This window comes from Alosa pseudoharengus, unplaced genomic scaffold (genome assembly GCF_046254945.1).
Source record: "Alosa pseudoharengus isolate Yale_2024_CS ecotype anadromous, Long Island Sound unplaced genomic scaffold, YU_APseudo_1.1 YU_APseudo_1.1_scf_12, whole genome shotgun sequence".
Taxonomy (NCBI): Eukaryota; Metazoa; Chordata; class Actinopteri; order Clupeiformes; family Clupeidae; genus Alosa; species Alosa pseudoharengus.
The window spans coordinates 12,431,882-12,560,529 of NW_027468587.1; the positions used below are offsets into that span (position 1 = coordinate 12,431,882).

Genomic DNA, 128,648 nt, shown 5'->3' on the forward strand with positions numbered 1-128,648 from the left:
AATAATGTATACATCTCTGTACAGCACACAATTAAGAACAGCTATGCAATATCTTAAGTGTTATTTGTCAGCTCTAAGTAAAATGACAAGAATATAACCCTTTTATTAACAGATATAAGTTCACTGAGTAATTAAAGGAGAAGTTCGGTGTGAAATTGACCTTAGCTGTACTGAAAGATGTTGCCGAGTACTTACATGTGTCCAATAGGCACCTTCGCTCACCCCCTAGCATTCCGAATTACGCCGTTTTTAGCCAAGTAGCTGTGGGGGGCATAGCGTAGCCTATGCAGCTAAATCGCTATTTTTACACAATTAAAAAGGTTCCAAGACCCTCAGAAGTCTACCAATGCAGTGTGGAGTTACTTGGAACCTTTTTAATGATGTAAAAATAGCGATTTAGTTGCATAGGCTACGCTATGCCCCCACAGCTACTCGGCTAAAAACGGCGTAATTTGGAATGCTAGGGGGTGAGCGAAGGTGCCTATTGGACACATGTGAGTACTCGGCAACATCTTTCAGTACAGCTAAGGTCAATTTCACACCGAACTTCTCCTTTAAAGGGTGCAATGAACTAAGTACCCAGTCTAGCATCTTTACCCCATATGCACAATATTATAAATTACTATGTTAATGTCATAGGTGTTATTTGTCAGCTTTAGGTAAAGTAGAGCAAATGATGTGTTGTTATTAATAGATATAAGGTTATTATAAACAAATATGAGGCACAATGAAATGAGAGCCTGGACAGTAAAGACCAAAGGAATGCATTTAGTTCACTTTATTTTCATTTAAATCAACACACATAATCAGACTGATTATCAATGCTCTGAGCACATTACACAAACACAATGAGACAGGCCAAAAAAGTGGCACGGCATGGTCCTATATTTTGTAGTGGTGGTTATTATTGGAATAAAACTCACAATGCCACTGAAATCTATCTTGGGTCATTATGAAAGATCGTTCGAATCAAAAAAGACCTTTGGTTTAAATGAAAATAAAGTGAACTAAATGCATTCCTTTTGTCTTTACTGTACAGGCTCTCATTTCATTGTAGGATAATAGGGTCATATTCTTGTCACTTTACTTAGAGCTGACAAATAACACTTATGATATTGCATAGCTGTTTATAATTGTGTGCTGTAGGGAGATGTATACATTATTATAACTTTATTACATATACTTATAGCTATAGATATATAGGACTACAGTAGAAGTCAAAACTCTTTATGCATCACTATACACATTTAGCAAAGCAAAGTAGTTATGATGCATCATAAAACTGACAAGTGAGTAGGCAGATCTTGACATATTTATAATGCATTATTCAGATTAAAATTATAATCATTCATAATTAGCTGTCATAATGCATCATGAAGTTGGTTATGACGACTTGTGAATACATATAAATGGTAATAATGAGCATTACAATGGTTTATAGACACCTTATAAAACATTATGAATGCATTCATAGGGCGTTATGAATACAACCTTCATAGAAAGTGTTACCGTGGACGGGACTCTAATTCCCAGTATGAATGTTCTGAATTTACAGTGTGCACAAGGCCAGCACTTTTCGCATTCTTCCGCTTTGGAGAAGAATTTTTCCTTTCCAGGACCGGGCATACCGCAATGAGGTGACCAACCTCATGGGAGTAGTAGCATTCACGAGACTCACTTTCCGGAGGTGACTTAGGCCTAGGCCTACTGAACTCTGAATTTCTCCAGCTCTGCCTCGGACTGGAAGGCTGAGCTGAATATCGACGAGGAGGAGGAGGAGGAGAAGAAAAGAGAAAAGAATTTTTGTGCGTTAACACATATTCATCAGAACAGACAGCAGCATGCTCCAGTGTTGTCACTTTTTGGTCATTTAAATACATCGCTACTGCGTCTGGAATACAATTCTTAAACTCTTCTAATAAAATTATTTCTCTAAGATCTTCTTTCGTGTGTGTATTGATCGTATTACACCACCGATCAAATATTCTCCCCTTCTCTCTAGCAAACTCTACAAACGTAAGTTCATCAGTTTTTTTAAGAGTCCTAAACTTTTGTCTGTAGGCTTCGGGTACCAACTCGTATGCATGTAAAATTGCTGTTTTTACTGCATTATAGTCAGAACTTTGCTGAGGACTAAGCGCCGAATATACAGCTTGTGCCTTGCCACTAAGCACAGTCTGCAAAAGCAAAGTCCAGACTTCAACTGGCCAGTGCAAGGTTACCGCAACTCTTTCAAAATGCGTGAAATACACCTCAACTTCACGTTCATTGAATGGTGGTACCATGCGAATGTTACAGCTAACATCAAAAGGTTGGGCTGGTGGTCGAACAGGCGAAACAGGAGCAAGAGGATCACCACCGATGTCAGGCGATGGTACAGACGGAGCATTTGTAACAGAATCTCCAATTATAACATCAAGCGGAGGCGCATCAGAATCGCCACCCGAAGTTGCAGCAGCTGAATAAGAGACACCGACATAAGAACTCGAAGGAGCCGAAGAGACACGAACAGGATAAGTAGAAGGCCGCAAGCTATGCGATGGATAGGCGGAACGCACTGGTGGAGGGACGGTAAGTCTTTTCTCCGCCAGCTCTAGCTTGCGTAAAGCAAATTTGCGCTCTTCGCACTGGTGTTGATAGTCACGCTGTGCCTGCTTTTCCTGCGCATCTAGTTCTAATTTCCTCAACTCCAACTGAACTTGTAACTTCTTAAGTTCAATTTCTTTGGCAATCTCTTTTTCCTGGACTACTCTACTCTCTCGGTCTTCACGTAACTTCGCTGCCTCAAACTGCAGTTTACGCTCCTCCAAGGCATACTCCCGCAGCTTAAGTTCTTGCTAGGAACCAGCTGTAATAGCTGACGAATCTGAAGCAAGCGGTGATGTAGGATTTTCCTCTCGAGTAGGAAAAATCTCCTTGGCTATCAGGCCGTCAACTACTGCCTTCAAAAGTGTTTCCTTAATTTTCTTGTGTTCCGATGTAAGGCTAATAGAATACCGGTCTGCAATCTCAACTAACTGGTCTTTCGTACAATTCTGCAACAAGACCTCTGAAGGACTCTGAATAAACTGCTCTACCACAGACATTTTAACTTATACACAGTGCAAACAAAATCAAAGGATATTTTTTTTGACGAATAATCAACTTCTGTGATAGCCAGATTAACAAGACGCAGTAGGCCGGACTCACATAGTCACAAGATATCAAATGGGCCTTTTCTAAATTTCTTTTCCCCCTCCACCACCAAATCGAAGGCTCACGAAACAAAGGAACTAAGAGGGAAATTCAGAAATAAGCCCGAAAATGAGTTTGACGAATCGAGCACAGCACGCCACGAAAACAACGTCCTTTGTCTAGCCCGACAAAGACGCTTACAAAAAATACAGTCAGTATAAGACGCTATGCAATAAATCTGCCAATTTACCGATGCTCAGTCAAAAAAAACTATAGGCCAAGCGAAAAAAACAGTGCAACCATCCAAAAATACAAAAAAGACTGAAAAACACAGCGCTGTAACCTTAACCCCGACTGGGCGAAACCCTGGACCCTACTTACCTACCCCAAAAAATAAACCTCATAAATATCTTCGAAAGCTTACCAATTGAAGACCCACAAGGAGTCTCCCCCCGGATTTGCTTTCAAAAAAACCCACTACCAAATCAAAGAAATAATCAAAAAGCTAACTTACCAGCGTTTCTCAGTTACAGAGCGCATGCAAAACAGAGTTAGAGTCACAGAAAAAAAGCGGACGGATGCACATTCAAAACTACGGAAAAAAAAGGCCTATTCAAAAGTGGCTGAGCCCCCCAAAAGTTTATCAAAAATCGGGTTTAAAAAAAAAATCGGACGAGCCCTCATTTTGTTATGCCCCCTGCTAGGGTCAGGGAACTATAACAAAGCTAAATAAAGCAAGGGCAAAATACGGCAGACAACGGTGGATAAATTTGAAAATAATCAATAATTTATTATAATTAAACTAGAACATAAATTAATGCAAAAAGCAATGTTCTAAACAAATAGCAAGTGAAGGCCAGAAGGCCAAAAACGAAGCCACCCAATTTCCAGGCCCCTCAAGCCCTCCCAGACGCAGCGTGTGACGTCATTCACTCTACAGTCGCTAGGCTCCAAACTCAGCACAGTGATGCCTTCTTTGCGATCTCTGGTGACTTCAACCACATTACACTGGATTCCACCCTCACAAACTTTTACCAGTTTGTTGACTGCCCAACTAGGAAAAACAGGACAATAGATCTCATGTATGCAAACGTGAGGGATGCTTACAGTGCCACCCCCCCTTCCCCCACTGGGGAAGTCGGACCATAACCTCATTCATTTGCAGCCAATGTACAAGCCAAAAGTTCAGAGGCTACCAGTTGCCACGCGCACCTTCAGGAAGTGGACACTGGAAGCGGATGAGGCTTTGAGAGACTGCTTTGAGTCAACTGACTGGAGTGTGCTACTGAATGGAGAGGACTTAGAGGAGGTCACACATTGCACTACTGACTATCTGAACTTCTGTATGGACATTGTGGTTCCCACAAGGTCTGTACACTGCTATCGAAATAACAAGCCTTGGATAACCAGTAATGTCAAAACCCTTCTCAATAGGAAAAAGATGGCGTTTAAGGAGGGGGACATGGCAGAGCTGAGGCGAGTACAGGGGGAACTCAAGATTAAGCTGAAAGAGGCAAAAGAGGACTACAGAAGGAAGATGGAACAGAAGCTGCAAGATAACAACATGAAGGAGGTGTGGGACTGTATGAAATCTATCACTGGCCTTAAGAAGAGCAGCAGCTCTGTGGAAGGAGACCTGAACAGGGCGAACCAGCTGAACCACTTTTACAACAGCCCCCACCCCACCTCATTAGCAGTGCAACACTCACCCCCACCATCACTGGATATTGCACCCCTCCCCCACATGGCTACCACAAACAAAGAGGTGACAACGACCTCAGTCAACAGCCATCAGACACACAGACCTCAGATGCTGCCCCCCTCCTCTCCCTTCCCCCCCTCCATCATCACTGCTGATCAGGCTATCGCACCTCTCCCCCACATGGTGACCACGAGCAGTGCTACAACAATGGCTTCAGCCAATGGCCATCAGTCTCTAGCCACACGACAACCCTCACAGAAGCACCCCTCCTCCTCCTCCCCCCCCACTCCCCTCATCCCCCCCATCATTTCAGCGGACCAAGTAAGTTATCTCTTAAGGAAACTCCATCCTCATAAGGCAGCCGGGCCTGACAGACTGTCCAAGGCTGCTCAAGGCCTGTGCTGCTGAACTGGGGGAGCCACTGAAACACATATTCAACTGGAGTCTACGTCTCGGACAGTGGAAGACATCATGTCTCACCCCCGTTCCCAAGAAACCACACCCCAGCGAGCTTAATGACTTCAGGCCTGTCGCACATGTGATGAAAACAATGGAGCGGCTGGTCTTAGGTATGCTCAGACCCCAGGTACGCCATGCACTAGACCCTTTACAGTTTGCATACCAGGAGAAAGTGGGCGTGGACGATGCCATCACTTATCTTCTACACAGGACACATTCTCACCTAGACAAGGGGAAAAGTGCTGTGAGAATCATGTTCTTTGATTTCTCAAGTGCTTTTAACACCATCCAACCCCTCAGACTGGGAGACAAGCTCTTGCAGATGGGTGTGGACACTCACCTGGTAACCTGGATCACAGATTACCTGACCGAGCGACCACAGTTCGTCAGACTGAAGAACTGCCTCTCTGACACTGTGATCAGCAGCACCGGAGCACCACAAGGAACTGTGCTCTCTCCAGTCCTGTTCACCCTGTACACATCTGACTTCCGCTACAACACCGAGTCATGCCACATGCAGAAGTTTTCGGATGATACTGCAATTGTGGGGTGCATCAGGGACGAGCAAGAGGAGGAGTACAGGAGCCTGGTGGAGGACTTTGTGCAGTGGTGCAAACTCAATCACCTTCAACTTAACTCTTCAAAGACCAAGGAGATGGTGGTGGATTTACGAAGGTCTAAGCCCGCTCTGCTACCAGTCTCCATTGATGGGGTCAATTTGGAGGTGGTAAGCACCTACAAGTATCTGGGTCTCCACCTGGACAATAAACTAGACTGGTCAGCCAACACTGATGCACTCTACAAGAAAGGACAGAGCAGGCTGTACTTCCTGAGGAGGCTGCGGTCCTTCAATGTGTGTAGCAAGCTCCTCAGGATGTTCTATCAGTCTGTTGTGGCCAGCGCCTTCTTCTATGCAGTGGTATGCTGGGCAGGAAGCACAAAGAAGAAGGATGCTGGGCGACTTGACAGGCTGGTAAGGAAGGCTGGCTCTGTAGTGGGAGCTGAACTGGAGTGCATCACTTCAATATCTGACAAAAGAACCCTAAACAAACTGATCAACATCTTGGACAATGAATGTCATCCGCTCTACAGCACTATCAAAAACCAAAAGAGCTTGATCAGCTGGAGACTTCGCTCACTGCCATGCACAACTGAAAGGCTGAGGAATTGAGCTGTTCAATGCCTCACTAAAAGGAAGAGGAGAGATAGACTTCTCTGCTTAGTCTGTCTGCCTCTCCACCCTCTCCATGCCCATGTTTTTCTGAGTACTGACTGCCCACTACTGCTTACTACTGTTTTACTACTGTTTTACTATTGTACACAGCCTAATGTTTTTCACTACTGTTTTACTGCTACACTGTTACCTCAACCTGCTCTTGCACTGAAATCGTTTTTTATTTTACCTTTTCTACATTCGAGTTTCCTATTTGTCTATATTATTTATGCTGGTCTCTAGACCTTACGGTTGCACTGTTGGACTAATGTTGGACTACCTTTTGCACCTTCACCATGACACTCACTCTCTTGAGCACCTTGCCAGGCACACACAACTAAGGACTATGGTTGGACTACTGTTTGCACCTTCACCATGACACTCACTCCCTTTAGCACCTCTCCAGTCCTGGCCCTGTCACTACAAGCGTCTTATGCTTGATCACCCTCAAGCACATTGGACTTTCTTAATTTAACTTATATAGTGTATTTATGACCGCCGCTAGCGAAGCTAGCGAAGCGGTCATATAGGGATTGTCAAAGTTTTTTTTTTTTTTCCCGTCATCTACTTCCTGAAATTTTGGTTAACGATACCCGGGGCACATGAAATTTGGTGGGTATGTAGCCCCACTAGACTTTTACGGAAAAATTTCGTTTGGTCCCCGGGGGCCACTCCCCCTCCGCGCTGGGCCCCCCGAAACCCAAAAAATGCAGTTTTTCCTAAATAACTACCTGAACTGTGGCACCGAGGATGAAGAAATTTTTATGGTATGTTGGTCTCAAGGGCCCACATCAACCTAGCCCATAATCACTCATTTGTGATTTGCACCCCCCCGGTAAAAAATGAAAATGCAATATCATTCTGCTTTAATCGCCCTTCTCTTCAGTTGAGACGTTCAGAACTGCACCAAATTTTATGTGTATGATTAACCTGACATTCTCTGGGGGTATGCCAAGTTTCGTAGAATTTCATCCATGGGGGGGGGGGGGGTCTAAAAAATTAAGTTATGTGTACATTTAGTGACTGTACACTCATTGGCCTGTAGATGGTGGTGCACACATATACACACGCACACACACACACAGGCACGTATACCATCAGTATCGGCAATTAGAACGGCCGATACATAATTACAAATTCTGTAGGATTAAAGGAAACCCAAATATTCATCATAATAATAATTTGGCTGCATTTCCAGTATTGGCGTCACGTAGTCGTTTGTCCACTAGATGGCGCATCGTTGCAGTGAGACGTAATTTTGTTGGAAGTTAATCTAAAGTGGGTTGGAAAGACACTATGCTTCCTACAAGGACAAGACAGTAGGCTACAGTAGTTTACCGCAGAGAACGTCTAAGGGTAGGATGATTTCTGCATGACATGTAATTCCGAAATAAATCTGAGAATGTTTATCGGACATGCTTGTTTTTTACTGCAGGTAGGCTATGTTAATCCTATCAATAGCAGAATGTAGGTAAAATAATGTTACCATTAGCATGGTTGAGTGATGGATAAACCTATGCGTTTATAGGCTACCAAGCAAATTGATAACAGCACTAATTGTATCTTTCGACTGTCATCTCATTTGCTTATGACCATAGCCTAGGCTACTAACAGGAGCTAAGTGAGTTAGCCACAATACGTTCGCTACGTGATGGTTTTTTTAATGGAAAATATATAGGCTACCTGAAAGATAACCTGTCTATGATGCATCCTAAACACCAGGCTGGGACATTTCTGACATTTTATTGGTCTCAAAAAGCATCTGAGTCAACGTTCATTCCCAAACACCCATATAGGCTACTTCAATCCTCTATTTTCAAAGGTGATTCAAGTAAGGAAGAGCATGGCTCAAAGTAAGGTAACTGAAACTACATAAATTCGTCAAAGTGAATAATTTGTGTCAACTCGCCGCAATGTAGATTTATTAACGCACCCGTGATGATCTACATCTCCATTTAAACCAGATGTTTTAGAGCGCACGTTGAGATGTATTCAGGGCAGGGCTGTACCTACACATATTTGTTGCACGTGCTACAAAAATCATTCTTTGCGATGAATGATTTAGTACCAACGTTACACCGGCCAGATACAGTTTTGCTTAAGGCTATACCGTGAGACTGAGGCGCTTTTTGTTTGTTCGAAGTGCGTGTTTAGGGTGTGAGAGGGGAGTCGATGTGCTTTGATTCCAGCTTGGTAGTTGTAGTCTATGCGATTAAAAAACATGTGTGTGTGAAGTATCCAAACAATGATAACGCTTTCATTATGGCTGCTTTAGCCACAGACCTTGAGCTACTGTACAGTGGGTTGGGTTCCATTTAGAAGTGTCCACTTCATTCGCCCTTTCGGTGATTCAGCTACTTGAAATATATTACTACTGATATGCAAAACTATTAACTTTTTGCAAAGAGGTGGCAGCTTGATACTGTAAGGTGTAAGCCATTGGTTCCAAAGGAGATTTTATTTGGGTCGCCAGCATAGCCTAGTGACAATTTGTGTTGTGTAATAGGCCTAGCATAGGGCCTACCTTATATAGCTTATAGTTTGTTAACAGTCACGGTTTTGTCATAACTCCCTCTATGCATTTTTGCATTTACAATAGCTCTGAAACCGGGGGGCGAACACGTCGCAGGGGGGGGGCGCCAGTGCGTGGATATTTCAATCGCAAAATTAAACAATATTTCTATCGGGCGCCTACCATGGACTAGGCTGGGTGAAAATCAAAAGATTGCGTCAAAAGATTGAGCTTGGTCTGGCGAAAGCCAGACTAACCATGGACCTCATAGTTGCAAAATGCAAGGGAACATGAATCAGCATATTATTTGCACAAACAATAACGGACAGTAGCTCTTCAACTTTGCCCGTTAAAATGTGTATGAACAGTCTCGCAACGCATTTCATGAAGGCCCTTTTGGACATGTCAGTTATTTGCACCACTGGGGAAAACGGCATTTTGTTTTAGACTACTGGTATTTAATTTGTGCATTGACAATAAAGCTGAATATCATATGAACTAGATGACTAAACTTATGCATATGTAGAAGAAGAAACATTCACAAAAATCCGTTACATGACCTCTCTTCTTGATAGCTGTTGAAAACTGCATGGAACTGACAGGGATTGTTTTGTTTAATAATAAATAAATAAATACATTATGCTGCTACCTTCTGCTTTTCCCAAATACAATGTAGCCTACAGGTGTACCTTTCATCAGTCTAGTTGCAATGGATGGACTGTGATGAACTGCCCTACTTGTGATTGTTTAGAGATTTGAAAGGTTTTATAACAATGCTGCAAATTTTTTGGCCCAGAAACAAATCTATTCACCTTTGCAGCGCCAGTAGGCTACTTTGTGTGCGGAATGTGTGCACACACACATTCCAAACAAATATACACAAAAGTTTCAAGAGTGGGGGATGGAGTAGAAGATGGAGACAAATTCATTAATATAATGGATGTACAGGACTGAGCGGCGGTCATATTTTGTACCGCTATGCGGTACATCTAGTTAGTATTTAGTTTTGTTAGTTTCTTATCTTATCTTCTACTGTCTTTATTGTACAGTGGAGTTTAGTTATATGTTTATACTTATACTAATGTTTACCATTTCTGTTGTAAGTGCATGTTGTGTGTTATGTCTGTATGCTACTGAGACCCTTGAATTTCCCCTTGAGGATCAATAAAGTATCTATCTATCTATCTATCTTTTTGCTTACTAATTATTCTTTATTTATAAATGATTTTACCTTGTGTTTTATGTTTTCTTTTTATTATCTTTACCTTTTAACTATTCTTTGACTATATTGCCCTTCTATGCTTTTATTTGTTATTATTGTTTGGTTTTGTTTATGTAAAGCACATTGAATGACCTCTGTGTATGAAATGCGCTATATAAATAAACTTGACTTGACTTGACTTGACTCAACATCCATGCACAGAAAATTCCTTGTTCAGTATGGCAGTGGTGTATTCTACGTGATATGCAGGACTATGCAGTATACCCACTTAAAAAGCATCACCATCTCAGTATACCCACTTAAAATAGGCAAGGATAGGTATTAACATTTGGGGTTGATCACAGTATACCCACTACAGCTAACTAGACTACACCACAGCAGTAAGGTGCATTTCACCAGTCTCACCTTGTTCAAATACTTTTGCTAAAAAACTAAAAAGCCGATATAAATCTTAACAAATGTCCCATTTATTTATAATGTGCATTGAAAACACAATAAAACTAAAATATTATAGACACTTCAGCGGAAATGCATTGATATTTTAAACAGAAATCATACATCATATTAATTTGTTCAATCACATTCATTTTTGTTCAATTGGACAAGTTTTACTTCAACTCTTTCCCCTTTTGTTGATAAGAGAAACCACTTCCACTGCCAGTTTGCATATATTTAAACAAACAAACACACACACACACACACACACAGCATGTGAGCAACAACTACATCATATTTACACAAATGTTGTTTTTTTTCAACAAATATTTTTACAATGGTCTGATTTGGAATGGTCTTTGAAGCCACCGTCTTGCTTCCAGTTAGAAAAGCCTGATTCTGATTTGAAGACAATTATCTCACAATTACTACTCTGGAGTCTGTCCAGAAGTATTCTTGGGGGTCATCTAGTTCAAGTTCATTTCTGAGCATAATACTTGTTCTAGCTGCTACTACAGCTGCAGATAACTCAAGGCGGGAAGAAGTGGTGGAGCTCATAATTCCTCACATCTGTGAAGCTTGGGGGCAAGTAGCACCTTCTCAGCCTTACATTAGACAAATTTGGGAGATCTTGCAGCCATTGTTCCCATTGATATCTAAGCTTGTCTGGGAGTGGCTCATCCCAACCAGCTTTCTCTTGACAGAGCTGTTGCAGAATTTGCTTACCACGGAGGATAAAGGGCGCCACGAACCCCAAAGGGTCATAAATGGAAGCAACTGTTGCCAGCAATCCCCTTCTGGTCATTGGGCGTTCTTTAACAGTAACTCTGAACTGAAAGTCATCAGAGAACACACACCATTGGACGCCAAGAACTCTTTCCATAAGTGGCTCTCCAAGGTCCAAATCTCTAACACTTTGAGCACACTCCTCTTCTGAAATTGTTCTCAAGACCTCATTGCTATTAGAGATGAACTTATGCAAACAAAGTTTACCAATACTGCAGAGTTGTCTTTCTTCTTCAATAAGTCAAATTGCTTCTGTTTCAGAGGAAACACTTGCCAGCCCATCATCAACATAGACATTTCTTTGAATGAATTTGATGGTATCTTGGTTAAACTTCCCCTTGCCTGCAGAGGCCAGATGTTGAAGACCAAAATTGGCACAGCCAGGTGAGGAAGCAGCCCCAAATAGATTAATAGACCTTCATTCTAAACACAGTTGGAGGGGACTCTAAATCACCATTCTCCCACCATAAGAACCTTAGGTAATCTTGGTCTTCAGGTCTTACATGAAATTGATGAAACATTCGTTCCACATCACACATGATCGCAATTGGGCCCTTACAGAACCTACAAAGGACCCCCACCAAAGTATTAGTGAGCTCTGGTCCAGTGAGAAGATGATCATTCAAAGACACATTCTGAAACTTGGCGGAACAGTCAAAGACGATACGAATTTTTCTTGGTTTTTGAGGATGATACACCCCATGATGGGGTATATACCAAGCAGGGGAATTGCTAACTTGTTGTTCTGGGACTTTTTCTGCATCACCTCCGGCCAATAAGATCAGTCATAAAATTAACATAGTCAGAAAAGTAACTATTATCCCTTTTGAGCCTCCTCTTCAGGCACATCAAACGCTGATCTGCACAAGACTTGTTGTTAGGCAGGTTTGGTCGCTCTCCTTTAAAGGGTAAAGGCATTTCAAAGTGACCATCTGACTTATGCTTAATTCCACTCTTTAACTTTGTCAGGAACAAGACATCATCTTGAGAGAAGGAATCCTCTTCTACCCGCTCATTGAAATCCGACTCCAACATCTTCATGACATCATCGGGAGCAATCGTTTCTTTAATCTGAGTCCTAAACACAAAATGGACTTTAGTTTTAAGCTGATCGGGCACTTTAAGTTGAGGAATGACTTGCCTTACAAGGACTCACACCAAGAACATCACCATAATGTTCACCTGGGTCACCATAGCTCACAATGCTCCAGCCCAAGTCGGTCCTCTGTGCGAATGGTTGATTTTCTTCTCCACAGACAACCTCCCTGGGCATTAGAGCCTGTGGGCAATTGTACCCTATCAACAGGCCAATTTCGCATTGTCTTTGTGGAGCAATGTGCGGTGCGAGGTGCTCCAAATGTGGCCATGCCCTTGCAGTCTCGGGAGTGGGAATATGTGATCTATCAGGGCTCTACACTAAATCAAATTCCAGGAGCACTTGTGCGCCCAAGTTAAAAAATTTAGGAGCACAGACAAAAATTTGGGCGCACAGTCACTTCTGTACTTAACTTACACATAATCTAACATTACACTGCAGCTAACAGTTAAACATGCCAGTGCACCAATTGCAAATATTAAGAATGACTGACAACATTTAGGCTACAGGAAACAGGATTTTAAAGATCAGTGCCTACTTTATTTTCAGTCTGTTCTATTTTTCTACATTTTGTTAATGTAAAATAATATAATACATTGCCATATTTGCATTTAACCTGTATATCAAGTATCCTGCCAAATGTAGGCTAATTTATTTATTTGGGAATCCATCTGTAGCTAATCTAAATATGCCCATGGTGACCTATCTGACTGCATACTGCCTAATACTACTACTAAAACAGTCCATTTTCTCTTCCACAAACCCAACATAGGCTATCAAGGATATATATTTTTGTATCCTTTTTTTTTTTTTAAATATCTGCATTGATGGGGGCAGGAGGAGGCAAACGTTAGGTAGGCAAACTTTCGTTTTGCACTTCAGCTTGTATTCGGTGTAAACAAACAAGCATGCGTGGAAGCCTGGAGTTGTCAGCGTTCTACCTTTGAATAAAATGGGAGTATTACGGGAGGCTACTTTTGTGCCTGTTCGCTACAGCTATATTTTGCATATTGCAGCCAATACGTCAACTGGGCTAAAAGGCATGTTAGGTTACCTTTCCTTCTCTCACTGCATTCTCAGAATCTCATCCTGTTCCTCCTATATCCGATGAATTCGGTGGATAGAACTAATTTCTTCAATCTTTGCATCTTGGCTGGCTAGTCTTAACTTTCCGCTTTTTCTGCGCGCTCTTGGATTTGATAGAAGCGACTACTAGCGAGTCACAACGCGAAACTGCTAACGTTGATGGGAGGTGTAGTTTTTATGCTGCATTCGCGACGTGATTCTATGGTTTGCACAGTAATGTTTCTCGATGTTGCGGTGTATTTTGTAGACAAACATTGACATAGTTAGAAGTCATTCGCACCAGTGCGCCTAAATATTTTTTTGCACTCGCACGCCATCATATTTACTCGCATGTGCGAGTGAAATGGGCGCACTGTAGAGCCCTGTCTATTGGCAGGGATAAATTCTCTGGTATACACTGTTGGTACTGTTAATTTCTTGGTGGAATTCAACCCTCTTATTTGCAAACCCTTGAGCCTTCTACAACTAATGATTGTTTCCCTTGAGGACATGGTGGATAGCTTTAGTTTTATGGGTTCTGTATTCATATCCAAAGCATCTGCCACATGCTCTAGAATGAAAGAGGAATCGCTCTGTGAATCCAACAGAGCGTAAAGAAGAATTTCCCTCTCCGAGTCACTCGACACAATGACTGGAACTATCGCAGAAGTTTGAATGCTGTTACTGTCTCTTAAAATCCTGTTGGAAGTCGTTTTTACAGTGATGTCTTGAAATGCTGAACCTTCTTGATGGTCAAATTGATTGTGCTTGGATTCCTGTTCTGAGCGGTCCTCATGTAAGCAAGTAGGATGACGTCTGGAACAGGACTCACAAGTCAACCGCCTCTTGCAGCTTCTGGACTGATGGCCTGGGTTCAAGCAGCCAAAACACAAATGCTCATGCTGAATGAATTTGACTCTCTCAGCAACTGGTTGTTCAAGAAATCTATAACACTTCTGGAGGCTCTGTGCTGCTTTCTTACAAAATATACAAGTTACCCAGTTGCCAGTAATGTTGGTGTTAAGGCTCTTGGCATCAACGACTTGAATTTTAGAGGGAGCTGAACTTTGATTCTTAGTTTTGGACTTCTCTGGCTCACCTGCCCCAATAGCTTGGTGTGAGGTTATTGGATTGCAGGCAATGCTAGCCTCCATGGATAAGAATGTTACAAAATAGCTGAAGTCTGGAAAACTCCCATGCTCTAGTTCAGCCATCACCAAATGGCGGACCGCGGTCCGAGTCCGGACCTTGACGTAATTCTATCCGGACCCAGCCCATAATAGCCTAATTTAGATTTTCACGTAAGATTTCAAAGCTGCGCTAAATGTTTCGTTGGTTAGGATAACAGCATTTACTTCAGGAGCTTCAGGAACCATCATTTCGCTTGCTGCTACTCAGCCAGTGAAATCTGTGAATTCTGATAGTCGAGTCAGTGAGTAAAGTAGCCTACTACGGAGAAGAGACTGATAGCCGGAAACGAGCGAGGATAGGAGATGGGATGAGAAACAATCAGATGGATATCTAAGTTAACGATAAGTACGTTATTTTCAAATCATCGATTGCTCAAAGAGGAGAAAGCTAGACAGCGAGAACAGGGCTTTATATAACGATACGGGGGCAATACCACGCAAAACTGTCACATCCGTAACGCCAACTAAATATGGATGTGACAGTTTTGCGCGGAATTGCCCTGGACCTCTTCTATATATTCTGAGACAGGCGATTTTAAGCGCCAATTTGAAGCACCTCTACTAGACAAAGCATATATTTTGAGCAAGCATAGGGTAGGCTAGGCCCATTCAACAGTGAACTGAGACCACAGAATATTTTACGATTTAAGAAGGCAATATGATTAATCCACCACAATCTAGTTAAGCCTACATGCATTCACTGCCCAACAACGTGATATTCCTGGGTTTCCAGGATTTCGGGTCAACATAAAAAAAAACTAAACATTTGTTATTAAACTTGCTGATTAATGGGTTCAAGGAACCAGCTGTGGAATATCCATCCTTGTCTCAGCTCAAAATTTTTTTTAAGTTCACGTTAAGATCTTAAAAATAGCCAAGGCTACTCAGTTTTTCTCCCCAATTAGGCTACTCTTATATTGCCTTATTTCTCCTCATTTCGAATGTTGCCTTTTAGGCTACTTATTTTATTTCACATTAAACATTAGGCCTAGGCCTACAATCTTCTATTTCTTGAATTTCCCCTTGGAGATCAATAAAGTATCTATTTATCTATCTATCTATCTATCTACAACTAGGCTCCATCCATCCATCTTAATATTATACATACATACATATACATAGCCTAAACACGCACGTTAAACATTATGATGCTCCGGACCTTTGCTTGAGGAAATTTTCCGTAACTGGACCTCGCTGAAGATTAATTGAATACCCCTGCTCTAGTTGATAAAGTGTAGCTCTTCTGTTCCATCTCTGGCTTAAACATTCAGGCAGCTTGACAACCAGTTTTTGATTCTCTAAGGCAGTGGTTCTCAACTGGTCTGACTTTGGGACCCACAATTTCCCATGTTCATAAAGTCGCGACCCATATATATATTTTTATCGTTCAAGCCATGGATATGGGGAGCTACATGGTAAGACAAGCGAAGTGCCTGTAGGCCTACTTGTTTGGCATTAGCCTACATTTGTGAAGTCTTCAACTCTTAATGTCACCTTTCATAGTACTCTACAGGTATGACTTTGACAGAGGTGCCTTGTTTCTATGTGGCATTTTAGTTTTGATGGTTTCATGCTCTCATGTGCCAGCCATCTACTGCACATCACACAATGGGGTTTCTATCCTATTTTGTCCTCAGTTTAAGCAAATCCATATCTGAGCTTACTGTAGGCTACTTCAAATATTAAGAGTAGCAGCCTACTTCCTTTACCACTAAAATGATCTCTAACATGACCTGTCACATAAACATTGTCTATGTCCATGACAATGACTGATATGTAGGCTACAAATAAAGTTTATCAAAAAATAAAGGTCCAATATTAGATCTGATAAGGTATCATTTTAAATTGCTGATTTTTAAATGTATTTTTAACCACAAGCTCTGCGACCCACCCAGAACGGTTCCGCGACCCACTTTTGGGTCCCGACCCACCAGTTAAGAAACACTGCTCTAAGGGATCGTTGAGAACAAGCAAATTCTTATTACAGGACATGGCACATTCGCAACAGCGCAAGAAGTCTACATGTCTTAATGCAACACCATCTCTATTGGCTATACAGGGCCAAGCATATAATTTATCTCGGAAGGCCTTGGCAATAACAAATGGCTGACCGTACCTTTCATCAAGCAGATTCCAAGCAGACCTATATGAATCTTCCGACTCAAGCAGGAAATTACCTTCTAAAGCCTCTTTTGCTGTGCCACCAACATATTTCTCAAGGAAGAACATCTTCTCTGTATCTGGAATATTCTTCCTCTCAATTAGGGTTTGAAAGGATAACTTCCAATGATTGAACTTAAGTGGGTCACCGCAAAAGATAGTTGGTTCTGGAACCGGTAGCCTATTTGCTGTTATAGCCTCAGCCAAAACCTTATCAAGACCTTGAGTATCATTGAAGATGCCTCCCCTTGATGGCACATCTCCTGGTTGTAAGTCACGAACAGGATCCCCTCGTTTAACTGCTTGCAGAATCATGGGGTTATCCTGCTTATGAAATGCGAGATCTTGGCCCATGTCAATATTGCTTTCTTCATACACTTGCAGCTTCGCTTTAGCAGCATTCAATCTTTTCAGTCTTTCCAAACGATCCAACTCTCTCTTCTTGCTGCCTTTTCAACAGGGCAGCCTCTTCGGTTTGTCTTTTGATTCTTCGTTCAACTTCCTCGCGCTCTTCTTGTAGGCGCCGAGCTAATGCTGCTGCTTCCTGGTCTGCAACTATCTGCTTATCTTGAGCTTGAAGCACTTCCAATTCCTCTTGCCTAAGCTCTTGTTCACTCATGATATTAAGCACAGCTCTCGTACCTGCATACTCTGCAGCAGCCTCTTGTCTTTTTGCTAGTGAGTCAATAGAACAAATGGAATTGGCTGCACAGCCCTTATTAACAGCAAAGGAAATACTAGAGGCTGAGGATGCAAATACAGAGCCGGCATCGGGCCAAACCAACTCTTCATCTACCCCCTGAATCCGAGACTTAACATTCTTGATCATAATTTTAGTAACCGTGTGAAAACTCGGACAAACAAACCAGACTTGATTAGAAATACATTGTGGACAATGGCAGCTGACAGTATATGAAAGCAGGCTTTGAGGACGTTTTGGTCGATAAAGGATTTACTTTTCTCCAGAAGCTATCAAAAGGGACTAAATTATGCTATGGAGGGGTGTATTCAAAACTTTAGAATACATACAAGGTGACAAGCAGTTGTGGCGTGTAGCTGTGCAAATCACCGTGCAAAAACCACTGACGACGTTAATGCTAGCTAGCGGAAGATTGATACTAAGATATGTTAGGTTACGTTAATATTTGATGTAGTAAGAATATAGTAGTTGGTTAATAAGCATTTTCATCTTGGGATTTAACAGGAAACCTGTGCCCACGTTGTTGGCTTAGTAGCCTACATTACGTCGAGCTGTTGCAAATGCGAGAGACGTCCTGTAGGCTACTGTTGATGAAAATAGGCTATACCCCGTTTTCTTGCCTCTCGGGGTACCGGCTATCAGTAGGCTATTACACGTCCCCCATGCAAAACGTTTGACCGTGGTTATCTGTCGGGTTTTTTTGAGTTAATAAACTCCATAAATAACCATTAATTTGTCATTTTATGCCTCCTCCCTGTTGTTTCCTATGGAGTTGTCCGAGCTGATGTCCGAGTCCCGTTGAGGCTGGACTGTCATTGGCTCATCAGCGTTCTAAGGGTGGCGCTTAGCGACAGGTCAATTGAGGAGCTTTTATCCAATTTACAGCGCATGTCATGAGTTGGAACGTCAACTTTCCTATAGGCATCATAGATATCATTAAGTTCAGCCAGTTCCTTTTCAATGCGAGTTACATGTTCTTGAAGAATGTCGCTTGGATGGTTTTGCTCCACAGACCTTTTTGCCACTTTAGTCAGAACCTTCCAACATTCATAGACACTGTTAAAACGGAGCAGCGATGACTTTAACTTGTCCATGTGTAGGTCCCTGCCCTTCTCTGTCAATTTACGTGATCGGACACTTCTACGAGGCTCATTTTGGTGATGTTCCGATGCACTTGAATTCTTAATCTGCTGTGGCTCAACATCAGACTTATTAATCTTTTGTAGCTCTGCTAATTTCTCTGAATTCTGAGGCTCTGCTAATTTCTCTGAATTCTGAGGCTCTACTAATTCATTAATTGTTTCTAGGGTTGGCCGACACTCTGTTAATGACTGATCTTTATCATCATTACCTTGAGACATGGTGAGCTGCGTATTAGCTAGGCTAAAGTACAAACAATGAAAGTACAAATGACTGAACAGGCTTAGTTTAACAATGAATCATGTAGCCTAGGCCCAACCCAAATTGAAAAAAGGCCCATGAAGCATATAGGCCCAATAAAAGATTAAGTTACACACAAGGCATAGGCTATTTGAAATGTCAGCATATCAACAAACAATGCAAACCAAAATTAAAATTCAGCAGCCAGGTAACTTATTTTCAATTAAATTGCATTTGTCCAAGCCCCCCTTTTGATTGAAATGGCTTCAATCCAGGACTCGACCTCGGTTGTGAACAGGCTGACGAATCTTTGCGTTGCAGCAGGGTAGCCCACCGCAAGCCGGCGTTAACTTCAGCCTCGAGTTTGACTATCACTCCCCTCCAGGAAACACCGCAAGGCCAAAGTTCTTCAGTTTACTGATGGATTTATTTTCATCTTTAATTCATCTTTTAATCCACTGTCAAACTGTTTAAAAGCAGTAAAGCAACTCAATAACTAGACAATCCAATCACACAACCAAAAGAACGAATAAAGCAAAGAAATAAAGCATTATAAACACACACATACCTCGCTGGCTGCATATCAGCTAAGAGGGAAATGAGTCCAAGAAAAACACGGCTTCAAACATTAAAACTTCTGACTCAGCGGCGTGCGGCCATAACCGCGAGTCAGCTTCCCAGTTCTCTGTCAGGTGTAGTGTGCAACATTAAAAGCATCCGTGTGAAACGCAACCAACATGACGTCACTTCCAATTAGCTAATTAACATACAACAATACATATTTCACAGCCTTTATATTATTCAAGACATATCAAAACAAACAAACAAACAAACACAAAAAAATGAAATTTAAACAGCTAAAGATGGAGAAACTACAAATTTGACTTGCTTCTGATGTCGCAATACATCATACTTTCATAAAATCATGCAACATACTCTACCTTGTCTGTAGACATTGTTATTTCCAAAGCCAGTGCTGGATAAACAAATGCCATGCGTTCGACAGGAAAAGTGCTTTGGTGTTGCTTTAAGTGTGCTCTCGATTTCTGAAATTGTGCACACATTTTACTAAATCTTGAGCTCAATTTACTAAATCGTGTACAATTTAGTAGATTGTGTGCACAATATATAAATCTAATAAAATGAGAACACAATTTGGTTAAACAAGAGCACAATATACTAAATTGTGCACACAATCACAACCAGCATCCTTCTTCTTTGTGCTTCCTCCCCAGCATACCTCTTCTATGCAGTGGTATGCTAGGGAGGAAGCACAAAGAAGAAGGATGCTGGGCGACTTGACAGGCTGGTAAGGAAGGCTGGCTCTGTAGTGGGAGCTGAACTGGAGTGCATCACTTCAATATCTGACAAAAGGACCCTAAACAAACTGATCAACATCTTGGAAAATGAATGTCATCCGCTCTACAGCACTATCAAAAACCAAAAGAGCTTGATCAGCTGGAGACTTCGCTCACTGCCATGCACAACTGAAAGGCTGAGGAAGTCATTTGTTCCTAGGGCCATTGAACTGTTCAATGCCTCACTAAAGGGAAGAGGAGAGATAGACTTCTCTGCTTAGTCTGTCTGCCTCTCCACCCTCTCCATGTCCATGTTTTTTGAGTACTGACTGCCCACTACTGCTTACTACTGTTTTACTACTGTTTTACTATTGTACACAGCCTAATGTTTTCACTACTGAAACTAATGTTTACCATTTCTGTTGTAAGTGCATGTTGTGTGTTATGTCTGTACGCTACTGAGACCCTTGAATTTCCCCTTGAGGATCAATAAAGTATCTATCTATCTATCTATCATGTCAAATTAGACTGCAATTTAGTCAAATGAGCGCACATTCTCTCGACATACAAACATTTCTTGCAATGACACTTCCGGGGCTCCGTACAAATTAGATTTAGTTTATACCCTGCAAAAAAAAAAACAGCCTGACCAGCTTAAGGCGGTCTGAAAGTTGAAAGTATGTTTTCACAAGAGTTTTTGCTGGTCTTGCTGGTTTACCCAGCACTTTCATGGGTAGAAGGTTGCGAAAACAAGGGTTACGGGTTGCCTGGAACACACCATCACATAGCTGGTTTAACTGGCCATGCCAGCTTATGTGTTATGACTTATGTGTTATGAAGCCTCTCAAATGTTAGTAACAGGATTTTAAAAAACGTTCGCCTGTCACAGCTAATCAAAATCGACGCCAAATGTTTGTCAGGTTGGGCGGAATTGGACCTCCAAAACTGTCGGGCGGGTGTGGGTTGTTAAAAACCCTGCCCCGTGCATCACTCACTAGTGGCCACAGTGCAGGCTACAATGTGCTATAATGATGTGATGTCACATATGTTATAGCCAGTTCGCAGACCCCCCTTACTTTTAGTTTCCAGCGCCCCTGGTGCTTGTTGATTTAACTGCAGAACTGCTCACGAATAAAGACTTGAAAATCACACTATATAGCCTATACAATTTCTTGGGCCAGTTTAACCAGGAATGTCATGATCTTGCCGAATTAGATGTAAGAGTGCTTTGTGGACATAATTGATAGGCTGACTGATGGGGAAAGATTGTGATATGGAATAAGTCAAAATATATGGACTAGATAGCTTACCATTATTATTATTATCAGGCTATTAGCCTATTTTATTGGTGTGACTTTGCATAGTTGTTTTATGTTTGTCTGTTGTATAGACCTAGATCTTAAAATTAAAACAGCTCCTATAAGTTTAATTTAAAAATTTGCATTTTAACCGTATGCTTTCTCTTGCAGACACTTACTGCTACCATCAATCAATCCCAAAATCTCGCAGGAAAATGTCCTGGTGTGTACGCAGAAAAGTAACTTCATTAAGCCTCATTTTAGTCATACTTTCCTTCTGCATACTTCTCAACTGGCAAAGCAACAACATGTACCACCGAACATCATCCTGCGACTATGGCAGTGGCCCAAAGGAGAATCAAGACGATGGTTCCTGGTTTTCCAATCGCTTCAATGCCTCATTTCACCCGATAATGTCAAGCAAAAGTAGTGTCCTCAGTAAAAAGGCATCCAAATGGTGGAAGGTGAGGCACATGCTCTGCTTTAGCTTTATTGCCTTATTTATTTATCCTATTAGTGTCTTGCTAAAGCAAACTATTGATCTTTTTCATATTTAAGTTTTCCTTATTCCCATTTACCTGTTGTTTTGGGAATGCTCCTGCTCCTAGAGCAGGGGTGGGCAACTAATTTCCCCAAGGGGCCACACGACAAACTGGGACTGTTGAGGAGGGCCGGACCCAAAATACCGAACTCAAGTCTGAACTCAATTCTGTTCAATTCTATTCTGTTCTTGTATAACATTAAGTAAATCATATGGTTTTGTTTACTAGTCGTAAGAACAGATGAAAATGTGAGGGAGACAAAGGAAAAACAGCAATATTTAATCTATGTCCAGTATTTAATCCTCATTCTCGAAAATAATTTTTTGACATTGACATTTTTTTCAGTTTTCAAAGACTGATATAAAAAAGTACTACAATATCTATATAATTAGGCTAGGTCATGAAAATGTGAAGGAGTCAGTACAACCGATAGGCCTGTGCCACCATTTCATCAACACTCAGCAATATTTCATCATTAAATCATTACCATCATTAAATTAACTATATGCAGAATTAGACTACGAAAATGTGGAGCAGACAATAGTAGGCTGTCATTAGTTAATCAACATGCACAAAGAAAACTATTTTAAAAATGTAGGCTATGTTTTTGCTTTAACTTTATGCACATAACTGTGATTGGTCAACTCGCTCTGTGTGTTGAGCCGGCTGCTTCAAGCAACCTGTGGGTAGTAGCATCATACTAGTTCGCTAACATAAGCTTTGCAAATGAACTCAGACATATTTTGTAACGTTTTGAAATGAACACTTCGTATCGCCAACGAGCAGCAGTAGGAGTTTGTTCTAACAACCTTTGCGGTGGTGAGCGACGCAGACATAAGAGACGCAAAACTTTGAAAGGTTTACGCCGACGTAAAGGCAACTGCATTGTGTCGACGCAGAAGCATAAATTCTATTCACCAGCACATCAGTGAGGGTGTTTACGTCTTATGCATCCACGCACAAATGTATGGGCGTACAAATAGCAGTCGCTTTCAAAAATAAAAACAACGATATTGATTTGCATGCATTATCTCTATGCTAGGCTCTTGACTATTGTTCTTTCACAGACCTTACGCGGGCCGGTCAGGGAAAGCCCACGGGCCGGATGTGGCCCGCGGGCCGTATGTTGCCCATGTATGTCCTAAAGCCTTTGCGATATAGACACTGTTCCCAATGTGCGGGCAGAACTGCTGTAAATTGCTTGCGGGGATGGCGTGGTCACTGGCTCTTGCCGTTTTTCCGCCATATTGGATTTTTTTCGAAAGTGAAACAAAATTTTCACAGGTCACACATTTTGTCCGATCTTCACGAAACTTGATGTACATGATCTTCAGACCAAGCCTTACAAAAGTTAGTAACAGGATTTTTGACTTAAAAACGTTTGCTCTTCACAGCCAATCAAAATCAGCGGTAAAGCTGCCAAACAGGAAGTAAGGTCATATCTCAGCAACGTTAATGTGTCAAAACCAAACTTGGTACATGGACTCGGGGATCCATTGAGAGGACGCATATACAGTTCCTTCAGCATGATGCGAAGTAGTGACCTCTCTCCAACATCAATGATGACACAGTAGTGACCTCTCTCCAACATCAAACAGGAAGGGGAAAAGTAGGCGACAGCTGTAGCCTATATGATTATTTGTTATTTCATTTAGAGATGCACCGATTGATCGGCTGGTGACCGGAATTGGTCGATTTTCACGTGATCGGCCATGACCGGTGACTGGCCGGTCAGTCTAAGACATGCCGATTTTATGCCGGTCAAATGCACTCGCGCGCCCCACTTGTAACAACACCCAGCTGAGTTTGCAAAGTTTGAAGAAGCTAGCAACCAGGCCAATACTCTGGATGTACAAAGAAAGCGCTAATAGACTACTGAGTTTGTCTATGCAGCGAACGCTGTGCTTTGCCATATTGCGTGGAATTTACTAAGCAGTCACTTTATTAGGCTATGTAAACATCGTTCATCGCCGCCCATCCCTGCCGCTAATTGCGTGCCCACAGCTGAACCACAAGTGCAGCTGAACAGAGATAACCAATTGCGACATTAAAAAGAATAAAAATTTAGCGATCACATGATAAGATGTCGACAAGCAGTGACATACAGTAGTTCTAGTAGTTCTACTCCACTTATAAAAAAATACTCAAACTATTTACTGCACATAGACTAGGGCTATGCCTTAATACCGTAGTCTAGCAGATAGGGAAGTGGATGTCGTGAAAGTGAGCATACAATAGCCTATTAGAAAGGCAAACAAAAGTTAGCCTACAATGAAGAAACTGATGCTCTGAATACTGAATCAGCTGTCTCTGAAAGTTTCTATAATTGATGCATTTAATCGGAATTTGGATTTAAGTTTTTCACCGCAAAACAGACAAGTGCTGTTTTCATATATGGTGGAGCACCTAATCAATCACTATTAGCACTTCTCCTCCCCTGTGTTTGCATGATAGCCTACTCCCAATTTTCCCTCCCCCTCCCATAAATGCATCGATGCATATGAAAAAATGTTCCATGGTAGCATGTTCAAATATATAATGAAAATTGTTTTTGTATTTTTAGTTGGATATTGGATGTGAGAAGAAAAAAATGGGTGTTCCATAACAGTGAATTTATATTAGTAGTGTGTGAAATGAATGTCCCACACTGGGAAGCATTATAGTTTGATAGTGCAGCTGAAGTTAGACTTGAAGAAGAGTCTGTCTGCTCCACCGGTTCCACAACAGCCATTCCATTCTTGAAGTTGATTACATTTCTATAACATGTTCTATTAAACAAACGATAGAAATTAACTATTTGTGTGTGCTGTAAAGTGGTTAAAAGAAATGAAATCGGAATCGGTTAAAATCAGTATCGGCAGGTCAAACTCTATGAAAAATAGGAATCGGGCCAAAAAATTGCAATCGCTGCATCTCTAATTTAAGTTCTTGGGCAATTCCATGGAAAATTACATTTTTTGTAACATCCATAACGCCAATAAAATGTGATGGTATGGTATGATGTGAATGATTACATGAAATTTGAGCATTTGCTATTTTTGGCTGAAGAATGTACATGAGAAAAAATGCACAAAATTTTTTTTATCATTCACAGTCTATGCAGCGTACAAATGCCAAGGCATTTCACTGGCGTTATGGATGTGACAAAAAGTCCATTTTCCGTGGAATTGCCCTCTTATAAATTATTAGTCGGCTATTCCATGTGACAGAACAACTCTATATCTGTTAGGGATGTCACATATGAAACAATGCTGCAGAAACACGAAAAAATGTCTTTGATATGAGTCTGTGACTCAACAACTCTACGAGCATTAGGATGCTGTATGTGTATGTCTTATTGACAGGGGTTACAGACTTCTTATGGACAACCCAACTATGGCAAGGTTGTAAAAGAGTTGTTCCAACTGATTCCTGACCAGGAGTACTACAGGGATAAAAGTCCAAACCGCTGCAGGGTGTGTTCAGTGGTGGGCAACTCTGGGAACTTGAAGAACTCTCGCTTTGGACCTCTGATCGATGCCAGTGATTTTGTCCTCAGGTAAAGAGGGGAGGGGGATGGAGGGTGGGATTATAGGTGAACATAGGAGATTTTGTTTTGGGCAGATTTCATAACTCATGACTACCTGCGTGAAGCTGGCCCCCCATGTTACTCAAAAATTATTAAAAACACTGCTATTCGTTTGTGCTACGTTTGTGCCGGTTTGTGCCATAAAAATTATCGTTTGTGCTGTTAAGGGTTTTAAGTAATTAAACTTTACATTTTCTGGCCAGTGACGTCACTCAGCCCCCCATACTTGTCCAAATTTTCCCAAAATAGTCTCAATCGTTTGTGCTACGTTTGTGCTCATTTGTGCCGTTAAAAATAACATTTGTTCTACTATGTTTTTTAAGATATTCCACGTTATTTGTTACACGTGTGACATCACCCAGCCCCCCATCAATGTCCAAATCTTCCCAAAATGGTCTCAATCGTTTGTGCTATGTTTGTGCTGATTTGTGCCGTTAAAAGAAACATTTGTGCTACTATGTTTTCTAAGTTATTATGGTTTATTTATTACTCGTGTGACGTCACCAGCCCCCCATCAATGTCCAAAACTCACCAAAATGGTCTCAATCGTTTGTGCTATGTTTGTGCTGATTTGTGCCGTTAAAAATAACATTTGTGTAGCTATGTTTATGTGCGTGCTGATTTGTGCCATTTAAAGAAACGTTTGTGTACTATGTAGAAGTTGGCCAGCAGTTGTAGCTTATGCTAGACACCTGCACCCCCCCCCCCCTTCAATGTCCAATCGTAGTCCTAATCGTTTGTGCAGATTGTGCTGTTAAAAAAAGAAACATTTGTGTTGTATTTTTTAAGTTACAAAGCTATATCGTGCTGATCTTAACCGAGAAAAGAAAAGATGTGCTACTACTATTTAGGCCTACGTGGCTGTTTGTGCTGCCAGGGATTCTATAGTTCACCAGTTGCTTGTGCATAACGTCAGAATTACTGCAACCACTACCAGAATAAACCTGCTGGCCATGAGTCGGCAGCTGTGGAGAAACACCACTCCATTCTCCGGCCATAGCGTCTGCAGGTGTGCACAGCAGTGTGCGTAGGCCTACTATCACGCAGCTGGGCATTTCTCAGATTTTGGGCCTATTTGGAATCTGACATTTTGAAAAAAAAAATTCCAAATTTTACTAATTGGTATGCATCAAGTTATCAGTCATTTTGATAGGAGTAACCTTGTGAGCTTGGTTGAGACCACAATATAAGGGAATTTATGATTTTTTGTCATTTTTCAGGTAAATGTCATTACCATCACATCATCTAATATGTACATTTTAAAGATGAAATGGTCAATCAATGATCAATTATGGTTTCACATGAAGTCTATTTTATCTTGAACTTATTAGAATTGTTGAATTTTACTTACAACATGAATTATAGTCGTTTAAGTATCTTATTTTTTTATTTTTTCACTCGACCCTGGCTTGGAATTTCATTTATTTGAAATAAATGCCATATCTCATATCTGTTTTCATCCAGTGGCAATTTAGACTGTCCAACATTGTCAAAAATATCTAATTAATGTAATTTATTGTAATTTATACATAATCTATTGGCAAAAATATGCATGGTGATGACATTGCAGTTCTGGTAATGACATTTGTTGTGGTGATGACAAATCACTGATCGTAATCTATTGCAATTAAATGTTTATAATTTAGAAACCCAAGTTGAACTGACTTTGTGGAAAAAAAACGTATTTCTTTTAAAAAGAGTACTTTAAATGTATCTGCAAAAATGGCATCACCAACACAGTCGTCATTACCACTACATTTCAAGCTATAATGTGCTGGTAATGACTGTGTTGGTGACAGTGTTGGGAGTAACGGCGTTTAAGTATAACGGCGTTACTGACGGCGTTAATTTGTCAATAACGGTGTAATCTAATTAATTACTTTTTACAACGTTACAACGCCGTTAACGTTACTGGACGTTAAATGCAGTGCGTTACTTACTTTGCATTGATTGAATAAACTGTGTAATCCGAACGCACCCCTGGCTCACAGCTAGTGAGGAGGTGGGTTAATAACGACGTAAGCGATTAGGATTGGCTAAGGCAGAGTCATGTTTCATGATAGCCAATCAGAGCCAGTGTTTTTACACACTTGCCAGCACACGCGCCACACACACGCAACAGCTAAAGTAGAGATTCGATGAAACAGCAGAGGTCAGGAGCAATCCGATGAAAAGTTGGCATTTTCAAGGTGGAGATATAAGCACTACTTCAAATTCATTGTGGTCAAAGGCAAGAACGTGCATGTAATGTGTACATTATGTCCAGGAGCGAAGACTTTGTCGACATCCATTGTAAGCAACTCTAATTTAATGAGGCATCTCACACACGCTAGTGGCCAAAAACACCGATAGCCCCCCTCCACCAGAGATGATAGCTCACCATCCACTAGCAAAGAAGGACTCGGAGCAATGTCCTCCAAGCAGCAAAAGCTAGATATTTCTGCCTCACAACAAAAACCTATGACACAGGCTGAAGTCAACCGTAGGTCTGTCGATGTACAATTTCCCCTTGGGGATCAATAAAGTATCTATCTATCTATCTAATAAATATCGAAAGTTATGTAGCCTACAAACACCTGTCTGTTCTACTAATTTCAACTGGCTTTTCAAAACTGCTCAAAAAATCCAAATTCTTTGACATATAGCAACTTTTTTTTTAACAGTAACGCAAATAGTTACTTTCCCTGGTAACGAGTTACTCTTATCATAGAGTAATTCAGTTACTAACTCAGTTACTTTTTGGAACAAGTAGTGAGTAACTATAACTAATTACTTTTTTAAAGTAACGTTCCCAACACTGGTTGGTGATGACATTTATACCGAAAAACTACCCTGAGAAGCAAAAATGATCACCATGCAAGTGTAGCTAGCTTTCTACATGTAATGTACATCATTTAAACTATTAAAATAATTGTAAAATTTCAGGAATATTCAAAAATACAGAAATACAATGCGTATGGTAATGACACATAATAAGTGTACATGCCCAAAACGAGGGATAAAGAGTAGATTTTCTTATGTTTCTGGACATCAAGGCATCAACCTTTCTGCTTGACACCCATGTATTCCACTGTGATATTAGGTGACCATGGTTACCAAATATTTTTTTGATGAAAAAACAGTAGCAAAGTGCTTTTATGTAGAGTGTGCTGGTAATGACGGCTAAACCATGGGACAGGTAAACATTAAGCAAAATAAAGCAGGAAATGCATATATATGCATAATGTGTGCATGCAGTTCATTAGTTCAGATAACATTTAATTCATATGCATGATTTTTTTTAATTAATTTTTGATAAATAATGTTTGAGATATGGCACAATATGTGAAAACTCTGGTTGCGGACAACACCAAAACACTGATATTGTACCATAAAACACCAATAAAATGTGTCTAAATCATGAGTAGGAGCAACCATTAAAAAAGTCTAGGCTTGATTTTCTTTATACTAATTACTGATGCTAAACATTATTAGATTTAATGTGTTTTTAATAGAATTACATCCTGTGGACAGAAATAGGCCCCAATTCTGGGAAATACCCAGCTACGGAGTAGGTTACGAGAGATTATTTCCCCTGTGTGTGTATATTCACTCCAAGTTGGCCTACCATAACTCATCACTGCACTGTAGCCCATATTCTCTAAAATAAACACATTTCTTCAATAATTTTATGCATCAGAATTACAGTGGATTGTGCACACAAGCAGCACTTAGGCTACTTGTTGGTGACCCAAGTCTCCAAGGCCACCGTGGACTCTGCGAAAGTACACAAAACTTGGCATGCATTCGGAGGGTGTCATAATGATCCTACACTTTTAATTTCGTGCAGTTTTGACCTTGTCAGCCAGAGATATTGTGATGAAAACACCTAATTTTTTGCTTTTTAATTTTTAACTAGGTGGCGCTATACATGAAATAAGTGGTAATGGGATGGGTTGACATGCCCCCTTAAGACCAACATACATAAAAAAGGTGGACCTCCTAGGCCCTACGGTTCTCGAGATATTCACAGAAAACTGTCTCCGGCCACCTACAGGCCAGTTGGTGTATAGTAACATAAATTAATTTATTGTGTGGCCCCCCCATGAACGGAATTCCACAAAATTTGGCGTGCCTACAGAGGGTGTCATAATGATCCTACACTTCCAATTTCGTGCAGTTTTGACTATGTTAGGTCACAGATACCTGTGATTACAACACCTCATTTTTACTTTTTTGTGTTTAACTAGGTGGCGCTATACATGAAATGAGTGGTTATGGAATGGGTTGACATGGCCCCTTGAGATCAACATACAAAAAACAAATGGTCCTACTAAACCCTACGGTTTTCGAGATATTCACAGAAAAATGTGTCTGCCCTACCCTCCTTTCGGGGGTCCAGTCCAGCGGGGGGGCTACAGATCAAAACGAAAAACGATGGTTCCATGCTATCCATGTGGGGTTACATGCCCACCAAGTTTCGTGTACCCCGGTCTTTCAGTGTCCCGGGACTCATTGACGGAAATTTGGGCATGCGAAACAAATTCTGACTAAACCTATATGACCGCCGCTTCTCTGCGCGGCGGTCATAATAAATGCTTGCTTACCATTAAGGTGGAGCTGCGAACTTGACAGAGTACTGAACACCGTTGGTCTGACTGTGACAACTGTTGCTCAAAAATGATCTCCCGCTGGACAGTTCAAACGTCGTCGCGCAGTGCACTACGTTTCAATCACCACGTCAAGATTTCCCAGTAAACCTTAAATCCATGACTTTTCAATGTCTTTTCAAAATGATGATTTGGATGGAAAATCAACATAATATCAATGTCACCTTGCTATCTGGGAGCTTAACTTTGTATTTATGGGCAAAAAGAAAACAGAAAACCCCAACTGATTTAACGCCATGTTTTTTCAAAATTTTCAAAAAGCTGACAAGTGAAGGAGGAGTCAGATTTATTACTGTGCAGCAAATTTTTATTACTGTAGTTTGACCATTTTTGACCGTAATTCATAGTGAAACCACAGCAACATACTGTATTCACAAATAATACAGTATACATTTTTCCCAAAAACAGCAGTGATGCTGTGAAAATCACAGAATCTTGTACAAATCAGCACGCACGTAACACAAATCAGCACGCACGTAGCACAAATGATCGCGGCTATTTTGAGGAGATTTGGACACTGATGAAGGGCTGAATGACGTCACACATGTAACAAAGCGTGTTAACTTAAAAAACATAGCTGCAGAAATGTTATTTTTAACGGCACAAATCAGCACAAATGATTGAGACCATTTTGGTGAGTTTTGGACATTGATGGGGGGCTGGTGACGTCACGGGAGTAATACATACAGTCGCTTAAGACGCTCGGAAAGGTTACCGCCCCCCACGAGGGGGAAAGCATGCTAACCTCACACAATGGAAGTCAATGGGCGAACTAGCTAACAGTTAGACTTTATACATTCGTTTCACATTCAGGTGGAGTTCTGCTTGTTTCTGAACACAATAATTTGAAGGAATTGTGTTTACTTAACTGCCCAGTGTATGCTAACAACTTAATTCACCCTCGATTGCCCAATGTTGATGACAAATTTCTCTGGAAGCTATATTCAATGGTAGCATCATTAGGTTGCTAACTGGCTAACTTTATATCGTCAGTGTAACATAACCAACTGGTACACATTACTTGTTAAAACTATTCCCACGGCCATTGTAGGGAATGTGCATTCATGTGAGAATAAATTCAGATGCAACTGACGAGTATGTGATGTTAAGGCAAAAGGGTTAGCTTGCTAAACCAAGCTACACAGTTGAAAGCAGTTCTACAATGAGTACACTCGAGACAGTTCTGGCCGTTTAACTGGAATTAGCAAAATGAGGGAACTTTATGTTAACCTTAACCTCCTTGACACACAGATAACTCTCAGTTGAAACGTGTTTGTGCCGTTTAGTGATGTTTGCTAAAAGATTTAATATTTTTATAGGTGCTTTCTGTACTCAAGCCGGTGCACCTCCATTAGATTACATGCAATCGAAACAAATGTTTTTCTTTTCAGCCACGGTAACCACGGCAACTGGGGGCGGTAACCACGATTATGACTAGTTGCCGACTGTATCTATAAATAAACCATAATAACTTAGAAAACATAGTAGCACAAATGTTTCTTTTCACGGCACAAACCTAGCACAAACGATTGAGACCGTTTTGGGAAGATTTGGACATTGATGGGGGGCTGGGTGACGTCACACGTTTAACAAATAACGTGGAATATCTTAAAAAACATAGTAGCACAAATGTTACTTTTAACGGCACAAACGTAGCACAAACGATTGAGACTATTTTGGGGAAATTTGGACAAGTATGGGGGGCTGAATGACGTCACTGGCCAGAAAATGTAAAGTTTAATTACTTAAAACCCTTAACAGCACAAACAATATTCTTTACGGCACAAAACGGCACAAACGAATAGCAGTGTTTTTAATCATTTTTGAATAACATGGGGGGCCAGCTTCACGCAGGTCTCATACTTCAATTAAATCAATTCCACTGCCCATTAAATTAGCTTTACTTCATGTGTGCCGAACTTAGCTCATTGCTTGACACATTGTGCTTCATTAAAATTAGGGCAATGTCTTAAAGTGAGTGAAAGTGAGCAGGGGACGTAACAACAACCTCAATGTGAGTGGAATAATATCAATAGCCATATTGACCTGTCGCTAAGCGCCACCCTTATAGTCCAGTGGACAGAAAGGTGAACCCGGAAATGTTGAGTACACCAAAGTTTTATGATGGAAATATAAAGTATGGGTTCCCAGCATGCAGAAACTGCCGGATGCTAATTTGCATATGTTGGGCAATTTGTGCAATTGAGCTAATTAGCATAAATTAGCATAATCACCTATATTGATCATATTATAAGAGCTGCTTGGCCAAAATGGACCATGTTAGTATGTTTTTAGGGGTTACTGGAGATGCTGAGTCCATATCTAACATTTTCAAGATTCAAAATCACTATTTAAACTTGGGTTGGTCACGTTTTTACTCTCATTAAGCTGATTTTGCTGAGTTTTTGGGGGCGATTTTTGGAGGATAAAAATGTTCAGTGTTTAGAAATAATTTGGATCCTCAAGTTATTTCTGAATTCCACAATCATTTTGGAAATAGCTATTCACTGGCCCTCTGCTGTGACTCACAATTGAGTAACAAAGGGAAGAACTAGCCTCTACTACTCCTCACTGTCCTCATCCGTTGTCCTGTCGCCATCTTCTCCAGACTCTTCATCCCTGTCCTTCTGCTGTTTTTGCTGTGTAAATATAAAGTGTGTAAAGTCCCTCTTACGAACGTCTTAAGATTTACGTAGCTTAAGAGCATCGTGAAAACACTCGTAGATCTACGAGTGCTCCAGAGTACTCGTTACCGGCTAAGAGCGTCTTAACAGTACTTCTCACTGAGGTCACCAACAGGACATACAGAGGAATTACAACTTAGAATACATAATCCAATTTACGTTCCCATTCTTTATTGTGTTTACCTGTGATGAATCAGATTTTAGCGTGCAAAATAGCCTACATTTAATGGTCATAATAATGTGATGAAAAGCGGACAAAAATGCAATCAAGTTATGAAACGAGACGTTGCCAGAATAGTTTGACATTATCTTTGCTAAGTGAATATTTTATTAGGCCTATGAGGTAAAAAGCAGAGAAAGCAACATGTGGTTTAGTCTGTAGCCTACTGCATCAAAATCTAAGCCTACACATTTCCTCTCTTTCTTACTCGACTTTTTTCTTATCTTCAAACGTGTTCTTAAGTGGCACCGCGAAAGATTATTGCAACAATCTAATCTTAAAATAATTACAATTATTTATGTCTCTTTGTGGTATATAACCTACTTGGGATGCTTACATGCAGATGTCAAAGTGTTTCTATTTTCGTATTGATGTGAATTAATGTGTAGATCCGAAGTTTAAATGGTAGGCCTATAGCTGTGACGTGCAGTCACCTGACATCACCGTCAAATCAGAGGATATTTCAGAACTATTAACGTGGACAGCTCCCCTTAAGAGCATCTTAAGAGCAGTGCACGCGCGTTCACGCTACAAGCATGTTCGGGAAACAGTCGGAAAAACCAAACGAACGATCGTAAGATGAATCGTAGAAAACCCTCTTAAGAGCGTGTCTCCGTCGTTATCAGGGAAGTGGGCCCAGGAGGAGCAACAGGACTTGAATCGAGGCCGGGCAAGTTCCTCTCCTTTCTTCATACCTGTCATCTAACTCCCTCCAAATGCGGTTAAATATCCACAGCCGGTGGATCAGGACGGTCTGCTGCTTTCCAAAGCAGCACCTGTAGATGGGCACGTTTTCCATGGAGGAGCAAGTTGCGTTCTGTAGGAGACAGTGTCTTCAGTGCTGGAGGAGCCGGGAGTGGGAGACCTCACCGCCAAGGATGAATTACTGCACGGGCCTACCGGGCCCGGCCCAGGGGCCCAAGGGGTCAGGGAGCCCTGAACCTCAAGCCTTTGCATGAAATCATTGCCTCAATATCAACAATCAGGATGTATTATCAGCTATGAATCTGATTGAATTTAGTATTGGCCATCCCCAAAATGCACCAGAATACAGGAAATCACATCAAACAAATTAAAACATTTCTGAGGAAGGACCTCCAAACCCCCCTTCCACATATGCGACAATTAATGGGGGGCCCTTAATACATCTGGGCCCAGGGGCCCGAAAGTTCATAATCCACCCATGCTCACCGCTAGGTGGAGGCCCAAGCAAAAGGATCCGAAGAGAACCCTTGTAAGGGGTACTAAAAAGCTTACAGAGGCCTTCAGTAGAAGCCGCAGGAGGAGACCAGCCGTCGCCTGGACCTAGCTATGGGAGAAATGCTTGCCTGAAGAGGGTTTTGATGCAGTGGCCACTGCGGAGAAGGACTTCACGCGACTGGGAGAGCGGTCTGAGGAAGCGGCCTTGGAAAATAAGGTAGTGACACTGGCCTGGGCGCTGACTTCACCGAGAGAAGACCTTGAGCCCCTGCCCCCGCCGGACAGCTTTAGGCTGGAGTTGGCGGTGGCCCTGGCTGCGGAGCAGAGCAGAGGTGGAGCGGCAATGAGGTGGTGCCTTGAGGATGGACGGTTGGCGGAGCCTGTTCGAGTCGGCCTGTTCGCCGGTACTCTTTAGAAAAATAAGGGGGAAAAAAGTTTGTTGTGTGAAATCCGATGGCACGAGCCAGAGAGGTCTAGGCCTTGGCGCGATCGTGGCGGTGTGGAGTGGCCGAAACAGCGGAGGACAGCTCTACGACAAGGCAGCAGAGGAGGGACGCCAACGCCGGTAGCTGTAGCGGTGCGCAGCGTGGTCCGGCTACGATGGAACTGGAGTCTGCTGCCCCGACTGGCGAGACGACGGAGTGGAGCATCGTAGGTGCAGTGCCAGTTACGGTGCTCAGCGCCGGGGAGTCTGTGGCAGTGGAGGCTAGGCCCCGCCAGGTGTTGGAGGAACATTGCGGTGGTGCACACTGCGGAAGTGCGACCTGAGGGCGTTCTCTGAAGGGAGCTGGGGACGAGAGGCGACAGACCAGGTGACTGCTAGCACGCCCCGCATTGGGCCGCTGGTGGTTGTGGTTCCCCAGGGTGAGTAGGGCTCTTGCGGTGTGAGCACCCCACCTGCTGTGTGGCCGAGCCAGAGACTAATTGCTGGACTGAATGTGGGAACGCCTGTGCCGAGGATGGCAATGGCTTGGGGGAGCTGTGCAATGCCAGCATACTGGACTGTGCTTGAGATTCCCACGATGTTTCGCGCTGGGGATTCTGGGAGAACTGAATGATCATCTCAATACCAATGTTTCCCAAAAGGCTTGTCCCAAGGAGAACAGTATTACCTTAAACACACATGAGGAAACTGAACAGTCCAATCAGTAGACTAGGATAAGCAAGCGAACTATGCTACTTTGTTTACAATATTTCCAGGCTTCAACCAGACAGCTGAATGTGGTAGAGTTGTAATAGAAATAGTAGGCCTAAGCTATAGGCTAATCTGCATAAAGTGTGCTGTCATAAATATCAGACATTCAGTATTCTCTCTTTTTATATCAGGATATAAAATAATACAGATATATTACATTGTAATCCTCTGGTACTCTAAGGTAGGCTATTGAAATGTCTAGCCCCCCCCCCTTCCAAAAAAAGAAAAATCGAGGTTTGTATCAAACCATGGTTCAAAAATCGTGATACAAATCGAATTGTTAGGTTGGTGTATCGTTACAGCCCTACTGTATATCGCTACAGCCCTACCCTCCAAAAATCTGTCTAAATTGTACCAAAAAACTCAGCAAAATCAGCTTAATGAGAGTAAAATGTGACCAAACCAAGTTTAAATAGTGATTTTGAATGGACTCAGCATCTCCAGTAACCCCTAAAACATATTAACATTGTCCATATTGGCCAAGCAGCTATTATAATATGATCAATATAGGCTATTATGCTAATTTATGCTAATTAGCTCAATTACACAAATTGCCCAACATATGCAAATTAGCATCCGGCAGTTTCTGCATGCTGGGAACCCATACTATATATTTCCATCATAAAACTTTGGTGTACTCAACATTTCCGGGTCCACAATGGGGCTCAATGGGCTGTCCGCTGGACTATTAGAACGCTGATGAGCCAATGACAGTCCAGCCTCAATGGGACTCGGACATCAGCTCGGACAACTCCATAGGAAACAACAGGGGGCAGGCATAAAATGACAAATTAATGGTTATTTATGGAGTTTATTAACTCAAAAAACCCCAACGGATAACCATGGTCAAACGTTTTGCATTGGGGATGTGTAATACTGATAGCCGGTACCCCGAGAGGCTAGAAAACGGGGTATATTTTCATCAAAAGTATCCTACAGGACGTCTCTCGCGTTTGCAACAGCTCGACGTAATGTAGGCAACTAAGCCAACAGCGTGGGCACAGGTTCCCTGTTAAATCCCAAGATGAAAATGTTCATTAACCTACTACATATATTCTTACTACATCAAATATTAACGTAACGTAGCATATCTTAGTATCAATCTTCCACTAGCTAACGTCAGTGGGATTTGCACGGCTACTCGCCACAACTGCTTGTCACCTTGTATGTATTCTAAAGTTTTGAATACACCCCTCCATAGCATAATTAAGTCCCTTTTGATAGCTTCTGGAGGAAAGTAAATCCTTTTATCGACCAAAACGTCCTCAAAGCCTGCTTTCATATACTGTCAGCTGCCATTGTCCACAATGTATTTCTAATCAAGTCTGGTTTGTTTGTCCGAGTTTTCACACGGTAACAATGGGGGGCGGGGCTTAGCGACAGGTCAATTACGTCCCATAAGAGTAGTTCTTTACTTCCTATCAGCTGTCCTTTAATAGGAGTCATGGCTGTGTCAATTTGTGTTAACTCTAACCCTAACCCATCAAAGAGGGGAAAATATCCTCTTGAATTCTCTTCACATATGATCATTGTACATGTAGGGTAAACAAAGGTCCTACCAAAGGCTTTGAGCAGGATGTGGGATCAAAAACTACTCATCGCGTCATTTATCCTGAAAGTGCTGTTGATGTCGACAACTCTACTCACCTGGTGCTGGTTGCTTTCAAGCCCCTGGATCTGGAATGGCTGATCAGTGTCTTCACCACACACCATGTCAGACAGTAAGAAGTTCTGGCATAATTACTGCATTTTATATTTGTATTATATTTGCATTTTATGTTTGCTATACATCTACAGGGACTTCTGAAACAATGTACTTTGTTATGTGCTCTGTGTCCTACAAAGAAAAGTTAATTCTGAAACACATGGACATGTCTCCATGCAGTTTATTGTTGTCCAATGTTGTATTTTGAGGAGGCCTTAAATTAGACACAGGATAACATTAAGACACATAGGGCCCTATCATGACATTCTAAAGTGCATCGTCACTCGTCAAAAGTCTATTCAAATTTAGTAGGATGTCCAGTTCACATTGGGAGGGGTTTCGTTCTCAAAAGTGGAGCGCATGGCGTAACAAGGTGTTCCTAGGTCTTTTAATCAGTCATATGGGTGTGTTTGGGGCGTAACATCATTTTAAACCAATGAGAATGACATTTGTCATTCCCTTTAACGGCGCAACGCGCGATATGTCAAATAAATGCATCGGTATTTTGGCATTCAACGGCGCATTTGAAGGAGGCTGCTTGCGAGACCGTATGGAATAGTCATTCTTAAACCATGCTTTACTAAAACCTAGCATAGCCTTCACGCATTTGCACTCGTCTATTATTTGAACTCATTGGCAAAGTGAAACTAACTTCACCAAGGAGTCAGTCAATGACAAGACAGTTGCAGTTACTTTCACTATTGACTGACAATGGGTTACCATCGAAAACATAGGCTGGAAAATGTTGCTCAAATGACTGAATAAAACAACATTTATCCTGCAGAGGAGTTGCTTATATCTCGTGACAGTGCGTCTTCAGCTGTGCTCCATAAGTGTCTCTCGCCTCTCCCCTAATCACTTTTAACCGTCATTACCAATTTGCAAATGATGGTGAATAACTACTCATCATGAGATGTACAGTATTTCGTAATATCTTTATTCTAATTATGTTTACCATTGTAATCGTGCAATTTGTAATGCGTTGCATGGACGTGCGCTGGTGTGCGTTCATGAATGATAGAAGGATGGTGCGTGCACCTGCCAATATGACTGTTGACATGCGCTCTTAAAATAGCATATGAACAACTCGCCATTGACTTCTGACCAGGTTTAGGTGGTGTATGATAGCGATTTTTAGACAAAGCGACAGGTCCCTCCCTAGGTTGTTAATTGCCACACCCCTGGGCGCAATGTTTAAAAAATAAAGGTGCAAAATAACGAATTCAACTTTGCGCAGGTGAATAACGAACTTTACGCCATGCGCTGGTGACCCAAAATACAGCCCATCATTAATGCATGTTGTTGCCAGAATCAGCAGACAGTATATGGAAAGTGATTAATTGAACAGAACATGTGTGTGATGATCTAATTTTCTTTTATCCCCTAGTACATACACACGTGTGAAATCAACAATAATGGCAAATACAAGCTTGGTGAGTTATTTTTAGTCTTGTTCATTTCCACCAGATTATTTCCACCATATATTCCTTGTTGGATGAAACCTAGATGACTTAACAGGAGGTGTTGTTAGGTCTGATTTATCAATGCGAGGTGTGCGAACGCAGTTGTCAACACACATTTTGAAGTGCATAGTTTCATAGTTGTCGCAAGATACGCGGACGAGGAGCCCCCCCGCATACATGCAACAGCACACATTGTTCCGTCCTGTTACAAAAATTAGATGATTGTCCCTCCACAAGTAGGCCTACACATCATGGCGTCCTTGCGTAGCTCGATGCATTCAGACTTGCGTACGTTGTGTTGACTAGGAATTGCGCCTTACACATCAAATTTAATGAGAAGGGTAATACAAGAGACAGTGAAGGAAGTCTAAAAGACAAGGAGAAGCAGATAAATATTAGCACTAGGGCTTTCAAAATAACGTGTTAATTTTGATTACCAGTAATTACAGAAAAAATAACGTGTTAAAAAATGAACACTGATTATTTGCATTTCGTGCCACATCGGATATTCGGAAATTCTTATCTCCGATAGAGAAAAAATTACTTTAACACAAAGTCAGACCGGATTTTTTGCTCAGAGACTCGTGCGGAAGTCTTGTGCCCCAAGGTTTCCAACTTGACGTCACTATGATATTAATCTTTTTTCCGAGGTAGGGATTTCTAAAGTCGGGTCCTCCGAGCTTACGAACGGTAAGAAGGTGCTATGATGCCGCCTTCATGCCACATCAGATGTTCGGAAATTCCGACCTCCGATAGAGGAAAAATGACTTGAACGCAAAGTCAGGTCGGATTCTATGCTCGGAGACTCGTGTAAAACTCTTGTGCCCCAAGGTACCCAACTTGACGTATCATATTCTCCATCCACGTGAAGGCAGTATGAAGGAGGCGGATAAGAAACTGATGCTTGGTCCAGTGAATGCAACATTTTTCCTACGTAAAAAATGCCCAAATGGATCTTGTTCAGCATTGTTCTCTGCGATTTCCTGAGTAAGGAATTTTCGTACCATAGGAGTTTAAGTCTGAAATATCACCTCAATGCAAAGCAACCTGGAGGTAGGCTACGAGTTAGCACACCCCTTGATGATAATAAATAATGCTAGCCGGCCAGCCTTGTCAAAGTTAACTTTCTAAACTTATTGTTTACTTACTATAGCCTACCTATGACCTACTTACTAGCTTACCAGCGAACTCCCTTACTAAATCGACTGTATTACCGTGGTCTAGGTACTGCACACGTCATTGACAGACAGTGAGTGGAAACTTCAGTCATTTGCATTTACCATGCTAAAAAACTGACACCAGGCACTACACTGATGCCTGCGCCCAATAATTGCCCAGTAATATAAGCGATGTTGATTTGGCTATTCATTGATTCACTCCTCTGCCAAAATTAATTTGAATTGAAATATTTTTTAAAAAGTGGATGCATGCGATTAATTTAGATTAATTTATCACAGACTATGTAATTAATTAGATTAATGTTTTTAATCGCTTGACAGCCACAATTAGTACTTTGCTTATTGATGATTAGCCAATTCCTCCTCACAAAATTGCATCCCTTTATGATTCACAGATGTTCTGTTTTAGTTCTTTTCTTTAATTTAGTCACAACAACAAGCATATCAGACAATAAATATAGCGATTAAAAACATTAATCTAATTAATTACATAGTCTGTGATAAATTAATCTAAATTAATCGCATGCATCCACTTTTTAAAAAATATTTCAATTCAAATTAATTTTGGCAGAGGAGTGAATCAATGAATAGCCAAATCAACATCGCTTATATTACTGGGCAATTATTGGGCGCAGGCATCAGTGTAGTGCCTGGTGTCAGTTTTTTAGCATGGTAAATGCAAATGACTGAAGTTTCCACTCACTGTCTGTCAATGACGTGTGCAGTACCTAGACCACGGTAATACAGTCGATTTAGTAAGGGAGTTCGCTGGTAAGCTAGTAAGTAGGTCATAGGTAGGCTATAGTAAGTAAACAATAAGTTTAGAAAGTTAACTTTGACAAGGCTGGCCGGCTAGCATTATTTATTATCATCAAGGGGTGTGCTAACTCGTAGCCTACCTCCAGGTTGCTTTGCATTGAGGTGATATTTCAGACTTAAACTCCTATGGTACGAAAATTCCTTACTCAGGAAATCGCAGAGAACAATGCTGAACAAGATCCATTTGGGCATTTTTTACGTAGGAAAAATGTTGCATTCACTGGACCAAGCATCAGTTTCTTATCCGCCTCCTTCATACTGCCTTCACGTGGATGGAGAATATGATACGTCAAGTTGGGTACCTTGGGGCACAAGAGTTTTACACGAGTCTCCGAGCATAGAATCCGACCTGACTTTGCGTTCAAGTCATTTTTCCTCTATCGGAGGTCGGAATTTCCGAACATCTGATGTGGCATGAAGGCGGCATCATAGCGCCTTCTTACCGTTCGTAAGCTCGGAGGACCCGACTTTAGAAATCCCTACCTCGGAAAAAAGATTAATATCATAGTGACGTCAAGTTGGAAACCTTGGGGCACAAGACTTCCGCACGAGTCTCTGAGCAAAAAATCCGGTCTGACTTTGTGTTAAAGTAATTTTTTCTCTATCGGAGATAAGAATTTCCGAATATCCGATGTGGCACGAAATGCAAATAATCAGTGTTCATTTTTTAACACGTTATTTTTTCTGTAATTACTGGTAATCAAAATTAACACGTTATTTTGAAAGCCCTAGTGCTAATATTTATCTGCTTCTCCTTGTCTTTTAGACTTCCTTCACTGTCTCTTGTATTACCCTTCTCATTAAATTTGATGTGTAAGGCGCAATTCCTAGTCAACACAACGTACGCAAGTCTGAATGCATCGAGCTACGCAAGGACGCCATGATGTGTAGGCCTACTTGTGGAGGGACAATCATCTAATTTTTGTAACAGGACGGAACAATGTGTGCTGTTGCATGTATGCGGGGGGGCTCCTCGTCCGCGTATCTTGCGACAACTATGAAACTATGCACTTCAAAATGTGTGTTGACAACTGCGTTCGCACACCTCGCATTGATTTGCATTATTTCGGCTTCAAGAAAACATGGGAATTACATTTTATGTGGAAATCATCCTACCCTTATTAGACGTTCTCTGTGGTCAACTACAGGGTTGTCCTTGTAGGAAGTGTCTATTGTCTTTCCAACCCACTTAAGATTAACTTCCAACAAAATTACGTCTCACTGCAACGATGCGCCATCTGGTGGACAAACGACTACGTAACGGCAATACTGGAAATGCAGCCAAATGATGATGAATATTTGGTTTTCCTTTAATCCTACTGAATGTGTAATTATGAATCGGCCGTTCTAATTGCCGATACCGATAGTATGTGCGTGCCTGTGTGTGCGTGTGTGCACCACCATCTACAGGCCAATGAGTGTACAGTCACTAAATGTACACATAACTTAATTTTTTTGACCCCCCATGGATGAAATTCTACAAAACGTGGCATACCCCCAGAGAATGTCAGGTTAATCATACACATAAAATTTGGTGCAGTTCTGAACATCTTAACTGAAGAGAGGGGCGATTAAAGCAGAATGATATTGTATTTTTTACCGGGGGGGGGTGCAAATCACAAATGAGTGATTATGGGCTAGGTTGATGTGGGCCCTTGAGACCAACATACCATACAAATTTCTTCATCCTCGGTGCCACGGTTCAGGTAGTTATTTAGGAAAAACTGCATTTTTTGGGTTTCAGGGGCCCAGCGCGGGGGAGTTTTTCCGTAAAACTCTAGTGGGGCTACATGTCCACCAAATTTCATGTGCCCCTAAATTCAGGAATTAGATGATGGGGAAAAAAAAAAAAAACCTCTGCCAATCCCTTATATGACCGCTTCGCTAGCTGCCAAAATTAATTTGAATTGAAATATTTTTTAAAAAGTGGATGCATGCGATTAATTTAGATTAATTTATCACAGACTATGTAATTAATTAGATTAATGTTTTTAATCGCTTGACAGCCACAATTAGTACTTTGCTTATTGATGATTAGCCAATTCCTCCTCACAAAATTGCATCCCTTTATGATTCACAGATGTTCTGTTTTAGTTCTTTTCTTTAATTTAGTCACAACAACAAGCATATCAGACAATAAATATACACAAAAACAGCAAATCATAGTTCAGGTCACAATGGAGTATACAAGCTGGAAAAGTTTAAAAACTACACGGGTCATGGCATACACTATGGGTGCCTTTTTAAACCTTGACCTACTTCCTGTTTTTTATGCTCTGAAGAAGACCAATATGGCGGCAAAGCGTAGGCCCATGTGTTTTTAACTAGTTTGCCAAGTTTAATTAAAGGCTTTTTTCATATATTTTTCTAAACAGAGTGCAACAGGAATGACGTTTGTTTTTTGTTTTTTTTTATTCAATCGGAGGCGCTCAGCACACCTATGGAAAAAAAATGTGAGGTGCAGCAAGAGCACAAAACACGAGGTGTGCTGGGCGCATAAGCAAAATGTGAAACATTTACTGCCGATACAAAACAACATCAAAATAGGTGCACCACACTGCAAAAAACTTGTCCTGTCTGATGGTGGCTTTAGTCAGTTAGTTTTGTTTACTCATGTCAAAGTTTGCTGAGGCAAAAAAAATGTATGCTGTCAACACAACATGCCATGAATGTTGTTCACATCATTGAAGATGGTAATACAAATGCAAGCTTAGCAATGAAAGCAGTGGGTCAGGTTTGAAGCACTCAATGTAAATTAAAATCACAAAATCAGAATGTAGCTTAATAGAGTTAACAAAGAGTGGAGTGCACGCACATCTACAAAATTTTAACAGGTGCTGGGTATAAGGCTTAGCCGACAATTGAAAAATAAAAAATAAAAAGATACCCGCACACTGTTTCTATAAGCTCCCAGAGTAGTTTATTATGACCGCCGCTAGCATAGCTAGCGAAGCGGTCATATAAGGGATTGGCAGAGTTTTTTTTTTTTTTTCCCCATCATCTAATTCCTGAATTTAGGGGCACATGAAATTTGGTGGACATGTAGCCCCACTAGAGTTTTACGGAAAAACTCCCCCGCGCTGGGCCCCTGAAACCCAAAAAATGCAGTTTTTCCTAAATAACTACCTGAACCGTGGCACCGAGGATGAAGAAATTTGTATGGTATGTTGGTCTCAAGGGCCCACATCAACCTAGCCCATAATCACTCATTTGTGATTTGCACCCCCCCCCGGTAAAAAATACAATATCATTCTGCTTTAATTGCCTCTCTCTTCAGTTAAGATGTTCAGAACTGCACCAAATTTTATGTGTATGATTAACCTGACATTCTCTGGGGGTATGCCACGTTTTGTAGAATTTCATCCATGGGGGGTCAAAAAAATTAAGTTATGTGTACATTTAGTGACTGTACACTCATTGGCCTGTAGATGGTGGTGCACACACGCACACACAGGCACGCACATACTATCGGTATCGGCAATTAGAACGGCCGATTCATAATTACACATTCAGTAGGATTAAAGGAAAACCAAATATTCATCATCATTTGGCTGCATTTCCAGTATTGCCGTTACGTAGTCGTTTGTCCACCAGATGGCGCATCGTTGCAGTGAGACGTAATTTTGTTGGAAGTTAATCTTAAGTGGGTTGGAAAGACAATAGACACTTCCTACAAGGACAACCCTGTAGTTGACCACAGAGAACGTCTAATAAGGGTAGGATGATTTCCACATAAAATGTAATTCCCATGTTTTCTTGAAGCCGAAATAAATCTGAGAATGTTTATCGGAAATGCTTGGTTTTTACTGCAGGTAGGCTACGTTAATCTTATACAAGTAATAGCCTAGGACATAGGTAAAATAATGTTACCGTTAGCATTGGTTGAGTGATGGAGGCCAATTTGATTATTGATGTATTTGTAGAAAACCATAAATGCGGTTATAGGCTACCAAGCAAATTGATAACAGCACTAATTGTATCTTTCGACTGTCATCTCATTCTCTTCTGAGCATAACCTAGGCTACTAGCAGGAGTTAAGTGAGTTAGCCACAACACGTTCGCTAACGTGATGGTTTTCTGATTAATGTAATGGAAAATATATACCTGAAAGATAATCTGTCTATGATGCATCCTAAACACCGGGCTGGGACATTTCTGCTCAAAGTCTCAAAAAGCATCTGAGTCAACGTTCATTCCAAAACACCCACTAGGCTACTTCAATCCTCTATTTTCAAAGGTGATTCAAGTAAGGAAGAGCATGGCTCAAAGTAAAGTAACTAGGACTGAAACATAAATTCGTCAAAGTGAATAATTTGTCTCAACTCGCCGCAATGTAGATTTATTAACGCACCCGTGATGATCTACATCTCCATTTAAACCAAATGTTTTAGAGCGCACGTTGAGAGATGTATCCAGGGCAGGGCTGTAACTATACATTTGTTGCACGTGCTACAAAAATCATTCTTTGCGATGGATGATTTAGTACCAACGTTACACCGGTCGGTCCGATACAGTTTGGCCTATGGCTATACCATGAGACTGGGACGCTTTTTGTTTGTTCGAAGTGCGTGTTTAGGGTGTGAGAGGGGAGTCGATGTGCTTTGATTCCAGCTTGGTAGTTGTAGTCTATGCAATTAAAAAGGACATGTGTGTGAAGTATCCAAACAGTGGGTCCCATTTAGAAGTGTCTTTATTTGCGCTTTCCGTGATTCATGTAGCGCGTAAAATGTATTACTACTGATATGCAAAACTATTAACTTTTCGCCAAGAGGTGGCAGCTTAGGTCCGCTTGATACTGTAAGCCATTGGTTCCCAAAGGAGATTTTATTTGGGTCGCCAGCATAGCCTAGTGACAATGTATGTTGTGTAATAGGCCTAGCATAGGGCCTACCTTATATAGCTTATAGTTTGTTAACAGTCACGGTTTTGTCATAACTCCCTCTATGCATTTTTGCTTTTAGAATAGCTCTGAAACCGGGGGGTGAACGTCGCAGAGGGGGCGCCAGTGCGTGGATATCTCAATCGCAAAATTAAACAATATTTCTATCGGGCGCCTACCATGGACTAGGCTGGGTGAACCCAGCCTGATCTGCCAGCAATTTCTTTTTCGATTTCTTAAAAGATTGAGCTTGGTCTGGCGAAAGCCAGATTAACCATGAATCAGCCTATATTTGCACGAACAATAACGGACAGCAGCTCTTCAACTTGGCCCGTTAAAATGTGTATGAACAGTCTAGAGACGCATTTCATGAAGGCCCTTTTGGACATGTCAGTTATTTGCACCACTGGGTAAAACTGCATTTTGTTTTAGACTACTGGTATTTAATTTGTGCATTGACAATAAAGTTGAATATCATATGAACTAGTTGACTAAACTCTTGCATATGTAGAAGAAGAAACATTCACAAAAATCCATGACATGACCTCTCTTCTTGATAGCTGTTGACAGGGATTGTTTTGTTTAATAATAAATAAATAAATAAATACATGATGCTGCTACCTTCTGCTTTTCCCAAATACTTTTTGCCCTACTTGTGATTGTTTAGAGATTTTAAAGGTTTTATAACAATGCTACACATTTTTTGGCAAGTGCTACAAATCTATTCACCTTTGCAGCGCCAGTAGGCTACTTTCTGTGCGGCCCGCAAACACACATGCCAAACAAGCATACACAAAAGTTTCAAGAGTGGGGGATGGAGTAGAAGATGGAGACAAATTGATTAATGTGATTTATTTTTGCTGAATGGATTCACAGGACTGAGCGGCGGTCATACGTTTCGACCAGAGACTGACAAAGACCTCTGGTCGAAACGTTGTTAATAAACCACTCTGGGAGCTTATAGAAACAGTGTGCGGGTATCTTTTTATTGCTTAATAGAGTTGAGACATATTTTTTATGCTCAGCCAGTGCACTTTACTTCACATCTCTATGCTGTTGCAAGTATCTTTTCACATGAGGTTGCCCGACCACAGTGTCATGGCCATTATCGTCACGTCATCTCAGACATATGTTATTGATAAGTGAAGTGTGTAACATGACTCAAATATCACTAATGCTATCCTGGTAATTTGTGAAAGTGATAAGTCTCTTCTACCTTTTCTCAGGTGATGGTTGTTAACCCCAGTTTCATGCAGTATGTCCATGAGGTCTGGCTAAAAGGAAATGGCCACCAACCATCCACTGGGTTTATGACTGTGGTTCTTGCTCTTCACATATGTGACCAGGTGAGCTGTCACGATTTTGTCACGATTTTATGTCCTGATGTGGGTATGCGAGCTGGCTATAGCGCACAAACCAAATTTTGGTCCATGGGGACCTGGGGTTTGAGTTCAACCCAGGTCATTTTCCGATTGCACGCCATCTCTCTCTCCTACTTGCTTCCTGTCCTATCAAATTAAAGGCATAAAAACCCATATAAGGGCTGTCAAACAATTACTTTTTAATCACAATTAGTCACTGACTTTTTATAGTTAATCATGATTTATCACTTCTATCTACAACCCCAAAACAGAAAAAGTTGGGACATTGTGTAAAATGCAAATGAAAACAGAATGTGATAATATACCGTAAACCAATTATCAGCAAAAAGGACATAGACAATATATCAAATGTTGAAAATGAAAATTTGGACTATTTCATTGAAAATATATGTTAATTTTGAATTTGATGCCAGCAACATGTTTCAAAAAAAGTTGGGATGGGAGCATGTTTACCACTGTGCTGCTTCAACTCTTCAATTAACAAAATACTGTAAATGTTTAGGAACTGAGGAGACCAGTTACTAGAGTTTTGAGAGTGAAATGTTGTCCCATTATTCCCCGTCGTCCCGATATAGGATTTCAGTTGCTCAACAGCATGGGGTATTCTTAGTCATTCCAGCATACCTGCAAACTAGTCACCTTTCGTTTTTGAATCAAAATATGTCATTCACATGAATCGTGTAGATCCGAAGAGTTTTTTTTTTCGGGGGGCGGGGGGGGGTCAACCTCCCATAGTCTGGAGTGAGACTATCGTCGATTTCATGCGAGATTGATAGGCAAGTGATTGGCCTCTCTCTGATTGGATTTGTGCTATTTTTGAAGACCTACCTTGCTACCTATCAGTTGTTTCTGAGGGCGGGCTTTATCTCTCTCACTTTCTGTTACGCATAGCCTGCCTGCAGCAGCGATATGACCAAGGAAAAAAAGAAAATGTTAGCTAACAAACACGGGCCACATGCTACACTCTCTCTGACTATAAACTCAAGGTAAAACATCATATTGTTAGGTTACTTTTCTCTTGCCCTCGGTGGGTTAAATGAAAGACTTGCTGAGGTGAGGTTAACAAGTGAGGTTTACTCGCAAATTCACGTTCCCGCAGCTGGCCGTTTTGAATTGCTTTGCGGAAAAAAACGACTCTACACTGAGTGCGATTGTGAATTAATAGTTTAATATTGTCTTGGAAAGTTATTGCTTGTTCGCGAGTTATTTCATTTAGCATTATATTTTCCATGTGTCTGATGGTTACATGACGTTCTCAGGGAGCGCAGACCTTTCCAAGGCCAAATGTAGTTATTTGCAACAAATCTGAAAGTGGACCTAGCAAAATATTTTGACTTGCTCAGTGATAGGTGTTTAATTTGTTTGTTTTCTGTGTAGCATATAGATCATAATTCTTGATAATTAGCGCGCAAACAAGCGAGACCTAGGCTTCTAGAGTAGACTGACATAACGCACCTATTGCTGAGACCCGCCCCTTTAGTTGGAAGTGATCATTGCAGCCTCAGTAGACATGAGAGGAGCAGAAAGACACCAACATAACATGAGGGATAGATGTATTTCTTCACAAAAAAATATAAAACTAGATGTACCGCAGAGCGGTACAAAATATGACCGCCGCCCAGTCCAGCACATTTTTTCCACAAAAAGAAATCACGCTGAAAGGCCTATATGATTCTAACTGTCTCACTAAATTGCATTATCCACACTCAATTCTCACTGGTATCTGCTAGACAACAAGTACCAAAACATGATTAGTTCATAGATTTTCACATGTAAAATTCATTTTATACAACCCCACCTCCATCTTGCCTGTTCATAATTCTGAGAAATTCTTGATTGTTTGTGTTATGTTTATGTTATGTGTGTGGGTGTGTGTGTGTGTGAGTGTGTGTGTGTGCGTGCTTGTGTGTGTGCCTGCGTATGTGTCTGTGCATGGAAGCGTACATATGTCTACTGTGTGAGTATGTGTCATACGTATGATTACTGTGTGTGTGTGTGTGTATCTGTTTGTGCACATGTGTGCAAATGAAATGGGTTAACATGACCCCTGGAGGCAAATATACGGAAAAAAATGGTCATCCTAGGCCCTACAGTTCTCAAGATATTCACAGAGAACTGTGTCTGGCCTACCCTCCTTTCGGGGGGTCCAGTCCAGCGGGGGGGCTACAGATCAAAACGAAAAATGACGGTTCCATGCTATCCATGTGGGGGTACATGCCCACCAAGTTTTGTGTACCCCGGTCTTTCAGTGTCCCGGGAATCCTTGTTGGTGTACGTCACTAAATGTACACATAAATTATTTTATTGTAAGGCCCCCCATGAACGAAAGTACACAAAACTTGGCATGCATTCGGAGGGTGTCAAAATGATCCTACACTTTCAATTTCGTGCAGTTTTGACCATGTCAGCCAGAGATATTGTGATGAAAACACCTAATTTTTTGCTTTTTAATTTTTAACTAGGTGGCGCTATACATGAAATAAGTGGTAATGGGATGGGTTGACATGGCCCCTTGAGATCAACATACAAAAAAAAGGTGGACCTCCTAGGCCCTACGGTTCTCGAGATATTCACAGAAAACTGTCTCCGGCCACCTACAGGCCAGTTGGTGTATAGTAACATAAATGAATTTATTGTGTGGCCCCCCATGAACGGAATTCCACGAAACTTGACGTGCATTCAGAGGGTGTCATAATGATCCTACACTTCCAATTTCGTGCAGTTTTGACTATGTTAGGTCACAGATACCTGTGATTACAACACCTCATTTTTACTTTTTTGTGTTTAACTAGGTGGCGCTATACATGAAATGAGTGGTTATGGAATGGGTTGACATGGCCCCTTGAGATCAACATACAAAAAAAAAAATGGTCCTCCTAAACCTTACGGTTCTCGAGATATTCACAGAAAACTGTGTCTGCCCTACCCTCCTTTCGGGGGGTGCAGTCCAGCGGGGGGGCTACAGATCAAAACGATGGTTCCATGCTATCCATATGGGGTTACATGCCCACCAAGTTTCGTCTACCCCGGTCTTTCAGTGTCCCGGGAATCATTGACCGCTTCGCTGCGCGGCGGTCATAATAATAATGGATTGAAAAGAGGTACTAATAAACCAGACATGCTAGAATAGAGACCAGAAAATGGATATCCACAGTCCCTTTTTATCAACACCAGTGATTTTTTATAGATAAGGATTAGGCTTTAAAACAGATTGTCAACATTTATGTTGTTTGGTCTGTTTTTAGCTGCATACATGAAGGCCAAGGTGGGCAATGTGTTTTCCCTGGCAGGTCTGAAAATATCTTCTCCATCATTAAGTTATTCAATTAGGCTAAACATGGCCTTAACTCAAAACAGCTGGTCGGCCTACTGTTAGGACTATGTCATTTTAATATGTAAAAGTGCCAAATGCAGCCATATTTAAATTCTGCTTACTGCACGTTTATTATAATATAATATGATAATATTCAATATTTATTATTGCAGGTCTACCTATGCGCGTCTTTCAGAAATATGTCACCTTTTTCAGCCCTTCTGAGTTTGCAGGTATGATTCCATTATGCACCTAATTTGACAAATCTGGACTGCAGACAGGCCATTTTAGCACCGGGACTCTTCCTCTGTGGAGAAATACTATTTAAATATGTGCAGAATTAATTTTGCCATTGTTTTCCTGAAATATTCAAGGTCTTCCCTGGAAAATACATTGCCTGGATGGGAGTGTGGGATGGGATATGTTGCTCAAAACCATTCAGAATTGATTGTGCTTTGCCAAATGTGCAAGATAACCATGCTGTAGGCACTAATACTCCTCCACACCATCATAGATGTTGGGTTTTGAACTGAACACTAAAACAAGTTGAATAGGTTGGATACTTGAATAGGCCCTCTCCTCTTTAGCCCAGATGAGTCCATGATTTTCAAAAAGAATGGCAAATTTTGATTGGTATAAACACAGGGCCTTTTTACATGTTACCTCAGTCCATTTTAGGCCCAGAAAAGATGGTGGCATTTTATGTATCATTTTATGTATCATGTCTCAATACAATGTTGGCTGTTTTGACTGTTACAATCTTGGCTGCATATGTTTAATTGAGTATCAAATTGTGCACATAGACAATAGTTATCAGAGGTTTTCCTGAGCCCCACAATGACAGGTCTGGTGTTGATGCAGTGCCATCTGAGGTCCAAAAGACCATGGCCATCTAATTTGTTTTTCAGCTCTTTCCCTTGTTTGCTAAGATTTCTCTGGATTCTCTGAATGTTTTAATAATATTATGTCCTGTAGATGATGAACTCCCCAAATACTTCACAATTGCATCTTAAGAAACATTAAAATACATTGTTTCATCATTTGTGCACACAGGTTTACACAGATTGAAGAATACCCCTACATCTTTACTTCTAAGGGACCCTGCCTCTCTGGGATGCTCTTTTTTATATCCAATCGTGTTGCCAGTTACCTTAATTAGTTGTGAAATATTCCTCCTTTTGTTTTCTTTATCATTACACAACTTTTCTAGCATTTTGTTAGCCCGTCCCAACTTTTTTTGAAACATTTTGCTGGTATCAAATTCGAAATGAACATATATTTTCGATGAAATAGTCAAATTTGTCATTTTCAACATTTGATATGTCGTCTGTGTCCTTTTTGCAACTAAATATGAGTTTCAGAAAGTTGCAGATTATTACATTCTGTTTTTATTCACATTTTACACAACGTCCCAACTTTTTCTGTTTTGGTGTTGTATAAATTACAGGACCGTCTATCTGTATTTGCATATCTCTCAGACCATTTGTCCGATTGATTTCAAACTTGGCAGGTGTCTTGCTACGGGTAGAGTATCTGCAGTGCCAAGCTTGTTTAAAGTAAGCAAAAGCTTGATTAGTAATGCAAAAGTTATTATTAAATATTCTTTCACACAAACTCGCGTCACAGACCTACGTCACACACCACTTGGAGGTGCAAACTATCAGAGTTTTGGTTGATTGACCATCAGTTAACTTCGAAACAAGTATTTTACTTTGGATAGACAATAGCAATACATCATAGGAGTGATTAACGTAAAAAAATCTAGACTGGAGAAACTTAACATTTGACACCCCCACCTGTTTAGTGTTCTAAAGACATCAAATAGTCCGCTATAGTTACCAAATTCATAGCCAAAGAGCCAGAAGGGAAGACGCATGGATGGCTATAAAAGCTGTGCTTTCATTATACAACTAAACACGACAAAATACATTCACAACCCTTGAGCCAGCTCCTTACTATGTAATCTCAATGGCAATGCAGCGTTTGTTTGCACCTCCAAAAAAATGGCGTACCTGGTTACCTCGCAAAAACGCCCACAAATACCCGTATGTTTGTGTGAAAGAATATTGGTAAAAGAAGCACACATTGGCTTTCTCTGCTTTACTGTGTCCACTCCCCCTCTCACACAGCACAGCTCAGGACCAGAGACAGACACTTAACAAAGGGGGCTATGTGGGCTGCAGCCCCGGGCCTCGCCTCTAGGGGGCCTCAGGGAGCCTCATCGGCGAGTCAACAGAATGTGCGCATAACATGAGAAAAAAAAATCAGAGTGAGCACAGCACTAACTAGCAAAAATGCCCAGTCAAAGAAAGCATCCGGGTGGGGTCCAAAAAAGAAAGTTAAAGGATCTAACGGATGAAAGAAGATTAAATTTACTAAAGAAGACACCAAAATTAACAAATATGTGGATTGCTTCCACGGATTCACCGGCTAGCCAGCCTGCTGCTGTGGATGCCTGTCTGTTTGTTTGTCTGTCTGTTATTTGAATATCTCTCTAGCCATTCGTCCGATTGATTTCAAACAGGTGTCTTGCTATGGGCACAAGTAAGTGCAGTGCCAAGTTTGACATTGTTTGTATAAGAAATGCAAAAGATATTGTTAAATATATCGGTAAAAGAAGCACATATTGGCTTTTGCCACTATAGCCGCTGGCCACTCCCCCTCTCAGTACGGCGCAGGACCAGAGAGTTTTGCCAGCACTGAATCAGTGCACAGCCTGATTGCAAAGATGCAAGATGTTTGGATGATTATCATGTCTGACCTCAACAATAAAGGATGTCTCTGTATGCGGTTTGCTTGCATAAAATGATTCTGCAGATTTTGAAACAACACGCCAACAAACACGGTACGCAGTGGCTATTCAAAACAACATAAAAAAAAACATGTGCAATAAACCTAATAGCCCAGGCTATTTTGGACTGTGTTTAGACTTTGAATAAACGAACAACGATTTCGACTGCAAGGTACCAAATTGAACCGAGCCATAATGGTCCCGAATTTAAGGATGTTTAAGAACGATGTGACCAGCTACAGACAGCGAGTGGTAGACAGAGCCTGATGTCAATAGGCTACCAGAGACTTGAATCACAAGAGTGTTTTTGAATCACATCGTTGCAAATTCGCCTTATTCACCTGGCGGCCAGAACGAGGCTAAAGGGTACACTTGCCATTACACCTGAGTCCAGCAGATGGTGGTGGTAATGCACTCCGTTTGCAAACTGCCAAAACAAGCTCACCAAAAAGAAGAAGGGTTCGCTGGCCTGTTCTTCTTCAGTTTCCTTTTTGACAGTTTGCAAACGGAGTGCATTACCACCACCATCTGCTGGACTGAGGTGTAATGGCAAGTGCACCCTTTAGCCTCGTTCTGGCCGCCGGGTGAATAAGGCGAATCTCATATGATGATGCATCATTCCACAAAATGGTTTGTCAAGTCATTCAATAAGTATAAGGGCCCGTCTCATTTCTCCCCCCTTAAAACTTCCACTTGGTTTTGATTGCTCTCGACAGTAAAGTCCCCTCTATGAGGGAAGTGGGGGTGAAGATCTTTCCCTATGAATTGGGACACCACTATATGTAAATTAGCGTAGCGAACGCGCTCACCCGTCTACCAGTAGTAGCCTACTATTTTCATTCAGGAACATGCCGGTTCCAGCGGTCGTGTTGACTGTTGTGTGGGCTGTGTTGGTTTATCTACGTCGTGTTCATGTGAACACCGGAACACACATCCTAAATATTGACAAAACTACCCAGATCAGATATATAACGTTATTTGATGGGCAGACTCTCTCAAAGCATTCAGCAGATATCATGAACATCGTCAGATAGCTTTGTGAGATATTTTCTAACAGTAGTGTTCAAAACTCAACAGTCCTTTGGATGTGCATCAAACTAACATATTCCAACATATTTCAAAATTTTAATATGCTTATTTGCGAAAATATATGAGCAATGCAATTGTTCCTTTCCAGCGGTGTCAGCCATCTTGGTTGACAAATTTGGATGGCTCGCTGAGCTCGCCCGGTATCCTGGGTAATTTCATCTCCCACTTCGTTTTAAGCCTGCATCGGTCCTGGCTATGTTTTGAGGGTTGATTTTAAGGGGAAAATAGCACTTCCCCTTGCTCCCTAAAGTAATGGGACACCCTACCCCTACACGTGCACGTGCAAAAACAAGGGTTAGGGCAAAAATCTAGGGGAAGGGGAGGTATTAGGACGGGCCCTAAGTATATATACTCTTTTGATCCTGTGAGTGAACACACTCAGCACACACAGTGAGGTGAAGCACACACTAATCCTGACTCAGTGAGCTGGTGCTCGGGGAGCAGCGAGGGTTTAGGTTAGCCTTGCTCAAGGGCTCCTACTGGTCGGGGTTCGAACCGGCAACCCTCCGGTTACAAGTCCAAAGTGCTAACCAGTAGGCCACAGCTGCCCTGTAAATAGGCTAAATATATACTCAAAGCTTAACTCAAAGCTTAGACATATATAATTTTGATCAGTTATAGACAACGAGTGGCAGACAGAGCATGATGTCACTTATAAGCTACCAGACATTGTTTTTGAGTCACATTGTTGCAAATGTCATATGATGCATCATTTCACAAAATGGTTTGTCTACTCTATCATCAAGTTATTCAATAGGCTAAACATATTAACCTGACTCTCGCCAGATGAATTTCGTTCTGCCTAGCTCCACACTCATCCATCTGGTATCGCTCCATTGGAGAGGTGTTTCAGAAGGCTGGGTCTTATCAAAAATCCTTGCATATGATTGGATGAGCCACTTGTCCGTCATCAGCAACAAAAGCCTTCAGAGCCGTTCTCTGATGTTCTTTTAATGCAAAAATATTGGATAGATTGGACAACACGGATGAAATAGCAGCATCAATGTTGACGCTTGCTTCCTCGATGCGATCCGCCATTGTTGTCTGAATCAAAACAGTCTTACAGTCGCTTCTCTGCTACGTCACATCTATGAAACTCCCCGCCCTGCGTCTAGATTTGCTCTACCATAAAATCTGGTGCCGAAATCACTCCCAACGGAAGCGATCACAGATGGATGTGAGTGGAGCTAAGCGGAACGAAATTCATCTGGCGAGTCAGGTTATAAACATATAGCCTTAACTCAGAACAGCTGTTTATGCTTAGCTGGCCTACCTGCGGGTATGTAATTGGGCTACAGGTTTTCTACAGGAATAGCATGTTTGAACGGCATTGCACTAGTTAAGAACTGATCTGTTTGTTATATTTTCTGACACCTCACTAGTGATTAAAATAGTATCATTTTGGATTTCAGAACAAGTTTTTTTTTTTATTAAACCAGACAATGATGAAGTGCAAACACCGTGCCTCCAAAATATTCAAAAGTAAATGACATATCCTCTCCTTTCAGGTCAGAGTGTTTGGGTTCGGAGCAAACAAGGCTGGGATCTGGGATCACTATTTCGAGATTATACCAACATCCTTTAAAACTGATGTACATGCAGGCAGATTTGAGTATGACATGATAAAGGAGCTTGACAAAAGAGACAAAATTGAAATGTATAAAGGATGGTGAGGGCTCTTCATCTGGAAATACTACACTTCTGATTCGGGTTATACGGTTATGTCCTGTGTTAGTTGTCCTTTGTTGGTTAATTAGTGAGTGATTCCACTTATGTTTCTGCTAATATATTATTATCATTATTATTATTATCATTTTTGTTTGTTTGTTTTGCTTTGGGTACTGTATATTTTCCCTTTTGTTTCTTATATTGAGTTAAGTTTGTGTTTGGTAATTATTATTATTATTATTAACCCTCTACTGCACAAAAGTTGGTTTTGCATGATATAAAATATTCCAGTTCATTTCTTGCTTAAATTTGGGACATTTTTATTGATAAAACATTTTTCTTGCCACCCCCCAAATAATTTTAGGTATAAAATCATACAGACAATGATTCATTAACAGAGCAATAGACAATGCTTAGAAAGCAGTATAACATTACAATTCTATGACATTATCATACAACTAAGTAAAAAAGTAACACTTGTAACACGGTGTGACACATGGATTATTCATCATGTAGGCCTAATATTCTTATTTTATTCAGTGTGAAATGTAACAAAACAAATACTTTGCGTAGTACAGCAGAGGTGCACATTACACTTTCTGCACACAACTTTGGGTGTTCCTGTGCACCCAGGAACCCTACATCTTCCCTTTTTCTCACATCATTGGCCAGTGGGAGGTTTTGTCCAAGCGGATGTCTTGGTTGGGGATGGGAGCCGTGGGTCCCTGCTTCTTCCTCTTCTCCTCGTACTGATGCGACATTCCACCACTGGGTCACCCTCTTTTTCTTCCATCTTTTTGGTATTTGCGGAGACTGTGTGCAATCTGTGACTTGAAGGCATACAGTCGCATGTGGTCGTTTCCCGTCATTCCATTGTCAGCACAATCCCGCCGGTAGATGAGCCAGCATGTCACCACCACCAGGTCAATCATGTGGAAGCCAAGGCGGTGGTACCACTTTTTTGACCTTATGTTTGTGCGATACAAGGCAATCAGCGAATCCAGCTAGTCAACACCTCCCATATGCTGATTATATGTGGACACGGTTGCAGGACGTGGGGCCTCAATGATTTTTTTTTTTTGCTCTTTGTCCCATCGGTCACCTGGGACACATGCTGTGCTCCTACATAGGTACTGAGGAGGGTAACTGACCTATTGTCGTGTAAGGACCCACAGCCAGACCTTCTTAGGTCCTCATCCTTCACCATAGAACTACCTGGCAAGCGGTTCAAGCACACCGTATCTACACAATGGATGCCTTGCTGGGCCAACACGAACATCAATGGGACAGAGGTAAACCAAACCAGAGAAAACCTTGACATTTTTATTTTTAGGAATTGGTTCTGCCAGGCGCAATACCATGTTCCCACTTGCTCCTACGTCTGGTAACTCCCACATACACCTCCAAATTGTGTGGAATGCTATCTCATCCACAAAAGACGAGAACTTTGTATCCCCTCTTCTTTGGCTTTTTGGGTAGGTATTGTTTTATTGTACTTTTGCCTTTGAATGGCACCATCTGCTCATCCACACATAAGGTCTCCTGCATTGGAAGATCTTTCAGCTTACAGTAGGTAAAATGTGATTAAGGAGAGGCCGAATTGTGTAGAGCTCATCATAGTTTGGCATATCTCGTGTGGGCTGACCACTGTTGACATTGAAATGGAGACATTTTTAATGGCCTCCCACCTTCCGAGAGGCATCACATCTGTAACCTGCTCAATGTGGCTACTGTGGCTCCAAAACATCCGGGTGGCCGAAGAGACATATGCAACACTGTTCAAGTTCATCAAGTACATGAGTGGCTTGGCAGGATTTTTCTGAAATAAGAAAATATGAATGAAATAGCCTAGTAGTTGAAACCTCTTTCTTTTGCTCTCCTGATCTATAGCCTTCAGGGATGCAAACAGCGCGTTTTTCGGCGCCTCACACTTTTTTCACGTCAGTTTGGGTGACTTGTGTGAATCGTGCAGATCCGAAGAGTTTTTTTTTTGGGGGGGTCGGGGGTCTGATCATCAGGGATGCTTTCCGGCGACTCTAGCTTTTTTCACGTCATCTACCGCAGGCTACCAGAGGAACCAGAGTGATTCTCATATGGGCCTGCTGGTTAATGTGCGGTGCTTCTGATAACCCCTACTCATCTGATAATACTTGATCATGTAGCAAAGGAGCGGTAGCCTATTGTTCTGATAGCAGCTAAGAAAATGGCAGCCGTGGCCTACTGGTTAGCACTTCGACCTGTAACCGGAGGGTTGCCGGTTCGAACCCCGACCAGTAGGCGCGGCTGAAGTGCCCTTGAGCAAGGCACCTAACCCCTCACTGCTCCCCGAGCGCCGCTGTTGATGCAGGCAGCTCACTGCGCCGGGATTAGTGTGTGCTTCACCTCACTGTGTGTACACTGTGTGCTGTGTGTGTTTCACTATTTCACGGATTGGGATAAATGCAGAAACCAAATTTTCCCTCACGGGATCAAAAGAGTATATATACTTATATACTTATACTTAAAATATACGCTACACTCACTCCGGAACTCGCGCTATCTTACCTCCGCAGTACAGCTGGAAGTTTTAACACGCCGTGGACTTGATTAGTGTGTAGCCTAAGCTTTCCTTCAGCTGACTTTGGCACTGCCATCTGACTGATCATCCAGAACCGTACAATAATAAAATTAGGCTATCCCGCCTGTCAGTAACGAAGTTCGAACTAGACAGTAACAGACAATTTTTAGGCCTAGTATGTTATGTGGGAATGGCAAGAAAACGAGTGAAAACAATTCCTTACTTTAACCACGCAATTGCGTGTGTCATTTATTAAAATGGTAGGAAAACTGAATCAAAGACGGCGCCATCCATCAACAAAAACAGCACGGAGGTAGGCGTAATTTAAAGTCTCAGACATTTAAAGGGACAGCGATCACTCCAGACATAGGCCACACACCACGAGTGATGAACGTGAAATGCTTTGAACAGCCAACAAAACACTGCATTGACATGTAGATGACAATAGAACCACTCTAATCTAGCTAATGGTAAATGAAGTATATAGCATTCACTTTTTAAGCATTCAATAGCCTAATAAAAACTTGTTCAGTCAGTTAAATTGTTCTCATAAAAGGAACAGCAGGTCTACAGAATATTCCAAATAGGCTAGTTTCCTTTCACTTCTACTGCAACATACAGTAAGAGTTTAAACCATGTTAAATTCAAAAGCATCTAGCTAGTAACAGAAGGTTTTAGGGGAGGAAAAGAGAACAAACTGTAACCTACCTGATTCCAGAGTCAATGTTCAGTTTTTGGCCTATAATTAAGCCTATAATATTTGCCATTTTTGAATCCATGAAAATTAACCAAAATCTATCATTTCCTATGGACAACAGACCCAAGTAACACATCAAATCGCTACAATTTTTAAAGAATCGAAAATAATCAAATTATTGGCTTAAAGAATCAATATTGTATCGAATCGTGATGAAACTTGTGATTTATGCCCCTAAATGGCATCCTTACAATTAGCCTACTGTTGTTTTGGAAAGTATTTCTCATGCAAGCACCGTGCATCCATGCTGAGTAATGCAACATCATTGCAATAGTTAGCATTTTTGTATTAGTAAAGCAGTCCACTGATGTGCAGACCATAACAATGATAATGCTTTTATATCCATATAGATAGATTTCTGGGCCTATCTTAGACTGGATTTTTTTATTTATTTTTTTTTGGGGGGGGGGGGGGGTGGTGGGGGTTGTGTTTCTCTCTTTTTTCACCACACGTGTGTTTGCATCCCTGAACATTAATAATGCAAATGATCTTACCTTCTTGTCACGCCATGTGTTCCAGCGACTGCCGATCAGAAAAGGAAGTACCGCCTTCAAATAATGCATGATAGTGGCACCCAAACCACACTAGATTGTGATTGGATGTTTTTTTCACTATTCTGATCATTTAAAGAGGCATACACTGGACATGGGGCTTTAATAAACTTTGTTTTGCCAAAGGGTAACGTTGTGCAGTAGAGGGTTATTATTACTACTATTGTTTGGTTTCTTGTTTCTCTGTAAAGTACTTTGTGCTCTGTGCTTGAAAAGTGCTATATAAATAAAAAATATATTATTATTATTATTATAACTGCTGCTCCTAACCTCATCACTTAACCTTATGGCTTTTAGCAGAGTAAAGAGTATGTAAAGAGTTGATATTTGATATAAACTAAACTGTACAAAATGAATAGATACTGTTCATCTCATATTTAATAATTAAATTATGATAGGAGGAAGCAAAGAAGTTGACGTGTGGCATGAGGTCTTGTAAGATCTGTGGCCAGAGCGAAATCAGACGCACAAAGTGGGCAGAGTAGGGCCGAAGTTAATTAATAAGAGATAGATAGATAGATCAAAATTTAACACTGGTTGCATGTGATTGGTTTATTCAAATTCACCTCACATCATTCACACTTTGTACATGAATTTGCTATAAACATGCGTGCTTTGTGGCTTCTTGAATCTTCACATTACAGAAAATAACTATACATAAATAGCATACAGGATTTGTATCTCAATTATATACATACTCATTCAGAGAAAAAGTGATATAGTACTTGACAGAAATCCACCCCAAACACCAAGCTCATTTATGGGTTTGCATGCATAACTACCACTAGGTGGGAGTGTTGCATCAGTGAGCTCCCTGATGCTGTGTAATAACTGGACAGGGGATGCCACATGTGGAATGAGAGCACACTGTCTATAACTACTGTAGATGTTCATACCATGTGAAATCTAGTAAAATACACAACCAAGCTGTAGTTTACTATACTCCATGATTTACAGAATGGCGTTGGAGTAAAGTGCATCTAGGTGTTTCATCAGGTTTAATGGTCTAATTGAATCATAAGCAGAGATATTAAGACTGAACTAAGTTAACCCTTAAACACCATAATGACTGCACATTAACAGCACATTACACTTTTGATACTGTGTATCAGACTTATACCAGGCCTACTTCATCAGTTCATGACATAACCACATAGTACTAGTTAGTGTGAAGTCAGAGTGAATCTGATGTGTCATTATTCTGACAGGTTCACAACCCAAAGGGAAAATATCTGTCTCATCACTTAGCCACTCTAATAGAACACCCCAAACAGTCAGCTCTTGACAACACTGCTTTATCTAAACAAGGCACTGCTGTATTTATATACATGCATTTACTCAGTCATGTCTATTGGTACTCGACCTGGGTCCATGATCTGAGGTCTGACTTGTTTTCCCTTTTTAAATGAATCAGGAGCTCTCACTGGAGTCACACCACCCGGGTCATGTTGTACCCAGAGCTATGACATCAGGTGGTATGGGTGGGAAAGAGTACGCCTATACACCAGCACAGCTCTAATCAAAGTAAACACCAGATTAAAACATGAAGTATGTTAAAACAAGGTCTGAGTAATCTTATCTCCCAGCTAGGTCCTGTTATCCCATACCCGAGGGTCAGTTAAGCAGGTTCAGTTACTCTTTGTTTAATAGATGACAAATCATAAACCAGAATAAAATTAATATTTTATGGATGATCCTTGTGGAGTAGGGCTTAAATAACAATTCACAAAAGCCACAACTCTTCACTTCAATAATTCTCAAGAGTGACGCCTGAGACAAGTTATCCTTCTCTACACCCGTTCTCTGTATTTAATAACAGTGCATGTCTTTCGGAAAGCCAGCCAATGGAGTAGCAGTCAGTTTCTCACCATCAGATTGCCTCCTTTATAATTTACATGCCTTTCAAGGCCTTATGTGTTTTACCACAAGCAACCCCCTCTCTGTAATTTCAACCCTCCGTCCTCTACTTCCCAAATGGAAGATGACAGCTGCCTGGCGATCCTTAGCGTATCAGGACCAGTTGCATCTCAGAGTGGGCAGTTCTTTGGGTTCATATCAGACACTGATATATTATTTATTATTATTATTATTATTATTATTATTATTGTTATTATATGTGGCTGATTGATAAGTAAATGCCTCCCCTGTCATTCAGATAGCATCATAACAGCATTGTTTTAAACGTGTCTAAAGTCTTTGCACAGTACTGTATCTCTAGGTTCAACAACAAATGCAACCACAAGAGCCTTGGCTGCTCACCTCTCCACCTTCTTCTCTGCCTCCATTTGGAAAGAACTGAATGAACTCAACCTGAATGAACTAACTACACTATCTCTCAGTGGCTGACACAGTTCACACAATTGTCCGGTAAACAGGTTTCTTGTCTGCTATTATGAAGAGATTGTATGGTGCCTGCACACGTCATACGGTTAACACACCAAGGCGAAAAGCATAAATGGACTCACTGAATTACGTCTAATGAAGCCATTAGTTCATCAGAACATGTGCAAGGTTACTGAATGATTTTCATTAAATGATTTTCTTCAAGTGTTCATGAGGTTTTCATTAGTGTGAGTATCTGTGTGTGTCTGTGTTTGCCTGTGTGTGTGTGTGCTTGTGCTGAACTCCACACCAGTCAATTTACAGCACAACATGTGCACAGACAAGGAAAGTCATTACAAGATTCATACACACGCATTGCTCTTTTTAGTCACTGAGGGAGACCCGGGTCTGGCTTTAGCACCCGGAGCTAAAGACTCAAGGATAGATCAATGTCAGGCTGAATAGGACTGAATGCCATTTTGGGTGGGAGAGAGAGAGAGAGAGAGAGAGAGAGGCTCGAGGCGTAGAAAGTCATATTGGGATGTCTGGCCAGTGTGGTGCGGGCTCATTTCATGAATTCTTTAATGTGCTAAGTCAAACTGGTCCCCAGTGCCCTCTGCTGCCTGCCAGTCCCGAGTAATTGCAGAGTGTTTCCGGTGTGTGTGTGTGTGTGTGGGGGTTCCTCTCAAAATGACCTCCTATCCCCTCTCCTCCTCACTGGGAGGCTGTACGTGGAGTCACAGGGAGAGCAGCATGATGGAGGCCTGGCAGAACGTAATCTACAGATGTGTCAGGAAACGCACCTTGGGAGTATCCCCCACTCCACCCCCACCCCTCCTCAGATCATTTATCCTGATGTCCAATCACTGCACTCGTAGATCAATATTACAGCCACAGCAAATGGCCAAAAATGGTCGGGCAGAGAGGGAAAAAAAAGTGAAAAGATGAAATACGAGGTCAAAGTCATGGCAGGTAGTTTTTACAACTTCCGCCGCGCAGATTTACAGCCAGTCTTTCAACAGTCATGCAGTACAGCGAGGAAAACTGCAACCTGGAAAAACGAAATATGATCTTCTCCCATACTCTTAAGATACGAGGGTGGAATCAGCTTGTGTTTCTATGTGAATAATCAGCATTTGTCCTATTTCTTCTTTTTCCACTTTGGCCCTAATCTCTCCCACATTCAGAGTACAGGAGTCAATCTTGTTTAATAATTGGTTTACCCTAATGTCATACTGACCCCACTGTCTGTGATGCCCATGCAACCCTTGATTGATATGTAATCTGGCTATTAAGGCAGGCAATGAAGATGAAGAGGACTTCCTCTCCATGTGCCTATGACCTCCACCGGAGGCCTCTGGGTAATGAGATTGCAGAGTCATGACCGTCTCCCCCCTTGAGGGTGAATGGAGGTTAGCGTGATCTGCTTTCAAAATTATAGAGAGAGGTATAAAAAGGTTAAGTAGCCAAAATCCATGTGTCTGATTAAACACTCTGTGGAACCATCAGGTCATCTAAATACGTAAATATGTCCCTGGAACACAAATGACCAACAGAAAAGCTGGATGTGAGTGATTCCAAAGCAGGTAACCTTTTTTAAGACTCACCTGAAAGTCACACAAAGTATACATGTTTTGAGGACAAAGTTGTGTCATCTCTGTTTTGGATTCCCGGTTGTCCTCAGGCATATATTCGAGCTGGGCTTTTAATACTTCAAAGTGAACCACTGCTTGGGTCATGACGTAGAGCAATGGCCAGAAAGAAAGTTTCAGAGCGTAATTTATGAGAACATTTAGAACAAGGCTGACAAAAGATGGTTTAATCATACAACTACAGACTAGACTGGGAGATGGTCCAGAGGACAGAGAGAGAGAAGGAGAGAGGAGAGAAAGCGAGGGAGAGAGAGAAAGAATGAATGGAGGTTGTTGGGAACATGCCTGCTAGGGAAAGAGAGATTGTGTTATTTTGAAGACGAATGAGCTTCAGAGCTTTTAGGTACACAAGGAGAGAGCCGGCGTGAGGGAACATCGCATCATTTGATGAGGCCTCTCTGGCGTCTCCTGGGAAATCGCCTCGCTTCTGTCGGTATGACAGATATGCGTTAGCCGCCGACATTCTGTGCCGTGCCGCGCCGCGCCACTCCACTCCCCACCACAACTCACAGTCCACACAAGCACTCGCTCAATTTGTCCTTGAGGAACGTGTATCAAATACCCATCAATCCTCCGAGATCTGGAGGAGTTATTTTTAGCACTAATTGCTATCTGGTTTGCTGTCCTTTTAAATCGTTTTATTGAGGTGCTTTCTAGACTTCCTAAAATATTTTTTTGAAAATAGAAGTCATAGAATGGAAATGCAATAGACTAGAAACTTCTCCCAAGATGTTTCTGAGAAAGAAAAGTTGCAGTTCTTGCACTGTGGCTTTTGATTTGTCTTTGAGATGGTCAGATTTACTCCTGCCTGTCTGTGAGGTGTCAGTGTATAAACAAAGTAGGTCTGCGCACAAGAGCACAAATCTCCTGTCCTCTGATAAACTGCCACAGTTTAGATTTCAATTCCCTTGATTTGTTTTTCTATTTGCTTCGGTGCACAGCAGCCTGTGCAGTGCAGTGTCATTTTATTTCAGTCTGGACTCAGCTCTCAGCCATTTTGCCAGAGACTGACACCACATCCATTTTAACTGACAGCCAGCAAATAGCCTTGCAGCCTCAATTTCCTTCCAGTGGGAGTTCCACAGAAAATAGCAAGAGCTCTGGAAAAATCTTGCGCCCCTGGCAAACACAAGTTTATGTGCATGTAACTTTTCTTCTTCTCTGCACTGTCCTCCAAAAGTTTGGAAACCTCAAACCTGTCCAATATGGTTGTGGGTGGGGGTATGATTGAGCAGCACCCTCCCATGGCCACAGTCACATATCATGTGCCCTTGAGCAAGGCACCTAACCCCAAACTACTCCCCGAGTGCCGTAAACAGGGCTGCCCACTGCTCCGTGTGCATATGCTCCTAGTGTGTGTGCTTCTGGTGAGCTCACTGCTCCTATTGTGTGTGTGTGTGTGTATACTAACCACGGATGGGTCAAATGCAGAGGGGGAATTTTTTTTCGGCATGAAATACACTCAACCTAGATCCTGACAGAGGCCTCGAAAGCCAGACTGTCGGAATGAAAGCCAGGCGAATGGTCATCATCTGAGTCAAAACATACAGTACAGTATATATTATCTTATCATCATGTTGGTATAAATCCATAGTCCTCCACCCAAAGCACTCAATTCCAATGTCTGCTATCAAAAATTCTTCCAAGTCTGACTTCAGTTAGTTGTAAAGGATTGACACAAGACTCTTCAAGTTAGCAGGACATGCCAACACAGCCCTCTGTATCCTTAAAGGTGCGATTTGTAGGATTGTTACCGAACGTTCTGTAGGCCAAAATAAAAACACTGGTGAACGTTCTCAAGACTACCAGACGCGAGCCTCTTCTGGGTTGCCAGATGTAATGAAGACTTAGCTAACGTTAGTGCTTTAACGTTTCTCCAACCATGACCCAGCTACACATTACAGAAAGAGTGAAAACAAAAAATACCTCTCTAACCAACGTAACATATTTAGCTGAAGTTAGTGATGCAGATGAAGTTTAGCATAGGCTACCTGTCGTGGAGAAATATGTCCAGCTCGGCGTCAGACTTGATTCTTCGTTTCACGAAGACGTCACCATCTCAGGAAGCTCCTCCGATGTCCACTTAATTTGTTTCTTGTTTTATTTTTTTTTTCTTGTTTATTTTGGAAATTTGCCTGCCTCTCGTAGGCGTTCATGACTACAACTGACAGCTGTTGACAGTTGGCCTTTGCTAATTTGGCAACCCAAATAGGAGGACGCGCTAGCCCATTATTAATATGCTATTCTAGAATGAATCGTTCAAAACATAAACGAAAATTCAAGAGATTCTGCCCCGTAAAGGCCTATTCACACCAAGAACGATAACGATAACTATAAATAAATATCGTTCTCGTTAATATGAATGACGACGTTCACACATAAACTATAACGATAACGACATGAAGAACAACATTGTTGGGGATCACTTTCAGAGCGATTTTCAGAACGATAAAAAGCTAATAGCCAATCAGAACCCATCAAATTTTAACCGTCACATTCATTAACACAAGGAGAGACTTTGCTTATCGTTGTTCAGTGTGAACGATTTTATCGTTGTGGTTATAGTTATCGTTATAGTTATCGTTCTTTGTGTGAATAGGCCTTAACTCATTTTTTTTCCTTGGTTTTACGGGGTTTTACAGGTTAGAGTAATGTTGTCAAATAAGCCATTACTTCAATTCATCGTGTTTCCTTACTCTCTGACAACATATGGTGATCATTTTTGGAATAGTTACAGTTTTTTTTTCATTATTTCCTACATACTGGTCCTTTAATGAATCTGGTTGACATCTTATGCCAATATTCAAGTACAGTATTGTTCAATAGAAACGAGAAAGCATTTTTGGAGTAATGGACTTTTCTCTTCCTAGAAGCTGTTAGTGCACATTCAAGTATGTAGTACATGTACTAGTATGTATGTAGCAGAGCCATATAAAGATACCCATATATGGCTCTGGTATGTAGTAACCAGTATGGTTTTCTGTATTAGGTATTGTGAGTGTGGCACATGTTATGGTACTTTGTGGCCATGGCCTTCCGTGTTGTGTACTCATGCACCATTCATCCAACTTGCAGGACAAATTGTGGACTGGTGGTGCTGTTCTTTAGATGTGTTGCTATATCTTGGGAAAAGATCAGGTGGAACAGTTCAAGTTCAAGCTGAGCTTAGTTTTACTTCCTTTAACATTTTCTAAAAGTAATTTCTCTCTTGCAATCTTTTACACCATTTTAGTTTTGGATGAGACTGAGTGCTGTTTGTTGTGACTTGTCTTTTGTGATCCTGCTTGTAAACCAACAACTACCTCCTCAAGCTACACACTGTATAATTTTATTGTTCTTTTTTTCCCCCTCAGACAGCTGCAGTATGTGTGATATAGTGTAGAACTCTTGAGATGGTGTTGGCTGAAACAGGACAGCTATCATTATGAAGACACAGTGCCCTCCTGTCCTGCGGAGCAGATACCACATAGTGGGCCTAACTGGCCGCAAATGGATTTTCCATTGTGCAGTCCTGTCAGGTTCTTCCCTGCTCGCCGTTTACTGGGAGCATCTGCTGAAGTCGTTTACGGAGCCCCTAGTGGCACCGGAGACCCTCTTTACAGCAGGGAAGGTGTCAGAATTTTAAGCGTGCCCTGGCTTTATCCTGTTTCCAGAGCTGTTTCCGCGGCGACGATCCCCGAAGGCGCCCTGCCTCATGCGTCCACATACCGCTCCTCTGCTGAAATAATGTTACATTTGGAGCACTGCGGGGAGCGCCAGTCAATTAGAGCTGACAAGCAGACGGACCAGCTCACACGCGATGCACTCCGCCATACACTCCGCAATGCACTCTCTCACACAGGCCGTATGAGTGGGCCGTAGAGACACACACACACACACACAGTACCACACACACGCACAGACACACGCACACAATTTTCCCTTATATTTGGTTCATCCTCTCGAGAATGTGCAGTATGTGTGTGAGAACACACACACACAGACACACACATGTGTACATATACACAGAGACAAATAAGCACACACACACACACACACACTAACCATATTATGGGCTATATCTAGTTGTCCATCAAAATGTTTTTACAGTTTTTCAAACAATATTCATGAAATGGAAAATATATTGTATATTGTAATATTGTGTAAATAAAAACAGCAAGAAGTGGTGACACTGATGCACTTTTCCCATTCACCAGTTAAAGTGTACGATGCATGAATGACTACTCACATCAGAAGTATGTACTGTATGCATGCATGTAAAAGACATGACTTACAAGAAATCACTTTTCTTGATACACCTACCCTAAATGACTCATGCATCACTACAGGCAGCTCACATTTCCAATTTCTCCATCAACGCAGGTGCCTGTCACTGTATACCGACACACACATACACATAACACAGCAGTTCAATCACTGGCCTAAATGCACAGCGCACATTTGATCAAGATCATAGAGCTGAATTCATGCACTGAGCACACTACCGACAGATGTAGGCAAAATGTCTGAATGCTAAATTGAATCTGTCCTGCTGTCAAAAGCATGCCTGGCTGATGCGCACGGTTTCATTTGCATCCACAACCGTCAGGTAACCCCTCCATTTATCATAGCCTAAAACAATAGAGTCTGCCAAAGCCAACTCTGCTTCTCATGCATCAAGCCTAACACTTCCCAAGCAGCGGTGTGCTGCTAACCTGTTTGTGTAATATTCTTATTCAGGATGAGCGATTGGTATTCAGATATGTTCCTCTTAGGATAATCCTACCTGAGGCTCTCAGCACATCTGAATTGCTTAAGGTTATTGATGAGAGGGCTAACAGAGCCAGTATGAGAGGTTTCTCTTTGGCTCCGCGAGGCAGATTGCTCCTGCTGCAGACTGGAACCCTCTAAAGGTCATTACAACACAATGAAATTTAATGGTTAAATGCTGTACAACATAATCAAATTTAATCGCTAAATGTGTCTTTTTATTTGCCCCAGGATTACCACATAGTGGAGACATTTTAGCATCTGGAGGCGCTGGTGTCTGTCATCTCACACTAGAGTACTTGCAAACCAGCATGTTTACTGTAACATTAAAACTTGCTGGGCGGAATTCATTTGATGTCTTAGTTCACCGTTGCTATAATCTAATTACAGTACACCATTCACAGTTTTTTGGCATTTCTCGAATCATCATTAACATTTGCACAACAGTAAGTGCATTTCTCAAAACTAATTAATTGCCATACTGGAATGCAGGGGAAAAAAGACCAGACTGCAAAATTATATGGGTTACAACTGATAACAACAGACAATTTTGCACAAGCAATTGTTTGGATTGGTGAAAGCATTTGCTATTTGTTTGAAGTAGTGACACATTGCATCTATAATGTGCACAAGTGACTAGTTAATGTGAAGGTTGAAATAGTAGTTTTGAGAATTTGAATTCTGATCTGAGAAATGCACCAAAATGACTGAGAATCTTCATCAGCTGTTCTGCCTTTACCTGTATACTGGTTGTCTGACCTTACGCTATACTTAATTGCATTGTTACAATTTCCAAGGGCCAGACAGACAGACACACACACACACACAGTCACACACACACACCCATTAGTCAGTGTTTTAAGTTCACCTGTGTACCGGTGAGGGTTTCAGGGCATGTGGGTCAGCAGCACTCTTCTCTCACACACACACACACACACGCGCGCGCGTACACACAGCTCAGCAGTCTGCCTTGAGGCCTGGATGGCATGGCCTGGTGGGCAGATGCCAGTTCCCCGCTCCCTGACACCGCCTCTAGGGTCTGTGGGCCCCTAATAGGCCCCTGTGCTGTGTGACCTTCAGCTCTGCCCCCCCGCCGCCAAACAAGCTTGTGGGTTTCTCTGAGACGTTAGTCATATTTGGGGCCCCTTTGGCTGCTGGTGTGCTCACCCCGACAGATTTCTCTCAGGCCACGGGTAATACTCCCATGGGCAGTACTTATGCCATATTTGGATCATCCCAGCTAAACTCCAAGGGCACATGAGGGCCACTGAATATGCTGATGTTTGCACTTTGTACATGCAACTACCTCCTCTCTCTACCACCATACCACACAGTTTTGGAAGGTGGACATGAATAGTTAGTGGAATAGAATACAATGAATATGAACATAAACACATTTGTGCTTGCTTTTGCTTGAACATCCCCTTTGTAAATGTGAGAGGATACATGTTTTGAATTCATTGTAGTGATTTTCCTCTGACTGAGGCCTTGGCCTCTTGGTGTGTGTGTCTTTGTGTGTTTGTACGCACATTGTGGTGTGTGTGTGTGTGCGTGTTGCTTCAGACCCTAAAGGCAATGTCGGCTCTGCGGCGCCTGTGTTTTTGCCATCAGCAGCTTTGAGGATGCTCTGGGAGCCACAGGGGGACTCTTGCAGGTTAATGTTCATACACAGGCCTGTGAGTGCACTGTACACACACTCATGCGCTCCCAAACATACACCCATGCTATGTGCACATACCCACGCAGGCACACGTGTGCAAGCACACACACACGCACACACACACACACACTTGCTGCAAAAATTACTGGATTTCATGATTAAAAATTTAAATGGGAAATGGAAAGAATTGTTCTGTACTCATTTATCTCTTAACCCCTCTGATCTCATTACACTCACACACACTCACATACACGTTATGTCTCTCTTTCTCACATCCCATGTTAATCACCTCTAGCTTCAGCTTCAGCTGATATTGTAAGTCCTGTCCAGTCATGTCCGTGTGCTGCTAACAGTGCTGACTGACTGCCCACCAGGGCCCACTGGACAGGCCCCCTCCTCTGATTTATCACTGGTGACTATTCTACTGTCCACTGGCTCATGGAAAACATCAGACTCGGGGAGGACTTTGGGACCTGATCAAAGCTGGGTCATTTGGGTTGGATCTGGTTTTGCATTCTGAGCTTCTGTCTATGGAGATTTGCTGAGCCCAGAATCAAGAGAAGACATATGGTTAGTTAGATAGATAGATAGATAGATAGATAGATAGATAGATAGACGGACAGGCAGATAGATACTGTATATATCTAGATAGATAGATAGATAGATTATAGATACATAAATAGATAGACTATCTAGATAGATAGATAGATTGGAACTGAATAAACAAAGAACAGAACAAATAGGCTTTCTTATGGAGTGTAGGATGCAGCACTGTGTGTGTGTGTGTGTGTGTGTGTGTGGTGTGCGTGTTCATGTGTGTATGCGTCTGTGGTAACGTGATGCATATCTGTAGACAGTTTGATTTATTGTCCACTGGGGATGTGCATGGTGCATGTCTTTGTATGAAGCTGCCACAGTGAGGGATTGGGCCGCCTGGCATAACTTCTCCTGGGAGACAAGAGTTTGATGTTCCTCCTCCTACACAGACAGACACACACACACACACACACACACACACACACACACCAGAGTTTACTCCTCATGCATACAGGAGCCACACACACACAGACACACATGTGGATACAGATGCACAGAAACCCATCTCACAGGAGGCTCCACACCTCTTTGTGAAGGAGAGCACTAAGTCTCTTGTAAACATTAGTCAGTCTGATAGAGTGTTGGCAGAGTTTCTCACCAGGCTCCTACAGGAGGGCAGCTTCTCTAGAGAGTGAACAGCGGCAGCTTCTCAGGAATACAAAATCTCTGACCAAATTCTTGCACAAATGTGCACAAAGAATATGTTAATTTCATTTCATGGACCTTGCCATCATACCTGAAACATCTGGACCACACTGTGTCCTCCCTGAGCAAATTGTAATACCTGGCATAATAGAGAAGGCTACTCACTTCAGAAGAGATTCAGTTGTGATATTAAAGATGCACAGGATCTTTAAAAAAAATGAAATGATGAATTTTAGTCTGTAACTGAAGCATTGTATTGGGACATCACATGATTTTGGGGCACATTTCAATTGATATAGGGGGGAAAAGGCCTCTGCACACAATTGGATAGACCTAACCAATCACAGCAATGAAATAGCTTACCGTGAATCCTGCAGAGAACAGTCAGGTGTTCAGGTCACATGAATGAAATAGGCACTGTTGCTCATCAAATTGTATAAAGGCCGCCCCGATGATTCTATTGGCTTTATAAAGGCTTGTCAATGGAGCAAGTCCAGACTGAATTTCCGACTTCAAAGTTTGTGGGTGAGGTTACATTTAGCTGGCTTCCTGGCTACCACAACGGAACGGAATGAGATTGTATTGGCATATTAAGTAAATTTGGGGTGGATCAAGTGCTGGTGTTTACGCTAGACATATGCCTGTGTGTGTACACGTCTGTGTGTATTTGTGTGGCTGTATTTGGAGGGGGCAGGGCAGTATTTTTCAAACAGTACCCTTAAGGTCAGTACTGTCAGGGGAACAGGGAGAAGGGTGGTCAGATGGGGCCGGGTGTGTATGTGTGTGTGTGTGTTTGGTGTAGGAGGTTTGCTTCTTGGCTTCTGTGTATGATGAATTCAGGGGGGCATTTGCCCTTCAAGACTCTGCCATTTGCTGGGGGCTTACCTCTGGTTAGCTCTTAATCTAATGCCAGCTGTCGGCGCAGGCAGAAAAATGAAAATATCGCACGTGAAAAATGAGCGCCTCCTCTCCGGGGCGGCGGCAGCCTTTTTATTGGACCTCGGAGAATTCCGTGATTCGACCTCGGAGGAGACAGCAAACATGGGCAATTATGGCTGAGTGATCTGGGACGCCGGCCCACCCCTCGTCCCTAAGCAGCTCATTTTAAAACCTCCGATACAGAGCTCCGATGAAGGGACCCATATTAATGTTTGCAGGGGCTTTATTAACAAAACAGTGTGTGTGTGTGTGTTTGGATGGGGGTGTGTGTGGTTCTGATGGCATGTTAATATCAGGGGCCCGACTAGGAAATTAAGGTGTGGTACATAATTGATATGCTTATTTTAATGCCTGTAGGACGTGTTTTCTGTACAGATGATTGAAGAGGGAAGGAAAGGCTACGTGAGACACTGTCGTTAATTTTTGCTTTTGGTGTGTTCGTTTTTTATCATCAGTGGTGAGGGTGGGGTTGGGGGTTTACCAATATGGATGGGTCCTCTGGGTGCTCCTTCTCACACCTTGCTTCCTCTTCTCGCTTCTCATTTTTAACGAGGATGTCGTTAAATGCATGAGTATCTCCAAGTGTGTGTGTGTATGTGTGTTTGTGTGTGTGTGTGCTGACGTATGAGAGCAGATGTAGAGTCTACGGACTCCACCCCGAGGCATCACCTGAAGCTAGGCCATGTGCAAACCAGAATAGGATCCAACCATTTCAACAACAACATCAATAACAATAATAACAATATTATTATTATTATTATTTGCCAGGTTAGGTCCAGAGCCGTCCTAAGTTTGCAATCTGGGTTGGTATTCAGTGAGGATTTCACACACATACATGTGCGCACACACACAGACACATACTGATGAGGACACACTGCTATTCAGTGGTTTCCTGCTGATGGGGCAGTCTCCAAATGTTATGAAGTGAAACTGCAGGAAATTGGACATGGTTAACTGAATAATAAATGGCCCTTTATTGCCATATGCAGCGTATTAGCACAGAAAAAAATTCTTATTAGCTGAGTGGAGTGAAAGGATTGGCATCTTCACATACAGTGCCACTCCAACTTTTCATATCTCCATGCAAGTGTGCATACTGTATGTGCTTCTGACAGGGAGAGCATGTAGAGTTAGAGTACATGTCTGCATTACTTTCCCAGAGAGAGGAGGACGTCTATCATCACCCCTCAATACCAAAACCCCCAGTCTCACAGGGCTACCTGGTCTGTGGGGGGATCAATCATACCAAGCGCTTCATGTCAGCAAGATAATGGCTGACTTTTGAACAATGGTCTGAGTGGGGGATTTAACTGAATTACAGTAGGACGAATGCTGTCTCTCCATGTGGAGGGAGGGCAGGGAGGTGGCTGTGTGTGTGTGTGTGTGTGTGTGTGTGTGTGTGTGTTCGTGTGTGTGTGTGTGTGTGTGTGTGTGTGTGTGTGTGTGTGTGTGTGTTGCAGACAGACAGTGTGAGACTGCACAGTAGATTCACACACCCAGCTTGCTCCATCATGGTTATGGTTATGATCATATACTGTAGGTCTCACATGTGGGTTTCCTCTCTCTCCATTTACACATCCTTTCTTCTCAGCTCCTCCTGTGTGTTTGCTGGTTTCCATGGAGACCCCTGTCTTTGAGGACACAGGGGGCGGTGCCAGACCTAATTACAGGAGCTATCTGCTGCTGGCCAACCTCAAAGACAGACAGCCTATCTGGTGCTGGCCAACACCAAATACACTGTCTATCTGCAGACCCCATAAAGCTTACAGATTGTCTATCTGCTAGTTGTAGGCCCAATTGGATACCAATTGCTTAAAGGAGAACTTGGCAATTATTTCAACGTAATAAACCCGTTTAGAAATCATTTGGATGGTTAAATCAGTGTTTTTCAACCACTGTGCCGGGGCACACTAGTGTGCCGTGAGAGATCATCAGGTGTGCCACAGAAAATTACCCAAATGTCACTCACTGGTCCAGAAAAAAAGCAACTGTTGCATCAAAGAATTTATAACCACATGCTATCATTGATTGTATGATTGCACTATTTGTGGTATGCAGGCATTGTACAACGGGGGCCCCATATCCAGTATTCACAGAATCATCACATATCCAGTTCATAACAACAATTAAATTAGATATAGTCACCTAAACGAAACAGAGGGCTCTTGTTTTATTGAGTCTTGCATAGAAGCCATAATAAGGCCATATCTGTGTATTATTTGAAATTTTAGGCTATGGAATGTTTATTTTTTCTTCACACAGGATGTTAGTGTGCCGTGGGACATTTTAAGTGTCAAAAGTGTGCTGTGGCACAAAAAAAAACACTGGGTTAAATGACCTGTTCCGGTGAAAATGGTGACTTTTCCCGCTGCCCCTATCGTCCCCAGGCGGAAAACCAACCTTGCAACATTGAGACTACCGTCCCGGAAAGAGAAGTGAGAAACAAGAAACTCGTTTTAAATTGTGTTAAATCGTGTTTCTTACCATTCTTAACATCCACATTGTCTGCCGAACTTATGCTAACCGTTTTGCTAGCTTGTAAACAAATCCATGTGCTTTATCATTACCTTTTTCCACAGTTTGAAATAGCATAATGCACAATTTCTCCAGCAGAGGGGGAAATCCTGCCAAGTTTCCCTTTAATAAGCTTAAGATACAAGTGGCATGCTCACACCCTCTAAACAAACTGCCTCGGAGCTTTTTGGTGTGTGAACTCGTGTTAAAAGATGGTGTGTGTGTGTGTGTGTGTGTGTCAGGGCCATAATCATATTATACTTTGAGGGCGACATGTCCCGCCCAATATTCAACTATGTTCAAATGCTTTTCAGTTTCCCATCAGTTTTTAATAGGATATTTGTTACAACAGCATACCAATACTAACACTTTACTTCAGCAAGGACGTGGTTGAAACAGTAACATTAATGCCTATAGTCATTTTGTGACGGAATTGTAATTGTGGAGACAAGTCATTTTTTGTTAAATGTGTCAATAATTGCATGAAGACTACTAAACAAACATTTCTGGTGAAAGTAGGTTGATCTATGACTGCTATAAATCAACTGTAACATTATGATGATTATCCTGCTTATTATAGGGATACTTGCCAAAATGAAAAAATAAACTCCACATGATACGTCTCTTTACCTCAGGCTAGGAGAGCCGGCCTTCCAGTGTACGGGAGCTGGCTGGTACAGTTGGCGATCGTGTGCATGAGTTATTGGACTCCGACCTTAGTGACTTGTTGTGGACTTTTTCGCACTGGTCGGAGGGGGGCTGCCCGACCAATACCGGACTACTTTTCTTATTGTGTACTGTTGGGAGGGGGGAGAGCTTGGCCTCTAGGGGGGTGTATTGTCACCGCTAACTGTTTGCCCTTTGTACTGTTAAGAAGCTCCTCTTTGGTGTGTGGGTTGCTACTTTTATAAATAACGGTTGCCGTGGTAATTGCCTTTGGCCTGATGAATTTGTATTTCTATATGGTGCGATATTTTAAATGGTTGTGCATACTGTGAAGGTATTTGTGAGGTTAACCTCTGCCTGTGTGACTATGAAATTAACCTGTATTTAATTGGGGGCCTGTCATAGCCTGGCTAACGTCAGACCTCATCTCATTGAGATTGAGACATTGGGAACTAGACATTGATTTTCTCGTATTTGAAACGTGGTTTACGAATGCCCAGAGCCGTTTATTGGGCGCTACGAATGTCTATCAAATGCGTCTGTACATAGCTCATAACGGCTTCGGTGTGTCGTCATGGTGACCGTGATTTGTTCAGTGTTGCCAGATGCCAGCAAGGTTTTCCAGCCCAAAACCTCGTCAAAAACCGCGAGAATGCACAAAAAACCGCCCAAATTTGCTTTTGCTTGTTTCTCATTTGAACACATTGAAATCATTAACAAGCTTTAAAATTACCCATTTTTCGACTTAGCCTATCCAATTTCAGAAACAATATTCAATCAAATGAACGCAAAAGTAGGCTACACGGACGTCAGACTATTCTTCTATAAGCTTATGTTACGGAAAATAATGTAATAGGCTAAACGTAGACTATCAATGAGTGTTTGTGTCAGACGCTTCAAACAAAAGCATTCAGTAGGCTATATGAACATACAAAATAGCCTAACGCACAACATTTCAATTATTTATAATAGCAACATGACACATGCATATTCATGTATAACATTAGATGAAAATCGCATTGATTATAGAACAGGGGTGTCGACTCTTTGCAGAGGCAGTGCGTTCATAACTGGTGGGCCAACTCTAGGCTACACAAAAAATATTTTCATAGGCCTACCCCAAATGTAGGCTAAAGGCTTGAGTTAAACTTGAGTCTGACACCTGTGATTTAGAACAATTAATTAATACCTAGGCGCTATCTATTCCCTGAGACAGGCAGTTAGGCCTAGAGTTTTCATGAAAATCGCGCTGAATAGGCTATTTAGGACAGTGTCAGTGCGCTCTTTGCAGAAGCAGTGCGTTCATGCATGGCAACTCTATACACGCAAAAAATATTTTCATACGCCAGATATAGGCTAAAGGCAAACTTGAGTTTGACACCTGTAATTTAGAACAATTAGTAGGCCTACCTGACAGGCAGTTAAACCTAGAGTTTTCATGAAAGTCGCGTTGAACGAACAGGGGTGTCAGTGCGCTCTTTGCAGAAGCAGAACGTTCATACATGGCGGGCCATCTCCACAAAAAACATAGGCCTATGGCCCTAGGCCCTTCGTGAAAATCGCTTTGAGCAATTGTTATTAGGCCTAAAAATAATAAAAAAGTTCTAGTAGGCTTTGTCAAACTTCCTCAACAACTGTCGGGCTGGACGGAACGTGGGCCGTAGTCCTATGTCAAGCCATTCGCGCAAGACCTGCGCACATCCATCAACCCTGAAAGAAGGGGTAAGTCCATCCTGTCTCGTAGGTAATCTTTCAGCAGTGTGCACACTCATGAAGAGATTGACTGTAATGAGAAAATGCTCTTTGCCCACTTTGGCATATTGACATTGTCAGCTAGCTAAGTTTGAAAACCCCGCGAGCTGTGTGTTTGAAGGGCGGTCTGCGCCGGAGTAGGGGAGAACTGGACTCAAACACTTTTTAATTAAACGTAATTTACAAAGACATCGTAAAACACTGAAAGCTAATATTTTGTCACAAGCAACCTACATCTGTCCTCTGTCAAATACCGTTGCATTTTCAGCTCTGAACAAAACCATTCAGGAGTTATTTAAGGAGAAATCGAACGTGCGTTTTGTTTCATTCGTCCCTCCTGGCCGGGATAAATGAAACGACATGGGGGACGAAAGAAACATACAGCTTAAACTTCCCACAACTTCAATATTTGACAACATCATGAATGGTACTTGACATATGTGTTAATTTGGATAAATTACTGCTGGGCTTTACTGTCTGCTGTGAATATCTAACAACTAATTGCCGTCATTGTGAAGCGCATATCTCGCGGTTATGGAAATACCATGCACTATGCCATTTATATAGCTAGAATGCATAAGGTGACGTGAGCTGAGAGTGTCGTGAGTTTAAGGGGGCACGTCAGCCAGAGGGTGTGTGAGTGACTGAGTGAGAGACTGCTGCCTGCTGACCAGAAACGGTCGCTGGAAGAAGGGTCTGAAGTGCCTCTGTTAAGGCTACAAAAACCCGCCGAACTGATCCGAAACCAGCCCAATTTTTATACACCCGCCCAAACCCATTTTTGCCCGCAAAATAGATGGCAAAACCGCCCAATTGGGCGGGAAACCGCCCAATCTGGCAACCCTGGATTTGTTTAAGTAAGAGTTGTTCCTGGACCAACATTCTAAAGACGGTCCTGGACCAACAACTCTTTAACCAATCACAGCCTTGTGATGTCATCAATGTGAGTCTTCTGCTTCTCCCATTGCCATTTTGAAATTTCCCTCCAGAAACAACCAGTGGATCACCAACTTGTATCTCAATAAAGGTAGGTCCTTGCATATTTGTGTGTAAAATAGTTGTAAAATAAAGTAATTCCGAGTGGAATCTGAATATATGCACCTTAGATTTTTTTTATTTTCGTTTTAGTTGACTTGGTTCCATGTTTGTCTAATGTTAGCTGCCAGGCTAGGGACCATACATTTACTGTAATACATTAGCTTCCTAATAGGTAATTCAGTGGCTATGCATCTTTTAAATAACTTATTTCGAAGGGATACAGTAGTTGAAGTAGCAATCTTGGTGCCGCTGTTATTATGTTAGAGGCTAGGCTAGGGAACATAAATGTATGCTACCAAATTAGCTTGCTAATAGGTAGGTGCAGCATGCAACTATGTTAAGTGCCAAGCTGGTGTTATGTTAGTTCACTTGCTAAGGAGCACACTTTTGGACTACTAATGTAGCTTGGTAATAGGCTAAAGCAGTAGCTTTTGTGTGTACATGGTCCTGGAGCGAAGTTGCCATGTTGGTCTTGGACCGTCTTTACAATGTTGGTCCAGGACCCACATTGTCATGTTTGTCCAGTACCGTCATTACAATGTTGGTCCAGGACCGTCATTACAATGTTGGTCCAGGACCCACATTGTCATGTTTGTCCAGGACCGTACATTGTCATGTTTGTCCAGGACCGTCATTACAATGTTGGTCCAGGACCGACTTTATAGCTTGCTAATAGGCAATACAAATCTGTCAGTTGTCGTTAGACTGTTTTTTTTTTTTTGCTACATTTCTGAGAAACTTGTCATGTTTAAACCTTTATACAATAAGCTACAAAATATTTTTGTCTGCTTTGTTTATTCCAGGTCCATTATAGGGAAGTTTGTCCCTGTACATCACAGGGAAGTTGGTCAAGGTCCATCATAAGGAAGTTGGTCCAGGCCCATCACAGTGAAGCTGGTCCAGGCCCATCACAGTGAAGCTGGTCCAGGCCCAACACAGAGAAGTTGCTTCATGTCCATCACAGGGAAGTCGGTCCAGGTCCATCATAAGGAAGTTGACCCAGGTCCATCACAGGGAAGTTGGTCCAGGTCCATTGCAGGGATGTTGGTCCAGGCTCATCATAAAAAATTTGGTCCAGGTCCATCACAGGGAAGCTGGCCCAGGTCCATCATAAGAAATACCAGTCTGCACACACTCTGCTTTGGTCTGGACCCAAATGGATGGTTAAGCGATACATCACTGTTTCAATTTAATTTTCTCAATAATCTGTTTATACTATAATTAAAAGGGGTGGGACAGCAGTTTAGGAAAGATGCTTAGTAGGGGATTGACTTTTACCATGTTAAGCTATGGAGACTGACTGAGTGTGGGTCGTTAAGGGCACTTATTTGGAAAAAATATATTGAAATATATTTTAAGTGTCAAAATTGTTTTTTTTCTGTCAATTTTGAATATGTACATATATTTCAAAATATATTGTGAAAATATTTGTCAAATATTTTTTTGTGTATGGGGAACATTATATTAATGTGAACACTTACTGTTACAGCTATAAAAATGGCAGAATCATTGTGAGGTGGGCTACACGCTTCACAATGACAGCAAAGAGTTGTCATCGTTATGTGCTTTGTCCATCAGACAACGCAGCTTTCTGCGGCAAGACACGCATGCTGCTTGACTTGGTTCCACTTCCTATATACCACATAACAATAATACTGGAAATTTAAATGAAGGATCAATATTTGGTTTTCCTTTATTTAGTTTTAAAATATTCGGTCCTCGGTCGGGTATATTTTATAATATTTTATAACATATCATTAATGGCACTTCCAAAAGTTTTTATTAGATAGATTGGTGCTGGGTAATAAGTCTTAGTGAATGTCTGATAATAACTCTTTGCTGTCATTGTGAAGCGTGTAGCCCACCTCAAACATGGGATTGCCATGTGGCTCACACTGTCCATTCACTTCCCCCTATTGATGGACATTGCTAGGCAAGCTTCAAAGTGCCTCATAAACAAACCACAGTATATCGGTTTCTAAATCTGCAGTCAGCAAGTCCCCAAATAATGTATGCAAGATTAGCCACTGTTTTCAAATAGGAAATGTGACTCAACTGTACAATAGTTCAAAGATTACCCAAAAAGAAAAAGTTAAAGGCTATATTGGGTAAAGTTATACTGATGTCCCTGACTCTATAGCGATGTTAACTGTTCTTTTGTGACACATTATGTTACAATGTTACAATAAATTGTGAATGCTATTCTACAGTATGTTGCCGCTGTCATTCCACAATCTACCCCAAACTCTTTTGCAACCAATAAACATGATTCTCTGAGATTGTAAAATAATTATATATGGCTTGGTGACACCTATACAGGTAAATTCAGAGATTCTTAGAAAAGTGTATGGCTCCATTCTCTAACAACTTGTAAAGGGACTTTGTGCACAATCCCAGATACAGGACAAAAACAAGCAAAAGTTTTTAGGAAAAAGTCCACACACTCCTTGGTATTTTCTTTTCTTGATTTTATTTTCTCATAGTTTGGCAAGACGTTATGACCTTGATTGTTCTTCCTCAGATTCACTGCAAACACAGGCATTGCACATGGTCTAAATCACCTGGCCTACAGTATAGGGGGGAGCCAGCTCAGTGACTCATTAACCCTTACAGGTATGGCAGGCAAGCTTGTGGCGTGACTAATGCCAAACAAATGCATAAGAACATTAAAAGAAACATTAGTAGAACTTTATATAAGACCAAAACAGATCTATAGTGTATACAAATGCAGATTTGAAAAAATATACAGTTCAATCATTCATTAGACTTTCTGTTCAAAGTCCATATTACAAGTTCATATTACAGAAAAGGTCTGATTACAAAATCTTCATTAAGCCCTCTTGGGGCTAAAGTTCCCTGGTGGTAGATCTAAAAAGCCTCTCTTTTTAAAAGCTGACTGTCTATGTCCCCTCCTCTTCGGTGGTTTTTGACTTGTTCTATCCCTGTGAACCTCCATATTTGTTTAAATGAACCGCCAGGGGACTCTTATCATGATTGTTTCTGATGTTGCTTCTGTGTTCACATTCTTGTCTTCAGAGCCCTGCGTGTTTTTCCTACATATGCTTTCCCACAGGGACATTTGATCAAATATACCTAATTAGTAGTGCTGCATGTGATTTTTCCTTTAACCCATATAGTCAGGGGGCCTATGTGGTTTCTGTGGGATTGAAATGTTAATTTTTGGAGAGTGGTTGGACTGTCTTTAGAGGTCATTGAACATGGAGAAAAATTATGTCTCCATTTTATTTAACCTGTTTTAACCCTATTTTTGTGAAATTGTATATTTCACTATAATTAACACCATAAATTTCGCCTAAATCACTGGCTATGTTGAATAAAGTTCACAAAACAGTTATTTTCTTATTTTCAACAGTATGATTGTATGTCAGTATTATGATTATATGTCAAACAATTAGAGATAAGATCAATAACCAATCAGTTTCACCAAATACACATACTCCATTGCTGAAAGATAGCAAAATCACAGAATCACAGATGAGACCTCAAACAACATTTTATTCATTTACATATACACAACATATTAGATCTCACTTCCACTCCACAATTTCCTCATCAAAATCTACAACTAGTCTACTAAACCCTATTTGTACTCACCTTCTTAAGACTGGTCTCCCCTTCCTGGATAATGTTTTGCTCTAGATTATAAATAATTCTATCAGGGCATGTACCACAGTCGTTTAAGACATCTGTTATTAAGCCCTCCCTCAAAAAACCTAGCCTTGTATCGATACTGGTCCTCCTGGACCTCAGCGCTGCCTTTGACACCATAGACTATGACATACTACTTAGGCTTGAAAATTTGATAGGCATCAAAGACTCAGCACTCGCTTGGTTTAGATCATGCCTTCCTAACCGTCAACAATTTGTACAGGTCCATAATAAACCATCTACCCAGATTATGGTAAAATATGGAGTGCCTCAAGGCTCAGTACTGGGGCCCCTGTTGTTTAGTAGATGATACATAACTATACCTCTCTATAAAACCTGATGAATTAACCCCGTTAGCCAAACTTGACACATGTATAAGAGATATAAAGACATGGATGACGAATAATTTCCTGCTTTTGAACTCAGATAAAACAGAAGTCATGGTTTTAGGTTCTAAAAAGATGAGGGATATCCTATCCACATCACAGGCTTCATATAGTGATCTTCCACTGACCTCATCCACAAGTGTTAAAAACCTGGGAGTTATAATTGACCAGGACCTAGCACTAAGTAATCACATAAAACAGATCACCAAAACTTAATTTTACCATTTAAGGAACATTTCAAAGATAAGGAAGTCCTTATCCTTACCAGATGCCGAGAAATTAATGTTTTGTCATCTCAAGGATAGACTATTGCAATGTTATTGCAATGCTATTATGCTGGCTGTAATAATACCTGTCTAAAGAGCTTACAGCTTATTTAAAAGGCAGCTGCTCACACACAAAAAAAATATGAACATATTTCCCCCATCCTAGCATCTTTACACTGGCTACCTGTTAAAAGTCACTGACTTCAAAATATTACTTATAGTTCTTGGTTGGTTGCCTGCATTGAAAGAGGACACCTCATGAAGACACTCTTTTGTCTGCTTCTGACAGAAGAAGCACTTATCTATGCTGGCAGCAGCTGCTGCTGAACAAGTGTACAAAGTCCCTAGATGGACTTGATGCAGTTGCAGGTGTTGCTGCAGGTTCAGAAGATGGTCTACCACGTCTTTTCTGAAGACACTGAGTCCTGCCTGCTTCACATGATTTCTAGTAGCGAATCTTAGCATGCTGCAGATGCTCACTGTTACAGGTGGATTTGTAGCAGTTCCTGTGCCAAACTGCTTAGTTCTGTTGTAAAATAACTGCACTGTAACAATGTAATCGTTGGCTGATCTGTGATCCTCATCTCCATACTCTCTCATGGACAAAAACAAGAAATTTGGCATATGTCTCTAGTGATGGGTCATTCACCAGTCCACACATATCTGCCACTGGATACATAGCCCAAAATCTGTTTCTTTTAGAATATGTGTGCCATCACCTGACTAACAGAAAGACACACCTCAGAATATAACCTAACTAGACTGTGCCACCATGAACTATGAAAATGTGCTTGCTCAAATGTAGAAGGCTAGAAGGTCACTAATATCACCAACCATGAAGAACAGAGCACTATGTGCTTCAGGTTATTCGATATTCTAAATTATATCACTGCCAGCTATCATCAGCCAACTGTCACTGGTAGTCAGGGATGGATTACTGCACGGACCTACCGGGCCCAAGCCCAGGGGCCCAAGGAGTCAGGGGGCCCAAGCCATTGCATGGAATCATTGCCTCAATATCAACACATCATTTCAACACATAGGCTATGAATCTGATTGAATAAAAGTATTGGCCATCCCCAAAATGCACCAGAATACAGGAAATCACATCAAATAAATGTCCCCCGCAACAATTAGTGGGGGGCCCTTAATACATCTGGGCCCAGGGGCCTGAAAGTTCATAATCCGTCCATGCTGGTAGTGTCTCTTTCTCTTTCTCTCTCTTACACACACACACACACACACACACACACCTGTCTGTCTATCTGATCCTTTACCCTTTTTTTCTTCACACTTACATAGGCTACGGAAGGCCTTACAGACTTCAGCTGGTACTATGTAAAAGTCTATTAAACTTGATTTAACAGAGATCTCTGCACTTTGTGCTCTGAATGGGTGTAGACAAGAACTGACAGAGCAGGCTAGGCCTACACTCAAGCACACTAATAGGCATGAATTGATAGTATTGATATTGAAGTATTATTTTTTTAAGCAGACAATTTCTAGAATTTTAGGCACAATTTCTTGTTAAATAGATCAATCATCAGCCTAAAACTGTTTTATAATGTTGTATTGTTTATGTGGCCCACTTTTGCACACTACCTTGTAGAATATCTTTGCTTTTTGGCACCAAACCCTATGCTATAATACCAGCAATGTGAGGTTTATGGACAAAACACCAAATTTGATGTTTTCTGAATTTGACCTTTGATTTGGGTCCTTCAAAACCATCAAAAAAAATGGAGACATGTTTTTTTTTTACTCTTAAGAACCCCTAGAACAAAGATATAACACTCTCCAAAAATTAACATGCGAATCCCACAGGCCCCCAAATTAGACACATAGGCCCCCCTACTAATAGTTCTTTTCCTGTTATAGGGTGATTAAAGGAGTGGCATTTGTGTGTGAAATTGTCCTGTGCTCAGTGCCCACATGGATAATTTCCATCTGGAAATATTGCGGTGTTGGTGCAGGTGGGCAGTCTGTTTTCATAGTCTCTGATGTTGTCTGGCCTCTTGTAGAAAATTAAAAATATAATATATACAAAAAATATATATTGACAAAATATATATTGACAAATATGACACAAATATATATTTTTGACACTTAAAATATAATTCAATATATTTTCCCAAATAAGTACTCTTACCGACCCACACTCCATCAGTCTCCATAGCTTAACATGACAAAAGTCAATCCCCTACTAATCTTATCTTTCTTAAACTGCTGTTCCATGTCCCACCCCCTTAAATTATAGTATAAACAGATTATTGAGGACAAAATTCAATTGAAACAGTGATGTATCGCTTGTGTAGCAGACGTTGCTGCCATTGCACAAGGCTGTTGACCATTCATTTGGGTCCAGACCAGAGCAGAGTGTGTGCAGACTGCAGAGTGATATTTCTTATGATGGACCTGGGCCAGCTTCCCTGTAATGGACCTGGACCAACTTTCTTATGATGAGCCTGGACCAACATCCCTGCGATTGACCTGGACCAGCTTCACTGTGATGGACCTGGGTCAACTTCCTTATGATGGACCTGGACCAACTTCCCTGTGATTGACCTTGACCAGCTTCACTGTGATGGCCCTGGACCAGCTTCCTTATGATGGACCTGAACCAGCTTCACTGTGATGGACCTGGACAAACTTCCCTATGATGGACCTGGAATAAACAAAGCAGAAAAAATAAAATAGCTTATTGTATAAAGGTTTAAACATGGCTAGTTTTTCAGAAATGTAGGAAGAAAAAAAAAAACAGTCTAACGACAACTGACAGATCTGTATTGCCTAATAGCAAGCTATTTTTTTGTATTTTACCTAGCCTAGCAGCTAACATTAGCACTAACTAGATGTACCACAGAGCGGTACAAAATATGACCGCCGCCCAGTCCAGCACATTTTTTCCACAAAAAGAAATCACGCTGAAAGGCCTATATGATTCTAACTGTCTCACTAAATTGCATTATCCACACTCAATTCTCACTGGTATCTGCTAGACAACAAGTACCAAAACATGATTAGTTCATAGATTTCACATGTAAAATTAATTTTATACAACCCCACCTCCATCTTGCCTGTTCATAATTCTGAGAAATTCTTGATTGTTTGTATTATGTTTATGTTATGTGTGTGGGTGTGTGTGTGTGTGAGTGTGTGTGTGTGTGTGTGTGTGTGCGTGCTTGTGTGTGTACCTGCGTATGTGCCTGTGCATGCAAGCGTACATATGTCTACTGTGTGAGTACCGTAAAACTCCAAATAATAGCCCGGGCTTTTATTTTCCCAAATCGCCAAACTGCACCGGCTAGTATTAGAGACAGGCGTCTATATGAGACAGGCCTTTAATTCCCTTTACACAAAACTTTTCCTCTGCAAAGATGGAAAATATTATCGAATTAATTATTTCAAACACACTGAATGTCTACCTATATGACTAGGCTATCTGATGACAATTACGGATCATCATTCATTTAGTGTTGAGATGTTGTTCATTGAGTGAGATACAGTAAGATCCAAATAGCATAGCCAGAACAGATGAAACACATTTTAATTAAATGTAATCTACAAAGAGATCGTATCACACTGAAAGCTCATATTTTGTCACTAGCAAATAGCCTATATCGATCCTTTGTCAAATACAGTTGCATTATCAGCCCTGACCAAAACCGTTCAGGAACTATTTATGCAAAAGTGGAACGTGCTTAATGTTTCATTCTCCCTCCTTTTCGGCACGAATGAAACAGCATGAGAGAGCATGAACCATATTGTTTCTCCCATTTTGTATTTGCCAAATTTGACAACAGTCTACATTCAAATCATAGCCTACTTCCAGGCGCGCGGGAACATATTTTTGACCAGGGGTGCTGAATAACAAAATAATCATGGATGTCCGACGATTTCTCCCCCAGCATATGATTCGAATTTAGACAGCTAAATACGCCATTTCACCGCCGTGTATGAGTAGGTCTAAGAGTGAGAAGTTTTATAATGCCCTGGGCAGCCACATTCCACTGCAACTATGCGCAGCACTTGCCACTCCGACTCATCAATAAAAACTGTGCGCGCACACACCAGTCCCATAGAAGCGCACTTGACTTTACATCATTAACCTATTTCAGTAGGTTATATAGCCAGAGAATGTCCATAGACGGGCTCTGATATAGCCTAGTCTAAGGTAAATTCCTTTTCTGACTTCTTTCTCTTTATCGCCATGGCATTTAGAATAAAGAATAACGTTCGCGAACCGTTCTGGTTGTGTTACCAGCATAAAAACAAGCTTACCATCGGCCTATCCGCAAATTTTAAACACAAGGGATGAATTTAACGATGACAAAGTCGGAATATAGGCATAGTTCATATTGGAAAAAAGGTTATACAATTTGGAACTCTAGCTTTTCCCGAACGCAGTCTTTTAATGCCATCTAATCATAACGTGTGCAGTCTGCGCCACACTTAAGCCCAAATCACACCCAAGATTCGCAACGAGGTGAGCAGCAACTTGATGCAACATTCTAAAACCTTGCAACTGTGACCAAACATGTGAATGCTTTGCGACGGCTTGTAACGACGTGCAACATCTAATTCACACTGCTGTAACCTCCTTTCTGTAACGGTTTCGTGTCATTGCGAATCTTTAAACAGACGATCTGACGGGTTTTAGAAGATTAAATACAACCCGAAACTAAAAAACAGACCAGGCCTCTACTGGAGACCGGCCTTTAACCCAAACCTGTAGCCACGCCAGGCGTTTAAAAGAGACAGGCGTCTCTTAGGGACTCGGCGATTATTTGAAGTTTTACGGTATGTGTCATACGTATGATTACTGTGAATGTATGTGTGTGTGTGTGTGTATCTGTTTGTGCACATGTGTGCACATGAAATGGGTTAACATGACCCCTGGAGGCAAACATACGGAAAAAAATGGTCATCCTAGGCCCTACAGTTCTCAAGATATTCACAGAGAACTGTGTCTGCCCTACCCTCCTTTCGGGGGTCCAGTCCAGTCCAGATCAAAACGAAAAATGACGGTTCCATGCTATCCATGTGGGGGTACATGCCCACCAAGTTTTGTGTACCCCGGTCTTTCAGTGTCGCGGAAATCCTTGTTGGTGTACGTCACTAAATGTACACATAAATTATTTTATTGTAAGGCCCCCCATGAACGAAAGTACACAAAACTTGGCATGCATTCGGAGGGTGTCATAATGATCCTACACTTTTAATGTCGTGCAGTTTTGACCTTGTCAGCCAGAGATATTGTGATGAAAACACCAAATTTTTTGCTTTTTAATTTTTAACTAGGTGGCGCTATACATGAAATAAGTGGTAATGGGATGGGTTGACATGCCCCCTTAAGACCAACATACATAAAAAGGTGGACCTCTTAGGCCCTACGGTTCTCGAGATATTCACAGAAAACTGTCTCCGGCCACCTACAGGCCAGTTGGTGTATAGTAACATAAATTAATTTATTGTGTGGCCCCCCATGAACGGAATTCCACAAAATTTGGCGTGCATACAGAGGGTGTCATAATGATCATACACTTCCAATTTTGTGCAGTTTTGACTATGTTAGGTCACAGATACCTTCAATTACAACACCTCATTTTTACTTTTTTGTGTTTAACTAGGTGGCGCTATACATGAAATGAGTGGTTATGGAATGGGTTGACATGGCCCCTTGAGATCAACATACAAAAAAAATGGTCCTCCTAAACCCTACGGTTTTCGAGATATTCACAGAAAACTGTGTCTGCCCTACCCTCCTTTCGGGGGGTCCAGTCCAGCGGGGGGGCTACAGATCAAAACGAAAAACGATGGTTCCATGCTAACCCTGTGGGGTTACATGCCCACCAAGTTTCGTCTACCCCGGTCTTTCAGTGTCCCGGGACTCATTGACGGAAATTTGGGCATGCGAAAAAGAAAAAAAAGAAAAAATTCTGACTAAACCTATATGACCGCCGCTTCGCTTTTCGTTCTCAAAAGTGGAGCGCATGGCGTAACAAGGTGTTCCTAGGTCTTTTAATCAGTCATATGGGTGTGTTTGGGGCGTAACATCATTTTAAACCAATGAGAATGACATCTGTCATTCCCTTTAACGGCGCAACGCGCGATATGTCAAATAAATGCATCGGTATTTTGGCATTCAACGGCGCATTTGAAGGAGGCTGCTTGCAAGACCGTATGGAATAGTCATTCTTAAACCATGCTTTACTAAAACCTAGCATAGCCTTCACGCATTTGCACTCGTCTATTATTTGAACTCATTGGCAAAGTGAAACTAACTTCACCAAGGAGTCAGTCAACGACAAGACAGTTATATGCAGTTACTTTCACTATTGACTGACAATGGGTTACCATCGAAAACATAGGCTGGAAAAAGCAACACTTACCCTAATGTTGCTCAAATGACTAAATAAAACAACATTTATCCTGCAGAGGAGTTGCTTATATCTCGTGACAGTGCGTCTTCAGCTGTGCTCCATACTTGTCTCTCGCCTCTCCCCTAATCACTTTTAACCGTCATTACCAATTTGCAAATGATGGTGAATAACTACTCATCATGAGATGTACAGTATTTCGTAATATCTTTATTCTAATTATGTTTACCATTGTAATCGTGCAATTTGTAATGCTTTGCATGGACGTGCGCTGGTGTGCGTTCATGAATGATAGAAGGATGGTGCGTGCACCTGCCAATATGACTGTTGACATGCGCTCTTAAAATAGCATATGAACAACTCGCCATTGACTTCTGACCAGGTTTAGGTGGTGTATGATAGCGATTTTTAGACAATGCGCCAGGTCCCTCCCTAGGTTGTTAATTGCCACACCCCTGGGCGCAATGCTTAAAAAATAAAGGTGCAAAATAACGAATTCAACTTCGCGCCGGTGAATAACGAACTTTACGCCATGCGCTGGTGACCGAAAATACAGCCCTAAAGCAGTCACTTTTGTTTGTTGTACATCTTCCAGGAGTGACCACCATTTTGGTCCAGGACCGTCTTTACAATGTTGGTCTAGGATCAACATGGCGATGTTGGTCCAGGATTAACATTGTAAAAACGGTGCTGGACCACAATTCTAAAGACGGTCCCTGACCAACATTGTAAAGACGGTCCTGGACCAACATTGTAAAGACGGTCCTGGACAAACATGACAATGTCGGTCCTAGACAAACATGACAATGTGGGTCCTGGACCAATATTGTAAAGACGGTCCTGGACCAACATTGTAATGACAGTTCTGGACAAACACGACAATGTGGGTCCTGGACCAACATTGTAAAGACGGTCCTGGACAAACATGACAATGTGGGTCCTGGACCAACATTGTAAAGCCGGTCCTGGACCAACATTGTAATGACGGTCCTGGACAAATATGACAATGTGGGTCCTGGACCAACATTGTAAAGACGGTCCTGGACAAACATGACAATGTGGGTCCTGGACCAACATTGTAAAGCCGGTCCTGGACCAACATTGTAAAGACGGTCCAAGACCAACATGGCAACGTCGCTCCAGGACAATGTACAAACAAAAGCTACTGCTTTAGCCTATTACCAAGCTACATTAGTAGTCCAAAAGTGTGCTCCTTAGCAAGTGAACTAACATAACACCGGCTTGGCACTTCACATAGTTGCATGCTGCTCCTAACTATTAGCAAGCTAATTTTGTAGCATAAATTTATGTTCCCTAGCCTAGCCTCTAACATAATAACAGTGGTACCAAGATTGCTAAATGAGCTTCAAAGCTACTTCAACTACTGTATCCCTTCGAAATAAGTTATTTAAAAGATGCATAGCCACTGAATTACCTATTAGGAAGCTAATGTATTACAGTAAATGTATGGTCCCTAGCCTGGCAGCTTACATTAGACAAACATGGAACCAAGTCAACTAAAGCGAAAATAAAAAAAATCTAAGGTGCATATATTCATATTCCACTCGGAATTACTTTATTTTACAACTATTTTACACACAAATATGCATGGACCTACCTTTATTGAGATACAAGTTGGTGATCCACTGGTTGTTTCTGGAGGGAAATTTCAAAATGGCAATGGGAGAAGCAGAAGACTCACATTGATGACATCACAAGGCTGTGATTGGTTAAAGAGTTGTTGGTCCAGGACCGTCTTTAGAATGTTGGTCCAGGAACAACTCTTACTTGAACAAATCACGGTCACCGTGTCGTCACCGTCTTGCTGCCCTCCCTCCGTTCTGTGATTGGTCCCCTTACTGAGGCGAAAATTTGCTCCATGGAATCCAGGCTGCCTAGCAGCGTGAATAAAATTGCGCGCGTAAGGCAACATGGGAAAACCCAGGCTAGGCCTGTCAGAGGAAATGGTGGAATGTTGGTGGGTGTGTATGCCTCCTGGTGGTGTCCTGTAACAACTGCCCTCCCCTGTGCCTAATAGTGCTATAGTTTTATACAAACTGTGTCAATAAGTATTGTTATATTATGACTGTCTCTGTGTGTTGTCTGTGCCCGGAAGGATCTGGTTCCTTTGATAGGGGTAGACTTAGGGGTCTTCTATTTCTTGTACGGGAATAGAGAATGTCATAGGCTTACTGGGTCCCAGCATGTTCTCAGAACTAGTCAGTACCATTTCTATTGCAGGGACCCTGGGAATAACATGCAAGACAATCATCATATAATTGTACGGTGGCGCATTGCATTGTCCCCTGCTGCTGGCATCAGTATTTTCCACTGCACATTCCGTGCTATGTGCCGGCTGAGAATATGAACTAAGAGGTTGTTGCTGCTTAAGAGATCCTTCTGAACGGGGAGGGGGAGGGCGTGGAGGTGCTGATATGAAATAGGTCAATTACCCCCAGAGCTGGACAGGTTAGGTGATGAGACTGTCATAGAAGCCACATTCAGGAGCAATGGGACAAAGAGGCACAATATCTGCCGATTAAAGTACAACCAAACAAACCTACAAACCTCTTTTCCTTTTCTTTGCATCTTCCGTCAAGGGTTTTCGCTGTTTCTTTGCCGGTTCTGCCATCATACACACGTTTGCAACAATCGCTAGCGTTTCGTTAGCCTGCCTCTGTGCTGTGGATGCAGGATGTAAACTGATCCTGCTTCTCGCGATGTCTGAGACTTTGTGAGACTGAAGGTCGGCGTGTACGATACACTGAACTTGCAAGCGGGATATTCTTCCTACAGGCAGTAGGGGCGGGCGAGAGAGTCTTCATTCGCCCTGTAATGAGTCATTTAACCATATACCGACTTACGAAGATGATTAATTAACATGAAAACGTTGCCTGGTGTCCCTTTAAGTGGGTATACTGCGTAGTCCTGCGTATCACGTAGACTACACCACTGAGCGATGGCACAAGTCATAGAAACGGTGAAGGAAGGCCCATGTGCCAATGGTCCATACACATTCACACAGTAGCCAGCAGCCAGACCAATGGATACCTTGTCTTAGCTGAGTTACTGAAGCTAAGCAGGTGTGGGCCTGGTTAGTACTTGGATGGGAGACCTCCTTGGAAAACTAGGTTGCTGCTGGAAGTGGTGTTGGTGGGTGGTCAGTAGGTGGCATTCTTCCCTCTGGCCAAAAAAGATCGATCCCAATGCCCCAGTGCTGTGACGGGGACACTGCACTGTAGGAGATGCCGTCCTTCGGATGAGACGTTAAACCGAGGTCCTGACTCACTGGGGTCATTAAAGATCCCATGGCACTTATCGCAAAGAGTAGGGGGATTCCCGGTGTCCTGGCTAAATTCCCATCCTGGCTCATCCAATCTGGCCCCCTAATCATCTCCCACTGTAATTGGCTCATTCACTCCCTCACTCTCTACCTCAAGCTGGTGTGTGGTGACTGTTCTGGCGCATAATGGCTGCCGTGCATCACCCAGGTGGGTGCTACACATTGGTGGTGGTTACTAGTGAGGTTCCCCCTTTCATGTGTTGTAAAGCGACCTTGGGTACCATGAAAAGCGCTATATAAGTTGAAGGTATTATTATTATTATTATTATTAGTTCACACAGAGAATTTTAGTCCAGACAATCTGTATAAACATTTTACTCAACCCAAAACTAATTGGAACAGAAATAATTTTTGATGCATTTGATTTATACTATCCAACCGATTATGGCTGCCCAACCTTTCTGTAATCGACATGTTAACTTTATTTAACAGCGTGATTGTTGTGAAAAAAGCTATTATCCTTGCTTGCTAAAGCTACTGTAACTGTGGTTAGCTACTGCTTGCCTTAATTGCGACTCACAGCTAGGAGACAGTGCGACATACACAATTTCAGTAGTGTCTACCACACTCTATGCATGGCAGTTAATGAAAGTTCTAGATTGCACAGTACAATCAGAATGACTCAATCTGGCTGAATCAGAATGAAAATTAGTGAAATTAGTTTTGAGTCTGCCTGGCCCCAGAGGTCAAATCTGAAGTGGCTCCATGTCTGAAAATTAAGTGTACAGTCTCTAAAAACACTGGACAAAATGTCATGCTTTAATCATAAAATGCACAATACCTTTTACAGTATATATGAGCGTACCTACTCCACAGAACGAGGGATGAACTAAATGAAAAATGCCATTTCCCTCTCTCAAATGATATAGCATTACAAATATATGCGACATCCTTACATATGACTTTCAATTGAATGTTGTTTCTCATAAATCACTACTTTCATTCCTAACAAGCCTAGGACACATACAAATCAGTGACAGATCAATTATTCCAAGCTTGAGATGTCAAACAGGAGAAGTGTGGGTGTGTGGTGTGGCGTGGCGCAGTTTTGGGTTTCTGCATGTAAGCATACATATGTGTGTATGTGTGTGTGTTTTTGTGAGTGTGTGCATATGTGTGCATGGATGTGTGTGTGAAGAATGCCTTTTATTAGTCCATATCATAAGGCCATATCATGCATCTCCTGTGACACCTTAACTGCAGCAGTTGATATTCACAGCAGAGATGCAGAAGCTCTCTCCTGAATTCAAAACATCTTTGCTACACGTTACCTCCACACGTCTCCCGACTGCCAATGACTTTTTAATTTTCCCACACAGAGTCTTGGAGGTGGAGACGGGAACAATGCTTTACGACAGGGCCCAGTTAAATATATGTCACATCAGTTGCCATAAAACGTGCCACCTGTTCCCCTGTGGATAATACCAGAGAGACACAGCCCCCAATGGAAGACCCCCCATCCCCAACACACACACACACACACACATACACCGCTCCAGAGATGGATGGAAAAAAAAGAAAGATTTCATTACACCACTGAATGAGGCCTCACCACCGCGTGCCTCCGAGTCTTGCCCGCTCACCGTGTTTGTCAAAGGTGGTGTCAGAAACGGGTGCCTAAATCAGTGTGACGTACACCCACCGCAGGAGAAGTAAAGGAATGGAACGCCTCAGGACAGCACCGTTAATAATTGATGAAGTGATATTTTACTGGGACCACATAAACATGATGGAGACCCCGAGTATGCATGCTAGAATAACCAGTATAGTATTATCATATCGTCAACATTCATTTACTTTATATGGCACATGGATGAATTCATAGATCACAGCTAGATGGGGGGGGGGGGGGATGACGAACAGTAAGATTGCTATAGCTTAAAAAAATGGATGTGAGAGAGAAATCTGAAGCGGGCTGATTGTAAGTGATTCCTCGTTGTAACTTATAATCAATTCGGCAGATGATAATCATTCATCCCTCTAATTGCACTGGAAATCACTGCAGAGACCCAGAGGACATGAGTATAATTGCTGATTTGACAAATGAGAATGAAATGGCAGCCGAACTGATAGAATACTTCTAATGAAAGGTTTTTTACAAAACCCTACCCAGCCTCCAAAATGACAACATGCATGAATGCGTCCAAAATGATTATTTTCATGTGTTTGACAAAACAAAAAGAACAGCTGATAGGCTAAATGCATACAGTCGACTGTTTGATATTTTGCGTAACATGAGTGAAATGGGGCATGACAACATGTGCATGTGGGGTAGAGAGGTCTGCTCCATCACATTCTGAGGCAACTAACAAACATTCCTGTTAAGTTATGGAAATGATGTAAGCTATAAAAACCTGGATTTTTGCCATGGAGAGTTTGATAGAGAACAAAGAGCATACACACTATTGCCATGTCAGTGTAGAGTTGTGTGAGTGTGTGTGTGTGTGTGTTTTGAATCCTTACATTACATTTTGTTCAATATTATTTCTTTTGCCTGCAGCTTTCTGAGGCAGTGCCTGGTGTGTGTGAAAAATATGGCGTGTCTTTGCCTGATCAGAGATGCAAACAGGTTAGAGGTTTAAACAGGTGGGAATGGGGGAGACGCAGCGCAGCAGTCCCGTACCACTAACATACATGTACTATGGGCCAGATGTACTAACGCTTTTGCACCCACTTCAGGTCAATGAAGCAAGGTAAGTACTGTACAAACAGGCCGCAATGATATTAAAGCGCAAACTGCCTGTCGCGGAGCTGAAAATGGCACATTGCATTTTTCGTGTGGGAGGATCCTGGGGAAAGTGGGAGTTTAGCATAAAGATATGGGAGGGGAAGCGTAAAGAGCACCTAATTATGTATTCCGCGGTATTTACAAAGACTGCTTGTGAAAGCGTACGTCTATTCTGTGCCTAAATACTTCCGCCTTGTAAAAGCAGGTGTTAATCCAAATTGCCAGGGCTCGAATTACGTGGGAGCCAGAGGGAGCCGAGCTCCCATAGAGTGAGGACTGGCTCCCATGAAAGCAAAGTCAAAAACCTGAGGGGGTCTCTCATATCTGAAGGTGTCTGGCATTGTAATTTAATCTTAAACAACCGCTCATTATCCATCCCTGTGCGATCTCTTATCATTAAAGACGTTAAATTAAAATATAGGCTACGGGACGTAGACCTACACTACGCTCTTGAACGCAGCATGACACTTCACCACTACACCACTAGACTATATGAGCAAACCGTATCGATTTGACAGCACTTGCAAATCTGAAGCCATAAATTATGGCCCATAATGCAGCCTACAATGATTGTGTTGTCTGATGATCTAGCTATCCTCTGCCATTCAGAGCTCCGGAAAGTTCCCAGCTATTTTGAAACACCTGTTAGCAATCTCTGATGTCGGAATATTCAATGGCTACCCGACAATATCTCAGTGCAAACTCCAAAATTGTTCGTCTATTAATTTTCCACGGTTCAACACATTAGCCTACTAGAACATAGTTTGGCTGGCTTTATTCATTTCTGCCAGTTAGTGATTTTTCCCCTGTGTATAACTTACACTATATACATTATTGTGTTTGACAATGAGGATAGCCTATCTGAGACGGTGGTCTGGTTTAAATGAGTTACGTTGTGAATTTGAGAATGGCACAGACTAAATTGTTTAGTCTATGTCTTTGTATTGTGAAATTGAAATGAGATATAGACTATTATAATCAATAGCCTACTATGTTGAAATTAATTAAAAGTAATCAATTTCTATGAAAAATCTATGTCTGTTGTGTGCGTGTGTCAAGGTAAAGCCTAGGCCTACCGTGCGCATATACTGTAGGCCTACTGCGCAAAAGCGCCACTTGCGCCTAGGCTATTTCATTGTATCGCCTTGTTACGATATGCGGGGTGTGCCAACTTTTTATGAGATAGAGAGACCCCCTTAAAGAAAAAAAGATAATTCGAGCCCTGCAAATTGCAGTTCAATGCGTCAATAAGAGAACCTTTCAAAGACAACAGAATTGCTATTTAGAGCACCAGTTTTGTAAGTATTTGTACTATCAAAAGCAACCTTAACTTTTGAATGTCTTACTTTCACTTTCACGTCATTCACTTAAACTTTCCTTGCTAGATTTGACCAGTATTTAATAGCCTACGTGCACAAGTAGTTTGAGTAGAACTACTGATCTTCATTATCTCCCTGCTTGTTGACATCTTATGGTATTATTTCATGATCGCTAAACATTTGATTCTTTTTAATGTTGTCATCAGTTAACTTCAACTGCGCTTGTATGTAGGCTCAATAAATTGCGTTTATCGGCGGAAACTTGGGTCTGACATCGTTCACAATCTGCGGTTTGTCCATGGCGCTGATAAGACTACGTTCGCAAATATACATACATTTGGCCCTCAGTGCCCACAGGGACCATGGAAGGATTATGAACTTTCAGGCCCCTGGGCCCAGATGTATTAAGGGCCCCCCACTAATTGTTGCGGGGGACATTTTTTTTTATTTATTTGATGTGATTTCCTGTATTCTGGTGCATTTTGGGGATGGCCAATACTTTAATTCAATCAGATTCATAGCCTATGTGTTGATATGATGTGTTGATATTGAGGCAATGATTCCATGCAATGGCTTGGGCCCCCTGACTCCTTGGGCCCCTGGGCTTGGGCCCGGTAGGCCCGTGCAGTAATCCATCCCTGACAGGGACCCAGGTTCGAGTCTGGCCTGAGGTCATTTCCTAATCCCACTTCAAATCTCCCTCCCTCAATCATGTCCTGCTTTTTCTTCACTGTCCTGACAAATAAAGGCCAAAATGTCCAAAAAATATAACTTAAAGAAGTGAGGGCATTGCATAGAAAGATAAACCGTCTACAACTGGGGGGGTTTAGGGACATCCTCTTCTGGAAGACACTTTGGAAAGATGTTTCCAGCTAGCATTCTACTCTACCTCTTGATTGGCTAGTAGTCGCTGGTTAGTTGATCAGGGGTGTGAATTCTTCCCTCTCTTTCTAGTCAATATAGTCATAATGTGTGTTTCAATCAGAGTTCAGAAATAAATCATAAATCCCTGAGAAATAAACAAATGCAGATTCAGATTTGGATGATGAGCTGATTGTCCATTAATCAAGATGCAAAGCCAGAAAAACGTCTCCCTCATTGGTGTAAAAAAAAAAAACGAGATGAGTTTGCCTTGTAAATGTAAAGAAATTCATTTCCAGTAGTGAGATGACATCATCCTGGTGACAGCTTTGAAATGACAGACTCTTGCCCCTTAATCAGAACTATAGCAGTGCATTCCTTCAGCCTGAAATGCAAAGGCACACATGTTTATTGCCATGAAACCTAATCCTTAGCTCTGGTATGGTCTTGATTGTGTCGGTCAAGAGCTTCTGCTGAGCACAGAGATTCAGTAAATTGAAGCCCATCTCAGAGATACAGTAGGGGCCTCAGACCTCATCGCTCATCTCCCGTCTCATCCCTTTGTGTGTGAGAGAGGACGGCAAGCACAATGGGACATTCTCTCACGGGAGAGCCCAGAGCCCCCATAAATTCAGCGTCTCACAACATAGAGCTCTGTGGCTGTAAAATAACACTCCTGTGTTACCCGCCACCCCTGCAACACCCACACACACTATATCAATTCCATCAGGCCTGATCTATTCAACCGCATCTTCATTTAGAAGGGTGAGAGTGGCCACCACCACCCTGATTTATGAAATGCAGGTACGGGAAATTCATATTGCACGAGTAAAAGTGATAAAAGCTGGTTCCTGAAATAGGTTATGTGGCTCCAGTCAATTGGCCGAGTTGATTTCCTGTGGAGTCCGTCTCTGTGTGGCTCCCCGCAGTCACACACTGCATGACCCCAGTACAGATCCGGAGCCCACAGGAAGATAACCTTTGGGACACGTCACAAAAGAGAGTGTAGATGATTTAAGCTGCTGCTTATGAAAGGGGCCCATTCCTCATTCTCACTCTCTTTGTCTTCCTCTCTTTCTCTCTGACTCCCTCTTTCATGCTCTCCCTTTTTCTCTGTCTGTGTCACACTCTCCATCTCGCTCTCTGTCTCTCTATCTCCCTCAGAGCTGCACTCTCACAGTCAGAAACATAACAGCCATTTATGGGTCCCCTCGGAGGAAGTGTGAGGAAATAAGACGGTCAGGGAAAAACGTTGTCTGAGAGAAATACGAGAAGGTGCATGTGTGGAGGCGACTCTAAACAGCCCAGAGCTCTTATGCTTTGTTACTTTATGGTTTTATAAATACTTTTTTCTTGCACATTTTAGTCCTGAATAACATCTCCTCTGAAGTTCTGTGTGTTGTTTTCACACTAATGATCATTCAGAATTGATAAATTGCTATTCAGTCCTATTAGGATTCACCCAGCAGTCCACATTTAAAGTCCATCTGCTAAAATCCACACTACTGGGAATATTTAATCAGCAGAATACCAACTGTCACTGGGATGACAACAATGGAATAGTCGGTACCAAGAATTTCTGGTGCCAAAGGACGCTCTTTGTATGGTGGGTCAAGGACACAGGCAAGCACCATCTCTCTAGATTCTTTAACTTTTGCAAACCTTTTTTGCAAGCTGTCCAGCATGGTTTCTCACATGGTTTGCATACCCCTGGTGGTTGGTCCCTCTGACTCCAGTAAACAGCGTAACACTGCTATACGGGATGTGGATGAGTCTGCTCTACTGGTTGTGTAAAATGCAGGGTGTGGATGAGTCTGCTCTACTGGATGTGTAAAATGCAGGGTGTGGATAAGTCTGCTCTACTGGTTGTGTAAAATGCAGGGTGTGGATAAGTCTGCTCTACTGGATGTGTAAAATGCAGGGTGTGGATGAGTCTGCTCTGGATGTGTTAAATGCAGGATGTGGATGAGTCTGCTCTACTGGATGTGTAAAATGCAAGATGTGGATGAGTCTGCTCTACTGGATGTGTAAAATGCAGGGTGTGGATGAGTCTGCTCTACTGGTTGTGTAAAATGCAAGATGTGGATGAGTCTGCTCTACTGAATTCCAGTGTCACCACCTCCAGCGGTCCAAGGATCTCTGCCAGGTTCGATGCTATATGGACCATTCCTCTGCTGACAGACGTGAAAAATGTCCATGGTCGCTAGCATATGATAATCAAATGAATATCATCCTCACCAACATGTGTAGTGTAGAGTTCCACCTTGTCTGCACTGCCTGTATGATAGAATGGGCCTGAATGAGAGTATAGTTCCATGTCAAATCAGCCTAGAAAATCACTATGTTTCATTTTTACGTTAGTCTTATTACACTTTCTAACTTGAGAAGAGACACGTTTTAGATAGGAAATGTAGGCACTTAGGCACTTTTAACCTTTAACAGTCTGGGGTCTGTTAGTAAGGAAGTCCATAATCCAGTTGCAACTTGAGGAGAAGGTTAAGGACGGGAGTTTACCTATGTTCCCACAGCCCTGGTCCCACCCTGTCCCTAAGCTAACCCTAATTTTTAAAATGTCCTAGAAATGTGGGAACACGCAGGGTTTAATTTTGAGAAAAATCTTAAAAATATAGGAACTGTGGGACATAGGGCCTAATTTTGAGAAAAATCTTAGAAATGTGGGAATTCAAAATAGTGATGGTGACTAGTCACCATGGGGACCATCTAAATCTATGCCAATGCCTTACAGAGATGCAGTTGGCATCTATGAATTGCAAGGTGCACACAAGTTAGCGCAGGGGTAGCATAAAGTTTGCTGTCCTGTTTGATCACAGAGCCTACACAAAATGTCTGCATTTCAGACTTCTTCATCCCGGCAAGAGTAACAGGTGCGATTATTCAAATTCCCCATGTTATTTTCCCATAGCAAAAAATAAATCACAAGATATCAAATCTCCTTATATGGGCAAAGATGAAAGCTTTTTTTGTAGGCAAACTTCAGAGGTCTATAATCAACAAATATGACATTTTCCAGCATTGTTTGCAGCGCCTAGCTGGCCCATAACATCTAAGTTTGCATTGGGAAGATTGAACAAATTTATTTGAGGGGTAAACCAGCTTGCTTTTGCCAATATAAAAAAATGAAATGTTAGGGTTTAGTAGCTAGCTAATGAGGCAGCTGTAATGCCATAATCCAAATGTGTCCTTCTTAGTTACATTTGCTCACTGACCTTTAACATTTTGCACTTAGAGCACTTGGCACATCATTGGCACCTCTTGGGTTAGATGTTGCTTTTTATGAAAAAGTCAACATTTGATTAAATTCAAAAACCATTTAACCACATTTGCACTATTACTTATGAATGATTGAACTGTGGATTACTGTTTCAGTTAATGTGGAAAGTCAGACATTTTAATTAATGACCGAATTAAATTGGAGGATTAGTTAAATACAGTATGTTCTTTTATTAATCCTTCACAACATTTACAATTACACCTGTGTTAATTAGTAAACCTGATAGGACTGTAGTCACAATCGCTGGACATGCTTTTGCTCATTTCACAAGAGTCAGTGAGCAGAATAATTACATACTATAGAATTTTCTATAATCATAGAATCATTTCATGTCAATGTAGTTACATTTATTGATATTATTATCTAAACAATTGATATGATGAAATTTGTAAGGTTGAAATTTCATTTTGGCATGCATGTTTTAGAATGTGCTTTTGCTTTTAAAGTTAAGGAAAAACAACATGCCACTTTTTTTACTTTTGTCTTTTTTGCTTTCATGGTTTCATTTTAAACTGTAGGAGATCAATAGAGTGAACAGTGAAAGGGTTTTACAAAAGCACAAAATAAGAAAACCAGCAAAGAAAAATATTATTTCTTATTTTTGGCTATTATTTGTATTTGCTTTGTATCATTTGAAAATTCTTTCTGGAGAGGCCTCTTGGCTGTGCAGCAATTTAGGACTGAGAAGTTGCCTTGCAGTCTTTGGTTGCCTAGCATGTCACAGCTTTGCATGTCAGGCAGCGGCGTCCGTCCTCTGTCCATTCTCCTTGTCCTGTAAAAGATAAATAGCCCCACCTGTGTGTGGTGACCTCTACAGGAGCCATTCATGAGCTTGACCCCTGTCCAATGCATGGTGACAAAACCACTCAAGGTCATGCTTGAGTGAGCTGCAGCATGACTCATCTCAGCTATCAGCTGAAATACACTGTTTTTTGTGTAACATTTTTTTTGTGTGTCAGGTTCCCCAGAAGGCAATGCTAAACCAAAGCGGATCCAAACTACTTTTGTCCCAAACCTGAGGTCGATTTCAACTGCTGTTTGAGAACGCTTAATGAAATGCCGCAGTGACGCTAGCCGCAAAACTTCAGGCTGCTTGATGACCTTTTAAAAGCCAAAAGCTTAAATGTTGATGACCAGTGACCTACAGGATCGCCCATTCCGGGGTCAGGATTCCACTTGTGCCTGGGAGGTGCATCTAAGGCCAGACTGTAGCCAGAGCAGAGAGATGAAGAATAGCAGGTTTCAGCAGACGCAAGAGTACATGACATTTCCACCGCACTAATTTGATTATCGCAGATTGCATCAGTGTCCGATAATTAGGAGATTTATATGGGGGTCAGCACTCCAGAGGTCTACCACAATTGCCAGCAATGTTAAAGTCATTAACACCAAGACATCACACTCAAGCGCACTGAAATAGTGGTCAAGTCATTTCCAGTATAATCAATTACTGCATGGACTAATTTGATCCATATTACATTAAGGCATAATTGAGATTAAATAGGGCCATACTATGCAGCATGGTACTATATTGAGTTCAGATGCACTGTTAATATAGGCCTGATATACAAAGCATTACTGGACTGGAGAACACAGCATGAACAGGCCATACACTGTAGATGATCGTGGCTTACAATGGTATCAACTAAAAAAAAATAATTATGCCGAAGAAAAAATGTTATTCTCAAAGAAAATGGAAGTCTCCAGAGAGGAACCTATTTGCATATATTATACTGATGGCCACAGAGTTTCAGAAAAAGAAAACATGTGCAAAGCCATAGCAAAACACAGAGTGGGAGAGTGGGAGGGATAAAAAGAGCGGAAGATCCAGAAAGCACATATTTTAGGGTCTGTCACACTTCACTGCTTCCTCTAAATATCTGTCTGGCTCGGAGTCCAGCGCCCTGTTTGGAATGCATTAGTAGAGATGTGTGACAAGGAAAAGGCACTGGCTCGCTTATAATGGAATCCACATAATTGCCCAATCTACATGATTATTTGCAGGGTGCTGACATTGATAAGGGAATGCTGTTTGTTTCTTGCCCATGAAATTCCTGACAACAGTAATGGTGGTGGGCAGAACCTGAATAACTTGTCTGTATCTCAAGGGAAGAAAACACATTAAAGCTTTTGGCATGCATTAGTGCATAGAGGCAGTGTCAGAACATAGTCTAAACACAACTGAGCGGTGTGTGTACATAAAAACTTAACAATATTGCTCCAGGAAGGGTTTTTAACATGTGTATGTTAATTATGTTAATTGTGTTTATGTAGATTGTAATAACATTAATTAAATGTATACATTACGTTAAGATAATTGCGAGTTTAACCATTTTAATTATTTCTATCTACATTTATTCTAACTAGTGTTAGTGAAGAATAGATCATCACTGGTTGGCCAATACATAAGACAAATTAGTACTCTGGGCTGTTGTTACGCTCATCACTTATCCATAAGAAGGCAGAGTGGAGATATTAAATTTGCAAAGTCTTTTCATGTGTTTATGGTGTGCAATAAGGAACTGGAAATTAAGCCTTTAAATGGGGCTTGAAACAGTTTTGTTCTGTCTAATCAAAGTCACACTCCTCTTGTACCTTAGAGGTTGAAGATTTTATTTTTACATCAAAATAATTAATAATATCATGAAATGTAAGACTGTGAAGATGTAAACAATCAAACCAATTTTTTTTCATCAAAAATCTTTTTTTTTTCTGCACCGACCAGAAATAAAATTAAAAAAAGGAACATGGACATATGTGTGCTCCAGTGATTCACCCCTTTGAATTCATAATAATGTTTCATGAGTTTTAGTTGAATTTTGCCTATTGAGAGGTGGGGGGTGGGTGGGTTTGTCAGCAGATGTTTCCCTGCCCCACCCCGTTCCTCCCCACCCGCCTCTTCTCCTGCCCTGTTAATTTGCGGAGATCTGGTGTGGAGTTGCAGGGGAAATCTCCCTGGCAAGCCTTATGGGGTGGATCAGATCAAAAGAGACAACACTAGCAGCAGCATATCTTCGTGCCTATGGGTTTTTGAAGTGTAAATCACAAGCAGGAAGTGATTTCCCCAATGCCACAACCCACTACATGAATACAACCCCTCTACACAACACGGCATGCCTGACCACGAGTAGTGGGTTATATATTTTTCCATTTTGTTTTATCTCTGTTTGTTTTATCCTTTTACTGTTTTTTCCCATTGTGTTATTTGTGCCTTCTTTTATCCCCTTGAGATATGGCCACATTGCTTATACTGGTCATACATGTTATATTATTAAAAGAATATGAAGTGATGGGATGAGAATTTTAATTGTGCAATAGCGCTATATAGCATTGATGTTATTAGAAAAATCTCCACCCATGCTGCCATGGAATAACAGTGTGTTGCTGTACACAGCATGGTGTTGCAGTTGCACAGAGATTTTGTACAGGAAGGGAGAAAATAGACTCCAATGTTCCAACTATATCTTGTTCCAACTATACCCTTAAGTCCCTTTATCAAGGACAACGTGTCTATTAGACCCAATACTATCTAGTCTTTTAAAGGAATTATTGCCTGTCTTACTTAATTATTTTCTTCTAATTTTGAACAAGTCACTTGCTCTAGGTTCTGTGCCATCAGCATTTAAACAGCCATTATTAAACCACTGCTTAAAAAGCCCAATTTGGATCCACAAATTCTGAAGAATTATAGACCAATATCTAATCAGCCTTTCATGTCCAAATTACTTGAAAGGTCTGTTGCTGACTAACACACTACCTACCTATACCTACCATTTCAATCTGGTTGCCGAACCCGTCACTCCACTGAAACTGCCTTGATAAGAGTTACAAATGATCTACCACTTCTCACTGTTGATTCAGATCAGTTATTAGTGTTGATACTTGACTTAAGTGCAGCCTGACACCATAGATCATAGTGTACTTAGAGAAGCACATTGGGATCCAGGGGACAGTGCTTTCTTGGTTTCAGTCCTATTTATCAAATAGAACCCAATGTGTACTTTACAGATTTCTGAATTTTCTGAAATAAAGTTTGGTACAGTACCTCAGTTATCAGTCCTTGGCCCTTGGCCTGTCTATCAGAAATTAAGAAATGGATGGGTATGGATTTTCTTCTGTTAAATGCCAACGAAACAGAATTCTTAGTTGTCAAACCAGCCAAACATAACATAACAAACAAACATAGAAACCTGTCTGATAAATTGAATGTTAGTGTTGATGGATGCATTATTACTGAGAGTCCAACAGCCCAAAATATTAGAGTCATTTTTGACTGTCACCCAACACTTCAATCTCGCATTAAGGTCATCACCAAAACAACATTTTATCATCTGAGCAATATTGCTGAAATTAGATCCATGTTATCATTGATGCTGATGCTGAAACACTAATTCAGGCATTCGTATTGTCAAGACTTGACTACTGCAATGCCCTTTCTTCTGGTCTGAGACTTGCACCACTTTATTTATCTGAGCTAATTAGCCCTTATACACCGGCACAAACTTTTCGCTCTCTTAATGCCAGTCCGTTGGTCATTCCATCTGTTCAAAAATCAACCGGTCAAAGAGCATTTGCCTTCCGTGCGCTATACCTTTGGAATAGCCTTCTACTAAATGTAAGGGGAGCAGGCAGTGTTGAGCTTTTAAAATCTAGATCAAAAGCATATCTTTTTTCCAAACATTTTGGCCTGGACTCAAATCCACCATAATACCCATGTAGGCTAAGTTGTGATATAGTTGGAAATGTTTGCTTAATTTCACTTTTCTTGCATTGTTTTATCGTTCATTGTTTGATTATTATTATTATTATTATTATTATTATTATTATTATTATTATTATTATTATCATTATTATAATGATTGTTATTATTATTCTTTTTTATTTACTTGTTGGTTGTATGTTTTGTCTTATTTCTATTTTTAATTTTTGTTTTTAAATTAATTTAATTTAATTTTTAATTTTGTTTGTAGGTGTATTAAGACCATGTTGCATGGTGATACTGCACTATAAACAATACATTGATTGATTGATTGATGTGTAGATATACAGTACATTGTGATGGTGTTTTTTGATTAGCTGTGTCACAAAGCAAAGCTTAAAACAATTGGCTGAAGCCCCAGGAAAATGTGTTAGCAATGCTCACGAGTGCAGTTATGAATTCTAGGAGCTGTAAACAGCACTCTCTATGGGTAACTATGGTGACCTTCTTCTCTCAATAAGGAGCTGAGATATGATTTAAGTGTCCTATCTCATCTCCCTCAAAGAACAAGAGTGTGGACTAATGTCTTAGACGTGTTTTAGATTACCCTGCCTGCTTTACAGCCTGTGCTGGGTTACGCTGCAGCCTGGTGTGTAGTAATTGGTAAACGAGTGTCAACTGATCCTGTGCTGTGGGATGTGTGTGTGTGTGTGTGTGTGTGTGTGGGGGGGTCCTGGAGGAGATTGCTAATGCTGGACCATGAGCTGTGCAGTCATGACAGACTGAACACATAACAACTAGCTCACTAGCGACAAGTGAATACACCAGGGTAGTGCTAAACAGACTTGTGGAACATATGTACCATCTTGGTGGGGGATTACAATGCCTGGTGTGTTTTAAACAAATGAATTTACATCAAGGGTCAACATTGTCATTTTTATGGACAAGACAACAGTTACAAAAAACTAATGCTAAATACATTTTATCACCAAACAGAATGCTCTTCTGTTTGCTTAATATCAGAACTTAAACTTGTTAATTCTGTTGTTTTTGTAATGTTTTACCACAGACTTTCAGTGTAACTCTCTTGAGACTGAGAGTCTGGGCATAACAAGGAAGGAGCTAAACAAGTATTCATGGGTTTCATCAGGTCCCTTTCCACAGATGTATTAATCAATCACCATCCAGTCTACATTGATAATTAAGGTGCTTGATTTTATACATCTGTGGAAAGGGACCTGATGAAACCCATGAATAGCATGCATCCCACCCACAGTGGTGTATCAGAGCAGTGGCATAAAAGTATGGAGATGAGAGGCCATGCTAACAACCCTCTAATGGACCTGTAAAGTCCAAAATATCGCAAGTGCCTTTTTGTGTCCCCAATTAAGGCCAAATCACAGCTGAAAAGTTAGCAGAAGGCCTCGTTAGCGCAAACAGCATGGTATAATATTAAAGGAGACATTAACTTATGAAATAGTCCCTCTCTAGTGTATGGCAGAGCTAGGATAGAGGTGAGGAGATAACCACAATTGATTAGCCATGAAGACACATCTAATGGAGCTGAGACTTATTAGCATAATTTAGCATTCAGTTGCTATTAGCATGTGTTCCATTGGTAGCAATGCCTATATGCCCCAGAGATTTGGCCCAAGCATAGAGCATTATCTCACCCAGGCTGTTACGCCAGCACGGCAACAAAGGCTTTACACTCATGTTGTTTACTGCAGGGCTCACTCACACAATCCTGTTTCAGAAACTAAAGCATGATATGACTGAGGATGCTTGACTCCAAACTGACATTCTAGTTCTTATGCAAGGTAGTACTTATTATTACACTATTGTATCCTATTTGCACTATACCTTGACAAAAGCACAAGCTAAATGAATGCATGCAAATGTAATGTAAATGTATGTAATTTCTGCACTGTGAAACAATTTGTCAGGTCTTCAGAGAAAGCACAACACACACAGAACACACCCCCTTGAATTTGCTTTACCTATTCAGTGTATTATTGCTCTACGCTATTGTGAGTCTATTATAAATTGTGTGTCTATATAGTGTGTGTGTGTGTGTGTGTGTGTGTGTGTATAGGTAAGTTAAGGGAATGCAAATAAATGTAGGGATCTGAAGGTCTATCCATAATGCACACCGAAAAGAAATATTCACAATGCTTCATTTATAACACAATCCACATTAGTGTCCACTGAGGTGTCAACTGCAGTGGTATTTCAGAGGATAATGAGGTGGTTTTCTTGCACCCATGCATATAGGGTCTATGAATTATCCTTCACAGCAGAAGATCTTAGCCTGTGACGTTCCGGTGTTGGTGTATGCTGCACTGTAAGTGCTGTAAGCATAAAACCCAATTAGAACCACAAGACATGTCAGTCAAATCGTGCAGATATATGTCGCAACATCAAAAGAGTGAAGCCGAGACCACTTCTTCTGAGTCGTGCCACCGCCAGTTAGAAATATGATTACAGTATAGGGGAACTAATCCTGTTGGTTCATTATCCGGAAGCAGAAACTTGTTAAATGCTTTGCAGTTTTTTTTTTCCTTCTTACTTCAGGGAGAGGGTCGCAGAGAGGACACCGACTTAAATAATGTAAGGGGGCCTTTGTGACTGAGCTCTGTGCTGGCTCGAGGGGGGCTGAGGTTGGAGATTTGAATTTATGTGGGGAGCAGGTTATTAAAAATCACAGCAGCGCCCAACTGTAGAACAACAAAGGGATGCCTGGCTTGAGGGCGTCATGGAGATTGGTCCCTTAGCAACCTGTTGGAGAATATTTCTGCTGTCAGTTCATTTGCAACTGTCCATATAAAACGTGTGTGCCCTATAACTTATCCATCATACAATTCTTATGTTTCACTAACACACAAGGTTACATTTCATGGTATCTTACAAGGATATCTTAACCCATAAAATACGTTGATATGTGTCTTCAGGTATGTTGTTTGTAGAAAGGATTTAACCATCTTATCGCCAGCCCCCACTGATTACATGTGGAGAGAATTATATGCAATGCTGTAGACCCATAGACCGATATCTGAAAATGTGGTCCAGTGAAGATAATTTCCTATGTAAGGATGGCTTGGGATTTGGATAAGGGTTGTGACCCTATGGCTATAAGAAGTGCATACTGTAGGTTTACATTAGGTTTACATTTGTGGAGTAATTTCTGGTTCTGTCTTTATCCTCAGTCAAATCAGTTCTGTGTTCTGGAACCCTTAATTATATTTTGGATGTTCTGGAACTCCAGACTTCATCTTGTATGTTCTGGAACTGTTGATCTCAGGATGTTCCTTTTAAAACCTTTGGTTAGTTGAATGGCAAGCTCACCCTGCCCTGTGAAGATGTTGGTCAGGCAGTCAATGAAAAATCCCTTTGTCATTTGGTATTTCTGCTATTGTAGTTCCTCGTGTGCACTGTAGGGGGCACTGCTGAGCTTTGTAAAAGGGGAAAAAAGCACTGATACTCATCTCAGCACATTTTTATGCTGAACTGAGGAATCTGAAGGCATGAAATCAACATTTTCCCCCAAAAACAACAAACAAACACACTCATGTTTACATCACAGTCGGGGGACAGAGTCTGGGCGGCAGTTGCAGCAACATCATTATGTCATAACACTGCAAAGACCTAGTGAATTAAAATGCTTTTTCTTTAGTGGTGGTGGTGGTGGGGGGGGGGGGGTACCACTAACACAACATTGTCCTGATATAGTAAGATAAGGCAGCAGGTTCTTCAGATAAATCTGAAGAGGACCTCATAGAGGGACTGCAGAGTGACTGGAAAATGATGTGTTGGTTCAGTGGTTGGAGCCATTTCTCTATTCAGTTCAGCAAGTCTCAGAGCTATAACCATCACCTACCAGGAACTTACCGTGAACCCTACTCAAGTACAATATTTCCCATTTTGCCAATAATATATTTGAATGTAACTGCCACTGTGTGAAATTGTACAGCCCCACACACTCAAAGGATACTGAGAATACCTGTTGGATTTATAGCTGATGTATCATGTTCGTCTTTAGGTGGGAAATAGAATTCTTTCGGAGTTCATTGCAGCATGGTCATTTCCACCACTAAAAATCTCCAGATAAATTATGTTTAAGATCTCTCTGGTGTCTTAACTTATTACAATTATAAAATCATTAAATAATCAGACACTAGATTGGTTGCATTGAACATGTCCATTTCCTGTATGGAGAGACGCATCCAGATTGGCTGAAAAAATCTGATTTGAGTGAGAATGCTCTGCTAATCAAGCAGTAGTCTACTTCACCCCCCTTCTGGCTTTTTCAGGCAGGATATGTTAGAGAAAGGGGGGAGCCGTCATCATGAAAATGAAGAGTCACCATGAGGAGTCACCACTGGCTGTATGACAGCTGATGTTGAGGAGTCTCCTGAGTGACTATCTATGGCAGGAATCAGGTCATCTACAGTACAGTATATGACTGTCTGTGGCCAGGGATGGATTACTGCACGGGCCTACCAGGCCCTGGCCCAGGGGCCCAAGGGGTCAGGGGGCCCTGAAGCCCAAGCCTTTGCATGGAATCATTGCCTCAATATCAACAAATCAGGATGTAGGCTATGAATCTGATTGAATTTAGTATTGTAACGTTTAATGCACACGACACCAACGTTGTTCAATGGCAGCTTTATTGGCTCAAGAACGAGGGCAGGGACACAGACACAGATCACAATGCACACAGGGCAGGTCAAGGAATCACACACACTACACCAACAGGGGAGGTCTAGCCCCCCACACGAAAAAGAACACACACGAGGGAAAACTAAAAGGGAAACATGTTACGATAAAGACACTAACTTTACACTTATAACTTAGGAGAATAACGACATAAACCCCCCGATTGTTCGCTCTCGTGTCCCAGCATGCTTTTCGCCGGAGAACGGTAGCACAGTATTTTTGCGCCGACGCTACATAGCTCCCCCAACAAGCCGTTGCCGTCCTCGGCAACGACCACGAGGTAGCCACAAGCTAGCGTTGGCACGCGTCGCCCGCCACTCAGTCCAGTGCGACAGTACCGCCAAATCACGTGGGGTGCACACGCCGCAGGAGCTCACTCAACGGGGCGCCACGCTGCTAGCAATCCAGTTCGGGCGTGCTAGCAGCCACGTGGCCGACCCCGCTCGTCACCAGCTCCCTCTCAGCAGCCGCCCTCAGGCTGCCCTTTCCGCGGCGTGTCACCACGGCACTCCTCCTCTCCAGACGGGGCCCTAGGTGGCCTTACAACCGTCGACACTGTACCAAGCACCGGGGTTCGAGGGGGCCAGATGAAGCTGCGCCAACGCCACTCCGCTCTGTCGAGTCGCCGACCAGGACAGACAGGCACCGACTCCACAGCAACCGGACCGCGCTGAGCTCTCCCGCTGCAGCTACCGTCTTCGGCGTCCCTCCTCGTGTTGCCATCTCGCAGAGCCGTACTGCTCTGTTCCCGGCCCGTTCCACTCCTTCGCGGCCTCGGCGAAGGCACGACCCCCGAGATGGTCATGCTATCGAACTCCACACAACGAACGTTTTTTTTTTTTTTAAAAGGCGCCGGCCAACAGGCCAACTAGAACTAGTGCCTAGCACAGCACGGTGCCCCTCACACGCACCCAAAAGTTAAAAACCCCTCACACAAAAACAGTCACACACTAGAGGGCCCCCACCCTCTCCCCTACCCAAAAGTCCACGCACCCCTCGTGGCTCCAAAATGGCGCGAAGCAGGCGCGGCCGCCCAGGCTCCCAATTCTCCTCGCCGCTTCCAACTCCCCCGCGACCAACGGGCTCCTTCTCTCCCAGGCCAACAGTCGGCCCGTCGAGGAGGGCCGGAAGTGAGCCGCCAGCTCGCGCCGTCTCTCCCCCGGCGGGGGCAGCCGTTCCGGCCCCACCTCGACCGACATTGCAGGTCTTCCCCGCTGCTCGCGCTCTCGTTCCCGCTCTCGCCGCCGCTCCGTTCCTCACTGGCCCCTGGCGCGAACTCCGCCGCCAGCAGGCCCGAGTATCTCTCCAGGAACTCGCTCTCGTCCTCCTCTCCTTCTCGCTGCACGAGTAGTCGGCCCTCTTCTCCCGAGCAGAGGTCTCCCGGCGATTCGTCTGCCGCGCGGAGCCAGGCTTTGATGATGGCGCCCCTCCTCCTCTCCCTTCGTCGCCAAACCTTGGTGCGAGCCTTGGGAGCCCTGATAAGGGCTGGCGGGAGCTAGAACGGCCCCCACCTCGGGGTCAGGTCGCCTGCCCTCACGAAGACTCCCGGGGCAGGGGCAGCTCCCCCACTCAGTCCGGCATTGGAGGCTTCCATGTTCACTTCTGACCCAGTGTAACGTTTAATGCACACGACACCAACGTTGTTCAATGGCAGCTTTATTGGCTCAAGAACGAGGGCAGGGACACAGACACAGATCACAATGCACACAGGGCAGGTCAAGGAATCACACACACTACACCAACAGGGGAGGTCCAGCCCCCCACACGAAAAGGAACACACACGAGGGATATCTAAAAGGGAAACATGTTACGATAAAGACACCAACTTTACACTTATAACTTAGGAGAATAACGACATAAACCCCCCGATTGTTCGCTCTCGTGTCCCAGCATGCTTTTCGCCGGAGAACGGTAGCACAGTCTTTTTGCACCGACGCTACAGTATTGACCATCCCAATAATGCACCAGAATACAGGAAATCACATCAAACAAATTAAAAATGCTCTGGGGGAGGACCCCCAAACCCCCCCCTCCCACATATACGACAATAAGTGGGGGGGCCCTTAATACATCTGGGCCCAGGGGCCTGAAAGTTCATAATCCGCCCATGTCTGTGGCAGCTGATGATGAGGGGTCACCAATGTGGTCATCTACAGTACACGTCTATGGCTGGCTGATGCCCAGATATGACCTGGTTTTGGCATGGGTCTGGCTCAGATGTAGCGTGACCTGCAGTGTTGCCACAGTTACCTTGAAAAAGTAATCTGATTACTGATTACTCCTTTAAAAAGTAACTTAGATTACAAGTTACTTTATTAGTTACTTTCAGCAGCTGCCAACAACACCCCCACCGCCTCAAAATAAAAATGATAACCGGTTTTGCCAATACTCACTATACAGGAAGTGCATTTTAACAGTAATGTCAGCAATGTATAGCAGACATCCCAACCTAACCTACTTAGATACTGAAATTCAGATGTTTGTTCAATAATGTCTACACCAAATAAGGAAGGCCTATTGATATAAATTGTTATAGTAAAATATGTAGATTTTTTTTTCATGTAGCCTTGGCAACTAGCCATCTTGTATAGGCCTGAGTAATATGCAAATGAAATTACACTTGTTAAACTCACCTCAACAAGTCTTTTGCAATCATTTAACCCGCCGTGAGCAATGCTAAAGTCGCTGTTACAAACAGTGCAGTGTGCAAGACTATCATTATGTTTTAATCTTATGAGACAATTGGGTACACTTTTGTGTAGTCTGATGTGAAATGGGTCTTAATTCTTCCTTTTTGAGGGGCACTGACGCTGCCATGACGCTCCTGTTCCTAGATACACTGACTGAACTGATTAATTAAGTTTGGGAGAAAAGAGATATAAGCACACTTACATTGAAAACTGATTGGTTGATTTAGCAAAACAGACCAGGATGCTCTCTGTCTTGGATGCGCTTCAGGCACAAACGCACCACCCCTCTCTCTCTCCCTCTCCGTTGTGTGCGCGTTAAACTCATATGCACACGCGATTTGAATTCCGGTCTGGCTTGCGTGCTCTTGTTCGCTCTGGGTTCCGGGAGATTTTATGTAATTTGCGGGCTTCAGGAAGCCGCTATCAATATGTGAGAGACTCCTAAAACTTCGGGAGACTTGGGATGTCTAGCTAGACAGCACTTTGTCGCCAGCACAGAATGTACAATGTACCTTAATGTTGTCATGTTTAGCTGACACAAACTCAAAGTAATGACTGATGAAATGTGCATCTCTCTCTCTCTCTCCCTCCATTGTTGTTTACGTTTGTGTTGCTGCGTGGTTTTAAACGTGAATTGTGCTCATGCTGAAAACGTTAGCATAGCCTACATGACATGAATCCCCAAGACAAGAAGAAAGCAAAGAATATATCTTTTTACTAAGGAAAATTACAAAAATAGTAACGCACAGTAACTTAGATAAATAACTTTAATATGATTACTGGTTTGTAAATAGTAGTAATAGTTAGATTACTCATTACCGAAAAAAGTGGTCAAAATAGACTAACGCATTACTAAGTAACCGTTACTGGCATCACTGGTGACCTGCCATCAGGATTGACGGAGTCACTTGATTGATTACTTGAAGACTGAGGTCGTCCACATCTACATGTAGAGTAGGGATAGACAGTGGGATTCGTTATTCAAGGCATCTCACAGCAGAATGTCACTGCATGAAACTTAGACCTCATGGTTCAACCAGTACAGAATGGTGCTATAGAGAAACCAAGGTCAGCACTCAGTGAGCATGCATAGTAATGACAATGTGTACCTGCACTGTTACAGTACAGTACTGCAAGTGATTAAATAGCATTTCTAAAAGATAGAAGTAGCTGTACGCATACGCAACAAGTTCACTAACTATTTCTGTTTCTCTGATAGTGATCAAATGTGTTTATGTTGCAAATGTATGTGGCAGCATTACAAATTCAGCACCACAATCATATAATATTCATACAGTTCTAACCCTGACACTTTTCCAGCAACCTGTCGAGAGCATGGAGTGATTTGTTCATACCGTCTTAGTATTCAGCCCACTGTGATCCCCTACCATCTTCAAAGGCGGGTAAAACACCTCTCAGGTAATGCTTTTCCATACTTAACATCCCCTCGGGAGTAGTAAAGGACTTGTGGAAATTGAGCCTTCAAACATTTGCTACGGTGGAGTTTGCCTGGAGAGTTGATTGTACTGGTATGACAACAGTTTGGAGGACATCAGACAGACAGAAAACTGAGAAATCTTCAATGATTTATTTCAGTGATACAAAGGGACTTTTTCTCAATTATCTTTGTTTTTTAACAGGAATTGACTTTTTTCTGAGATAAACTGGGGAACTTTTTTTTTTTTTGGATCCAGAACCATGTCTCAGTTCAGTGAGTGAGTTGCCGACATGAGGGAGGAATTGGAGCAGAAGACACCAACTGCCCAGCAAACTCACACAGGCTCCAGACACACACACACAGGCTATAGAAGCCATGGTGTTGTAAAAACCCAGTCAGTGCCAGACTCGACCCTGTCGCACAGCCAAAAGGCCCAAGTCTTGTTGCCAAAATGCATAATGCCCAAGTCCTGGCACACTGGCATGGGCCATTAGAGATGGTGGAGCAATGGTCAAAATGCCCCCTGCATGCACTGTTAGCCTTGAGACTTGACTGTTGAAGTAAAGGACGGGGGCAGTTTTGCAGTGATATGGGCTGCATGTGTCTAAATGGATTCCAATACAGCGCATTGTCTTCTTCAGCCCGATGCCTAAATCAATACTAGCAAGGGTTTGGGGTGGCAGAGAAAGATCATCTGGTGTAGAGTAGGTGCCCTCCCTCTCTACATCCCTTCCTCTGTGTGTGTGTGTGTGGAGTCGGCACCCTAAGATCCATCACCTCCAGGAGCAGTTGAATCACACACACACACACACACAGTCACACTGCATCTCTGTGAGAGCCTTCATGAAGATTTATGTGCTGGTCATGGATTTTTAGAATGAAACGAACTGTAATCAATCAGCGGAAATGAATCTATGTGCAGAAGGGGGGAAAAAACACCCTGAACTGGCATGTCGAAATTTGAACCTGAATCCAATTCAGCCGTAACCACTTCCTTGTATCTTTATCAAATTCCCTTCTGTTTTCTAAAGGTTGAGAGTGACCTGAGGGGGCTGAGGTTTGCATGAGGGTTGGCTTCGAAAAGGGGCTTGATTTTCGAAAAGCTCTGGCAGCTTTCACTGGGTTTGTGAGGGGAGATATTCTGGCCATGATGGCACAGTTAGAGAGAAACAAAGGGGATAATTGGAGCATATTGGGACTATGCTACCCCAGAGCACTTTAATAAGGAGCCTGTGTTTGTTTGTTTTTCAGAGTGGCCGGGATGCTGAGCCAACAACCAAAACAAAATGAAATAAAACCCAGCTTGAGGTTATTCACTGAAAAGCATATGCTTTTAGTGCTAATAATGTTCTCCTATTAATGCAGGGATGACAAGCATAGAATTTCCATTACAGCATGTTCAATGATGTCCATGCTAATATGTTGCCTCCACAGATATTCATAGTTCTGTTCATGTTGGCCATATACTGTATATAAAAAAGAGTTGGTCAGTTGGATGACAGCCGCAGGGAAGAAGCTTCCTCTGAACCTTCTGGTTCGGGTGTAGAGAGACCTGTAACGCCTCCTGGAGGGAAGTGGGGTGAACAGTCTGTGGTTGGGGTGAGAACAGTCTTTGATGATCCTGCGTGCCTTACGCAAGCATAGCTTGCCCTGGATGGTCTCGATGGAGGGGAGTGAGGAACCCTCTGCAATGCTTTCTGGTCGGAGGCAGAGCAGTTGCCATACCATACTGTGACACAGTTGGTAAGGATGCTCTTGATGGCACAGCAGTAAAAGTTCACCAGGATCTGAGGAGACAGGTGGACCTTCTTTAGTCTCCTCAGGAAAAAGAGATGCTGGTGAGCCTTCTTGGTCAGGGTAGAAGTGTTGAGGGTCCAAGAGAGGTCTTCAGAGATGTGGACACCCAGAAATTTGAAGCTCCACTTCAGTCCCATTGATGAGGATGGGGCCCACAATGAGCTCTTTAATCTTCTTGGAAACGTCCCTCAGATTGTTTTATATAACCAGAATTACAAAGTTAGTTCTCTTTTGTTTATGCAGTGGCATTTGGCAGAGAGGTCGAGAAACTTCATGGTGTCATTGGCTCTGTGTGTCATAGCCTCCTCCTTGTCCTCACAGCATGTTAAAAAAGAATCACACTCCTACAGGCCATGGGAGATTGTGTGCGTGTGTGTATGTGTTGGGATGACCAAGCCCACAGCAATGTCAGTGGCAACATAATAAATTTGAGGGGTGGGGTGGGGGAACCCAGGACAGCCAAAAAGCTTGGTGACTTTGTTACATTATTGAAAGTATTGTAGTTGTATATGTACAAACACACATACACACTAGTGACCCCACACTCAAACTCAAGAACACAAACACACACACACACACACACACACACGTGGAGGAACAATTAGATGCGGCCGACCTGGGTGTAGCGCGGGCCCCTGTGGTGTAGGCGCGCGAGGCTGGTCTGGCGGGTGCCGAGTGGCCTTGGGCTTCTCCAGCTAATTGGCTCAACTGCACACACAAGCTCCCTTCATCATTACCGCCCACCAGCCCCGCATGCCACCACTGCTGTTTGCACAAATACCATCCATCCTCACACACGAACACACACAACCAGTCCCCTGAGTGGCTGCTCCAAAGCCCTTCTGTGTGTGTGTGTGTGTGTGTGTGTGTGTGTGTGACTGTGAGGTGAAGGACACTGCGCAAACCACTGTCTGTCACGGAAAGTCGCACCATCTGGGGAGTTTTACCCATCATCCCCTCCTTCCTGACCCCGCGCCACCCCGGGCCTGTCACCGTGGCGACGAGGTGAGAGAGTGAGGCTCGGCTTGTCTCTTGTCCGCTCTCGTTGGTCAGGCTGGGGCCACGGTCACGCTCACTTCTGCAGGGAGCGAGGAAGCGGTCAGTCTAATGAGCTGTCGGATGATCAGATATACAGTACAGTACAGATCGAGGCAGCTGCATCTGCTGTTGTTGTTGCTCAACTGGAGCTCGACAGCCAGAGAAGAGAGTGTGATTAGAAAGCAACAGTGAGATAAACACTAGCCACCAGCAGGAGTGTGTGTGAGTGTGTGTGTGTATCTCTGTTTGTGTATACTTTTTGTGTTGCTCCATGGAGACCTCCAGTGCCACACCTGTGGGTATGAACGCCTGATAAATATGCCAAAGGGTGAGGAGGCTCTGGTTAACTGGGCTCAGTGGGAACGGCAGGAGCCAGAGAGCAACACAACGCAAAGGAACTGGACTCTCGCTCTCGAGGTACACATGACCGGACACATGATCAAACACAAAAGATCTGTGTTTAGAGTCGTTATAAACTAATAGGTATGAAGTTGGTAGGCTGCCATGAAACAATCAATATCACACAATATCAACTACACAGATACTGGATGTAACAGTGAGAAACAGCAATGAATTACATGTACATGTACGCTTCCTTACTGAGTGGAACCAGTTGTGTAATGTCATAGGTTCACCCGGGTTATGGTAAATGATATTCATTCTACAGATCTAATTATCGAAAAACATGTTTACACTCCGCCACAAAAATGATTTCACAGACTTTTAAAAAGAAGAGCATTAAGATATGCTGCTTTACTTATCGATTTATTTTAAAATTCAAAGCAGTTCCGCACCACCTCTGCTTAAAGAGTCAATTAGGGGCCGGTGGTGCTGCCCTACGTCAGGCCAGCGTAGAGAGGGGGCTCCCATAGAGACACACGCAAAGACCTCCACAAGCAGAGAGACAAGCTCATTTCACTTTATCCTTAGGCACAATGCCTTTTAACACTAGCAACATGTATAACATAAGAACAAAATCTATGCAGCGCAACTGTGTGTGTGTGTGTAATTATGGACATGGACTGAGCTGGGTTGTGACCTGGCGGTAAACACAGCTCTCCCGCACCCAGAGCAAACTCAATAAAAGCCCACAAACTCCTCTACCGGCTGTGCTCTCGCCTCTGGTGTCTCAGGGGTACGTGTGTGTCTGTGTGTCTGTGTGTGAAAAGAAATCCAACGCCACAGGGAAGTTGTGTTCCTCTCCCCCTGCCGCTACTCTCCTGCTGTAATGAGGCTGATATTACCCCCCCCCTCATCTCCCCCTTACACACACACCTCTTCGCCTACACGGTCGAGAGGCATTACTGCATCACTGGCGAGGTTTAGACTTCTCACACCAAAGCAGCAGCTCATTATTAAAACATATCGCCCAAAGCGGGAAGAACCAAAGTACAGAGCGTGAGCATCATGTTGGATGGTTGTTTTTCTTGTGCTATTTTTTTTTAAAAGGAGATGTGTATGTGGGGATTTATTAAAAAGCAACTTAAATCCAGGGATTAACTCGATTCATTTCAATATCTCAGTTCCCAGCCGTTTTTGTACTGCAGCTTTTTGATCATTGTGCTTGTTTTCAAAGTCATTTATTTATGTATTTGTTTGTATTTGTTTATATCCCCTTTCTGTCTGCAGCCAAAATTAAGCCACAGGCTGGACTTTGTTTCCAAAATTAGCTGAAACACCCAAACTGTCCTTAGTGTAAATACTTGAATGAAAACAAACTTATTAGTGTGGGCTTTCACAGATATCACAAAACCTACTTGTTTGGGGCGCTTTTAATTTGACAGTGGAGAGAGTGACAGGAAGTGAGTGGGAGACAGAGATGGGGTGGGATCGGGAAATGACCCGACCGGACTTGAACTCGGGAATATGGTACATGTGCTGAAACCAGTGTGGCAGTGTTGGGGAATGGTGGAGCTGTGGTTCTGTTACCACCTATGAAACAGACGACCCAAGATTGATTGATTGATTGATTTTTACCAACAATTCCCAGACCCGACATGGTGAGTCCCTGCCACTTTGAATAAAAACGTCTGCTTAAAGGACAATTCCGGCGCAAAATGAACCTAGGGGTTAATAACACATGTGTACCGAGTTTGACCGTTCGCTGGGATTTATTTTCATGCTAGTCGAATACGACCAGTTTTATTGCAAACCGCTAATTAGCGTTTAACGCTAGCCTTCGGGGGAAACGTACAGTAGAAAGCTCTCTCTCTCATAGACCTTTCACGGAGCTCCTGCAGTTGGTATATTCCGACGTCCAATAAGGGTTCATCCTCGATGTCTTTAAATTCGTTCAAATAACCTGCCATCTCTTATGTCTCCTGTTGCGTTCAGTGCTTCTCTTTTGCAGTCCTTTCTTTCGGCAACAACGTTTCACGCGAGATTTACTTCACATCCCAGAGTTCTGTTTTCCCAAGGCGCCTGCCTGTATATGTGAACAAGACATGAACTGTAATGTGTTTCTTTTTAATAAACTGCCTGTACACTTACAAAGTTCTCAATGCTTCGGTTTACATGTAGAGCCTCATTATGCTACTGTGTAAGTGTGGTGCTATTTTGAGCCTTGTTAGTGGTATAGAAATAGCAATTTCTTTCTACTGTACGTGTGCCCCGAAGGCTAGCGTTAAACGCTAATTAGCGGTTTGCAATAAAACTGGTCACATTCGACTAGCATGAAAACAAATCCCAGCGAACGGTCGAACTCGGTACACATGTTATTAACCCCTAGGTTCATTTTGCGCCGGAATTGTCCTTTAAGCCAACTCACTTTATTTGACTTTTTCCAGAGCTCATCGTAAATCTCGTGAGCCACGCTTTTCATCCCTCTGAATAAGGGCCTCTGCAGGGGCACGTGTGGCTCTGACTACTAGTGATATCCAAAGGCCACAACCCTCCAATGAAAAATTCCCTTTCCTGTGTCTTCCTTCCTTCATGGCCTACGAGACGATAGCGAATGATGCACTATTACCTGTTACACCAGGTGTGTTTCTCTCAGGTTGTTTTCGTTTTTGTACCATCACAGGACAGGACAGGAGTGGGAATGTGGATGACCAGGGTCAGCTCATTAGGCTCGTTCACTTGTTCTCTTTGTGTGTGTGTGTGTGTGTGTGTGTGTGTGTTGTGTGTGTCGTTAGGTGTCCTTATATGTGACATGTGGGTTTGCTCTGACCTGCTCTGACATGTGAGGTTGCACTGCCGCTGGGAGTGTTATTCATTCCAATGGTTAACACTGTTCACACTCCTCCTCAGGCTTCAGTACCTGTGAAGGTGTGTGTACCTCCATATGTACCTCTGTGTGTGTGTGTGTGTGTGAATGTGACACAAGAGAGAAAGTGACATAAAGAAAAAAGGAGACTGAAAGACAGAGAGAGAGAAAGTCAAAGAAATGAAGAGAAATAAAGAGAGAAGCTTCTTCCTTCCATTTCTGTCAGGATGCAGGGCTGTTGTCACCTGGAGTGGTTAATATTGATAGCAGGCCTGTGTGCGTGGACAGGAGAGGAAAGCTCTGCCCCCTGTGGCCAGCAGGTAGGGGAGCCTCATTATCAGGGTTTCCACGACGACAAAGCACAGACTGTGCCAATACCCACAGGCTTCCCCTGGAGTCCCTTCACAGAGAGAGCTTCAGACATACTTTCTTTCCTCTCCTCGCACACTCTCTCTCTCTCTTTCTCAATCCGTATCTGCACCTTCAGTCTCTATCTCTTTATTTCATTTTCTCTTGTGTGTGTTTGTAGTTATCTTGATGTGATGTTTGTTTTGGGTGTATTCATTTCTACAAACGTGTGTGTGTGTGTGTGTGTATGTCTGTGTGTACTGTGTCCAAAACAAAAAGAAAATCAACACACTGAGGAGTATAGATTGTAAACACATTTTCAACTGGAGGACAGAGACAGGTGTACTAGGACACACAAGGACAGAGAGTCATCAAGCTGGAACAGCACTAATATCCACTTCATATACGGTCAACTCATGCCATCTCTCAACACAAATCCGTACCTGCGTTGTAGGGCTGGGCCGAATATACTCAATATATCGCAGTTTGCTGTACATGAGATACATTAAAGTGTCATATTGCAAATATCGAGTATTTCACCGTCACCAAAGTGGCACCACTTACTTTTCCGTTTCGTGTCCCTCTATCCTCTTAACCTCTCTCCCTCCGTCTCAGTATTATAAGACGTCACTCGTCAGGACCAATGAGGGAACTGGGATTGGTCGAAGGAAATCGTGAAGCTTCCGCGCGCTGTTGGAAATAACAATTGATTATAGAACCCCTGTTAACCTAATGATTCTGACCCCGCTAGATATGGAGAAGTTTCAGTCAAAGTAATATTACTATCCATAGTAGGCCGATGTAGGCCTACCCACGATACTGTTACAAGAATGCCTTCTAGCTATTTAATTAGACTCAACTTCCCCAAGAATAGTGTGCGAGGCCCTCCTCGGCCGAATAATTCGGGAGGCGCCTTCAACTGAGTAATAATCCTAGTGTGAAAGTTGGTCAGAGGCTATAGTGCTGGCCTGGACCACTATACTCATCTGGACAGAACATCTTACCGAAGCTACAGAGGGTTCAGGGTGTGCTATAGGTTAGCTGTCTAATTCCAGACTACTAATAAAATCAGTGACCCACCACAGTACAATACGATGGCCAGTTCTCCTGGTAGCATGCCTACTTTCACTGATTTAGCCCCACGGCCCTAGGGACTAATCCTAGCCGTTCCCCCTGGCACATCTTAAACTTTGAGGGATATCTAAAGAAATTATAGAAAACTATGCAGGTCAAAGCATAACAATTTATTAGTCAGATACAAGCTATTCATCCAATACATTACAGAAGGTACATCTAAATGAATAATGTGAAAGTTACAAAAACAGGTTAAAGGAACATTTAGGAAACCATATGAAGCAATCAGAGAATGAACATACCAGCTCAGAGGATGATGACTACACACCAGAGTGGTGCGGGAGATTCTGACTACAGAATGGCTCCTAGAATGCTCTGTGAACCTCACTTAAATACGGTAGGCTACCTAGTTTGTTGGTTACATTGATATGGATCACATGATTGGAGGTCAGCTGATTTGGGATCACATGGTTGGAGGTCATCTGATTTGAGAGTACTTTGATGAGACTTGAGACCATTGTTGTAGTGAGAGTGCATTAATCAAGACATGACAAGGTACACATTAATTAAATTTCCTGCTTCCTAGTTAGTTTCTCCTGTGAAAAAGGCAAAGGTTAGAGATATAATCAAAAGATGTTGTAACAGCAATATGTGACAATGGGCCCACCATGAGGTCATACCATCATGTGGTAGGGTAATTAATCAACAGTCACATGATCAGGAGTTTGATCAGTATAGAAACATTAGGACTCCTTACAGTATCTACCTACTCTATCTACCTACTCGCAGTATGTCACCTGTCCAACACGTAAAAATAAAATCATCAATTTATGCTACGGCTCCATCCCCAAGGCATACTCATCCAGTGCCAGGCCTCCCTTGGGTGGCTCAGATCACAATGCAGTCCCTCTGAACCCCACCTATAAACAGGTTTTGAAAAAGGTTAAGCCTGTGGAAAAGTAGATCCAGGTGTGGGATGAGGACAGTGTAGAGACGCTGAAAGGGTGCCTGGAGTGTACATCCTGACCTGGACCATCTTCGAGGACTCAGCTGATTTGCACGAACATACAGAGGCTATCTCGGGCCTACATAGACTTTTGTGTGAGTGCGGTCATTTCAACCAAGACCATCAAGGTGTACCCAAACAATAAACCGTGGGTGACGAAAGAACTAAAGGACATAAAAGAGAGTCTTCACTTCAGGAAGCTTACAGAACAGAAAAGACATGCAAAGGAAGGTCAATAAGGAGATTTATAAGGCCAGGTGTCAGTACAAGGACAAGGTACAGAATACCCTGGCTGTGTGGAATTCAAGAGCTGCATGGACTAATATAAAGTTGATGGCAAATGCCCCCTTCAAGACAGGAAAAAAAATTGACTTCATGAATGACACAGCAGCCCTTGCTCTGGCCAACAACTTAAATGAGCATTTTACCCGATTTGAAATAAATGACAGGGACGACATCTCTGCCTGGCAACAGACTGTGAGGGACGATGCCGGGATGGAGAGCACGTTGATCATCAAGGAGGAGATGGTCCAGCGAGTGTTTGAGAGGACTGACGTACGGAAGAGCCCGGGGCCGGATAACATTGGAGGCAGAGTGCTTAATGCACAGTGCTGTACTGTGCGGTCCAATTAAAAGGAATTTTCCGTTCCCTTTTCCAACGCTCAATGGACACCCAGGTGGTTCCGCTGCTTTGGAAAACAGCAGTTGTGACCCCCCTTCCCAAAGTCTCCCACCCATCCTCATCCAAGGATTATAGGCCCATCGCCCTCACCTCTCTTTTAGTTAAATCACTTGAGCAGATCATTAAAACACACATCATGAACTCCTGTAGACATGCCTTTGACCCTCTACAATTTGCCTACAGATTTGGGAGGGGGACGGACAATGCCATTGTAGTGCTTTTAAATTATTTGTATACACACCTGGAGGGTTGTAAAACACATGCTCGCGTTTTATTTGCAGACTTTTCATCAGCATTCAATACAATTCACCAAAACAAATTTTAGCAAACAGACTTTTAGAGAGAACTTCCAGCTAAATTCAACACTAATTGAATGGATCTTGGACTTCTTGAGTGGGCGGCCACAAAGAGTAGGGGTGGGGAACACATTATCTGGGGTCCGCTTCACTTCAATTGGGACACCACAAGGTAGTGTCTTGTCACCACTGCTATATATATTGTACACAGACTGTTGTCGCAGTAGTTACCCTCGACGTCATATAATTAAATTTGCAGATGATGCTGCTGTGATTAGTTTACTGGAGCAAGATGAAACTGAACATGGTCCTGTGTTGCAGATGATACTGCTGTGATTAGTTTACTGGAGCGAGATGAAACTGAACATGGTTGTGTCCAATTTGCTGACTGGTGTGAAGCCTCCCAGTTGCATTTAAAGGGACACCAGGCAACGCTTTCGTGTTAATTAATCATCTTCGTAAATCGGTATATGGTTAAATGACTCATTACGGGGCGAATGAAGGCTCTCTCGCCCGCCCCTACTGCCTGTAGAAAGAATATCCCACTTGCAAGTTCGGTGTATCCTACCCGCCAACCGAAGCAGGATCAGTTTACAGCACAGAGGCAGGCTAACGAAACGCTAGAGATTGTTGTAAACGTGTGTATAATGGCAGAGCCGGCGAAGAAGCAGCGAAAAACCTTGACGGAAGACGCAAAGAAAAGGAAAAGAGCTTCAGACCGAGCGAGGGGGAGTTTCATAGAGAAAAAGCATCAGGCTAGCCTGGTGTCCCTTTAAACAGAGACTTTATAATGAGGAGACACAGCACTCAAAAAATCATCCATAGAAATGCATGGGGTTAGTTTGTCTACACATATCCCACCCTTTTCCTCGGCAAAACGTCGACATGTGAATACATTGAGCCAATCATATGGTGTGTTGTGAAGACATCTTCCCAACTCGCTGCTGGAGCAAGATTGGTGTCGTGAAGCCTTGTGCACGCGCATTTCTGAATAGGATTCCCGACGAGTGTCCAAAAAGCGTTGCTATATGGCCGCCGAGTGGAGGGACTTGCCTAAAAGGACTTTGATTTAAATACGTCCAAGACCAAAGAGCTGGTCTTTGATTTTAGACCAGGGGCTCCCACTCTGATAAGAGGAGAGGAGATAGAGATGATTACGGAATACAAATAACTCGGTCTTATCATTGACCATAAATTATCCTGGGATCAGTGTGCTGATGCTGTTTTTAAAAAGGGCCAACAATGTCTGTATTTTCTTAGGAAACTGTTTATATGTTGATAACACCATTTTGACTTTTTTTTTACAAGTCCTTTATCGAGAGTATTCTGTCCTATTGTATTGTATGCTGGTATGGACATTCAAAAATCACACACAGGAAGAAATTGAAGAAGATTGTTAAAACCTGTGGAAAAATCATTGGTAAGCAACAGGTAGACCTGTATCAACTATATCTGACCAGATTGGCACAGAAGGCAGACAAAGTTTGCATGGATACAACCCATCCACTTTCAGTGGAGTTCAAGCCGCTCCCTTCTGGTCGTAGATATAGATACCCTAACGTCAGAACCAACCGAGCAAAAAACTCATTCATTCCCATGGCAATAACTCAATTAAATAAGATGTGGGGAGGGGTATGACAGGAGGAATATATGTGAAGTAGGCTACTGTGCAGTAGTATTCGTTTTATTTATTTATGACATTAGGCCTTTTTAGGGAAGTGCAATATACTTCTTCTTTTTACTGTATTCTATTTATTGATGTGTGTATGTTATGTGCTAGATAAATAGTGCTGTAGATGTCTGGTTCAATGTTTGTGTTGTGGATTATGTGTCAACATGCCTGTACTGTAAAACAAATTGCCTCTCGGGGACATTAACGTTTTCTAAGTCTAAGTCAGTAACAACGTGAACAACACACATCACATACTCACCAACCAATCCTGACGTCTAAGTGTAGACAAGAAGAAGTGAACTTTCAGTTCAAAAGCGGCGGTAGCATTATGGGTAGGCCTACCATAGGCAACCGTTGTTCAACAATGAGCTAGGTTAATAGAGGGAGGCAGTTCTGATTTGGTTACACAAAACGAAAAACGAAACGAAATACAAGAGATCTTCAAATTAAAGTTACAACGATATCCGTGCTTTAGGCTGAAGGACTAGCCTACTGTCTATGTCTATGTGCACGTCCGACTGTTTCGAAACAACAGCACAAATGCTCACATCTCGCTGTCCACACATGCTTTTCTCGTGCTAAATGTTCGCCTATGCTTCCCTCCAGATTGATTTTGACGGGTCGCCTATTTACGCCGTTTCAACGGCACATGAACGGTTAGACCGAGAACTCTAGTCATGAAATTAAAATTCCACTGGATTCCAAGCGGTTGTGTACACGCAGCCTTACAACACTGTTTACAGCTCTTCGAGTCACGGTAAAATTATTGCGTGCAGAGGGAATTTGAAAGACAACCGATTATCCTGCCCCTCGGACTGAGCACTGCGAACGGTGAGTGCCCAGACCCTACATTTTAATGTGGGTCTGGCTCGTCAGGCTAACTGACAGTTGCACTACACTCACTGCTGAATCAGGCGGGAATAGCAACAACATAACATCGCAGAACGTGATTAGTCCTCTTGTATGCATTCCAAGTGATGATTGGAGCACAGATAGAACCTTATAACACCAAGTTTGAGTTTGACTGTGCAGATAGAATTTTCCCGGTGGATTTTAGTGCCCCACTCCGACCCTGATGTAGGGCTACATATAATGTCCATTCACTGGGCAGATACAGTACCTGTACAGAACCTGATACAAAATATGACCGCCGCTCAGTCCTGTACATCCAAAGCTAACTAACTGGCCAATCCTGATACATGGCAATCAGCAAATGGCAAAACCATAATTCAATCATTTCACGACAAGGGACATGCGTTGAATGAAAAGGTAAATAGGCTAATCTTACATACCAACTTTATTCCTCTCAGAAATTGATCCATTTTCTTGAATGATAAAGTGCCCCGCTCAGCTTCGTAAATCAACTAGATCTATTAAATCCGGTGGAAGCCTTTTTATGAATAAAGATTGAAGATCACTGACCTAGTCTGACATCCATTGTAAAATATGATTTTTTATGGTCAATCATAAGACCATTGTGGAAGACAAAAAAATTGTGTAATCTGCATATGCCACCCATGCCTCAAATCTTAGTGGAGATGCCTTCTCCTCCTAGAGCGTCTCTGTGTCAGGAAAGGACAAATGGCCAGCCCCTCACGTGGGATTATTGTCTGGCTGTTAATGTTTTTGGACTCTCCAGGCCACACTTCCTGCTGGCTCAGTGGATTCTAGCAGGTGAGCTGGGTGAATGCCAGCACTGAGTCAAACAGGAGATGGGAGAAATGTTTCTCTCTCTCTCTCTCTCTCTCTCACACACACACACACACACACACACACACACACACACACACACACTTGGAGCACAATGAGGCTCCATCTAATCCAGCCGTGATCACTCTCCCATACCTGAAGTCCATCAGGTGGTCTCTAGAGAGAAATGAAGCAATGTAAAGAAGGAGAGAAAGAGAGAAAAAGACAGAGAGAGAGAGGAGGAAGGAAACGAGAGAGGAAAGGGAGGCTGACTGAGATGAAGAGAGCGCACACAGGGAAGGAGCGCGCCCTGACTTAATAATGGATTGTGGCGGATATCGTGGCGTCCTCTCTCTGGGTTCGCCTCCTCTGGTCCCAACGCACTGTGGGGGGCCCGCTCTCCTGCAGGGCGCAGCTGAGCTCGCCTTCCGCCGGCACCATTATTCTAACACAGCGTGGGAGAGAGAGAGGGGAAGGGAGAGAAAGAGAGAGAATAAGAGAGAGAGAAAGAGAGTGGTTGGAGAGACAGAGATGTAGTGTCCCTGTTGTTATTCTACCACAGTATGACCGAGCGAAAGCGAGAACGAGTGAGAGAGCCACAAAGGAAAAGAGGGGAGACGTGCCGACTGCTCTGAGCCCACTATATGTACCTCTGTGTGTGTGTGTGTGTGTGTGTGTGTGTGTGTGTGTGTGTGTGTGTGTGTGAGCCACAAAGGGGTTGAGAAAAGAGGGGAGGGGAGATGTGCCGACTGCACTGATCCCACTAGGGAGTCTGGGAAAGGCCAGCGGTCGTTAGCCCCGTACAAAGGAACCTCGGCTCTTCTCTGGACTGCAGACACACTGAGGTATGGAGCAGAACCTTAATGCAGAGTCAACCTGAACCACAACTGGGAGATGTTAGACACACAGACAAAGAGATTGTCACAAACCTATACAACATGAGGATATAGCCTGAAAGACTTACAGAATGCAACCCCCTAGTGAAACCAGTGTAACTGAAATGCCATTTTTACTTTGACATTTTTATGTAGCATTCTGAGTGACATGTGAATGAGTTATCAGTCATATTCACATTTGCAGTGGTCTCTTCATTTTGAATACGACCGTCAGCTCATTCGAATGTCACTCAGCAACCATAGGATGAAATCAGAAAAATGTATAGTGGTCTCTTTTTCCAGAGCTGTAATGTGTCTTGTTAATAGAGAATCCCCTTTCCCAGAGCATCCCCTTTGTTCAAATAGGCTGAATAGTATACAGTACCTCATAATCACACTAAAACCTGTTTCTACCTCATTCAGCCATAATACATGTCTTGCATCTACAGCATACATACTGCGATTAGCAGTGTAATTTGCTCATTCACAGTTCTCCAATTTATAATACACAGAGCCATATGCGCCTTCTTCCCCAGACTGGTTTGGGTGACACACAGAGAAGATGAATACATAAAACATCATTAACCAGTTGGATGATCCAGAAGTGTCGGTGCCACCTAAGGGCACGTTCTTGCAGTATCATTACCTATTAATATGTTTCCTCCACAGCTTTTGATAATCATCAACCAAAACCACAGTGGCATAACAGGCCTGTGTGTGCCTTCAGATGGCCTGTATGCCACAG

At 42.1% G+C, this 128,648-nt stretch overlaps 1 protein-coding gene across 1 annotated transcript; it reads left to right on the plus strand.

Moving 5' to 3' along the window:
• The first annotated feature begins 21,905 nt into the window (after nt 1-21,905).
• On the plus strand, nt 21,906-111,699 carry LOC143118625 (CMP-N-acetylneuraminate-beta-galactosamide-alpha-2,3-sialyltransferase 1-like). The gene is made up of 8 exons (XM_076279650.1): nt 21,906-22,154; nt 25,577-25,770; nt 37,290-37,469; nt 38,841-38,886; nt 47,019-47,145; nt 55,883-56,036; nt 111,192-111,390; nt 111,445-111,699. The coding sequence occupies exons 1-8, from the start codon at nt 21,906-21,908 to the stop codon at nt 111,697-111,699; spliced, it is 1,404 nt and encodes a 467-aa protein (XP_076135765.1).
• The last annotated feature ends 16,949 nt before the right edge of the window (nt 111,700-128,648 follow it).

What these genes read in the sequence shown, in the direction of transcription:
- LOC143118625 (XM_076279650.1), top strand. Translation starts at nt 21,906, where the DNA reads ATGTCCTGGTGTGTACGCAGAAAAGTAACTTCATTAAGCCTCATTTTA. An exon ending in AGGCATCCAAATGGTGGAAG is followed by an intron (nt 22,155 to 25,576) that starts GTGAGGCACATG and finishes TCTTATTGACAG; the next exon opens with GGGTTACAGACTTCTTATGG. An exon ending in ACCACACACCATGTCAGACA is followed by an intron (nt 37,470 to 38,840) that starts GTAAGAAGTTCT and finishes TTTATCCCCTAG; the next exon opens with TACATACACACGTGTGAAAT.